Genomic DNA, 144,179 nt, shown 5'->3' with positions numbered 1-144,179 from the left:
CAATTTTAATTTAAATTCAGGTATTTAAATCAAATCTGATGTTTTTAAATGGTGTTGCCTCGGAAGGGGGGTAGTCTTATATGGCGAGTATAGCCCAAAACCTATGTTTTAACTTGAAAAAAATGGTCGTCTTATACGTCCAGTCGTCTTATATGCCAGAAAATACGGTAAGTCTGCACCAATACAGATGAAATGTGTCAGTGGTTACAGATTCTCTACCTTTCTATTCTGCCTCTGGTCATGAGCAGATAGGAGTCGCAAAGTAGGAGTTTGAGTGCCACAGAGGACTTTGACATATAGGCAGCACTTCCAGCATATGTAGGTTTGTGTGAGGCACTGCTGAGGAAAGGCACATGAGGGCTTTCCCCCCTTACCATCAGAGACATTACTGCCATGCGTTGTGCCACACCAGCTGATCATCCTGGCTAGTTTAACGTGAGGTACTGTTTTGCTCACCTTGTGGCACTAGCCTTTCTGCTTAGCCTCTCTGCTGTTGTCTGCATTGCTGTGTATGCTTAATGTGCCTGCTACCTTAAACTTTGCTTTACTGGGGAACTTTTGATTGGATTTCTGCTTACATGACAATCAATTTCTGTTCCCTAATTGCGGAAGGATTTATCAATGGAGCTGGTTCACACATGTCCAGGGCGGCCGTGGCCCGGATTAAAAAAGGGCCTGGTGAGTCTTTGGGTTCAGTTCCACAAACCCGCACCCGCACATGTGTGAATCCGGCCTAAATGTGCCAAAAAATGAGGAAAAATCAGACCCTGATACAATTTATAAAAAAAAAAAATCAGATCTGGGCAGAGAAGAAGCTTTTCTGACTAATAAATGGCCAGCAGTGATCACAAGTATAAAATCCGACAGACTGGTTGTATCCAAGTTGATTAACCTCCCTGGCGGTATTCTCAAGTGTGGCTCAGAGTTAATATACAGAGCCAAAAACGGTAACCCCGAGCCACACTTGGGATTACCACACAATCACACTTACTTTCCGCTACAATCCTCCCGCTGTGTGCTCCGGCTGATGCCGTCACCTGTCTTCCGGTTCTCTTCCCTGCAAGCGCTGCCACACAGGGGGTGGAATTTCAAAAAAGTTAATAAAACAAATGACATGATACAGTGTAATCTGTTTGGATTACAACTTTGTATCAAGCCATTTTACCACAGCTTTTCATCTAGTGGCTTTTCCAGTGCCCTGCCTGTACTTTTGCAGTTCTTTGTGCCTGGAAAATTGAGAACGTCCATGGCGTCCAAAAAGCATTCTTTTAGCTCAAAAGTGCTTTTAGACGCACTGGAAAAACGCAACAGTGAATTGGAATTATTTGAAGAACTGAGCGATAGTGATTCTTTGGAAAATTCGTCATCAGGTACTGAAAGTGACGACAGCGACAATTCTGCAACTGAGCTCAGCGATGTGAGAACTTGGTGCTCTATTGACTGCGCTATAGATCAGGTAGTGCCCCCAAGATTCCCATTTACTGGAGCACCTGGTGTGAAAGTTAACGTTGACCATGACAACCCCTTGGCATACCTACAATTATTTCTGCCAAATTAGGTTATTGAAAAAATTATTACAGAGACAAACCGGTACAAAGAGCAATAGTTGGCTACGCATCGGAAGTTTGCAAGATGCAGAAAGTGGGAACAAGTGACCAAAGATGACATTTGGAAATTTACAGACCTAATAATTCTCCAGGGAGTGGTGGGGAAACCCCTGCAGAAGTGGTATTGGACAACCAATACATTACTTATCACTCCATTCTTTGGCACGGTCATGTCAGAGTACAGAATTTCCTTCATAATGAAATATCTCCACTTTGTAAACAATGAAGAATTTGATGAAACTACTCATCCTTCACCAAAACTAAAGAAAATTTGGGAAGTATATCAAATGATTCTACAGAATTTCTACAGAATTTCCAAGGGAGCTATGTGCCAGAAAGAGACATCAGCATAGATGAAAGTCTAATGGCCTACAAGGGAGGACTCAGCTGAATTCTGGACCGAGCCCATTTCTGACACATTATTTACAAGTTAAAATCTGTATTTTTTGCTAGAAAACTACTTAGAACCCCCAGCATTATTTATATATATATATATATATATATATATATATATATATATTTTTTTTTTTTTTAGCAAAGACTCTGGAGAATAAAATGGATTGCAATATTTTTTGTCATGCGGTATTTGTGCAGCGGTCTTTCAAACGCAATTTTTTGGGAAAAAATAAATTTCACTGCATTTAAAAAAAACTAAACAGTAAACTTAGCCCATTTTTTCTTTTTTTTTTTTTTTTGCATATCATGAAAGATGATGTCACGCCGAGTAAATAGATACCTAACATGTTACAGTTTAAAATTGCGCACACCCGTAGAATGGCAAAAAACCAAAAAACTACAGTCAATAAAAATCTCCATAGGCGACGCTTTAAACATTTTTAATGGTTAACAGTTTAAAGTTACAGAGTAGCTCTTTTTTTTAACGATTGCTCTCGCTCTGGCGATCGCGGTGATACCTCACATGTGTGGTTTGAACAGCGCTTTCATTTGTGAGCACGACTTCCATATACGTTTTCTTTCGTGCGTGAGCTCATGGCGACGGGGGCTCTTTAACATTTTTTTTTTTCCTATTTCTTTTATTACATTTTTTAATTTTAGCACAGGTTTTTTTAAAAAAAAAAATCTGATCTCTTCTATTGCTGTCACAAGCAATGTAAACATCCCTTGTGACAGCAATAGGCAGTGACAGGTACTCTTTATGAAGGGATCGGGGGTATAAAAGACCCTAGACCCCTCCACTGCACTTCAATGTATTCAAAATGCCGAAAACTGCGTTTTTGAATACTGTCACTTTTTTAAATTTGGCGCCTTTAGCCACCGAATAACCCAGACGTGACGTCATGAACGCCGCTTCCGGGTTACATCATCGGAGACCCGATCAAAGCCGAATCTGGCTTAGTTGGGGACTCCAACCAGCTGGTGGGAAACCAGGGCAGAGCCGCGGAAGGTGGCGCGGGCATCCCCTCCCGCTCACTGGGATAACGACCGAGCGGCTCCCGAGCCGCATCGGCCATTACCACCTGAAAGCTGACCGCCGCCTCTAAAAAATGGTACCGGAATGTTGCCTCTAGATGTAGGCATCACCCCGGTACAACCACTTCTTGCAGCCGACGTAGAGCTACGTGATTTTGCGGGAAGTGATTAATGGCTGTGTGTTGAGTTATTTTGAGGGGACAGCAAATTTGCACTGTTATACAAGCTGTACACTCACTACTTTACACTGTAGCAAAGTGTCCTTTCTTCAGTGTTGTCACCTGAAAATATATAATAAAATATTTACAAAAATGTGAGGGGTGTACTCACTTTTGTGAGATACTGTAAGGGGAAATCATAGTTCTAATACTCTGGGGGTGCTTTTTTAAAATCAACTTTTATTTTAATTTTTGCGCAGCTACAGTTTACAATTCATATAGGAAGAAAAAGAACATACAGAAGGAATACATTGGAGCCCAGGGATTTAAATCCACTGACTCCATATTCAATTAAATTTATCAGGGGTATCCCAGGTGGGCATAAAATGGGATTTTTGACTTACTGTAAAATCCATTTCTCTGATGTTCATTGACGGACACAGCTCCTGATCTTCCTAACCATTGGGTTATACTGCCCTCTACAAAAGTAGGACACTAGGCAAAAAAAAAGTCTGGCCCCGCCTATGGGCAGTCCCAGGGGATATACTTTCGCTCAGTTTTGTTACAAGCAGTGTCAGAAGAGTTACAACTCCACAGAGGGGTGGGTGCTGTGTCCGTTAATGAAAATTAGAAAAATTGATTTTACGGTAAGTCAAAAATCCAATTTTTTCTTTATTTTATTGACGGACACAGCTCCTGATCTTCTTCTTAACCATTTGCCGACTGGGCCATAGCCAAATAATGGCTACAGTGCAGACGGCTTATTCTGGGAGGGCGTACAATGACGTCCTCCCAGAATCACGCTTCCCGCGCAATTCACAGACCCGGCGCATCACGGATCATGGTAAAGGACCAATGACAGCGGCCCTTTATAACTTGCCAACAAACCGGCGCATGTCTTGTTAATTTCTCTCCTCTCCTCGCACACTGCACGCAGCGATCGGTACAGCGTGCGAGGAGAGGAGAGAAACTGCAACTGCACCCATCTTCTGCCTCCTCCATACCCAAATGATGCCCATCCGTGCCACATCTGTACCACATCCATGCCTCATCAATGCCCATCTGTGCCCCACCCGTGCCACCTCAGTGCTCATCGATGGCTCATCCATGCCACATCCGTGCTCATCCATGCCGCATCCGTGCTCACACATGCCACATCCGTGCTCATCCGTGCCACGTCAGTGCTCATCCATGCCACGTCAGTGCTCATCCATGCCACGTCAGTGCTCATCCATGCCACATTCATGCCTTGTCAGTGCTCATCAGTGCCACATCCATGCCACGTCAGTGCTCATCCAGGCTACATCCATGCCACGTCAGTGGTCATTGGTGCCACATCCAAGCCAAATCAGTGCTCATCCGTGCCACATCCATGCCACTTCAGTGCTCATCTGTTCCTCATCCATGCCACGTCCGTGCTAATCCGTGCCACGTCAGTGGTCATCTGTTCCTCATCCATGCCATGTCAGTGCTCATCCGTGCCACATCAATGCCATGTCAGTGCTCATCCATGCCACATCCATGCCACGTCAGTGCTCATCCGCGCCCCATCAATGCCACATCAGTGCTCATCGGTGCCACATTCATGCCACATCAGTGCCACTACAGTGCTTATCAGTGCCTCACAAAATTGTAATGGGAAGTCAGAAAATGATGGTGCTCCCTGCATGTTGGGCTTCTGTATGTGGCTAGGCTGTGTAAGTGTCACACATGTGGTATCGCCATACTCAGGAGGAGTTTCTATTGTCTTGATGCTCCAGGGCCTTCAAAAGTGTGATAGGTTGTCAGGAAATTGTAGGTGTAATTTTTGCTCCTAGAACACCTGGAGGTACTACTTGAATGTTGGACCTCTGTATGTGATCAGGCTATGGAAAAGTCCCACACATATGGTATCGCCATACTCAGGAGGAGTAGCAGAATGTATTATGGGGTGTAGTTGCAAGTATGCCAATAAAGTGTGTGAGAAATAACTTTGTATTATGACCATTTTGTGAAAAAAAAAAAATCTTCATTCTGCAGAAAAAAAATTACAACTTCAAAAAACTCACCATGCCTCTCATTCTAAATACATTGGAATATCTGCTTTCCAAAAAGGGGTCATTTTGGGGGTGTTTGTACTTTACTGGTTTGTTAGAGTCTCAAGAAATGAGATAGGCCGTCAGTACATCAGGTGTGATCAATTTTCAATGATTGACACCATAGCTTGTAGACTCTATAACCTTCACAAAGACCAAAAAATGTATACTTATTTGGGTTATTTTTACTAAAGACATGTAGCAGTATAAATTTGGCCAAAATTTATGAAGAAAAATTACTAAATTTGCAAAACTCTAAAACCAAAACGAAGAAAACTGAATTTTTGTAAAATCTTACCGTAAAATTCCTTTCTCCGAGTCCTCCGACAGTCGCCGCCCACTCACAAGTCTTCACCAATGGGTATTGACCTTTGCTCCGTAGGAGGAGCTAGGCAACAAGAATTGTTAATACAAAAGCTTTTAGCATAGACACACCCCTAGGGGCTGTCCCCTCAGTCAATGCCTCCTTGCACCAGCATTCCAAACTCAGTTTGGTAGCATAGCAGTAAGAGTACACAAAAACCCCAAAAGAGGGGCGGGGGGCGGCAACTGTCGGAGGACTCAGAGAAAGGAATTTTACGGTAAGATTTTACAAAAATTCCGTTTTCTCTTACGTCCTCCGACAGTCGCCGCCCACTCACAAGTCTTCACCAATGGGATGTCCCAAAGCAGTGTAGACATGAGGGGTGGGAGACGCAACCGTAGGAAGGCAACGCAGTACCCACAACAGAGAAAGGAACCTTACCACAGTAAGAGAACCAACTGGGCAACAGGAAAACGTGCTCAACAGGAGCAACAACCCAGGAAAACAAGTAACCCAGGGGTAAAACACCCCAATATCCAAGGGCCCACAAAAACAAGGGTCCCTAGGAAACTGCCGCACTGAGAACTTTACGGCCAAAGGAGGCATCAGCCGATGCCTGAACATCCACCTTATAAAACTTTGAGAAGGTGTGAACGGACGACCAAGTCGCCGCCTTACACACCTGGGCCACAGAAGCCTGATGACGGTAAGCCCAAGACGTACTCAAAGACCTGGTAGAGTGCGCCTTCACAGGGAAGGGAGGAACCTTCCCCTTCAAGGCATAGGCTTGTTCAATGATCTGTCTGATCCATTTGGTGATGGTCGCAGCCGACGCTGCCATGCCCTTCCGAGGTCCCTCAGGAAGGACAAAGAGGGAATCCGACTTGCGAAAAGATTTAGTGGACGACAGGTAAACCCTGATCGCCCGGACAACATCCAAGGAATGTAAGGCAACCTCCTTCGGATGCTTAGGCTTCGCGCAGAGCGAAGGCAAAACAATGTCTTCATTCAGGTGAAATTCCGAGATCCTTTTCGGAAGAAAAGATGGGTTAGGCCGCAGGACCACCTTATCCTTGTGGACCACCAGGTAGGGAGAATTGCAGGACAAAGCCGCCAGCTTCGACACCCTGCGAGCCGAAGTGATCGCCACCAAAAAGGCAACCTTCTTGGATAACATAGACAACGAGATCTCCCTGATCTTTTCAAAGGGAGCCTGTTGCAACACGGACAGAACCAAGTTCAAATCCCATGGAGGTAAAGGGTCCCTCCTAGGAGGGGCCAAATGTCGCACCCCCTGAACAAAGGTGCTAACCAATGAATTAGACGCCACAGGGCGTTGAAAGAGAACGGCCAGCGCAGAAATCTGACCCTTGATCGTGGCCAACGCCAAAAGCTGGTCCACGCCCGTTTGAAGGAAAGCCAACACTCTCGACACCGAGTATGAGCGAGGGGAATACCCCCTGGACTCACACCAGGCAAAATATGCCTTCCAAGTAAGGTAGTAAATCTTCCCCGAAGAGGCTTTTCTAGCCTTGATCAAAGTGGGAATGACCTCAGGGGAGAGACCCCTATCCTTCAGGACCTGGCTTTCAACAGCCAGGCCGTTAAAGCCAGGGACTGTAAAGCAGGATGGAATATCGGTCCTTGAGACAGAAGATCTTCTCGAAGTGGCAGACGCCACGGAGCGTCGACCGCCAGATTTACAAGGTCTGCGTACCAAGACCGGCGAGGCCAGTCCGGCGCCACCAGAATCACCGTGTGCGGTTCCGAGGCTAACCTGTGAAGAAGCCTGGACAGCAGCTGAATCGGTGGAAAGGCATACATCAGACGATACTAACGCGTCTGAGGCGTCTGCCCGAGGATCGCGCGTCCGCGCCACGAACCTTTCCACCTTGTTGTTCAGACGAGACGCGAACAGGTCCACATCCGGGGAACCCCACTTTGCGCACAACATCTGGAAGACATCCGGGTGAAGGGACCATTCTCCCTGGTCCAGGGTCTGGCGACTCAGATAATCCGCCTGCCAGTTCTCCACCCCCGGAATGTGAACTGCCGTTATCGCTGGGACGTGCGTCTTGGCCCATGACAGAATGTCGGCTACTTCCCGAGCCGCTCGGGCACTCCTGGTGCCCCCTTGGTGGTTGATGTAGGCCACCGCGGTGGCATTGTCCGTATGAACCCGAACTGGACGGCCCCGAAGCCGGTCCATCCATCTCAGAAGGCAAAGCTTTATCGCTCTCAATTCCAGAATGTTGATCGGAAGGGAGGACTCCTCCTCCGACCAAGTTCCCTGGGCGGACAGAATGCCCAGAACACCACCCCAGCCCGACAGGCTGGCATCCGTGGTGAGTACCGTCCATAATAACGGACGCAAAGACTTCCCCCCCGACACCGCCGGGGACTGGAGCCACCACAGAAGATCCCTTCTGGTGTCGTGGCTCAACGAGATCCGCAGATCCAGGGATTGCGGCCGCCCGTCCCACTCGGCCAGAATCTCCGCTTGGAGACCCCGCGTGTGAAACTGGGCAAAAGGGATCGCCTCGAAAGACGAGACCATTAAACCTAGACATCTCATGCATGTCCGGAGAGACGAGTGCCGGTTGTCCCTGAGGGACCTGACCTCGTCCTGAAGAGTCCGAAGCTTGTCCTCCGGCAGGAAGACCTTCGCTTGGACAGAGTCCAGAATCATTCCCAGGTAGGGAAGGCGAACCGAAGGACACAGAGTCGACTTCGGAATGTTTATGGTCCAACCGAACTCCTGCAGAGTCCGCATCGTGGTGGACAGGTCGGTCACCAGGCTCTGACTGGCGTTTGACCTTATCAGGATATCGTCCAGATACCCCGAGACAGCAATGCCCTGTGCACGCAACAGGGCCAGAACCGGCGCCAGCACTTTGGTAAAAACCCACGGAGCCGAAGCGAGACCGAAAGGCAACGCCACGAATTGGTAGTGATCCTCCGCAATGGCGAATCGAAGGTACCTCTGGTGACCCTCGAAAATGGGGATGTGTAGGTACGCATCCTTCAGATCGATGGAGGCCATGAATTCCCCCCGACTCAGGGCAGCCACCACTGAGCGCAGGGATTCCATCGGACGCACTTTGCCCTCCTTTCTGGGCACAGTGAACAGATTGGAGTAAAACCCCCGAAATCTGTCCCGATGAGGCACCGGGACCACCACCCCCTGGGCCCGCAGGTCCCACACCGCTAGGTGCAAATCCTGCAAGCGCTCCGGAGACAGCTGAAGATTTGAGGGAAAAAATCTGCCTGCCGGCCGAGAGAGAAATTCGATCCTGTAACCAGATCGAACGATTTCCTGAACCCATCTGTCCCGAATGCGGGCCAGCCAAGGTTGTAGGAAACCGCGCAGATGTCCCCCACCCCAGAAACGGGTGAGGGCGCCCCTTCAGGCGGAAGTGGTATGGGAAGCTGAACCGGACTGGCCGGACTTCTGCTTCCCCGCCCACGGCTTCTTCCGGGAGCCCTGGCCTTTGAAGGGCTTGCCCTTGGACTGCAACCGAAAGGCACGAAAGGACCCCTGAGAGGGCCTAGACGAGGAATTCCGTTTTCCACGGAAAGACTTATGCTTGTAAGACTGGGGCAGGAGAGTACTCTTGCCCCCCGTAACCCCTTTTATGAGAGTATCCAAAGCCTCGCCAAAAAGGCGAGATCCCGCGTAGGGAAAATCCGCCAGCGTCTTGCGAGAAGATTGGTCGACCGACCAATTCTTCAGCCAGATCAGACGACGATTCAGTATCACCACGCTGGACAGGCGCGCAGCCAAGGGAGCTAAATTCAAGTCCGCATCGCACAAGTACATGACACCCTGATGGATCTGGTCCACCATAGCCAACGTGGTAGGTGAAGCGGAATCAGCCGCCAAGGTGCGCCTGAGCATCTTGGTCCAATCAGCAACAGCCTGTGCCGCCATAATGGAAGCAAAAATAGGCTTCAGCATAGAACCAGCCACCATATAGGCATGACGGGCAAGAGACTCTATTCTCCTGTCCGTAGGGTCCCGGAAAACCGGGGTATCCTCAGAAGGCACCGCAGTAGCTTTGTTCAAAACAGCTACCGCGTGATCCACCGGAGGCGCCACACACCAACGCTCGTCGGTGGCAGGAGCAAACGGATAAAGCAATTTAAACTTATTTGGCACAGTAAAGGGCTTCTTTAAATTGCGCCACTGTTCATTAACCGTATGGTGAAATTCAGCAGGGCAGGGAAAAACCTGTGCTGATTTGCGAGTCCTCTGTGTCCCAAAGGAAGACATCCTAGCAGGAGGAGTAGGCTCATCCTCCAGGTGCAAGGTGTCCTTTATGGAAGCAATCAGCTCATTCATGAGTGCAAGCTCTTCAGGGGAGCCAGGGGGAGAAACATCAACCCCCTCCACCTCAGGCTCCCCCTCAGACCCCACAAGGTCCAAAGATGAGCGGGACCCTGAGAAGGGCACGCCAGCCACAGCAGCCACATCGCCCTCTGAATCAGAGGAAATGGATAACCTGGCCCTTTTTGCGGATCGTTCAGCCAGCAGCATCTGCACCTGAGACACTAAGGAAGCCACTACAGTGGTCAGATCGGCCCCCTCGGGGGGTGCAGCAGCCCCCTGGTCCCCCACCAAGGCGGGGGGAAACTTGCTATCCTGAGAATCCATGCCCCAGTACAGAAAAGTATAAAGGTACTGGCCCTTTAATACCACGGCGAGTGCAGCCCACTGCACACTGCTGTATGCACTGACCCCGCAGGGATAGACAATACTGAGCAAGGAATGACAGGACAAGAAGGTAAAAACCTGGAGAGAGCACACCAGACTGCTGCCACCGATCGCTGTTCCCAGAGAAAGAGGAAGTGATGCAATGCTGACTGACTGATATAGCCTATGGAAGGCTCCAGCAAAATGGCCGCTCGGCCGAGGGAAAAGGCTACAATAAAATGGCGCCGCCATGTGCATGATGAATACCGCCCACCAAAAAGGCGGCGAATGGCGCCAAAACACGGCGCTGCATAGGGACAGGGCCGGTCACAGTATACAGGCAAATAAAATGGCGGATCGCCGCAGCGACCGCCGCACACACACATGTCTGCACACAAACTGCACCCAGAGCATAATAAACAGCAGAGCAGGATGGCCCCCCCTCACAGCCCACAGGCAGTGCAGCCACATAGGGATCTGACAGGGAGCCCGCAGTTACACAGACATGGAGGGTAATACACAGCCACAGACTGACACCCATACAGAAGGTCCCCACACAGAAGGTGCTTACCGTACCAGATGGCATTTGGAGCCGTCTCCAGCGACAAACCGCTATCAGGGCAAACAGGGAGTGCCGCAGCCAGGACGCTTGTGGACCGCAGTCATGGCGTCCAGTGAGGTAGCCACCTCACAGGCAGCATCCCTGCAGCGAACAGGGATGGGTCGTTCAATGTGCCAGTGTAAAACCTAAGCTGAACGCTCGATGGCAGGCTGGGGATCCATCTGGCTCTCCGCCCTGGGATCCAGGGCGACCAGTCCGAGACCCAGCTCCGCATGATGATTCTTCATCAGAAGATCCCTAAACTAAGGCTGACAAAATAACAGCTAGCAAGGAAAAGAGAAAAATACTTGAAATAAAATCAAAGAAAGGGTAGAAGGCTGAGACTGAGCCCCAGCACAGGATAGCCAGCTACTCCTAAGCTAGGCAAGATCAAACTGAGTTGGGAATGCTGGTGCAGGGAGGTATTGACTGAGGGGACAGCCCCTAGGGGTGTGTCTATGCTAAAAGCTTTTGGATCAACAATTCTTGTTGCCTAGCTACTCCTACGGAGCAAAGGTCAATACCCATTGGTGAAGACTTGTGAGTGGGCGGCGACTGTCGGAGGACGTAAGAGAAAAATGCATTTTTTTAAACAAAATTTTCAGTCTTTTTTCATTTATAGCGCAAAAAAAAAAAAAACACTGATGATTAAATACCATCAAAAGAAAGCTCTGTTTGTGTGAAAAAAGGACAAAAATGTCATATGGCTACAGTGTTGCATGAGTAGTTGTCATTCAAAATATGAGAGCACTGAAAGCTGAAAATTGGTCTGGTTAGGAAGGGGGTTTACGTGCCCAGTGGGTAAGTGGTTAACCATTGGGACGTCTCAAAGCAGTGTTAAACATGAGGGGTGGGAACAGCGAAAAAGAAATTCCCAAGGCTAACTATAGCCAACCAGGTAAACAGGAGCCCAACCAAAACAACTGGAGCTCACCTAAAAAAAACAATACACCCTCTAAGAGGACCAGGTCCTCTAAACAGGAGCCTGCAAAACCTTGTGGCCAAAGGAAGCATCTGCAGATGCCAACACATCCACTTTATAGAACTTAGTGAAAGTGTGAACCGATGACCAGGTGGCCGCCTTGCAAACCTGCGTCACTGACGTGCTCCTTGACAGGGAAGGGAGAAACCTGACCTTGATGGAATAGCCCTGAACCACCGTCTGTCTGATCCATCTGGAAATGGTCGCAGAGGAAGCGGACAACCCTTTCCGAGGCCCATCCGCGAGCACAGATAGTGAGTCTGACTTCCTAAAAGACTCTGTAGCTGCCAGGTACACCCGAATTGCCCAGACCACATCCTAGGCATGCAAGGCAATTTCCTTCGAATGTTTTGGCCTGAGGCACAGGGAAGGCAACAAAATGCCTTCATTCAAATGAAAATCAGAGACAACCTTTGGAAGAAACGACGGACAGGGACGAAGAACCACCTTATCTCTGTGAACCACTAAGTAAGGTGAAGGACAGGATAACGCTGCCAATTCCGACACCCTGCGTGCAGAAGTGATAACCACCAAGAAGGCCATCTTGTGGGACAGCGTAAGCAGGGGAATCTCCCAAAGATTCTCAAAAGGAGGTTTCTGAAGGACTGAGAGCACCAAATTGAGGTCCCAAGGCGGCAACAGAGACTGCACTGGAGGGGCCAAGTGCCTACCTCCCTGAAGAAAAGTATGCACCAGGGAGTGTGTGGCCAAGGGCCATTGAAAGAAGACTGCTAAGGCCGACACCTGACCCTTGATAGTACTCAAGGCAAGCTTCTGCTGAACCCCCCCCGTTGAAGGAAGGCCAAGATCCGAGCCACCGAGAGAGCGAGGATGAACCCCAAGAGATTCACACCACGCAATGTACATCTTCCACGTACGATGGTAGATCTTCCTAGAAGTAGATTTCCTAGCTGTTAACAGCATTGGAATCACTGATGCAGACAAACCTCTATCCATCAGCACCTGGCGTTCAACAGCTAAGCCGTCAAAGCCAGCGACTGTAAAGCAGGATTGAAGATTGATCCTTAGGACAGCAGATTCTCCCTGAGAGGAAGCCTCCAAGTAACGTCGGCGACCAGCCGCACCAGTTTGGCGTACCAAGCCCAGCGAGGCCAGTCCGGAGCTACTAAGATGACCAGAATCCCTTCTGCCTCGATCCTGCATAGAAGTCTTGGCTGGATCTCAGAGGAGGGAAGACGAAAATCAAACGATATTCACCAGCACATTTTTGGCATCCACCAGAGGATCTCGTGACCGAGCCACAAACTTCTGCACCTTTCTGTTGAGCCGAGACGCCAACAGATCCACCGCGGGGATGCCCCACCGGAGACACAACTAATGAAACACCTCCGGATGAAGGGACCACTCCCATTGGTCGAACGCCTGCCAACTGAGATAATCTGCCTGCCAGTTTTCCCACTCGGGAATGTGTACGGCGGAGAGGGCTGAAACGAACCGTTCTGCCCACCTTAGAATACCGGCTGCCTCCAGAGTCGCCAGGACACTTCTTGTGCCCCCTGGTGATTGACATAAGCCACGGCTGTGGCATTGTCTGATTGAATGCGCACTGGACATCCTTGAAGATGATCCGTCCAATGGCCCAGGCACAGTCTGATTGCTAGTTCCAAGCTGTTAGCATATGTCTGTTTCAAGCCCTAGTTTTGGCCCTTCACTTCAGGATTAAAGGGACTACAGTAACATAATCAGTATAGAGTTTAGATGTGAGAAAGTAAAGTATAAGTTCACGTTCACATTGGTTCCAACTGTAGGCAATTGCACCGTCCGAAATGGTGCGACGCTGACTTTGCGGCGCCACACCGATTCCCAAAAGTAGTTTCTGTACTACTTTTTGCAACTTTGGGGGGCGATTTCCATAGACATCTGTGCAGGAACCCGCACAGATGTATGTGAAATCGCCCCCGAAGTCGGACTGAAATGCCGGCTTGAAATTGTGAGTTCAAAAAGGCCTATGTGAACCTGGGCTAATGGAACTTTGCTTTAGTTGCAAACATTTTTTACATCTGTTTATTGGGTGAACAATCAAGTCCATGCTTTCTGTTTCTGCAAGCTACTGCAAAATGTCAGTTGAAATGCTGGGTAAGTAAGAATGTATACCACTGAAATATATCAAATTCAATCCATTCTGTAAAAGGAATGTAATAGTAACATCAATATTTTAAGAATGTCACTTACAAATATCCAGTTGCAGAAGGGTTTGTGCAGCCTACCTTGTTTAGTAACTCAAAACCAAAGACTCCCTATTTCTAAATGAAAGAAACTGGATCAGTGTTCAACTTAGCACAGAAAAGTATACAAAGTTTTCATTTTACCTACAGTATATTAATACCATCAAGAAACCTTGCAGTTGCTCTTTAGCCTGAAAATCCGCTTCATTTACGGTGACCCAAATGTTATATAATCCATTTCAACCGGATTCAACAAGCTTCTGGGTGGATTTGCTGCATTTTGACACATGACGCCATATTCTGCATGTGCAAGCAAGACATCGGGCAGGAGATTAATGCTAAGAAACAAAAACTAGAGATATTCAGAAGAAATGCTAGATCCCCTAAGACTGCATTTTCATGTTTGGCTGCATAGTGCCTTTAAATAGAAACAGCTTTTTTTAGACAAATACTGTATGTATAGGGATAAAAGAAATTATCAATGGTTTAACGTTTTGAAGTATAAAATGGCTCTTACTGTACTTTTTAGTATAATAAAAGGCACTCCTCCTTTTTCCTACGCTGAATTCGGCCAACTGCACAGTCACTCTTACCCCACCACTGTATTTAAAATAATCAGATTTAGTTGAGGAAACAATGATATGCTCGACAATCTTTAATGTAAAACTGGTTCTAATATAACAAGAGCATGAGATTATTTTACTGGAGCGGCAGATTGAAATTGACATCCTTATTTTGTTCTATGTGATTGTTGGCCATAACATGACCTTGGAAGGCTCCACATCAGAAGCTTCTCTTGTTAATAATTCAGTCCTTAAGTGCTGTGTCCAAATTGCTTTCGCTATTTTAAGCACAGAAAATGTCAAAACTCCAGAGCCTAAGGGACAAAGAGGATGAACTAACCAAAGGTGTCTCCACCAGAATATTTCAAAGTGCAAAGTGTTTTTCAGATTTTATTTTAACTTGGAAATTATAGATATTTGGAAAAAGACTTACAAATGCAGAGCTGTATTATATTTTGCCTTCAAGTGTCACAAAATCTGCCCGACTATTGTAATCATGGATATCCAGATCCTTTCATGAAAGCTTAGAGACTGCAGCTGGGCATCACTTAATTTATCTGACAGTTTTATGGTTCGCTTGAAACAATTTAAATCGCCATCAATCACTTCTGCTTTTTCAAGTTAGTCACATTTTACTTCAAGCTACAAGGGTAGAATATGAATTTTGTCATAATTAGAATATAGGCAATTAAATGATTATTCTTTCTGAAGTCTGCCTTGTCTTGGCAGTAAGAAAGAGATTTATTACTAGCTTGCTAAAGGGCACAAGATGAATATAACACTGTACACTCAAAATGGAAAACTGGCAGAGGGACCCATGCTTCTTGCTTGGGGCAAAATAAAGCACATTGAGCTCATGCTATGGCATTTCTCTGTCTTTCAGTACTTGGAAAAGTATGCAATGTAAATAATATTGGGATTGTGTGCTAAATATGAAAGTCAGTTTATAGTTAACCATACGCTCTCATACTTTAAATGATAATTAAAAGCGTCATGCGTCATGCAACGCTGTACCCGTACCCGTACGCGTCATGCAACGCTGTACCCAATCAAATTTTTATAATTTTTTTTTACACAGAGCTTTCTTTTGGTGGTATTTAAACACCACTGGGTTTTTTATTTTTTTTTATATAAGTGAAAAAAGAGCGAACATTTTGAAAAAAAAACAAAAAACAAAAAAACGTTTTGTTTTAGTTTATATTATAACATTTTGAAAATATGTAATTTTTTTTTAAATTTGGGGCAAAATTTATACTGCTACATATCTTTGGTAAAAATAACCCATATTAGTGGATATTATTTCATCTGTGTGAAAGTTATAGAGTCTACAAGCTATGGTGCCAATCATTGAAAATTGATCACACCTGATGTACCGACGGCCTATCTAATTTCTTGAGGCCCTGAAATGTCAGAACAGTACAAATACCCCCCTAAATGACCCTGTTTTGGAAAGTTGACAGTCCAAGATATTTCGTAAGAGGCATAGTGAGTTTTTTGAAGTTCTAATTTTTTCCCACAATTCTTGGAGAAATTAAGAAAAATTGTCATAATAAGTTATTTCTCACACACAGTATATGCATACTTGCAATTACACCCCAAAATACATAATAATAATTCTGTTACTCCTCCTGAGTATGGTGATACCACATGTGTGAGACTTTTACACAGCCTGGCCACACACAGAGGCCCAACATGCAAGGAGCACCGTCAGTTGTACTAGGAGCATAAATTACATTTATAAATTTCCTAACGACCTATCACACTTTTGAAGGCCCTGGAGCACCAGGACAATGGAAACGCCCAGAAAATGACTGCATTTCGGAAAGCAAACACCCTTTAAATGAAAGACATGACAAGGCTGGCAGGACAAAAATTGACACATTTATTGGTACATACAGATATGCAAACATAGCATGTACAATGTAAAAAACCAAGATAGTAGGAGAGCTGCTAAGTGGTCCCCAATTCCAGGTTCATAACAACCAACATGGCAAAAATTCCAAGAAGTAGAGGATAGTTTGATAAAATCATAACATCAGCAGACTCAACGCGTTTCGTGGACTAAGTTCACCACTTCATCATGTATAGATGTATGATATATATCTATGAAAAATATATGAGTATAAGGAAATTGCAACAATGATGATGAATAGAAACTTGGAGGGGGAGGGAAAGGGAGACAGGGCCCCCGAATTCCCAAACTTTTATTACAGTTCTGGCAGCACTGGCACTCGAGGTAGAGACATGACCCTGGGTGTCTCCCGCAGGAGATAGGGGGCACACAAGGCAGGCGGACAAATAGAATAGTACCATTAGCAGTACCATCTATAAAGATATCCCTCTATGTTGCTACTGGTACTATTCTATTTATTCTAACTCACACTCTCCATGTGTGTAGTGTGTCTCATTGGCTAATTGGGGTTTCATTGGCTCTTAACCCAGATCGGGGATGGACTGTGTCAGAATAACACTCTTCATCCCCGATCGCAGCTCTGCGTGCACAGGGACAGTGCATGTGGCCGGCTGTGATTGGACACAGCTGGTCACATGGTAAAGAGCCATTTTTTAATGGCTCTTTACACTGATCAGGGATGGTCTGTGTCCCATGAGACACACCTCATCCCCAATCGCCGTGCTGTGCGCCCCCGGGGGCGTGGGAGAGCGATGAGAACAGGTGGATGTCATATGACGTCCGCTCAGAGGGAGGAGACATTCCTGCCGGCATCATTTTACAATGCGCCCAGAGGGAAGAGGTTAAAAAATTATCTCTTAGGACACAACAAAATGTAAATGAAGCTAAAAGACAGACTTTAAAGCACTGTGATGAAACATGTGACAAAAACTAAAAATACTTTTTATAGTCATAATACAAATCACTTCCAAGTAAAACCTTTATGCATGTGCTGTAGCTATACAGAAATCTGTAGCTGCACAAGCACTCCAGTAACAAAGGTCTATGGACTGTGATCTATAGTGAGGATGAATCGCCCCAGCAGGGGGCAATGACAGGGGTCCTAACCCTTCCATACTCAATGCAAACTGAAATAACATTTTGATTTTAAGTACACTTGAAAACCAGAGTTAGCCTTACCAGTAACTCGGTTTCTAGGAGTCGTCCAGGACAGCACAGGAGAGATAGGCTCCACCTCCGGAGGCAGGAAACACAAAGGTCAAATCCTTTAAAAGGCAGCCACTCTTCCCAGTCTTTTATCCGAGAACTACCCTGGAACGGTTTCTGTAACAACAACAACAAAAAAAACACCTTTCTCCCAAACGCTTGATCCTCCGCTGAGGTCTAGTCTATAATGTTTAATAAACATTGAGTAACTTGACTATGTTGCTGCTTGGCAATTTTTTTCTGGAGTCGCCCCCAACTCGCTCTGACTAAGAATCTGACAGCGCCCTTGTGGAGTGAGCCATCGGGGAAAAAGGGGCACTCTTTCTTAAGGATTTAATAAGCTTCCACAATTGTCTGTTTGATCCACCGGTCGATTGTGCTCTTTGACACTTGAAACCCCAAATCCAAAATGAATAGGGCATTTGATTTTCGAATGCCTTTGGTCAATTCCAAATACTGCAAGACACAGGCTCTCACGTTCAGTTAGTGGAATTCTTCTTCTTTGGGATTAGTTGGAGACGTACAGAAGGGAGGCAAAACAATCTCCTGAGCCCTGTGGAACTTAAGAGGCCACCTTAGGCAAGAATCCCGGGTCCGTACGCAGTCTGTCATCAAAAATTTGTGGGAAAGGCTCTCTTATAGACAGCGCTTGTAGTTCGCTAATGCGTCTGGCTGTTGAGATCGCCACCAAAAAAACTGTTTTGAGAGTAGCCTATTTTAAGGACAGGTCATCCTCTGTGAATGTTTTATCCAACCTTGCAAGACGATTGCCAGATCCCATTTCGGCAGAATCCTGAACGGAATGGGCCTAACTGTGGCTAACCCCCTAAAGAACCTCCTGACTAGAGGTTCTTACGCCAGGGGCTTCTCCAAAAAAACTGACAAGGCTGCCACTTGAACTTTTAACTTACTAATGGCCAGCCCTTGGTCTGCTCTATCTTGTGAAAATTCCAAGGCGGCTGGGACACCTGCGGACACCTTCCTGGTGTCCAACCATAAACAAAAGATTTTCCAAAACTTCAAATAAATTGTTTGGGTCACTCTCTTTCTGCTAGAAAGGATCGTATTCACAACCCTGTCTGAGAGCCCCTTAGACTTTAGGAGGCTTTCCTCAGACACCAAGCCGACAACTTCAGGCTCTGTATTTTCGGCGACAGGACTGGTCATTGAGACAGTAGATCTATGGGACCACTAAAATCATTGTGGTGTGTTCTTGTGTGAACTTCTTCAGGACTAGGGGAATAAGTTTGAACAGGGGAAAGGCATAGCACAGGCAAAACACCCACTTCTGGGCCAGGGCGTCTATCCAACTAAAAAAACCTTGGAACCTAGGCATTTGTCTTGTTGTCAAACAGATCCACCTCTGGAAGGCCCCACTTCTCTGCCACTAGCTAGAAGATGTCCCTATTCAGTGACCATTCTGATTTGAGCACCTGGTGGTGACTTAGAAAGTCTGCCAGACAATTGTCCACTCCCCTGAGGTGGACTGCAGAAATCGAACTCAGGTTCGCTACGGCCCAAGTAAAATTGGCACCTGCCAGCCAAATCAAGGAAGTGCACCATGTCCCCCCTTGTTTGTTGATATATGAGACAGGGACCAGGCTGTCCGAGAGGACCTGCGGGTGATGATCTCTCAACCCTTTGGCAAATACCTTCTGGGCTTCCCAAATCGCCTGCAACTCCCTCCAATTGGCTCATCTTTGGGACTCTGCTCTGGACCAGGAACCCTGGGCCACTTTTAACCCCCAGTGGGCTCCCCATCCCCAAGCACTGGCGTCTATGGTGATACGGACAGACACTAGAAAGGACCACTGAAGACCCTGCAAGAGGTTTTCTTCTTCCCTCCACCACCACAGAGACCACTTGGTCTTTGGGGATAAATGAAAGGTCTTGTCCAGTGATTACTGTCTCCTGTCCCAGTTTTCTAGAATTTTGGCTTGGAGACACCGGAAATGGGCCTTTGCCCACGGAACCGCTGGGATTTTTGCTGCCAAGAGACCTAGATCTGACAAGGCTGTTTAGACGGTCACTGTCAGATTGCTTTGATAGGAAGCTGCTGTAGCCTTTACCTTTTCTACCTTCCACTCCTGGAGATAGACTTTCAGCGTTACCGAGATTACCCTGTACCCTTAGTAGAACAGGACCTGTGTCTGGGTCAGGTTTTATTTTTCCCCGTTTATCAACCAACCCAGGTGTTCCAGAAAAGGAATGCCCACCCGCAGGTCCCATTTCAATTGGGGTGAGGAGAGGGCAAAAATAAAAGGTCTTCTAGATATGGGATGACCTAGATCCCTTCTAGCCTCAGGGGGGGCTAGTGCCACTGCCAGGACTTTCGTAAAAATCCTGGGGGATGAGGACAGTCTAAACGGCAGAGCCCTGATTTGGAGATGGCGGACCTTCTTCCCCCATTTGATTGCACTCTCAAAAATCTTTGTGATTCTTTGTGGATCTGGATGTGCAAATAAGCGTCGTGCAAATAAGCATTCTGCAAATCGAAGGCAGCCATAAAGTAATTCGGGGAGGGAGAAAAGATTTTGCCATAAAAATTGTTTCCATCCGAATCTTCTTGTAGACCACCCAATTGTTCAGAGACTTCAAGTTCAAAAATAGGCAGAATTTACCCGATGGTTTCCGAACCACAAAAACGTGTGAATAGAAACCCTGGTTTGTCTCTTGCTGTGGTACCGGAGTGAGGACCCACTGGTCTAAATGGTCGCCAATTTGAAAAAGTGCCGTCGCCTTCTGAGGATCCCTGGGAGGGGTGCTTACGAGCGTCCTTGCGAGCGGAGTCCCCTTGAACTGAATTTGATAGCCCCCCCTGATTATCCTCAGTATGAACCTGTTTGGGGCAACCTTTTCCCACTGTGGGAGAAACTGCCCCAATCTTCCTCCCACCGGGGATCAAGTCATTCGGATTTTGTTTTATAAGAGAGGAAAAAAGATTACCACTTTTCTGTTTTCCTCTCCCCCACTGCGTCTTAGTGGCTGGTACTTTAGGGGCCTGCCCCTGCAACCTTTGGCGGCAATTAAAATGCCTCTCCAGGGTCTTCTTGCTTTTGATCGGAAAGGCTTTTTTCTTATCTGCGGTACGGTCCAAAACCTTCTCCATGTCTTTTTCTTGAAGCCGGGTCCTCTGACCAGGATTTCAGCCATAGAGCCCGGCGAGAAGAGTTTACCAGGGCTGCGGCGTTTGCCGAGAGCTTGACAGATTCCGAGAGGTGTATGCCATATATCCCGTGGCTTTCTGTAACATAGGTAGGGAATTCAGGATTTTCTTCCGAGAAGTTTCCCCCCCCCTCTAAATGGGCATGTAGTTGGTCCAACCAGACCTCCAAATTGCGAGCTACCACTGTTGTAGCCATTGCTGGCTTTAAATTAGCCATGACTACTTCCCAAGATCGTTTCAACACCTCCATTCTTTTGTCCATGGGTTCTCTAAGGACCCCCAGGTCCTCAAACGTGAGGTTCGTTGATTTGGCGCACTGCGAAAAGGCTGTGTCTAATTTTGGCACTTTGTTCCATACACAGGAGGTATCTTCACTGAAGGGAAATCTCATCTTAAACTTTTGGGAAAAAATAACTTTTTTTCAGGCTCCACCCACTCCTTTTTGATAAGAGTGTACCGAAAATACCCTGCCTTGCTCCTCTTTCAGGGCCTTGTACATCTGATCATGGAGGGAGAGAGAAGCCTGTTCCTCCTTAATCTCCAAGTTTCTTAAATCATGCCCAGTAAGGCATCTACCTCCTCGAGTGAGAGCCTGTATCTAGCTGATTTGGTCTCTTGATCTGGAATATCCTAGATCCTCACTCTCCGCGGGCCCCGGAAGTGATGTGACGGAAGCCCCCGCCCTCCTCCTGCATTCCACAGGCCTGAACTCAAGGCCTGCGCTCGCCCACTGCCCCGCCGAAAACTCTACAGCAGCGGGTCCAGCAGAGAAATACACTCCCCCACCGGGGGAGCCGCTCGGCGGACGTCCAGCCCTCCCTGGGCTTTAGAGGAGAAGCGCCGGTCCTGGCTTCCACTGCAGCCTCAGTGGGGGGCCCAAGCCATAATACCAGGTAACACCGCTCCCCCTAGAAAGCAGAAGACAGGAGAAATATAGTGTATATGGTTCTTGTTTGCTATCTCCTAAAGGGGTGTTTAATAATAGGGCTGAGGACAAGATTCAACTTCACCTGGGTTACTTCTTGAGTGATTTGTTTTGACAGAAGTGAAGAAGTGTTTTATTAATGTAATTGTAAAGCAATGTAGGCCAGGCTTGGATCTGCATAACCCCATAGATTAGCTGTCTTTTTAAAGAACAGAACTTCACTGTTGTCAGCCTTGATGCATTTGCTTACCATTTTAAAAACCTATATAGATTAAATAAAGATTGGCTTTAAGCTCAACTCCAGGCTTGCCATTTTCCTCCCCAGTTGTTGTCCCTACAACCAAGATATGATATAGGTTATGCATATTTTTTAATACTTTTTCCCAATTCATTGGACTGTTCACGTGATCTTTTTGGGCCCTCTTCACTTCTGCTTGGGGTTTGGGGGTCCTCAATAATACAGAAAGTTACACTGGTAGGCAGGTGCCTATAGGTGGGTGTTTTTTTGTTTTTATTATTGTTATGCCTTGTCTGTACTAATTGTGCATTGTTTAGTTATGCTGCTGGGGTCAAGTGGATATAAGGGAACTGCCTCTAGATTGGGCTGCTCCATGTGTGGTAAGTGGAACAGGAGATTACTGTGATATATAACTGATGCTTTGCTGTTAGTTCACCCCTTGGTGGAAATCCAGTATGGGGTCCAGGACATAGACTCTTGAACTTACACAATTGCTCTAGGAACATTCTAGTTCAAACATTTTTATTGAAGTAACAAGATATTGCCATACCAGGCACATTTGCAGAACAATAGTGCAAAGGGTGTGCAAGTCACTGCCAATACAAAAATGCATTTCCTTCAAAAGATCATTAAAATTGATGTAAACCCCATTCATGAAATTTGACCTGAGCACATATATATCTGTAGTGTTTACAGATCTTTCTCCAAAGTCCTAAGTCCTGTGTCCTTTTGCAGCTCTGTTCCTCTGTTATCAGCACGATAACTTCTGACAAGTGCTCCAACATGGGTGATAAAAGCAGCTGGAAAATTGTGTCGGGTAGGTGCATAGAGATAAATTAGCAGAGAGCTGGTCTGTTCACAGCACCGCTCTGCCTATTTCTACCTTCCTCTGTGGAGGGGGGGGGGGGGGGTGTGCCTTTCCTCCAATTAGCTGTCACACAGTGTATGCCAAGACTACACACCCAGTGCTGGAACAGGAAGAAAGAATTCCAACACCATGTTCAATTTCTAAACAGTGTTGAAAGCTGAAGACTGCAGATATACACATAGAACCTTTGTAGGGAGATTTTTTTAATCTCTGTATATCATCTGAGGCTGTTCACTTCACTGGGTATACAGTATGTGAGGGTTTATATCCCTTTAATTATCATATATCTTGACATTGGGTAGAAAGACCCTAAAAGGTAACTCCACTTTCGTGGGGGAAAAAATAGCAAATAAAGAAAAAAGAATTTAGCGCATACAATATGAATTATGTTGCAAATGTAATTGAATGTTATTAAAAATGACCTTTCCTTTTCACACCCCAGAAACAATTTCCTTCTTGTGTGATTGGCTCACCAATTTTCCTTGAAGACTGCCTAAGATACAAGTCAGATTTCAGGCATCCCCTGCTACACAAATTTCATTTTTGGTGAGATACTCCCAATAGGAAAGGATATAACCAATAAAGAGATGCAGGCCCAGCAGATTTCCTCATTAGTGCTCTGCAGCTGCACAGCTGATTGAGAATTACGAAACCATTCCCATTAGACGCACTCGGCAGGAACAAACAGTGATTTTGTTTCAGAATGACAGAAGGTAGGAATCTACAACAAAGGTTGTTATAATACTTGCAATGTACATAGATCACCCGGAAGGGAATTTTTTTTTTCTCCAAATAAAGTGGAGTTAAGCTTTATTTTTTAATTCTGTCGGGTGAGAGAGTATCGATAGAAATAATGCAAAATAGAGGGATAACAATCATCAACAAAGGGGCCTAAAGGTACAAATCTTGTGGTACTCAATTGTGAACCCAATCAGCTAAACCAATTGTGTAGCATCCCAACAATACATAACAGGAAATGCCCATTTCACAGTGGGAAGAAACAGGATATGAGGAAAAAGGGGAAGGGAAGGGGAGGCGCCTCTAGGAAATGGGAAACCACAGTTCGCATGCCTAGGAATATGAGCAATATAGAACTACATGTTCTATCAAAAGTGTCTTGAGATTATCAGAGTTCAAATAGAAAACAATATAAAAGAAAAAATAGACCAGGAAAAAGAAAGGAAAGAGGGCCAGCCAGAGAGGCATCAAGGTACGGATACATATTGTATCCATGGGTCCCATGTCGCATCAAATTTCGTAGTAGAATTGCGAAGGACACAGGTAAGTCCATTATTAACTATAATCCAGTTAAGTTTGTTCTTCATATAATATATAATCAAGAGGAACCATGGACTGCTTCCAATATTTGTCTATAGTTATCCTCGCTGACAAAAACATATATGTAATTAATTTCACTGATTTTTCGGAGACCTGGTTCTGGGGATCTACGGATATCGACTCACTGAATACATCAGATTAAATATTCTAATCCATAATCTAGTGACTATGGGACACTGCCACCAAACATGATGCATAGTACCTATCTAGCCACAGCGTTGAAAGCAAGTGGGGGATGCAGACAGGTGAATTTTCACAACCCGGGTCGGGACTAAATACCAACATAGGAGCGTTTTGTAGTTGGCTTCCATCAAAGTGGTGTTAATAGATACTTTAGATAAAGCATAGGCAATATCTTGCGAGTCAGTTCGTAAGTGATATTCAAGACCTGTTCCCATTGATTCATGTAAAAAAGCTTAGTGGTCGGGTCAGTGAGGTTGCGTACACCGTAGATACCCATCCCCATGGGAGGTCCTTTATTTGACAAGATAATGCAAAAGTTGTAAATGTGTAAAGGGTCCATCTATCAAATTAAGCTTGGATCATATAAAAGAAATAGGTTGATTATAGCTAAACATTTCCCCGGAGCTCTATGGACTTTAAAGTGGATGTAAATACTATTCATGAAATTTGACCTGGGCACATCTATCTGTAGTGTTTACTTATCTATCTCCAAAGCCCCATGTCCTTCTGCTGCTCCGTTCCTCTGTTATCAGCATGATAACTTCTCACAAGTTCTCCAACACAGGAGATAAAAGCAGCTGGAAATTTGTGTTGGGCTGGCTGCATAGAGATAGATTAGCAGAGAGCTGGTCTATTCACAGCACAGCTCTGCATGTTTCTTCCTTCCTCTGCTTATGTGGAGGGGGGGGGGGTGCCTTCCCTCAAATCAGCTGTCACACAGTGCATGCCAAGAGAAAGACAGCAGATTTACTAATAAAACCTATGTAGCGAGATTGGTTTCATCTCTGTGTATCATCTGAGGTTGTTCGCTTCACTGGGTATACAGTCAGGTTCATAAATATTGGGACATTGACACAATTCTAATCTTTTTGGCTCTATACACCACCACAATGGATTTGAAATGAAACAAACAAGATGTGCTTTAACTGCAGACTTTCAGCTTTAATTTGAGGGTATTTACATCCAAATCAGGTGAAAGGTGTAGGAATTCAAACAGTTTATATATGTTCCTCCGACTTTTTAAGGGACCAAAAGTAATTGGACAATTGGCTGCTCAGCTGTTCCATGGGAAGGTGTGTGTTATTCCCTCATTTTCCCATTTACAAGGAGCAGATAAAATATCCAGAGTTCATTTCAAGTGTGCTATTTGCATTTGGAATCTGTTGCTGTCAACTCTCAATATGAGATCCAAAAGAGCTGTCACTATCAGTGAAGCAAGCCATCATTAGGCTGAAAAAACAAAACAAACCCATCAGAGAGATAGCAAAAACATTAGGTGTGGCCAAATCAACTGTTTGGAACATCCTTAAAAAGAAAGAATGCACCGGTGAGCTCAGCAACACCAAAAGACCCAGAAGACAATGGAAAACAACTGTGGTGGATGACCGAAGAATTCTTTCCCTGGTGAAGAAAACACCCTTCACAACAGTTGGCCAGATCAAGAACACTCTCCAGGAGGTAAGTGTATGTGTGGCAAAGTCAACAATCATGAGAAGACTTCACCAGAGTGAATACAGAGGGGGTTCACCACAAGATGTAAACCATTGGTGAGCCTCAAAAACAGGAAGGCCAGATTAGAGTTTGCCAAACAACATCTAAAAAAGCTTTCACAGTTCTGGAACAACATCCTATGGACAGATGAGACCCAAGACCAACTTGTACCAGAGTGATGGGAAGAGACAAGTATGGAGAAGGAAAGGAACTGCTCATGATCCAAAGCATACCACCTCATCAGTGAAGCATGGTGGTGGTAGTGTCATGGCGTGGGCATGTATGGCTGCCAATGGAACTGGTTCTCTTGTATTTATTGATGATGTGACTGCTGACAAAAGCAGCAGGATGAATTCTGAAGTGTTTCGGGCAATATTATCTGCTTATATTCAGCCAAATGCTTCAGAACTTATTGGATGGCGCTTCACAGTGCAGATGGACAATGACCCGAAGCATACTGCAAAAGCAACCAAAGAGTTTTTTAAGGGAAAGAAGTGGAATGTTATGCAATGGCCAAGTCACCTGACCTGAATCCGATTGAGCATGCATTTCACTTGCGGACGAAAAAACTGGAGGGAAAATGCCCCAAGAACAAACAGGAACTGAAGACAGTTGCAGTAGAGGCCTGGCAGAGCATCACCAGGGATGAAACCCAGCGTCTGGTGATGTCTATGCGTTCCAGACTTCAGGCTGTAATTGACTGCAAAGGATTTGCAATCAAGTATTAAAAAGTGAAAGTTTTATTTATGATTGTTAATCTGTCCCATTACTTTTGGTCCCTTAAAAAGTGGGAGGCACATATACAAACTGTTGTAATTCCTACACCGTTCTCCTGATTTGGATGTAAATACACTTAAAGCTGAAAGTCTGCAGTTAAAGCACATCTTAATTAAGAATTGAAAATTCTGTGCTTATGGATGTAGTTGATGGCTGCAACCTACCTCAAAATATAGTCTAAGCTAGGGCTGCTGAATATAATCGCCAAATCGATGCATCGCGATGCGACCCTTCGCGATTCTGCATCGATTTGGGGTGGTTGAATAATCGATTACCTAATGACGTCACTTCCGGGGGCGGGGACAGAAGTGACATGGCGGCGCTGGCCGGGCTTGTAGGATACGGAGCTCCTCCTCGCGGCGCGGGAGAGGAGGAGAGCAGAGCTATCAGTGCTCTCTCTGGCCCCGGGATACACACGGCACGCCCACTTAGCACGCTGCTGCCCGACCGCCCGCTCTGACAGCCCGAAGTCGCGGCCTTCCCAGCTCGGTACACTTCTGGTAGCGGTGCGGTTCTCGGCAGACAGCCTGAGTTGACCGCAGGGGAGCGAGGAGGCCCTGCTTTCCGCCTGTACCGTGCACTGCACTAGTCCGAGCTCCAAATTCCCGACATGAGGCTCATCACCCAGGACCTGTCCGAGCCCTACTCCATACACCTACCGCTACTTCATCCACAACTGGCTGCAGCTCTGCTTCCTGGTAAGTCGAGGCACTACAGGGCCCAGCATTCCTCCTTACCAGGGCCTGCTATAATACAACTAGGGGCACTACAGAGCCCAGCATTCCTCCTTACCAGGGCCTGTTATACTACAACTAGGGGGACTAATAATGACTCTGTAGTCCCCCTAGTTGTTGTATAACAGGCCCTGGTAAGGAGGAATGCTGGGCTCTGTAGTGCCCCTAGTTGTAGTACAGTAGGCCCTGGTAAGGAGGAATGCTGGGCTCTGTAGTCCCCCTAGTTGTAGTACAGTAGTAGGCCCTGGTAAGGAGGAATGCTGGGCTCTGTAGTCCCCCTAGTTGTAGTATAACAGGCCAAGGTAAGGAGGAATGCTGGGCTCTGTACAGAGCCAAGCATTCCTCCTTACCAGAGCCTGTTATACTACAACTAGGGGGACTACAGAGCCCAGCATTCCTCCTTACCAGAGCCTGCTATACTACAACTAGGGGGACTACAGAGCCCAGCATTCCTCCTTACCAGGGCCTACGGTACTACAACTAGCATCAGGTAACTCTTCTAACCTGATGTGGCCTGCTCTAAAGGGGGATCTATGAGGGGACCTGCTCTACTAAAGGGGGATCTATGGGGGGACCTGCTCTACTAAAGGGGGATCACTGGGGATGCTGGCCTGCTCTAAAGGGGGATCTATGGCGACCCTGCACTAAAGGGGATCTATTCCATAGATCCCCCTTTAGAGCAGGGTCCCCATAGATCCCCCTTTAGAGCTCAGTTCCCCTGGATCCCCTTTAGGACAGGCCCAGGCTCCCCATAGATCTCCTTTAGAGCAGGGTCCCCATAGATCCCCCTTTAGAAAAGGGTCCCCATAGTAATCGTGATGCATCTCGAATCGAATCGTATCGAATCGCGACCCTAATAATCGTAATCGCATCGAATCGTGAGGTAAGTGAAGATGCGCAGCCCTAGTCTAAGCATCTATATTCAAATATATGTAGGGATAATGAGGTGGGTGGCGCTGCCTAAAGATATTTTGGTATATTTGTAATGGTGGTGATTGAGTATTTAATACCACAGAAAAAAAAATTATATAGTACATAATTGTATGGCAAACACAATTAGCATTAAATGGTATTTAGTAATACAACAGTAACAATCAGTAATATAGCAGGTGCATAAGGTGCAATAAAGTGATAGTGATCGTGATATTATGAAAAAACTTAATAAAAATAAGGTGCTAGGTGGGCAACAGGTGATAAATTCAGGTACAGTAATATCCAAATTGAGTTTATACAGAAATGAGTTTATACAGTACTTCACCATATGAGGCTCTTCTTCTTTAGATAACCTGGAACCTGCCTATATAAATGATGGATGTGAAACATATATGAGGCCATATCATTTATATTGAACACATTACACTTATGGGAGAGCTGATCCAGGAAATACCTCTGAGGAGATCGGCACACAGGATTTACCTGCTGAGGGAGTACCTCATTTACTTCATACTGGTTACCCCTGCAGGGGTGCTGAGCTCTGGTGAGTGCGGGGGATATTGAAAGGGGAGCACTGGTTTCCTCATTCGGCACCTATACCATCAATTTTTTCTGGAAGCCTCATTCACCAATTAATCACCTTATGGACTTTTATCACATTTTTTATATTTTTAATAAATTTATAATCACAGCTCTTACTTATTGATTTACAATGGCACATTTTTTTGAGAGATTATATTTGGATCACTTTTAGTCATATTATATTTACCTTTTTATTTCAATTAATTTATCATTGCCAATTGAATAATTGGACTCACCCAGCACAGAGTAACTTTGTATTTTTCACCACAATTTTATCTTATTTATTCTCGGATATTACTGTACTTTGAATTTATCACCTATTGCCCACCTAGCACCTTATTTTTATTACAGTTTTTTTTATAATATCACGATCACTATCACTTTATTGCACCTTATGCACCTGCTATATTACGGATTGTTACTGTTGTATTACTAAATACCATTTAATGCTAATTGTGTTTGCCATACAATTATCTACTATATAATTTTTTTTCTGTGGTATTAAAAACTCAATCACCACGATTACAAATATACCACAATATCTTTAGGCAGCACCACCCACCTCATTATCCCTACATAAAACACATCTTGTTTGTTTCATTTCAAATCCATTGTGGTGGTGTATAGAGCCAAAAAGATTAGAATTGTGTCGATGTCCCAATATTTATGGACCCGACTGTATGTGAGGGTTTGCATCCACTTTAAAGTATATGTAAACCCTTGTCTTGTAAAACAACCCATTTAGCTAAAAATGGTATTAAACTGCATCCTTTAAAAAAAAAAAACCTGTAAGACAATGGCATAACGTGCTAGGATGCATCACATACAGTACTAGCACATTATGAAATGCTTACTTTACACCAAAGCCCTCTAGAAGTGCTCTATGACTGCTGACAGGGCTTCCATCTTCACCCAGTCTTCCTTCCGGTTTTGGCCGAGCCGCGATGACGTCACTCCCATGCAGAATCTGCCCAGACATGTTTACGCACAGATGTACAAGCATCTCAGGCAAATGTCCATTTTGAGGTCCTTCAGAAAGAAAGGGAGGAAGCAGCAACAAACGCTAAACTTGGAGTGTTGGAACAAGCTGCTGAAGAAGTCCATCATTCTATCTTGACTGCATCTTATGAACCTGCAAGACAGACCTTGCATATTATCCTAAACCAGAACAACAACAGGATCTCACGGAAAGCATCTGATCCTAAGCCAGATGCTGCAAGTTAGTGAAGTACCTTGGACACTCTTTTGCCTCCCAAGTTGCTGACTTCTTATTTAGCAACCTATGAGACATCACAGACCATCCTGTGCCCAGATTACCAAATTGTCTCGGCTCAAGAGTGTTGTCTAGCCAAGGAACCTGACTTAAGAAGCAGAGGTTCTTTAGCCTTGCACTTTGCCCAAATCAACAAAGCTTGACGCACCCCCTTGCAATAACACTTTGCAATTCTGCACTTGCCAGGTAAAAGAATTACTCAAACTTTTTGTCTGTAGGAACCTTAAACTCTAGTAAACCATCCACTGATACTGTAAGGGTTCACAGCCAGGACCACCTTTTGTTGAGAATTTACTGAATTGGTTACTGTTGTGTGAACCACTTAGGGGGTGCAAACTTTGTAAAGGGGGGGGTTCAGTCCTTGTACAGATCATCTTCAGTATGAAGATGCAACTAAAAGGACTTGGCTTGCTTGGGAGCTTTCCAAGGCTCCAGCCCTGTTACCCTGGCCCGGTAGTGACAGCTTCAGATTTTTACAGACTGTACTTTTGAGGAAACACACTACAGTCCTAATAGTTTGGGAAACATTTGAGGCCAGTGTGTCTTCCTTGGTGGAGTCTGCTTCCTTGGACCCTTCCTCCACTGCCTCCTCTTCTTCCAACCCTTAAAAGGGTGGGAGGGGGAACTCACAATGCAGCTCCTGTGGTGACAGGGACCTAGAACACTTTATGGTCATCCAGCCATAAACCCTTACAGATATCTGCCAGCTGTTCCAGCACAGTGGACAAGCCACGCCTGCACACTGAACCAGAGGCTCTTGTGTTCAGGCTGGGTGGCATGTATGTTCCCATTGGCTAATAGAGTGGCTAGCAGAGTGTGAAAAAGGTTCTTGCTCTCAGAAAACCTTGCCCCTAGAAAAGATCAAATGGGGCTTCATACAAGACACTGCTGATGACTCAGAAATCCTTCTGGCTTAAGTGATGGCTACAAGAAAAGCTACCTTACAGGATATTAATGCCAAGATTTCCCAAATAGGTTTTAATGTGAAGTTTTTGTAGATCAGGGTATAGTGATCCATGACCCCACTAGTACATCTGCTGTATCTGCGGTTGGGTCTCGCATCCTGGAGACAATTACATCCAGCTTTTTGTTTACCTGGTAGCCAGAAAGTCCACATCCAGTGTTCCTCAACACTGACATATAAAACCCCCCCTTAGAGAGACTATTCCCTGGGTCCTGGTGCCTGCTGAGAAAATCTGTCTACCAGTGCTTTTACCCCAGGAATATTGTAGGCCACGGCTATAGCATATAAAGTTGGTCCAGCTAATTGAATCAAGGATGTTGATTTGGAAGCGTTGATTCCACTGGAAACCAAGAGCCCCGAACAGAGGACCTAGAAGTCCCCACCAACTCAGAAGACTAGTGTCCCATGGGAAAATCTTTCATTTCATAGTGGCAAAAATTTCTGGGGACAGAATCCACTATGATGGAGCCAATTTGTTTCCCAGATTTAAGGAAATCAATATGTACAGAAACAGACTGAATTTGTCCCATGCCACAAGATTGTTCTGTTTCAAGACAATTGAGTGAAATTGAGCAACTCTTTGAGACACCTTTCAAAGTGGATACCATCAATCCCAGCACTCCCATGCAGCTTCATAGAAGGAAGGCCAGTCATTGGATAGAAGTTTCTTCAAATCCGACACTACAGTTTTGCAGTTTTGTCCACTTCTCCTGGGGCAGGAAGGGCTTGACATGATGGGTATCCAGCAAGAGACCCAAATACTCCAACCTTTGTATTGAAATCAGAGATGACTTTTTAATGGTCAGGGTTTATACAAGATCCTCTAAGGTTTTCGTTATAATTAACACATTGGAGATCAAGGAAGTTTGTTTGCTCAGCAGAAATTTGTCTAAGTATCGAACTGGGAGAAACCTGAGGCAGAGAATGCCCAAGCCAGGAGACAAAGCAAGACCAAGGGAATGGACCACTGTGAAATAAAGGCATCGCTGAAAAACTGGATTTTTTTTCTACTCACCATAAAATTATATTCTCAGAGTTTATTGATGGACACAGCTCTTCGCATTCTTGACTGTAGGGTTATATTGGCACCATTAGGAGTAGAACTAGGCAGAAAAAATAAAATAAAACAAACACAGCACTGCCTATGGGCAGTCCTAACTGTTAGTAAACCCACTCTCTGTTAAAAGCAGCTCAGTTCATCACAGAGCAGTACAAACAGAAGGAGGGAAGGGTGCTGTGTCCATCAAAATCAGAGAAAAGGGATTATACGGTGAGTAGAAAAAAGAAATCACGTTTTCTCGTTTGTTCAGTAATGGACACAGCTCTTCACGCTCTTGACCGTAGGGAAGTCCCAAAGCAGTGCCATAATGAGGGGTAGGAACACATAATAAAAAAAAAAACTCCACCCAAAAGAACCCCCTGTAAGGGGGACTAGAAACCTCAGATCCACCTGCAAAATTTTGCAGCCAAAACGCACAGCCAAAGAAGCCAGAACATCAATTTTGTAAAACTTGGAAAAAGTGTGCAAAGACGACCAGGTGGCCACCTTACAAACTTGAGAAACAGACGCTTGGTGTCGAAAAGCCCAGGAAGCACTAATTACCCTAGTAGAGGTTGACGGAAAAGGGAGGCACCGGACCCCTAAAGGCATAAGCCATTAAGGCCACCAGACTCTTTTGTGGCTCGTCCGCAATCACAAAAAGCGAATCTGACCTCCTAATGGGGGCTGTAGCAGACAGATACATGCAGAGTGCCCGAACCACATCCAACAAATGCAGTGCAACTTTCTTACAATGAGACTACCGTGGAAACAAGGAAGGGAGGAAAATGTCATTCAGATGAAAGGCAGATGCCACCTTTGGGAGAAAGGAGGGATGTGGATGGACAACTGCCTTATCCTTGTGGAGAACCAAATAGGGAGACTTACAGGACAAGGAGGCCAGCTCAGACACTTGACGAGCGGAAGTAATAGCAACTAGAAAGGCGACCTTCTGGGGGAGCGTGAGCAAGAGGGAGCTCCCTTATTTTCTCGAACGGTGGCTTTTGGAGGGCAGAGAGAACCAGGTTCAGGTCCCATGGAGGCAGCAGCGAGTGCACTTGGGGGTGAACATGCCAAACCCCTTGAATAAAAGGTACGAACCAAAGAATGAGTAGCCATTGGGTGCTCAAAAAGATAAGAGCAGATTTTTGACCCTTAACAGTACTCAAGGCCAGTTTCTGATAAATATCACGTTGTAGAGAAGCCAGGATCCAAAATACAGAAAAGGAGCGCTGATGCCAACCTACAGCCTGGCACCATGAAATGTAAAACACAAGTGCAGCGCAATCATATCAAATACCACAAGAGATTCCACAAACTGAATGGAACACTATAAGATATACTGTATAGGCGCCAGTTCATATATATATATATATATATATATATATATATTTATAAAAAAACAGAGCTTGATAAAGAGAGCAGATTTCAGTCAATATAGATTGCAGTCAGGTGTATGAAGGATTCCCCAGTGTATAGATAAAACAAGGGACAGAGTGCTAATATCCATGCATATGACTTCTATAGTGCTCCTATGATCCTATCACCAAAGCATTTTCTGCCTCTCACCTCCAGACCCAGACCCTGCAGTGTCAGACAGCATATATGAAATCAAATAGCTCCAGTCTTCATTCAATCTAGATGCCTATTCTGGACCTCTTCCACAATACATACATGTAGGGGAAGGAAGCCTACATCTAGTGCTCTCCGTAAAACATTTTTTATTTAAAAAGTCAAAAGCAGTTGCACTTACATTGAGAAAATATGCTAAAAGCAAACAAGGTGTACTGCTGCAACACTGGTGTTCCAAGATGGCCACGGGTCACGTGGCTTCCTCCGTACGCGTTTATGTCCTGTGCGGGCGGTACTTCGTCAGTGGGGATGGAAAACGTAAGCAGAACCCGGCTTTTATTACTGAAGCTCCACCTATGCTCTGGATGCAGCGGCGTTGGATACCAAGGAGACGCGCTCCTCCTCCCAGAGTGGAAGGGACGCATATTAGCCGGCGGAAGCAAACTAATATTGTGGCCATAACACCAGATAAATCAGAACCATACAATAAGTTAATCTGCAGAATAGACCAACGATACTCATAAACAGGGGACAAGAAAAATCCTCATGTTCATCGGTCCTCTATTAATTACTCTGCAGGCAAAACATATATTCGTGCCGGTTCACATTTCTGCGATGCGGGAACGCTGCAAATATACAGCGTGTTCCCGCATCGCATCCACACCCCTGGCTGTTCACACTGCCAAATGCGATACGCTGGGGGTGTCGATTAAAAGCTAACGACACCCCCAGATCAGATCGCAGTACGATCTGAAGGTTCGCACAGAATCGGATCGCACTAGTGTGAACCACCATGCGATCCGATTCTGCTGCCGACCAAAAAAAGGGTCCTGTGCGTGTTTGGTGCGACAAACTGTATGGCTGAATTTGCACTGCACAGAGATCGCAAGTAATTTTAGGAGCAGTGCGCTCCGAATTACATGCGATCTCTGTCATCGCAGAAATGTGAACCGGCACTTACTGCAATACAAAGACCTCATATATATGAATCCTTACACTGTATTTCCACTATATACTGGAATCAACCACAAAAAAATTACTGTCACATGAAAATATCCCAAAAACATAAAGACAGACAATAAAATTGTACCAGTATATACGGATGGAAAAAAATATAGAAATAGAATATAAAACCTCCAGTGGCTACAGCCATCTCAGTAATCCACCATTAGGTGGCAGCCAACACAACCTGTGTACATAGTCCATAAATAACAATTCATAATGCAATAACCATAATATAACACATAACTGATATATAAATACTACATACTAAAAAGACATTCCAGAAGCATATATTAAAAATAATACTAAAAAATCTCTAAAAACATAATCTTAGAATCATCTATCAGAAATAAATCAATTTAAATCAAAGTCCACGTTGAGTCCCAATGGAGTCAAGACTTAAGCCCCGTACACACGTACCGATCGTCGGCCGACCGATCGGCCGTCTTTTGTCCGAGGGCTGTCTTGTCTGTTGAAAAGTGCAAAAGACTGCACACTAATTTTGTCGGCCAACAATAGCCGACTGCAGAAGTGATGTCATGTGATGGTTAACTTTCCTCGTCTTTTTCCTTTTCTGAGCATGCCCAGTCTTGCAAATCTGCTGTCTGTCGGCCGAAATCTGTACTGACTGGCGAACAATCGGCCGTTCTGGTGTTGGCCAACAAAAATTTTAATGCTTGGACGACAGATTCTGTTCGGCCGAAAATGCTTTTCGGAAGCATCATACTAACAAGCCTAAAATCGGCCGATCGGTCGTCGGCCGAATCTTTACGGCCGACAATCGGTACGTGTGTACGGGCCTTTAGTCTCATATATCCAGAAGGACTCTCAGCGACTTGTCAGGTAAAATTCCCGCCCCTCCAATGACGGTTCACCTTTTCAATTCCCCAGAATTCTAATCCACTTGGATTTCTCTGGTGACAGATCTTAAAATGTCTGGACACGCTATGAGTAACAAGACCTTTTTTAACTACTTGCCTTCTGTGCACTTAAACACCCTTCCCATCCAGGCCAATTTTCAGCTTTCAGCGCTCTAACACTTTGAATGACAATTGCGCGGTCATGCTACACTGTACCCATATGAAATTTTTATCATTTTTTTCACACAAATAGAGCTTTCTTTTGGTGGTATTTAATCATCTCTGGGTTTTTTATTTTTTACAAAAAAAAAGAAAAAAGACAGAACATTTTGAAAAAAAAAAAAAAGTTTTTCTTATTTTCTGAGAGTAAATTTTGAAAATAAATTTTTCTCCCTCACTGATGTGCGCTGATGAGGCGGCACTGATGGGCACTGATAGGCTGCACTTATGGGCACTGATAGGCTGCACTTATGGGCACTGATGAGGTGGCACTTATGGGCACTGATGAGGAGGTACTAATATGCCGCACTGATGAGCACTGATAGGCGGCACTGATAGGCACTGAGAGGTGGTACTGCTGGGTACTGAGAGGTGGCACTGAGAGGTGGCACTGACGGGTGGCACTGATGGACACTAACGGGTGGCACGGATGAGCACTGATGGGCGGCACTGATGAGCACTGATGGGCAGCACCATCAGTGCCCACACTCAGTGCCCATAGTGCTGCCAGTCAGTGCTCATCAGTGCCTAGATGAGCAGGCACTGACTGGCAGCACTGTGGGCACTGATTGTGGGCATTGATGGGGGCACTGATGGCGGGCACTGTGTGTGTTTTTTTTACCTTCAGTAATCAGGGCACTGGTGATCAGTGCCCTGATTACATGTCTCTGTGTCCCCAGCGGCTGTCGGCTCCCCCTCCTTCCTCACACTGCAGGCTCCATGTGAGGAAGGAGCGCCGGCGATGAGAGATGATCTCATATGTTTACATATGAGATCATCTCTCATTGGACGGCTTGATCACGTGGTGAATGGCCGCTGTGATTGGCCATTCACCACGATCTGTGATCGGCCGTCTCCCTTGGACACGGCCGACACAGATTCTCTCCGCTGCGCGCTCGCAGGAGCGCGCGGGGGGGCGTGTCACTGGAGGCCGTTTAAAAACGGCCTCCCGAAAATTCGAGTCCGCGCTGCAGCCGTATATAGGCTGTAGCGCGGATGTGAGGAGGTTAATGTTAATAACGTGTTCGCCAACCCATACATGTAGTGCTCGTGGCATCCGTCCGATATACTGTAATCCACACTCACATTTATGCATGTACACCACACTTTGTGTGGCACATGTGATGAGATTATCTATTTTGTAAGTTTTATTGGTGGCTTTAGAGACAAAGATATTCTTCTTACAGCTTCTACATGTGGCACATTTGCCACATGCGTAGAAGCCTGGTAAAAAAGAGAAAAGGCGATTATCTCTGACCCTTGGGGGATCTATAACTCCAGGGGCTATTCTGTCACGCAAAGAGGGTGCTTTTTTATAAATAAATTTTGGCTATTCAGATAAAGACGGGCCCAAGATCTTATCCTAAGGATGGTCCAATGTTTCCTAATAATGCGCTCAACTTTTTTGTACTGGATTTTGTATATACGGACCTCATTAGCAGGTCCTATAGCACTCTCCTTATTGAGCATTGCCGCTTGAGCATCCAAGGTGCAATGACAAATCGAGAAGTAGATTTATACGCCTTTCATCATTGTGGCACCAGGCTTTCAATAGCCAAGCTATCAAAGCCAGAGACGGTACAGCGGGGTGGAAAATCGGTCCTCAAGACAGGAGGATCTCGTGCAACGGCAGCCGCCAGGGGGCGTCCGCGACCATTCATACTATACCACGTCAGCGTACCAGGGGCACCGAAGCCATTCTGGAGCTATTAAAAAAAACAGTATCCCTTTGGCCACTATTCTGCGCAGTAGGCGAGGAAGAAGTTTGAGAGGAGAAAAAGCATAAATAAGCCGATAATGGGCACTATTAGAGCATCTGTCGCATCCACAAAGGATCCCTTGCTCTTGTCATGAATCTCTGTACCTTCCAATTGAGGTGGGAGGCCAGCAGATCCACATCTGGCATGCCCCACGGGGATGAAACCCCCCCGGGTGCAGAGACCACTCTCCCTGTTCTAGCAACTGGCGGCTGAGATAGTCTGCTTGCCAGTTTTCTACGACCAGGAAGTAGACGGCGGAGAGAGCTGGCACAAGAAGTTCCACCCACTGAAGAATGTGGGACACCTCCAGTGCCGCTGCCGAACTCCTTGTCCCTCCCTGGTGATTGACATAGGCCACTACCGTGGCATTGTCCGACTGGATTCTAACCAGACCACTGCGTAGAAGCTCTGTCCAAATGGGAGAGGCAAAGTCTGATTGCATGCAACTCAAGAACATTGATCGGTAGATGAGACTCCTGCGACATCCAGCAGCCCTGGGCCAACTGAAGGCCCAGAACACCCCCCAGCCTGCCAGGCTGGCGTCCATCGTGATCACTGCCCAATAGAGGCGCAGAAACGACTTCCCGACCTGAAGAGCTGGAGACTGTAGCCACCAGAGGGGTGAGGCCTTGGTCAGGCATCCCACGCGGATCGGGCTGTCCAAGGACATCGGAGATCTGTCCAACTTGGGATAAGATCTCCTTCTGCAGGGCTCGAGTGTGAAACTGGGCATACGGAACTGCCTCGAAGGTGGAGACCATGAGGCCCAGAACCCGCAGAGATGACCACATGTGGGACAGCAGCAACTGCACCACATTCCGGAGAGTCTGGAGATTGTCCAGCGGCAGAAACACCTTTGCCCGCGCAGATATGAGAATCAGTCCCAAATATTGCAAGCGCTGGGTCAGAAGCAACACGAACATCTGCAGGGTTCAACACCCAGCCCGAACTCCTGAAGGGTGTGCATAGTGATTGCCGCATTGTCCCTCCGACTATTGGCGCTTTTCCACTGCATGGAACCGAACGGTCCGGCTCGCTTTTGTGCTTTTCCACTGCTGGTACCGCATGGTATGGTGTAGGAACGGTTCGGTACGGTACGGCGGCGCTTTTCCACTGCATGGAACTGAACGGTACGGCTCTCAAAAACAGTACCTACTCGATTGTGGTTCCAAGAGGTACCATACGCCACAATCCTTTGCATGCAGTCACTACTAGCCACTGATTGGTCAGAGAATCCCACCCGCCCCATTGTTATCCCACCCACTTAACTTTAGTACTACTTTAGTGGAAAAGCAAACCATACCGTACCTAACCGTTCCAACACCGTACCATGCGGTACCAGCAGTGGAAAAGCAAACCGGGCCAAGAAGGGCCGAGTAGAGCCGAGCCGGTACTTGCAGTGGAAAAGTGCCATAAGCTTGCAGGAGGAGATCGCCCAGGTAACCTATGAATGCGATCTTCCACCTCTTCTGTCTCAGTAATGCCAGGACAAGAATCAGCACCTTGGTGAACACCCGGGGGAGCGAGGCCAGGCCAAAGGGTAGCGCCACAATCTGATAGTGAGCGTCCCTGATCACAAAGAGTAGAAAGCGCTGGTGCCCAGCACAGATGGGAACATGCAAGTACGCGTCCATTGATGATGATGGAGGCCAGGAAATCCCCCTGATGAAAGGTGGCCACCACAGAGAGAATGGACTCCATCTTGAACTTCTGTACTTTAACAAAGCAATTGAGGTCCAGGATCGGATGGACACCTTACTTCTTCGAGACTATGGACAGGTTGGAGTAGAACCCCCGAAACCTCAGCAAGTCCTGCACTGCCCCATACAGAGCCTGCAGACAAGACGGGGAGAGATGCAGGTTGGAGGAAAAGAACTTGTCTGGCGGATAGAAAAAAACTTTGTAGCCAGACAAAATTAGTTTGCGAACCCAGTTGTCAGAAAAGAAGGAAGGTCCAATGATCCGCGAACCTACCCCCCACCTGGAAGGTGGGTGGGGGCAAACCTTCATGTGGAGGAGGGCTGTCTTTGGGCTTGTGGAACCAGGAGCACTTCGTCCTGCCTGTGGTCAGCCTTGGCGGACTGGGATCCCTTGTCTGCAGAACGTGGTGAGCGAAAAAGCCATTTGTGAGCTGAAAAGGAGGGGCCCTGTTTTCGGTAAGGCTCCTTGCCCTTTTTGGACTGCGGCAGAAAGGTACTCTTTCCTCCTGTAGGATCCTAATAATGTCCTCCAGAGTGGCTCCAAAACGCAGCTCGCCCTGGAAGGGTAAATCAGCTAGGGCTTTCTTGGACGTTTGGTCCGCCGACCAGCAATTAAGCCAAAGTACCTGCCGAGGGACTACAGCCAAAACAGACATCTTGGAAAGCAGAGGGGCCGCATCACAAACATACTTAAGGCCCTGTACCAGCTGGTCCAGCAGTTCTACATAGATCGGGGGTACCTGCTCATTACCCAAATCGTGGTGTAATAACTTAGCCTACTCCCGTAAGCGTCAGACACCAGAGCTATGGCCAGCACTGGGCGAAGGGCCGAACCCGCAATCATTAACATAGAACGGGAAATCGATTCGGCCCTCCAGTCTGTGGGGTCCTTGAAGGAAGGAACCCCCTTCACCGGAATCATGGTTGCCTTGTTCAATCTAGAGACTGGAGGATCAACGACAGGAGGGGAGGATCACTTCTTCTTCAGAAGGTTTTCCTCAAAGAGGTAACGCATCAAAAAATGCCTCAGGACTGAAAAAGACCGATGCAGGCGTTCCCAATCCTTGTAGATTAACCGATAAATCGAAATGTGTCAGATAAGGGAAAACATTAGCGGCGCGAGTCAGCTTTTGAGCCCCTAAGGGGACAGCCACCTCCTCAGTAGCCCCGGAAGGATCTTAAATTTTTACGGATCTCGCACAGCGGTGTTGAGCGCTTTCACCGGTCCTTTTTTAATGCGTGGCAACGGCTACTGACAATTCCTCCTGTCAGACGGATTGGGAACTGCATCATCCAAGCCCAAGTCAGACCTGCTACAGCGGAGCCTGATTCTGCTTCAGAGTCCTTCCCTGAGGGGGAAGCGCTTTTTACCTGCCTTACATCTACACTCCACCTCAGCCCAGGAGACGAAGGATTCCAGAACCACGACAGAGCGTCCAGGGGAATAGCAGACCCAGAGGAAATCGCAGCCACCGCAGGGGGTCTGGAGGGCACTAGCTTCAGACGCCATAGAATGTTCCCACACTCGACCGGGCACCGCCAGGAACAGAACGCCCATGAGGGAGGGAAGTAACTGACCCCAACTGCTGCTGCAGACAGGAAGGACCCCAGTATGACTCACTACCAATTACCCAAAGATCAGGGGAGTAGTGCTGTGCACTGTCCAGCCATCTGAGGGGAGAGCTCCATGTGGGGAATGACGCAAGGCTGCCCAGAAACGGAAAATGCCACCCACCCACATAGAGGTCCTGCACAAGGGGACCGTCAGAGTGGCCTGAAGGGGAGAAGAAAACAGATGGACTACAAGTAAATGGCTGGCTGCTGGCCGCCCTCCAGTGAAGACTGTGCAGCCTCCAGCCCAGAAACGTTGCAAACCCATTGCAAAATTGCCGCCCCATGGGCTACAAGAAAATGGCCACATGAACCTAAGGAGGAAACCACCAACAAAATGGCGACCGCGAGCACGGGAGGAAAGGGAAAACTGCCACACACCCTGCACATGGCAGGCATGGTGAGACAAAGATGGATCCCGCACCCCACAGGTTCTCCCTGCACGAGGAAACCACTGCACAGGCCACCCCTCCTATGATCAGGAGAATCCCTGCTGGGAGGGGGAGGAGGAATAGCAGAAAAGGAGACCCGGCCAGAAGAGAAGCCCAAGTAAGGGGGGCAAAGAGATAGGCGGCCTGGAAGGGAGGAGGCATTGACCAGAGGAAGTTGGCAGGGGGCCACTAAGTGAACCCAGCACAAGAGGAGGAGATTCCACAGCACCGACCGCCTTAAGGGGTACCCGCACCCCCCCAGAATGGGGGGGAGGCATGTAATTACCGATCTAGCAGGAGTTGAGGGTTACACCCCTAAGACAAATCCGCCTGCCACCAAGGTGGGGGGGGGGGGTCTGCCAGCCACGGTGATACTGTGACCCAGACAACATGCGCCCTGGCCTCAGCCACACACCACAGGGTGCCAGCCACAGCAGGGTACCAGCCATCGATCCACAACAGGGTGCCAGGCCAGCATCCAGCCACCCACCCCACAACAGGGTGCCAGCAGCCAGCCACCCACCCCACAACAGGGTGACACCAAGCCAGCCACCCACCACAGGCCAGGGTGAGTGACACCAAGCCAGCCATCCACCACAGTGTTCCAGCAAGCCAGCCAGCCACAACAGGGTGACACCAAGCCAGTCAGCCACAACAGGGTGACACCAAGCCAGTCACCCACAACAGGCAACACCAAGCCAGCCACCCACAACAGGGCGACACCAAGCCAGCCACCCACAACAGGGCGACACCAAGCCAGCCACCCACCACAGTGTTCCAGCAAGCCAGCCAGCTACCCACCATAGAGTTCCAGCAAGCCAGCCACCCACCACAGTGTTCCAGCAATCCAACCACCCACAACAGGGTGATACCAAGCCAGCCACCCACAACAGGGTGACACCAAGTCAGCCACCCACCACAGTGTTCTAGCAAGCCAGCCACCCACCCACAATAGAGTGACACCAAGCCAGTCCCCCACAACATGGTGACACCTAGCCAGCCAGCCACCCACAACAGGGTGACACTAAGTCAGCCACCCACCACAGTGTTCTAGCAAGCCAGCCAGCCACCCACCCACAACAGAGTGACACCAAGCCAGCCCCCCAGAACAGGGTGACACCTAGCCAGCCACCCACCACAGTGTTCCAGCAAGCCAGCCAGCCACCCACAACAGGGGTGACACCAAGCCAGCCACACTGCCAGGCGCCAGCCACCGACCCACAACAGGTTACCAGGCAAGCCACCCACACCGCCAGGCATCAGCCACTGACCCACAACAGGGTGCCAGCCAGCCACTCACACTGCCAGGCGTCAGCCACTGACCCACACTAGGGTGACAGCAGCCAGCCACCCCACAACAGCGTGCCAGCAAGCCACCGACCCACAACAGGGTGCCAGCAAGCCACCCACACTGCCAGGTGTCAGCCACCAACCCACAACAGGATGTCAGCAAGCCGCCCACAGCAGGCCAGGGTGCCAGCAGCCAGCCATTGTTTAACCTTATTGTCTCTTTCAAATTGCAAAGGAGATGGATGAAGAAAAAGTAAAAGTGTGGTCTGGGACTATTTCTCGTCTCAACCATCTCCAGGAAAAGCAGCAGTGTGCAACACATGCACAAACAATATTCCTTAAAGAATCCTGCCTTATGCTTTAAGATGGCTCTCAATAGGTATCCGCAGGATAGCTCCCCATGTATCAAGAAAATATAGGCAAGCAATAGTGCATTATCTTTTTAACAAGAGAATTTATTAAAGAAACACACTTACATGGATGGGAAAAAAATAAAAAATACGGACAGGCAACAGATGTTCGTGGCCGCTCTGCAGCGCGGTCCGCGAGTAGTGATAGCGCAGCTTCTCCACCCAGCGCGTTTCCCCTTACGAAGGCGTCCACTGGGATTGGACACTCCAATCCCAGTGGAAGCCTTCGTAAGGGGAAACACGCTGCAGAGTGGCCACGAACATCTGTTACCTGTCCATATTTTTATTTTTTTTTCATCCATGTAAGTGTGTTTCTTTAATAAATTCTCTTGTTAAGATAATGCACCATTGCTTGCCTATATTTTCTTGATACATGGGGAGCTATCCTGCGGATACCTATTGGGAGCCATCTTAAAGCATAAGGTTTATGCTCAACACCTAAGAGGCAGGATTCTTTAAGGAACACCTATTCTTGGATAAACTGAGGAATCGAGACGTCCATCTTTAACCCTTCCTTCAAGCGATTGTTTATGTGACATCTGGTAAGAGTCCATTCACATTTGTTTGCACGGGGTGAATGATTTCTAGTCTGAAGATTCCTTGCGGTATTCCATGGGTTTTTTTAACATCATGCATGCTCAAGTCATTAGTCGGTAAGGGTACCTTTTCCTCCTTCACAATTTGGTGACATGAGGGACCTGTGTATTCAGCACCTGCAACCTGATTTATGAGCACTTCATCATTAAGAACACTGATTTGCACCAATTTTTGGAACTTTATTTGGAAATTTTTGCATGTGTCAACTTCCTGTTCTCATCAACAGAGACTCACATATTTGTGTACTGCACATGTCACATTTGATTGTGTTAGTAGTTGTGTTTATGGATATACACTATTTTATTTGTACCTTCAGTAAGTACATATTTATATCAAGAGCACCTTATATCATTTTCCCATTTTACATCACTCCATCCAGTTTGGAGTACCGGTAAGCAGCTGATAACCCCATCTTTAGTATTGCGCACCTTTTTTTCTTCATTATCCTTACACCTGTCACAACTTTAATTCAGTAAAGTCTTGTAAAGACGGTCTCCCTTCAAGTGTAGGCCAACTTACACTGTCCACCTCTAACCAACACTTCAGTCAAAGCACCCTACAAATTTGGATGGAAGGAAAGGGTTACTTGATACTACGCTACACCAGAGTAAAAGGATCAAGAAATTGCTTCCAATTTCTTGCCTCTGGGGTCCTTGAAGAAGGGAATAGTATGATCAAAGCTTTATAAAAGGTGATACACAGGTGGGTCAACTGTAGGAGTAGATGATGTCTTCACAAAATCCTCCAGAAAAAAAAAAAAAAGATTGGCAAGACATGTTTGGGGCAATGAATTCTTTGACATTTCCAATCTTTGCAAATGACAGTAAGGGTTGCATGGCTGCTACCCATATGCTGATCTTTAAGGACTACATACAGTATATTGCTCTTTTTGAAATCTGCTATGGTTAGGGGGAATTTATACTATCACAGACCTACAGTTTATAGTTATGGCACCTAAATTTAAATCCAAATTTCAAAACCAGTGTTTTTAAAAGTATTTGAACCCCATGACTGTATAGTGCATTTTATCATAAAGGTGAACATAGCCGTTCATTACACGGTACCAAGAGGCATTATAGATTCCATTCACAGAACCGGCCGGTGGTTGTGGGAGTCTGCGGCTGGGGGGGGGGGGGGGAAGCTTATCGAGATCTGGAAGCCCAGACATCAGATGAGGCAGGGGTAGGCGGAGAAACGTTTTAGCGCACCTACCACCTTCACCCGGGCCCAAATGCTTCCCGAACTGCCGAAAAGGCATCGACGGGACAGTGGAGATTCGGAAGGCCCTGCGGCCTCTGCGAGGGGGTCAGGTGGGAACAAATGGCCTGCAGGGTCCATATTGAACCTGAGGAACCCGCCAGCAATAAAAAAAAAAAAAAAAAAAAAAAAAAAAGAAGAAAAGAAAAATTTATTAAATGCAGCCCACAGCGCCCTCCCTGGAGGTCAGGCACGCCAACAGACACCCACAGAGAGGGAGAGCCCACCCTCATGACTCACTGTCCTCCAGGCACTCCCACCGGCCTCCACAGCAAAAAACCTACCACAAAATGGCCGAAAACTGGTGTACCAAGATGGCCAACGCCATAGAAGCAGACAGAGGCTACAACAGGACAGAGGGAAACGCAGGAGTGAGAGGGTCTGACCATTCATGGGAGAGGGGCTGCGTCCACCCCAAAATCTGCCAGGGAAGGGGGGGGCGGTTACTCACCATACCGGGAACACAGAACACCGGCGGGTGCCATCTCCTGACAGGACCCCACTCCACCAGAGTAGGGGGGCTGTCGGCCAAATAGGAAAGCTGCGACATAAGCCTAGACCCTGTCGTGTGCACCCTGTCGATATGTTTAACTTGTGGGGCCAGTCCCCATCCAGTGGGACTATGTCGCAGACGACCCAGCGCAGAGCTAAGGTCTGCACACGCTCACTGACCAGACTTGGGTGACTGGATATGTGGGTCCAGTCTGTCGCCCAGTCCGGCATAATTGCTTGAAGATCTCACAAGAAAAAAAGTTCCGGAGAAAAAGAGGCTAGCTAAAAAAAAAAAAAATCTACATAAAAAAAACACTTTATATGCCAGGACCAGAGATCCCAGCAAGGAATGAGGTCCTTACTCCTGACTAGTCAGATTAAAACAGACATCCTATGCAGGAAGAGAGAGGGTGTACCCTCCAGGACTGCCCATAGGCGTAGCCAGAACTTTTTTTCTGACAAGTGTCCTACTCATGTAGGGGACAGTATTACCCTACTGATATGCATAAGAGAGAACTGCGTCCGTCAATGAACGATAGAGAAAAAAAAAAAAAAATGTACTTGCTGCTTTAAAACATACCCAATAAATACAATGTCTGCTACATAATTTTGGTTTAAAAAAAAAAAACCCAAGTGTTTATTGGTTTGCATCTACAAACTATGGGATGATTTTATTTTTCATTTTTTTACTAGTAATGGCAGCGATCAGGGTCTTATAGTGGAACTGCAATATTGCAGGGGACAGCCGGGACACACACTTTTTAGGGACCAGTAACACGAATAGTGATCAGTGCTAAAAAAAATATGCACTGTCACTGGCAGGGAAGGGGTTTTACCCCTTTTTATTAACATTGGGGGCGATCAAAGGGTTATATATGTGCCCGACGTGTGCTTTACTACTGTGGGGGAGGGGTTTGTACTAGGAGAAGGCATGGATGTCTCCTGTAGCGACAGAACGGGAATCTACCTTTTTACATAGGCAGACCACTGTTCTGTCAGTGTACCAAAGCATCAGCATTAAGTCCGCCATACCCGCCAATAAACTCCCGTTGTGTCTAATCACAGCAGAAGCAGGCTGGCGGTGGTGCGCGCCCAAACCCAAAAGTGCAGGATCACATACTAGGTATGTGATCATGCATACAGGAGAGCCGCCTTGCATCTAAAAGTATTAAAAAAGTTTCCCTGGTGTAGATCCATTGTCAATTAGGACACCAGCCGCCACTGTTAACCCTAAAAAAAGGGAGGGTTTACGCTGAAGGCTTCTGCCATCTAACAGTTTGTAAATAACTTAGGGGTGGGGGCCACCCAGTGACCCCGTCCCCTTGTGATGTTATCAGTTCGTGGGATGCTGGGTCAATCACAAGGGGGCGGAGTCACCCAGTGATATCGCCGGGTGGCTCCGCCCCTAAGTTATTCACAAACTGTCATATGGCAGAGCTGGCGGGAGCCTTCGGGGGGGGGGGGGGGGGGGTTCGGCTTTGGGTGTAGTAATGGGTGATGGATCTACACCAGGGTTTTTAAAAAAATAAAAAGGACATGACAAAAACTGTAATGTCTTTCTTACACTACACTTTTCTTTTTTGGTAAATGAGTAGGGGTACCGTACCATACTCATTCACATGGGAAAAGGGAGTGGGATCCGGAAGGCTAGTGGGATCCGGAAGGCTAGTCGGGATGCTCTTCTCCCCTCCCATGTTGAGGGCATGTAGCCTTCCTTGTATGGTACAGGAAGGGGGGGGCATTAGCTTGTCCCTCTCTTTCCTGACTTCCCAGGCTGCATGCTCAGATAAGGACCTGGTTTGGATTTTTTTTTTGGGGGGGGGGGGGGGTTGATGGACCCCCATGCAGGTTTTTTCCCCGATTGTTTTTTTTTTTACTTTCAACTGTCAGTGGGAACAGTCAAAAGTGTGCATTAGGCTCCACCTGACTCCTACTACCTGCCAGTGCATAGCAGGATGGAAAGTAAGGATGGTCACTCCAGTTTTAGGACATACAGCCTCAGACAAATATAAAAATAAAAGGCATGCTGGAGAAGAAAAGTAGAGGGTGGGGAATATAAAGACAATTTGCTACAAACTGCAGTTCAATGTATAATAATAATAAAAAAAAAAGAAAAAAAGAAGAAAGACCAACCAGAAAATATGAACAATTATACACTTTAATTAAACTACAGACAGAAAAATCAATAAAACTTTGTAAAAAAGGACAAACATTTAAACACACAAAATACACAGCTCTGGACAAACAATTAGTTGTAGAAAGAAATATGTACACATGCATTTGGCAGGTTTATAGACAGACTTTTTAAAAACCTTTATGTACAAATACATTTAGATACTGCTTTCAATTCCAGTACTGTTCTACACAGCAGTGGCCCGCAAAAAAAACACATGCAATTTCAGCTTTATGGTTTACATTGCAGACAAATGCATAAGACTATGAGAATGCACAGTGGCCCTGGTAAGATATGCTCTACAGCAAAATCATTCTTGGCAAAATGACAAAATTAATGCCTCCTAGACTTAGGACACATTAACAGTAACAAAACCCCAAGAGTGCAAGCTCACCTAAAGCCAAAAGGCTGTGGATACTGCTCAGAAACCACTTTGATAACAGAAGCAGAAATCACAAAATCAGAACTATAAAATACCAAATTTAAAATGCCAATATAGAAGGCACTTAATGTTTAATGGGCAGTGTTCCATAAAATGATTGACACTAATATGCACCTAAATATTTACCCCTGTCGCAATATTTAACAGCACTTGGAAAATATGTTTGAGGTTTTTAAAACTAAATACTTTAGATATATCAATCCACTGTTTTAACAAAGTCAGATATTTAGCTTGTTTTCATTGAGGCTTATAATTTGAATCAAAATGACTTGAAGGTTTTGCAAACAAGGGCATTTATACATCATTTTTAAAACCGGATTTTAAAACATTCAAGATTCGATTACACTGACTTACTGAATCAGAAGCCTGGTTTCACCCTATTTCTGTCTTTCATGCCTCACTGTTGGCCAGTAAGGCTGACCAACATAACAGGCCACTAGTGAGGCTTAATAAAATAGGAAAAAGCAGGGCAGTCCCTGGAAATGTATTTCAAAGCACCTACTGAGGAAGGTACCAACTTGTTTTCACAGCACCTGATTAGACATCGTAAGCAGTTGTAAATGCTAACCTCTCAAAACTGGCTGATGACACTGACAGCAATGTTGTTATTTATATTACAGTGTTAAAATTAAAAATCTATAAATACTTTATTTTTTAAAAGTTTATGTGGTTGCATGACCACAAATCCTCTGTGGTATAGACATAGCTGTGAAGGTGATGGATGTGAAATTCAGGTGCTCCGAGGTTACAGCTGGACGTGAACTACTGCCTCTAGGACTACAGTTCCCTTGCCAACTAGTGTAAGTTCTAACATATGCAGGTGGGATATTGAAATCACATCTCTCTTTGTGCGTAGCAAGACAAGTCATTGCACATATATAATTAAATAGGGAAGAAGTGGAGCGCCAACAATGCTCCCAGGAATGTTCATTCAATGACGTCAATACAGCATAATTGGCCCTAAACCAAAACTCACGATAAGAGCTGCAAACTGGCAGGAGCAACAGTTACAATAAAAGTTTACATAAAAAAAAAAAAAAATACAATTTATGTTTAATTTGAACATTGAGTTATTATGTACAAAGCACATGGAGATTTACATTTTTGACAAGAACTTCACTTTCAGGTTTACTTTACAGTAAATCACCAGGCAAATACACATGAGCACTTGATTTTCTTGTTTTCAGCAGTGAAGCTACCTGTTCAATTCTAAAATCCCAAGCTTCTCATTGGACTAACATAAAAGCATCATCATCTCTGTCTAATAAGCAAGGGAGGTCATTTAGGAGATAGTAAAACAACCAGGAACCAATCACAAGAAATTAATGATTGAAATTAATTGTTTTGCAGGTTCAACTGTGTATATGTAATTTGGTTTCCCTGAAGTTGTGCTTTAAGCTAGGCCACAGACATTATTGCATTTGTCTCATTACGCCTTCTACTAACAGTCAAGAGTAAATACTTATGCACTGCTACACAAAGACACTTGATCAGTGTTCAACTCAACACTGTCATCTAACATCTATAGGCCCCTTAAATGCATCTCAAATCGACTAAAATGAAAACCTTGTTTTACCAAAAAAGCTTTAGAGATTTTAGATGTATGCCTTCATATTATTGGGTAGAATGTATACAAGGCATGAGAGCAGACATACTAACCAATTTTACCAGTGGTTGTGCCGCTATATCAAAACCCCAAATGTTAAAGTGCCCTTGTTCTGTGTCTCAAAATGTGGTTTCCAAGAAAAACGCATATTAACTATTCGAGTAAACCCATTTCAAGTTATTTTCCAAATATTGAATAACCCTGCCCTAAGGCCAAGGCAGGGGAATATACAAAGTAAAATGAATAGAAAGCTCTTTTGCAAGTTTGGCTGCACACACACAATATTAAAAAATATTAAGCTTGGTAAGAAAAAGTGATGCCATTTCATTTATAAATAGCAATGATGGAATAACTTGGGTAACACATTATTATTTTTTCTCTTTATTTTAAATACACTAAATAAAACACTGCCCATTTCATATAATACAGTATTGATAATAGTTGCATCTTTGCATGAACACAGCTTAGATATACAAAAAAGTCAGTTCAGTAAGACCAAGTTAAAAAAAGAACATATATACAATATTGACTGGCTACAAAATGTTGACCTTTGTACAAAAATGTTTCCACTAAAAGTTCACGTCTCCTTATGGAAAAAAAAAAAAAACATTTTACGGTGGACAATTCGCAAAACCTGGGCCTGCATCTCCATATATATGTTTTGCAAATTCACAAAATAGTTTTGTAAACCGACAAGTGCACCTTAATAAAATAATGCCTACATTACAGGCTACAATTTTATTGTTGCATGGAGAACCTTCCTGTAGCAATAAAAAAAAATTACAAGTTCTCATTTACTGTGGAGTTAAAGATGACATCCTTACTGAAAGATTTCTTGGAGATTTCTTCCTATTAAAGAAAAAAAAAAAAATAGTTAAAAATATGCAATAGCCTAAATAATAGAAACCGGAACATATCAAATGCCTACTCATTTTCAACATCACAGTACCCAAAAACATTCTCAATTTAGGTCTAGTATATAATAAATATATTAAAAAGGAACTTAATTGTATTTAAACACCACAAACTGAAAACGCCATTTCATTTATTTTTAATATTCAAAGCAAACTCACTCATCCATCTGAGTCTCCATGCTTTTTTTTTGTTGAGAAACCACTTTGAAAAAACACCCTTCCTAGCATTTTTAGCCATAACCATCTTGCGTAAGGGTGCATGATTTATGTAGCATTTACTTCCTAGAATCCATCTGCCCTTAGCTCAGGCATGAAGGCAGAAACACTTTAGCTAAAAAAACAACAAAAAAAAAAAAAAAAAAAAACTTTTCTACAGGGAAAAGAAAAATTTTTCCATGTAGGGCTCATGAGATGTATGACATGTATGACATTTGGGCCAGGGCTAGAAATGAGAAGCAACTGTTGGAAAAAAAACAAAAAAAAAACAAAAACAACAACATATTCTACCTTCCCATATATGTATCAAGGCGATCTGCATTAAAACAATAGTTAATGTTGATTGAAAGAGTAAAGTTCCATTTTCAAACAAAAAAAAAAAAAGCCAAAAAGGGGATGTCCATCGTTTTTATAATGGTTGTAGACACAAAAGGTTTTCAACCATAACGCATTAACTGCAATAAGGGAAAAGAATCTTCCACTGCCCGTCTCCCACTTCTTTTTTCTGATCTCACGGGAGACAGAGCAGCGAGAGCTATAGGCTTCTGTTGCTGTCAAATTCTGTTTGGAGGGAGCTCGGGGCTTGGCTGCACCGTTCTGTGCCTATGGACACATACAGGCATGGGTGACCCCTCAACACACCGCCTTGCTGAGGATCACTCATAATATGGAGAATAAGACAAAGCCTCTGGAAGACTCCAGAAGAGGAGGTAGAGGGACCACTCTATGCATAACCATTGTGCACGGAGTTTGTAAGTATACATAGTCAAATTGAAAAAAAAAAAGACACAAATCCACCCAGGCTTTTTTTTTTTTTTTTTTTTTAAAGCAATCTAGTGGGCTGGCCAGAACCACCTCTGGAGGGAGTCTATTCCGCATTTTCACAGACTAAATCGCTTTTCTTCTAGACGTAAAGAGTGCCCCCTTGTCCTCTTTGATGACCTTAAATTGAATAACTCAACACCAAGTTCACTATATGGACCCCTTATGTATTCATACATGTTGATCATAGCCCCCCTTAATCTCCTCTTCTCAAGAGAGAATTAATTTCCTCTCATCTTTCCTCATATCTGGGCCCCTCCATGCCTCTTCTCAGTTTGGTAGTCCTCCTCTGCACATTTTCTTGTTCCTTTTTGAGAACTGGTGCCCAGAACTGAACTGCATATTCCAGATGAGGTCTGACTAATGATTACAGTCACTTTAAAACAAAAAATACAACCAAAGGCTCTTTTTTGGCAATCTAGAAAAAAGTTCCACAATCCCCATCAATTAAAAATAAAAATTGATTTTGGTCTTACAAGTAAAATCTGTTTCCTGGAGAACAGTACGGCACACAGGCTCTTAAAAATGATGCCTGGGTTATATGCAGCTACCCTCTGCCAGTTCCTGCAGAAGCAACCAAATTTCGATCCATGTTTGGCTAACTTAAAAGTGTAGAATGTGCTTAAACAGAAGAGAGAGGAACCCCATCCTAAATTACTAACTTAGGTCCTTTGTGCAGATTTTTCTGTTTTTAGTTTTAGCACAACTTATGTTTTAACAGTAACTTATCGAAACCTCCTAGTAATGGTGGTGGTAGAGGCAGGGACACCATGGAGGAACCCCCAAGAAAAAGAATTCATCATCCTAAAAGTTGCAGTAAGTGAGAGGAAGATTCCCACTTCCAGCACCAAGTCCAGACAGTGAAGAGGAGCTTCCTTAGGATATGTTGGAGCAGGACACAAAGGAAGGAAGGATATATATATATATATATATATGAATGAAAAAAATTGGTTGCACGCCACCAGGAGATTCAGTGAAGCTCTTTATTGTACATGCAAGGGTACAAGGTACATCAGGATGGATATGGTAGACATGTTTTCACACAAATTCCACATGCTTGTTCACTGAAAGCAGTGAACAAGCATGTGGAATTCACGTGAAACAAGTCTATCATATCTATTCTGATGTACCTTGTACTCCTTGGATTGTAGACAGACTCATTTGAGCGGTGTTACTCCTCTCTACAATGAAGGACAATATCCTTCAATACAGAAGGCTTCCATCTCTCAGAACCGGGACTTCAAGAGCCATGCTGTTATCGGCAGCAACCGAGAAGCAGGATGGAACACAGGTCCTGGCAAAGGAAGTTTGGACAATGAGAAAGAGCCCACAGAGCTTCTGCTCAATGCTGGAGTATATTGGAACACCTCTGACAATTGCAACAAGATCACCAGGATGGCCTCCTCAACCCTGCCAGAAAGACCAAAATAAACTTAAAATGATCTCATGACGTTGTCGTGTCTACCGTGTGGGCCCGAGAGTCCCTAGACATAGCGAAATACCTGTCTAGTCAGTTGCAGAATCTAGACACCTGGAGGTCCACATCTGGTGCCCCATCTGTGGCAAAGAGCCCATTCCCCAGATCCAGATGCTGACTAAGAAATTCCACCTGCCAATTTTCTTTGCCTTGGATGTGGATGGCAGACAGGGCTGGAACTTGAAGTTCTGCCCTAGAGGGTCTTAGAGAGGCATGACTTCTGGTGCCTCCTTGATGACTGATACAAGCCATGGCACTGTCTAGCTGCATTCCTGTCAGGTGTCCTCTAAACGGAGGAGCCCAGCATTTAGGGACAATCAAATTGCCCGGAGTTCCAGAATTTTGGTTGGAAGGTAAACTTCTAGCAATGGCCAAATCCCCTGTACTTAGAGAGTATTAAGGACTGTTCCCTAGTCCAACAGTATGCATTTATTGCGAGATCCATTCACAACTGTGGAAGGGTTTCCCCGATTCGAGTACCGAATTGGAAATTGACCACATTAGGGGGAGTCTGCCCTTGGGAGCAAGACCAAATGGGCAATTTAACCACTTGCCGACCGCCGCACGACTATCTACGTCGGCGGTCAGCCCCTCACAGGCAAACTAACGTAGGGCTACGTTGCTTGCTTGTGAGGGTCTAGGGAGCGAGCGCGCGCCCCCCGGGGCGCGCTCCCGCTCCCGCGTGGTCACGGACCCCCCCGCGCGTGTGACCAGCGGACCCGATGTCCGCCGGTCACTCGGCGATCGGCGGGGGAGAGGGAGAATGTCAGGCAGCTTGTGTAAACAAACTGCCTGTCATTCTCTTCGCTGCAAAGACACTGATAAAACGGATCTGGTATGTAGATCCGTTGATCAGTGTCTTTACAGCTAGAGCCACAGCCAATCACAGTAGAAACCACGCCCCTAGGGACACACACAGCCCCTCCCTTCCAAATAAAGTTAACCCCTTCACTACCAGTGTATTTTTACAGTAACAGTGCATATATATAGCACTGATTACTGTAGAAATGTCACTGGTAACCCCAAAAGTGTCAAAAATGTCAGTCAAGGGTCCGATCTGTCCGCCGCAATGTCGCAGTACCGCAAAAAAAATCGCAGATCGCCGCCATTACGCGTTAAAAAAAAAACAACAAAAATGACAAAAATCTTTCCCTTTGTTAGTAAACGCGATAACTTTTGCGCAAACCAATCAAAATACGCTTTTTGCGATTTTTTTTACCAAACATAGGTAGCATAAAATAAATTGGCCGAAAATTTTTAAAAATTTTGATTTTTACATTTTTTTTTGGGGGAATTTCATATAAAAAAATGTGAAAAATATTGCTATTTTTGCAAAATTGACGCTCTTTTTTTGTTTATAGCGCGTGATCAAAAAAATCGCACAGGTGATCAAATACCACCAAAAGAAAGCTCTGTTTGTGGGAAAAAAAGGACGTCAAATTCGTTTAGGTACAGCGTCGCACGACCGCGCAATTGTGCGTTAAATTCACGCAGTGCCGAATCGCAAAATACCCCCTGGTCGGAATGGGGGTAAAATCTTCCGGGGCTTAAGTGGTTAAGGACCAAGTCCATTTGAACCACACAGTAAAGTGATTGTAAATGTTCACCTTGTAAAACAACCCATCCAGTTAAAAATAGAAATTAAAGGCAAAACATTTTTGTATACATATATAAAAAAATAAATAAATAAATTTTTCTTTTTTTTTTAAATGATCACCACATTTCCTCTGATCTCAGCTGCATAAGAGCTGGGGGGAGGAGGAGAAGCAGCAGCACACTGAGCTGGTCAGGGAATGGCTGTGGAGTGGGGGCATGTCAGACAAGTACACAGTTTCCAACATAGCTACAGAACTGATCAGTGTGCTCTCCTGCTTAGCAATACAAAGAACATGATACCTTCTCATACAAGTACATGCTACAGCAGGCACATATCAGGAATATGAAGTGTTGGGTAACAATTGCTTTAAGAATGTGGAATAGAAACTGGGCATATAGCACTGCCCTAAAAAGGCTACCATTAGACATAAACCCTCATGCATACACAATCTGAGGGCCCTGGCATGAGAACGAAGAGAGTTTGTCCCAAGGCAGAATGTTTCTCCAACCTGTGAGATGGGTCCATCAATGACTTCTGCAGCTTCAGGATCCAACCAAAGCACTGCGGAATCTGTACCATGTTTGCTAAACCCTGACTGATCCTTTAGGACGTGATCATTCAGGTATCTCACAATGTGCATTCGCTGAGAATGAAGAGACAAAACTGGGACATATGCCTTGGTGAAACATGGCCAGGCCAAAAGGCAAGGGCAACAAACTGATAATGATGTTCACCCACCGTTAAAAACCAAAAAAAAAAAAACAAAAACAAACAAATGCCATCCCTCTTAACTTCATTAAGAAGTTGAGATCAGTTAAGGCAAAAAATGGGAATGTGCAGATAGGCATCCTATTGTGATGTACAGTATATGGAGGCAAGGAAATTCCCTTAAAAGAAGGGAGAAAGCAATGACTGACCTGGCATTTTCCATGCAAAACTTCTAAACCTGATTGAACAAGGTGAGTTTTCTGATCTAGAATGGCTAAACTCCTCCAGTTCTCCTGGTGGTACAGGGTAATGAACTGTAGTTGCGGCACAGTAATACCATTAAAAATCCCCGTTTGGCAAAAAAACAGGAACTCAGCAGATGGCAGGATTGCCTCCTGAACACATGAAGGCCACTTCTCTACCACCCTCTAAAATGCAATCCACCGCAGATTTTTTCTCAAAACGGTTGTTCAGATTGCATATGTAGAAAGTTGAAGTGGAATTTTAGTGTCCAAAATGAAAAATGGCCAGACAGGCAGGATTTTTAATGCAGAAGAGACATGCTTTGTCTCTTCTGCATTAAAAATGGATTTTTGTAAAATCTTACCGTAAAATCCTTTTCTCTTAGCTCATTGACAGACGTAGTCCTCGGTGATACAGCACCTTCGGGTTATGTTGCCTCCACAGGAGCAGGACTAGACAGGAAAATAAAAAGCTCTGGCCACACCCTAGGGGCAGTCCCAGAGGGTATATCCTCTCTCTCTCTGCCTCAGCAAATCAGTTATGTCAAAAAGCAGTCTTTAGAGATTTTAACCCAACCCAACTCAAAAACAGAGGGGCGGGGACTACGTCTGTCAATGAACTAAGAGAAAAGGATTTTATGGTAAGATTTTACAAAAATCCATTTTTCTCTATCGCTCATTGACAGACGTAGTCCTCGGTGATACAGCACCTTCGGGACGTCCCAGAGCAGTATCACAAATGAGGGGTGGGAAAATGGAAATCAAATCCCAATCTAGAAGGCCCAACCGGTGCCAACTAGAAGTTTACAATGCTCATCCTTAATGATGAGACTCAACAAAAAAGAAATTTTTCAAACAGAAAAAAACCCTCGAGGTAGACCACCGGTCTCCTCAAATTGCGGCCTGCAAAACCTTGCGGCCAAATGAGGCATCCGCCGATGCCGTCACATCAATTTTATAGAATTTTGTAAAGGTATGTACCGACGACCAGGTGGCCGCCTTACATACCTGGACCACTGACGCCTGATGGCGAAAGGCCCAGGAAGTACTGAGCGCTCGAGTGGAGTGCGCCCTAACAGGGAACGGAGGACTCTGACCCTTAATAGAATAAGCCTGTACCACCGTCTGTCTAATCCATTTGGCAATGGTCGCAGCAGATGCAGGCAAACCCTTTCTGGGGCCATCCGTGATCACAAAAAGTGAATCCGTCTTACGGAATGATTCCGTAGCTTTCAGGTATACCCTGATTGCCCGAACCACATCCAAGGAATGCAACGCATGTTCCCGATGATGCTTGGGCTGAGGACACAAGGAAGGTAGTACAATATCTTCATTCAGATGAAAATCTGAAACCACCTTAGGAAGAAAGGATGGCTTAGGATGAAGTACTACCTTATCCCTATGAATCACTAGGTATGGGGACTGGCATGATAATGCAGCCAGTTCTGACACCCTGCGAGCAGAAGTGATAGCCACCAAGAAGGCCACCTTCTGGGATAAAGTAAGCAAGGGAATCTCCCTGATGTTTTCAAAGGGAGGTTTCTGTAGAACCGACAAAACTAAATTAAGATCCCAGGGCGGTAAGGGCGCGCGGACTGGTGGAGCCAGGTGCCGCACCCCCTGGATGAAATTCCGCACCAAGGACTTGGTAGCTAAAGGTTTCTGAAAGAAGATTGCTAATGCTGAAACTTGACCCTTAATGGTGCTCAAGGCTAGCTTCTGCTCAACCCCTTGTTGCAAAAAAGCCAATATTCGAGTCACCGAATAGGTACCTGGAGGAAATCCTAAAGATTCGCACCACGCAATACATGGAAGACTTATGTGATAATAGACCTTGCTGGAAGTCACTTTCCTTGCTTTAATAAGGGTAGGAATGACTGAAGCTGACAAACCTCTGTCCTTCAGTACTTGGGTCTCAATGGCCAGGCCATTAAAACCAGCGACTGTAAAGCACGATGGTAAATTGGTCCTTGAGACCACAGACACTCCCTGAGACGAAGTTCCCACGGAACGTCTGCGACTAGCCTGTCCAAGTCGGCCAGGCCGGCTTGACGAGGCCAGCCTAGAATTTCTAGGACCACTGGTGCTGACTGGATCTGAACCAGGCGTCCCTAGAGCTATCTGGCCCCGACCATCCGAGAAAGTCTGGTCGTTTTCTGTTCCCACACATTTATCAGATACCTGATTGCTATCAGGAAGGGTGATCTTTTCTAGTTGAACCTCAGGGACCGAAGTCACCCGGCTAGAGGCTTCTTGGCCTGTCTGGTCAACCAGATCCGATTCCTGTGGGGAATTGAGACTAATCTTAGGAAAAGGTAAAGGAAAAGATCTATTCAGGGAACGGTGACTACCGCTCCCTGTAGTACTTAAATGTTGGAAGGGAAGAATCGCACCGGTAGTAGTAGTTGATGCTCGATCTAATGTCCTGAATACCGGTGAAAACGTCCCCCCACCCTCAAACCGGGTGGGGGCGCACCTTCAGGCTGTGTACTCCTTTGCTTCGGGTTTGGCTGAGTTGGTCCTCTGTTTGTCCGACCAGCCTTTCTTGAACCCTCCTGGAGGAGTCTTGCCTTTCCCGCTTGTTCCAGCCGGGCGTGCGAACCCTTTATGGGCGGTAAAGAAAGGTCCTCGCTTGTTGCGAGGTCCCTTAGCTTTAGCAGCCTGTGGCAAAAAAGTGCTCTTGCCCCCAGTGGCATCCTTAATGATTTCATCTAGGGTGGCCCCAAATAGACGATTCCCCTGAAAGGGGAGATTCGTCAAGGTCTTTTTGGAACCTAGGTCAGCTGACCAGCATTTTAACCACAGCACACGTCTGAGGATTACCGCTGACATAGATGCATGCCCTAATAGGGGAGTAGCGTCCAAGGCTGCGTCACAGATAAACTGTAGCCCTTGTATAATCTGTTCCATCAAATCAGATGTTTCCTGGGGAATATCTTTTCCCCTAAGGTCTTGGCGTACCAATCTCACCCATTCCGTAAGTGTCTGGGAAACTAGACCAATAACAATTACTGGTCTAAATGCTGACCCTATCAGAGAGAAGATAGTGCGGGACTCTGCTTCCATCTTTCGATCCACCGGATCCTTAAAGGACGAAGTGTCCTCCACTGGGATAACCGTGGCTTTATTCAGCCTGGAAATAGGTGGATCCACCACTGGTGGTACCGTCCATTTCTTAATGATGGATTCCTCAAACGGATAGCGTCTAGCAATACACTTGGAAATAGTAAAGGTACGTTTAGAATGCTCCCATTCTCCTTTAATCTTATTACCATAACACTTGGGTACAGGAAAAACCTTCACCGTTTTGATGGGCTTGTTAGTACCAAAAGGAATCTCTGTATCAGTTGCTTCTGCCGGTAAAACCTCAAGTTTTAAGGTTTCCTGCACTGCCACAACTAGTGCGTCCACCAATGCTTCTTCCTGAATTATAGCGGGAGAAGAAACGTCCTCCTCACTGTCTGAGGGAGCTTTACCTGAGGTAACAGCCCTTGCAGAGGGACCTGCAACTGCAGTGACCATCTCTGAATCTGAGTCAGAGGTGTCAGATAATATAGGGGTAGGCGGGGGTCGCTTCCTTGACCCTCGTCCCCGACAGGCCGCCTCCTCCACCCGAGCCACCATAGACTCCAAAATTGCTGTAAATGCCTCTACACTCGGTCCCGTGGCCCCCTCGAGGGAAAACAGGTGGGGGAATTTGTGTGGCAGGGTCCATGATTATTCCAGTAACTTCCCGGATAATATAATTCAAAAATAAAAAACTTTTTTTTTTTTTTTTCCAGACCCCCAGCGCCACAAAGGCCCCTTAGTGTTACCTGCTAGGGATCCCTGCACGCCTTCCGGCGCCTCCCCTAGCTCCACGAGGTGTTTGGATCACCTCAAACATGGCCGCCCCCATGCTGGAGACACGTGGCTACGCCAAAATGGCGGCTCGTGCAATCCAGCAAAAAAAATGGCGGCGGCCTGTACCGAATAGCGGTGTGCTGCAGGGCACACAACACTATCTCTGCATGGGGATTTTTGGCGTGGTTGGCGGTACCGGCCCTGGCGGACCGCATGGCCGTTCGGAAGGCCTGCTATAGCTGGAGATTTGACTAGGAAGGCAGTCTACATGTCCGTGGCTTCTGACTGGTAGGTACCTTATTCTTATCACAGTAAGATTCCCAGACTGCCACTGATTACAATCTTTTAAACATGTATACAATTAGATTGTTAGCTCCCAAACCAAGCCTCCTGGCTTTTTGCACATAAAATCACACTCAAAGTAGGGGGATCTGTGCCATGTTATAGGATAGAGGGGGACTCTATCTTACCATACAGAGAGGGGCCCGCGTTCACCACAAGACCCGTCAGGGGGAAAAGGGGGAACATACTACTCACCATACCGGAACCAGGCGGGCACCAACTCCTGACAGTACCCCTCTCCACCGGGGCGGGAGGGCTGTCGACCAATACGGACGCCGTGACTCATGGTCTTTGGCGTTTCAGCGAGACGTTTAACTCGCGGGGTCAGTCCCTTAATGGGACTTTGTCGCGGCCGACCCAGCGCGGAGCTATGGCCTGCACACGCTCGTAGGCTGAACTGGGGTGACCACCGGATCTCAACATCCAGCCCGTCGCCCAGTTCAGCTTTCTTGCTTGAAGATCTCACAGGAACACTGGAGAAAAAAGCTGTCTAAAAAATCTTTTTAAGAAAAAAATCTTGCCAGGACCGAAGATCCCAGCAAGGTATCTAGGTCCTTACTCCTAACTAGACAGAAAATAACTGATTTGCTGAGGCAGAGAGAGAGAGAGAGGATATACCCTCTGGGACTGCCCCTAGGGTGTGGCCAGAGCTTTTTATTTTCCTGTCTAGTCCTGCTCCTGTGGAGGCAACATAACCCGAAGGTGCTGTATCACCGAGGACTACGTCTGTCAATGAGCGATAGAGAAAAGCTATTTACCTGTCTGTCCGCCCTTGTAAAGCGAGAAACGTACATGCAGCGAACTGTACAAATTCAACAATGCTGAACATGACTGAACGTGGGAGTCAAGTCATTCCCGTCCGGCCAATTGCAGCGGCCAGCAATCAAAACCCGGAAGTTGGCCTCATGAAGATGTGAACAGCCAGGCAGGGAGCTCAGGGATGCTGCATCTTTGGAGATGAGGGAGTATTGTTCTGGTTTAACCTATGTGAAAGGTCTCATTTGTCAAAGGATTTGTTAGTCTGCTGAGCCATTCTTGCTGTCTGGATACACTGACAAACAGCATAAATCACCAAGCCCACCCATTCTACTGGGTGGACAGTGAAACATCAGCAGTACACTAATAAAGGTCATCGCTCTTCTTTTAATCAGTCCAGTAGCTTTTGGGTTTTTTAACCTGCTTAAGCTAATCTATAACGTTAAAGCGAACTGGACATTGCCCGTTCATTGAGCCAGGAAATCATACGTCATTGCCTGAATTCCAGAGCCTCTATTACTGATGAAGTTCTGGAACTTACTGTTGGGGGTGTAACTTATTTTCAAATTGGGCAAAAGCCCCGAACCCACATACACCTGTGCCTAGGATCCAGAGGAATGGTTTTACTAATAGCACCTACACATCCAGCATGGTTGCCTTAGAAATATTAAGTTATGTCAGTTTCACCTAAAGAAATGAACACTATACCTGGAAATACCTATACAGAGCATATTGCATTCTTTGTAATATTTCTTACCTTTTAGAGGTTTGTTTGCCCTTGATATGGGTTATATTATGCCACCTTCAGGTGAGGACACTGGCAAACAAAGGTATCATAATAGCCCCCATAACCCCTCCAATTCTCAGCAATCCAGATTTTTTAGCAAGAAAGCAAAAGGAAAATACCAGGACAGTGGGGAAAGGTGTCCTGTACTGCATTTCAGGAAAGGAAATTACAGGCAAGTCAAAAATCCTCATTTCTTAATCCTACAGTACAGGACAGCAGTTCCCAGGCTTGACCATGGGACAATACAAGTAATAGAATTTAAATGGGCAACACAGCCAACAATGTCAACAGGGCCAAAACAAGGGAATCAGGTTCCCGAATCAAAGAGGAGCTTGAAGCAAATTATGTCCGAAGCTGGTGTCAGCAGGAGCCTAATAATCCACATACTACAGCTTCACAAGCAACTGAACAGAAAACCAGAGGCAGCTTTGAAAATCTGAGCAGACACCTTTTGCTGAGAACCCCAGGGGGCACCAACTAAACGAGTCAAGTGAGACCTAATGGAGAAAGAAAGATTCCAATCCTTAAAATGTGTGAGGGTTTTGTGATAACCTGCCTATTCCACCAAGAGATGGTGAAAAGAAAAACAACATAGGACAGCCATTGCGAGAGCTGGTAGGCAGGACAAAGAGCTTGAGGTTTGGATGAAAGAAGTGGGCAAGAAGAAACTCACACTGTGCCTACTACATATAAACATAGAACAACAAGGAAGGGTTCGCTCCAGTTACGCCAGCATTTCAAGACTTGTCCCTTCATCGTGCTCAAAGCCAAACTTTGCTACAGCCCAGATTTGATAAAGGACAAAAATAGAGCTTTTGTAAGAACTTACCGTAAAACTCTTTTCTTTGAGTCCTCCGACAGTCGCAGCCTCTCATTAAGCCTTTACGAGTGGGTAATGGCGCCCTCTGCAGGAGCAGAAGTTCCTCTAGAAAAGGAAGCCATCAGAGCAGGTCTGCAATCACACCACATCAGCATATCAAGGTCACCAAAACCATCTGGAGCCACCAGATTGTCCGGGATCCCTCTTGGCCTCTATCCTGCGCAGCAGACAAGAAAGCAGCTTTAGTGGAGGAAGATGGAAAGGAGCTGGTAACAGCGCCACCAAAGTGTCAATCACATCTACCAGAGGATCTCTCAATCTTGCAATGAATCTTGACACCTTTCTATCAAGATGAGACGCCAGAAGATCGAGGACCAGGGTGCGTGAAAGCAGACCGTTAATGAAAAACATCCAGGTGTGACCAACCTCCTTTTCTAGTGTCTGACGGCTAAGGTAGTCTGACTGCTCATTTTCCACGCCCGGAGTCCAGTATCGGATAGGCTCCTTCCTTCTTCAGAACCCTAAACAGGTTGGAGTAAAAACCCCCCAAAAATTTGGTTCAAAACCAGGGCTGCCATGCGCTTTGGAGAAGCAGAACCTGCACCATCCCATAAGGCGCCTGCAGATGAGACAGAGATAGATGAAGACTTAAAAGGGAGGAACCCGTTTGACAGATAGGAAGGAAATTTTATTTTGTAGCCTGACAAGATTAGCGCGCAGACTCATGTATTCGAACACAATAAAATCCACGGATTTGCAAACCAATGAAGGCAACTCCCACCCTGGAAACAGGTGGGGACAAGCCTTCATGCCGAGGTTCCCCAGTGCGAGGAGCCTTGGGAGTGAAAGCCACTTGTGGCGTGGCTCCTTTCCTTTTCTGGATTGCAGGAGAAGGTACTTTTCCCTCCAGAAGAATATTGATGACATTGCCCAGGGTGGCACAAAAGGGCTGCTCTCCGCGGAAGGGTAAGGCAATCAAGGCTTTTTTGGAAGTCCAGTCCACAGACCAACACTCAAGCCAGAGAACTCGCCAGAGCAGCACAGCCGAGACATACAGCTGAAACACACACAAGGCCCCGAGCCAGGTGGACTGCCAAGTCCATGGAGATCGGGGAGACCATTTTTTTTTTTACCCAGACCTTGGCATAAGCATTTAGCTTACTCAGCAAATGTTTTGTGGCACAAGGGCCATGGCCAAACCAGACTTGGGGCCAAAACAGCGACCGAAAACAGAGTGGGTGACTGATACTGACTGACACCTTCCTGTCTGCAGAACCCCAGAAAACAGGAATCCAGGATGCCAGAATCCCAAATGCAAAGTCCAACAAAGAGAGGGAAGGTCCATGACAAGAAGAGAAGTCTATATCCACAGAAGAACCTCCGGCCAGGACAGCTAGTGAGGGGACAGCCACCTCCTTAGCTCTGCTGTAGCTTAATGCACACACTTGTGAGGGAAGGGTAGCCCTAAGACACAGGCCAAGCCACCCCACTTGCAGCAGGTACATTTCAACCAACCACACTGAACAGGGCAGGGTTAGAGCCCAGAACAACAAAGGAAGCCCCAGAGCCTCTGGGTCACCTTCTTTTCCGCAGAACAGCCCACTATGGGAGGCGGACCGATCTATGGGAAGGCAGGTAGCACAGCCACCTGACCTCAAGGCATGAGACAACGCACACACAGGTCAAAATTACAAGAGGGGGAAATGACCCCTAACCCACCACACACTCGGGAGTCCAGCAGAAAACGAACCCAAAGCAAAGCCATGGCCTAAAATTGACAGTCAGCCCGACTGCATGGAGAACTCGCCTGTGGAAACACATAAACACCAGAGAAGGGGGAGGGAGAAAGACTACAATGTAGGTCTGCAAGGCAGGAGGGGACCCCACAGGTCAGACCACCCCGAGGAGCACCTGCAGCCCACTGCTGTGTGGTAGTCTACTTACTGATACAGCCGAGACAGCAGGCAACACTCCCCAGACAGATCCTCCTCTCCACCGAAGTGGGCAGGCTGTCAGGCAGGGTAAAAACCCTGACATGGTTGTCAGGTATCTATGTGTTCCCGCGAGACGTTTGAGAGAGGTTACCACGAGGATACCATGGATCGCTGGAATGGGTCCAAAAAGTTTTAAAGCAATCACAATGTTACAGCAAAAGCATGTTTTCGGAGCCTCGCAGGACCCCTTCATCATGCCTGTGATCACCGAATAAAGTTTTGGACCTAATCCGCAGATCCATGCTGTGCTGGTGACATTCTCTTGCTCGGACTATCTACAGTTCCACCCAGTGGTCACTGCAGCACCCACTTGCATACACAGCCATTTCTACAGGAACGTGTGCATTGGGACTAGTGCGTTGGAATCGGAGACTTCATTCACTTACCAGCTGCCCCGGTCCAGAATAAGGCTGTCGCAGCCAACCCAGTACGTAGCTAAATTCTGCATGCACTCCCTGGTCAGGCTGAGGGGACTACTGGATCGAGATTATTCAGCCTGTCGCCCAGCAGGTGTTGATTGAAAAAGATCTCCAGAGGAAATATCCCAGGAAAAGAGAACAAGGGAAAAAAAAAAAAAAGCTATGGAACCACAGACAGATCTATGTCCTTACTCTGGACTCCCTCAAAAACTATGTCCCTACGACACCTCCCCATCTAGACAATATGGCATCCGTCACATTAAATGGAAGAGGGACTTCCCCAATTCCTGCACAGGGCTGTTCAACCACCAGGTCAGCGATAACCTGGCCTAGGCATGTAGCCCCAAGCGCTTGTCCAGAGAATGAGGGAGGATGTCCCACTTAGTCTGCACATTGAGCTGCAGAGGTCTGGGGTAAAATTGGGTGAAAACTACCATTGCAAATTAGGCCACAATTAGGCTGAGGACCTTCACACAAAAAAAATAAATAAATAAATCAGACAGCAGGAGGCTTTTTGAAGTTCAGGGTCCAGAACTTTTAGGGTCAACACTCACGTCTGGAACCAAAACCTCAAGCTCTGGAGTGTCTGTATTGTCTGCAGCACACTGTCCACTAGGGTTGGGGAGGAGTGAGCCGTCAAAAGAAAAAAATCCTTGCTGTCAATACATGCTAGAAATTCTAGAAATTCATGTTGCAGAGATGCAATTACAGACTGGACTGACTCAATCGAGAACCTTTGGACCTAAAAGAAGATGTTGAGGACCTTTAAGTCTATAGGCCACCATTGGGCTTCTAGACCATAAACAGATTTGAATAAAAGCCCTGAAACCATTTCTCACAGGGACCTGGAATAATTGTTTTCATGTACTACAAAAAAAAAAAAAAAATAATAAATGCACTTTAATGTGGTGCATTCATTTATTTTTGCAGAAAGGTAGATTTATGGTCAGTTCACACCATGAATTGAACAGGAACGCACTGCCCTTCCAGTGTAATTTCAGATCATGCAATGCAAAATCTGCTGACAGGCGGGAGTTTTTTTTTCCCCCCATAACAGAAGAGACCATAAAAGATCTCTGCTGCCATAAATGCACCCCCCCATCTGTCAGCAGATAATGTGATCTGAGCCGCAAATACGCAGCTCAGATCAAATTTACAGTCCCCTCTGCATGCTGCATGCATGGGAGTGATGTCACCGCGACCTGGCCATCCACCAGGGGATGTCACCTCCACCTTAAATCGGCGCAGAGACACTTGCTGCAGAGCAGAATGGGTGCTGGATAACCCAGTGAAGGCTGATGTAGAGACTTGGGTCATAATTTAAAGCAGGGTAGCAGCTGGAGCTCTAGTGTGCTGTAGCAGAGGAATGTGCTCAAGACGGCACCCCTAGTCAGTGGGAGGTTCAAAGGGTGATGACTATACCCACAGAATGAATCATTGTGTGCCCGATTGTGTCATGGGCTGTGCCAAAATCCTCTTAGACTAAGGAAAGTAAAACATGTTATGCTTCTAGCCACAAAACAAACAAACAATCTAAAGTAGTGATTACTAGGCAATGGCTGTGACAGTTTGAAAAAAAAAAAAAAAAAAAAATGTTGCAGCCCTCCTGCGACACACTTCATTGGCCTAAGCTACACCTGCCACCAACCCAAGGCAAGGGCCTGGGGTCCAGGGACTATGACCCACTGGCTTGAGCACCTCACAGGGGGAAAGGGTACAGCCCCCGATTTAACAAACAGATGGCCACTGCCCCCACATATAGCCACGGACTTAAGTCACAAGGCAACTGGTTTCTTCCAAGGTAGAGCTTGCTAGGTGGGGACTCGACACTCACTTTCAGAGGTCATACCCATTTCTCCATGGAGAGGGTCTACATGGATGGGAACTACTGAGATTTAGATCACCACTGCCCTGGACCTGTAGAGCACTCTGCAGTTACCTGCACCACTTTACACTGTTGTCTATCGGGTAAGCAAGCCAGCCCTGTGTCCTTAATCTTCCAAATAAATCAAAATTTCAAGCCAGAACCTGCTCTCAATAGGGAGAAGTTATACATCACTTAAGGACATTAGCAAAAAACTGAGGATTGCTAGAAGTGGGGTGAGTTAAATGAGCTACCCTAACAACTTTGTTTACCAGTGTTCTCAACTGTAGGTGGCAGAATATAACCCATGGTCAAGACTTAAAGGAGTCAGTGTCCTGTACTGCACAAGAAAAAGCATTTCAAAAAGGTTAGCAGCAAAAGTTATGCTATGCGAATGGTAACGTGTAACAAAAAGTGGAAAAATACTGCAACATGGCATCAGCTGACACTGATTTTAGTGCTGGCTGCAACTGACAGACCATTGGTTAAATGGTTTTCTCCTCCATTATAACAATGATGTGTATGAAAATGGGATTTTGACTTACCGTAAAATCCATTTCTCTGATGTTCATTGACGGACACAGCCCTTTTTTCTTAACCATTGGGTTATACTGCCCCCTACAGTCCGCCTATGGACAGTCCCAAAGGGTATACACCCACACTCAGCTATAGGCATCCCAGGGGGTATACACCCACACTTAGCTATAGGCACTCAGTTTTGTTACAAGCAGTGTCAGAAGAAAGCCAACTCTAGAGGGGGTGGGTGCTGAGTCCATCAATGAACATTAGAAAAATGGATTTTATGTTAAGTCAAAAATCACCATTTTCTCTTTCGTCCATTGACGGACACAGCTCCTGATTCTTCTTAACCATTGGTATGTCACAAAGCAGTGTTAAACATGTGGGGTAGGTAAACCGCAGAAACAAATTCCCAAGGCTAACCATAGCCTATCAGGTAACATGGAGCTCAACTATAACAACTGGAGCTCACCTGAAAAAACAAAACAAAAAAAACACACCCTCAAAGAGGACCATTTCCTCTAAACAGCAGCCTGCAAAACCTTGCAGCCAAAAGAACCATCCGCAGATGCCAATACATCAATTTCTTAAAACTTTGTAAAAGTGTGCACAGGCGACCAGATGGCCGCCTTGCAAACCTGCATCACTAATGCCTGATGACGGAAGGCCCAGGAGGCACTAAGCGCCCGAGTAGAGCGTGACTTGGGAAAGGAGGAACCTGACTCCTAATTGAATAAGGCCGAATCACTGTCTGATCCATCTGGAAACGGTCGCAGCAGAAGCAGACAACCCTTTGAGGTCCAACCGCGAGTATAAATAGTCAAACTTCGTAAAAGACTCTGTAGCTGCCAGGTACACCCCGATTGCTCAAATCACATCTAGGGAATGCAGAACAAGTCCCTTAGGATGTTAAGGCCTGGGACATAGGGAAGGCAACAAAATGTCTTCATTCAAATGGAAATCAGAGATGACCTTTGGAATGAACAATGGACAGGGACGAAGAAGCACCTTAGCTCTGTAAACCAACAGGTAAGGTGAACAACAAGACAACGCTGCCAGCTCTGACACCCTGCACGCAGAAGCAATAGCCACCAAAAAGGCCACCTTCTGAGACAACGTAAGCCGGGGAACCTTCCGATATTTTCAAAGGGAGATTCCTGGATAACTGACAACAAATTTGAGGACCCACGTCGGTAATGGAGACCGCACTGGAGGAACCAAGTGTCGAGCTCCCTTGATAAAAGATACGCACCAAGAAAGGTTTGGCCAATGGGCGTTAAAAGAAAACTGCCAAGGCCGAAACCTGGCCCTTGATGATACACAAGGCCAGGCGCTAATCAACCCCCCATTGGAGGATAGCCAGGATCCAAGCCACCAAAAAGGAGCTAGGGGATAACCCCAAAAGACACCACGCAACGTACGTCTTCCAAGTACGATGGTAGATCTTCCTAGAGGTAGATTTTCTAATCTTTAACAGCGTACGAATCACTGATTCAGACAAATCTCTATCCTTCAGCACCTGGCTTTCTAAAACCAAGCCATTAAAACCCACAACTGTAAAGCAGGATGGAAGATCCGCCCTTGGGACAGCAGATCTTCCTTGAGAGGAAGTCTCCAAGGAGCATCAGCAACCAGCTGTACCAGACTGGCATACCAAGACTGGCGAGGCCAGTCTGGAGCCACTAGAAAAACAGGAATCCCTTGCTACCTCGATCCTGCACAGGAGTCTTGGCAAAGGTTTGAGAGGGGGGGGGGGAGGTATATATCAGACGATACTAACACCAAGGAGCCACTAATGCGTCTGCGGCTTGGGCCAGAGGATCCTGAGACCATGCCACAAACCTCTGTACCTTCCATGGAATGTGTACAGCAGAGAGGACTGGAACGATCATTCTGCCTACCTTAGAATGCCGGCTACATCCCGATCCGCCAGGACACTTCTTGTGCCCCCCATGGTGATTGGCATAGGCCATGGCATTGTCACAATGAATTCATAACTGACACCCCTGAAGACGAATTGTCCAATGATCCAGACTAAGTCTGATCACTCGGATTTCTAGTGTATTGATCGGCAGTCTGGTCTCATCCCGAGTCCAGACTCCCTGAGCAAAAGCTGTGCCGAGGACGGGCTTGCATCTGTGGTGACAATCGCCCAGTACAGAGGAAGAAGGACTTTCCTGCCAAAGTGCCAGAGAACAAAGCCACCTCTAGAGATAGCAAAAAGATTCTGATGAAATGGGACAAGAGTCCACAAAGATCTCGTATGGAACTGTGCAAACGGAACCACCTCGAAGGTAGACACCACCAGGCCCACCTGCATGCAAGCCCAGAGGGATGACGATCTGCTGGACAACAGAAACTGAATTGCCTCCTGCAAATTCTGGAGCTTTTTCAGAGGAAGCAACTCTGGCTGAGCCTGAATCCACCCAGATAGTCCAGTTTTGTTGACTGAACCAGAGCAGACTTCTGAAGGTTCAGAATCCAACCGAACTCCCACAGAGATCACAGAGTAATCTCTAGGGTGTCCATCAGAGCAGTCGAAGACTTTACTCGCAGAAGAAGATCGTTCAGGTACCCCATTACCACGATCCCCTCGCTGACGCAACAATGCTAGCACTGGGGCCAACACTTTGTGAAGACCCGAGGAGCGGAGGCGAGAGGCCACGAACTGATAATGCCCCTCGCCCGCGGCAAAGCGGAGGAAGCGCTGGTGACCGGCACATATGGGAATGTGAAGGTAGGCATCCTTGATGTCAATAGAAGCGAGAAAGTCCCCCAGATGTAGGGACGTCACTACTGTGCGGATGGACTACATTCGGAACGTCTGTACCCGCACAAGGCAGTTTAGCGCCTTGAGGTTCAGAATTGGATGTACCTTGCCTTCCTTCCAGGGAACTGCAAACCGGTTTGAGTAAAACCCCTGAAAACATTCCGAAGCCGGAACTGGGACAATCACCTCATGAAGTAACAACTCTTGCACTGCCCCAAAGTGACCCCGTAAGCGATCTAGGGACAAGTGCAGGTTGGAAGGGAAGAACCTTCCGGAGGAAAGGACAAACTTGATCTTTTAGTTGGACCAAATGACTTCGTTGACCCACTTAACCTGTACCAGAGAAGTCCACAGATCCGGAAATCAGCAAAGACACCCCCCACCGCAGATACGGGTGGGGGCACCCCTTCATGCAGAGGAAGCCTTCTCTGCAGGTCTGGAAGAGCCCCTCATGGCTTGCCAGACCAGGTCCTCTTGGAACCTCCGGGGGAGGCCCTGAAGGACTTTTATTCCTTGAGGGACGAAAAAGGCCTCTTATGAGCCGAGAAGAAAGGCCCATGTCTACTAATGAGGTCATCCAAGGAAGCTTCAAACAGGCGATCTCCCACAAAGGTGAGATCAGATGAGGCCTTCTTAGAAGTCTGGTCCGCAGACCAGCATTGTCAACCAGAAAAGACGCCGAAGGACCACTGCTGATACAGGCAGCCTAAAGACAAAGAAGCCGCATCAAACTGTAGCCCCTGGATCAACTGATCTGCCAGCTCTGCAAAGGCAGGGGGGAAGTCTTTTCCCCTCCAGGTTCCGGTGTAAAAAAGTTTAGCCCACTCTTTAGAGTTTGCGACACCAGGGCAACAGTAAATACAGGCCTAAGCTGAACCAAATATAGTGAAACATTTGGCAGGCCAGAGCCTCCGCTCTATCAACCATATTTCTTTAAAAGGCCAAGTTTGGACAACCCCACTGTTATTTTACAATGTTGTTAAAGTGGGAAAAAGGGACACCCCCGCCACAATGGAGGACCTGTGGTGCCAAAAGGGACCAGTACTTCCAACGCAGCATCTCCGCTATTTTAAAATGTCACACTCTGACACAATCAGTGCATCCACCAGCACCTTTTCATGCATGGCTAGAGGAGCAGAGGAAACATCCTCACCGTCTGAGCACTCAGGGTGCGTGGATGCAGACCCAACAGGGTGACTCCCGCCCGCAGCGGCTGAAACAGATCCAGGATCTGATGGACAGATGAGGCAGGGGAGGGCAGTGGATGCTATATACTCAGGTCACCTGGAAAAACAAACAATCAGGGGAGTGCCGCCAACGATGATCCAGCAAGGGAGACACCGACCCAGGGTCTACGAATGGACCACCTACTGGACCCTTCAAAAGATGAGGGTGGGGGGGGGGGGGGGGGGTCGCCCTCCAAGTCCCTTTATAGAGGCCCACACAATAGGAAATAGCCCCCTTAAAGAAGGGGCCCGCCCATCGTGACACGGACGCGCAGGAAGGGTATCCTGATGATCCCGCAGCGCTAAAAAGGGTAGGTGCCCTCCACAACAATGGCGGCATGGTTGCCATCAAAAATTAAACCCCCCACAGCGCCACCCCTCCAAGGGAGGTGCCAAGCTGGCTGCATGGCCTAGTAGGCCGCAGACTCAATTTGTGAAAGGCCCAGCTGCAAGTGCACTCATACCAGCCAGGCTCACTGGGGCTACACCCCCTTCCCAATGGAGGTCTAAATTTTTGTGATGTCCAGCCGCCTTGACGCGAGCCTCAGTAGAGCTGAGCACCAAAGGGCCGCGGAGGGGAGGGAGGATGCCCAAACAGAGGGTAGTGGCTTCAGCCACCCTCACTGGAGCCACCTCACACAAGTAGGCCGCAAAGCCGCAGTCTACATTTGGGGCCGGATCGGGCCGTGTGAGGCGCGGGCCTGCGGATGCCAAACCATTCGCTCACCCAGCCCAACAACTGCAGCAGGGAGCCCAGAGGACATCTCTGCCCTAGACACCAAACCCCAGGGTAGCAGGTGAACCCTGCTCAACCCCCATTGTGCACCAGGAAGCAGCAACTCCAAACAAGCCCCCCCTTAGGAGCATGTGGCAAAAGCCAGCTCATAATCTCACCGGGGGGCCTGAATACCCAAAGTGACCAAATTTTTAGAGGGTTGGGGGGAGGGAGCGGAATTCGGGGGTCCCACTGTCTCAGGGAGGGGGGTCACCTCCACCCCAAAACCCTCCGGGGGGTTACCTACCATACTAGGAACAGGGTGGGCACCGCTCCACCAGGATGTGGGTGGCTGTCGGCCAGAAGGAACGCTGCGACTCAGGCCGAGGCCAGGTCGTATGCGCCCTCGCAAGACGTTTAACTCGAAGGCCAGCCCCCTGTCCAGTGGGGCAATGTCACGGCCGACCTAGTACGGAGCGGAGGTCTACGCGCGCGCGCGCGCACACACTAGGCCAGACTGGGGGGACCTTATGGTTCTAGATTATCGAGTCCGTCGCCCAGTCCGGCAAGTGACAGACTAACAGGAACAAAAATCCATTTAAAAAGGAAAAAAAAAATGCCAGGACCAGAGATCCCAGCAAGGAATTAGGTCCTTACTCCTGACTAGGCAGGAAAAAACTTATAGCCTATAGCCGAGTGTGGGTGTATACCCCCTAGGACTGCCCTTAGGCGTAGCCAAGCTTTTTCCTGCCTAGTGTCCTACTCCTGTAGGGAGCAGTATATCCTAACGGTTAAGAAGAATCAGGAGCTGCTTCCGTCAATGAACAAAAGAGAAATTCTCATTTTTTATTCCAATACAAAATGAAGCTGTTGCTTTTTAAAAAACACACATTTCTGCAGCTTTCATATCAAAATGGAAATGTTGTTCAGTTTTCCTTTTTAAGGGTTAAAGAACAATTTCCAACAATGGATTTAGGTGGGAAAGCTAAACATTATTTTGAATGACCACCAGTATTGTAAACACTTAATGCACTGTATGCCATCCAGTATTAAAGCCATCCAATCCGAGACAGAGGTAAACTGTATGTTGCAAGTTAAAAAGGGACACTCTTGCAAGGCTGTACTACTATGTAGCAGAACACTAAATTTAAAGCACAATGAAACTGCCCCCTTGTGGCTGCTTTTGTTACGGTCTGCTGTTAATAAACCAAAGCATATTACCAGAGTGCATATACATAGAGATAGGCATGCAGTTACCTTAAATTCTGAATAGGTGCCAGGCTGGCTGGATAATAGATTTGTTTGCTTGTTACTGTCATGCAAAGGAGTTCTTACAGGTGTGTCTTTAGCTTTCACCGGTGTCTGCAAAGTAAACTACATTATTACAGTTGGCTCTTTAACAAAATGACATAATGCAGTGCTCGACAAATCCCAAGCGCCAAGTTGCCATGGTGACTAGAAATTGCGTCCTGCTGGCACCTGGGCTTTTGTCAGCCCATTCACCATTGGCACGAGGCGTTTCTGCATTTCTGGGTAGGGGGCGCATCCACTCGGCTTCGGTCTTACTTGCCCCCTTACATGCCGATCATCAGGTTCCTGCCATGAATAACTGTCTAGGACCCGGTGATCAGCATGTAAGGGAGCCAGCAGATCGGAGTGAGTTTTAGGAGAGCGATCTGTGTTGTAAACACAGATTTCTTTGACAGCAGGGATGTGTATTCCTAACATCCCTTAGGCAAACAGTACACAGTGCAGTTACATTACACTCCCTAGGCACACAGTTAACCCTTTGATTGCCCCAGATGTAACCCATTCCTACCCAGTGTCATTCGTACAGTGACAGTGCATTTTATTAGCACTGATCACTGTATTAGTGTCACTGGTGATGTCAGCGTCAGAATGCATGCCGTACTATCACAGTCCTGCTATAAGCCGCTGAACGCTGCCAACTGCCTAAATCAAAATTTAGCCTCACCCAATCTTGGCACTAAGCATCATACCCATCCAACTGTGGGATGCCAGAGCTTCATTGAGCAGCAGAGGCAATGCCATTTAGCTTAATTCCAAGAAGGAAAGGGTTGCAATCTTGGCTTAGGCAGACAAACGTTATCTCCAGCTTCAGCTTGTTTTTGGGGTAGGCTTTGCACTTTGAAAAGGAAAAAGTATCCAAAAATTGCCCAATGCAAAGTGGCAATCTCTTCAAAGCACCCCCTCTACCCACACACACACTCACCTTGCCTGTGCTCCATTGCAACCAACTATCCTATGATAGTGCTCGGACCCAAACTGTAGGCTCAAGCATGATCCATTTAACAAGAGATTGAGGTTACCTCTCTCCTGGGATGCAGGCACTGCTTATTTTAGTACTGGAAGTAAAGGAGGAAGAATCAGTAAGGGGGGGGGGGGGGGCAGGCAAGGTGAGTAAAAGTAGATTAGGAGAGCACATTTGCATGCAGAAGGTGACAAGGTCTCTAAGGCCTGGCCTACACTTGTGGTTGGAGGGCAGTTAAAAACCTGCCGTTAAAGCCGATCGCAACTTCATGGGCAAATGGCGCTCGCTAATGCTCAGGCGGTGGACTCCCCCTTGGCGCCATAAAATCTAACAGGGCTGTGGACCCTACATTGGTCTTGTTCAGGTCAAGATGCTGCGGGGAGCCATCTAGCAGCGTGGAGGAGCAGAGATTCAGGTAAGCACATATACTGTTACATGCCCCGTACAACTAAACAAGCTATTTGCCTTTACCTTTGAGGGTGCAGCCTCACCACAAAAGATAGGCTTCCACAAAATCAGCTTTAAGATGCAGAGGTAAAAACCTTTAAAAACACTCCTGAGTTTCAATTTGGGATGGTGTTGGGGGTTAACAATGACTTAATGGGAGAACTAGCTATTGCTTTACTGAAATTCAGCACTACTGTCTTGCTAGCTGCTGTATTAAAGTTATAGATAGGACAGCCATTAAGATTTAGGTTAAACGTTCCCGTACTGGCGCTGAATGATGCTCTAAAGCTCATCTCCAGACATAAAATAAAGCAATGTGCCCCCTACATATTAAAGTTGTTGTTTTTTTCTACTTTTTGGTGGCTCCACGCTCCTGCTGGCAATTCTTCTGGAAATTCTGCTGTCAGTGTGCGAGTACTTCAACTTCTGGTGGACGGAACCGAATACCACAGCTGGCTAGTGCCTTGTGCTGGGGTGATTCGTCTCCTCAAATGCTCTTATATAAATGTTAATCATTCTGCATCAATCAGAGCTGATATAGCCTGATCAATACTCTTACCGAGCCACCTCTTCCTGTGCTGCTCTGCCTAGGCTTCCCCTCTCCACAACTTAGTATTTCTTTGATCCCTACTCCGCTCTGTTTATCCCCATCGCTCAGCACTGCCGAGTTTCTAGTTGCCTAGGAGCCAAACAAGGGGTCAGTGAAGTCATTGTCCGTGAGAGGCTACAGAACTATAGTGAGCAGGTCCCTCCTAGTGCAGATTCTCTTAGGCTCCGTTCACATGTCAGCGTATGATCGCGGGCAGAACCGCCGCGGTTCCGCCCGCGATCCGGAGATTTATTGCAAATCGCGGGACGCCTAGCGTTGCCCGTTGATTTGCAATAGCCCCCCAAACGCCGAGCGATGTTGCCGCGATTTACGCCCGCCGAATCGCGGCAACATCGCGCAAACAAAATCGCGGGACGCAATACGCTCCAAAGAAGCTCTTGTACTTTTTTGGAGCGTATTGCGTCCCGCGATTTTGTTTGCGCGATGTCGGCGGGCGTAAATCGCGGCAACATCGTTTGACGTTTGGAGGGCTATTGCAAATCAACGGGCAACGCTAGGCGTCCCGCGATTTGCAATAAATCTCTGGATCGCGGGCGGAACCGCGGCGGTTCTGCCCGCGATCATACGCTGACATGTGAACGGAGCCTTATGTGAAACAGATAGAAGTAGCTAAAACTCCTGACACAGTAGTAATAGTAGTACCCCATTAAAATAAATTCTTAATTTCATGATTAATCCAGCATACAGAACATATGGCAGAGGAGAGGATTGTGCCTCATTGGAGCAGTTTTCAACTAATTTGCATTTTGGCAAACCAAAGCAAGCATTTATAGAATAAACTTTACAGATATTCTCTAGCATAGAGGTAGACCAATCAGAAGGCTAAATGCTGTAAGCCCTGGGGAGGTATGCTTGTATAAAGAAGAACAGATAAAGCACAATGCCGATCCCTCTCCTCTCAGCACTTTCTCCTATAAAAATTTTACAAACCCGAGGACATCGCAGGAAGAAATAAGCTATTTCTTCCTATAGAAAAAATAAATAAAAAAGAACTGGATTTTTAACTTACCGTAAAATCCTTTTCTCTTAGGTTCATTGACGGATGCAGTCCTCTGATGCATATCAGTAGGTTATACCTTCCCTACAGGAGTAGGACACTAGGCAGAAAAAATTTCTGGCTACGCCTATGGGCAGTCCCTGGGGGTATACCCTCTCTTTCTGCATAGGATGTCAGTTTTGTAGCAAAGCAGTGTCAGAGAAAACACCACCAACCCACTCAAAAATAGAGGGGGGGGGGGGGGGGGGGGGGTACTGCGTCCCGTCAATGAACCTAAGAACAAAGGATTTTACGGCAAGTTAAAAAAAAGGGTTTTTGTTAAGAACTTACCGTAAAATTATTTTCTCTGACAGACGCAGCCACTTTATAGTTTCCTCACAAATGGGTAATGCGCCCTCTACAGGAGTAGGCTAGGCAGTGAAACTTTATAGGAAAAAACGTTTCACTAGACACACCTTTAGGGGCTGTCCCTTCAGACATTACCCCAGACACATCGTGCTTACTAATCAGTTTTGTAGTAAGCAGTGAAGGAAAACACAACCAACCCCAAAATAGAGGGGCGGGGGCTGCGTCTGTCAGAGGACTCAGAGAAAATAATTTTACAGTAAGTTCTTTCAAAAATTCTATTTTCTCTTACATCCTCTGACAGACGCAGCCACTTCATAGTTTCCTCACAAATGGGACGTCCCATAGCAGTGTAGGCATGAGGGGTGGGAAGAAACGCAACCAACAAAAAAAAAAAAAAAATGGCAAAGATTCATCCAGGCCAGTAAAAAAACGTAGCCAACAGATAACAGGAGCTCAACCAACAGGAGCTAATCCCAAAACAAAAATTCACCACACGAAGAGAAAACCAAGTCTCTTCTGCAAACAGCAGCCTGCAAAAGGAGGCACCCGAGGATGCCAGCAAATCAATCTTGTAGAATTTTGTAAAAAAGTGTGTACGGACGACCAGGTTACCACTTTACACACCTGAGCCACAGAAGCCTGATGGCGGAAAGCCCAAGAGGCACTCATAGCCCTAGTAGAATGTGCCCTCACAGGGAAAAGAGGAACCTAAACCCTTTAGTGAATAGGCCTTAACAATAGTCTGTCTGATCCATTTGGAAATAGTTGCAGCAGACGCAGCCGAACCTTTACGAGGTCCCCCCAGGAAGGACAAACAGGGAATCAGACTTCCGAAAAGATTCCGTGGCCGACAAGTAAACCCTGATCGCCTGGACCACATCCAGCAAATGCAAAGCAAATTTCTTGGGATGCTTGGGCTTTGCACAAAGCGAAGGCAAAACGATATCCTCATTGAGGTGGAAAGCAGACACCACCTTAGGGAGAAAGGATTGGTTGGGTCGCAGAACAACCTTATCCCCATGAACGACCAGATAAGGCGAACGGCAGGACAGAGCCGCCAATTCAGACACCGAGCAGAGGTGATAGCCACCAGAAAAAGCAACCTTCTGGGACAACAGAGGCAGAGAGACTTCTCTGATATTCTCAAAGGGAGGTCGTTGCAAAGCGGACAAAACCAAATACAGATCTCATGGAGGCAAGGGGGATCTCCTTGGAGGAGCCAGATGACGCACCCCTTGAATGAAGGTGCGAATCAGGAAATTAGTCGCCAAGGGACGGTAGAAGTAAACGGCCAAGGCCGACACCTGACCCTTGATCGTGCCCAACGCCAAACGTTGGTCCACACCCTTCTGTAAGAAGGCCAAGACCCTTGCCACGAAAAAGGAGCGAGGATGCAACCCCTGCAACTCCCACCAGGCAATGTATGCCTTCCAGGTACAATGATAAATCTTCCTGGAAGTAGCCTTCCGAGCTCTCAGCAGGGTAGGAATCACCGTATCGGAGAGACCTCTGTCTCTCAACACCTGGCCTTCAACAGCCAAGCCGTTAAAGCCAGAGACCGTAAAGTAGGATGGAAAATCGGCCCTCAAAACAGCAGATCTTCCCAGAGGCGGCCGCCACGGAGGTTCAACGAGCATGCTTACGAGGTCTGCGTATCAAGACCGGCGAGGCCAGTCTGGGGCCACCAGAATCACCTGCACCTGTTCCAACACCAACCTGCGGAGGAACTTGGACAACAGTTGAATCTGGGGAAAGGCATTAGATTAGCCGATACCGGTGCCAAGGCACCACCAACGCGTTGGAGACGTCTGCCAGAGGATCTCGAGCTCTGGCCACAAACCTTTCCACCTTTCTGTTCAGACGAGGCGCAAACAGATTCACCTCTGGAGTGACCCACCAGGCACACAGGAGGCAAAACACCTCCGGATGCCGGGACTATTCCCCCTGATCCAAGGACTGACGACGCAGATAGTCCGCCTGACAGTTCTCCACTCCAGGAATGTGAACAGCGGAAAGAGCTGAACGTGCGTCTCGGCCCAGGTTAGAATCTTGGCCACTTCCTCGGCTGCCCGGGCACTCCTGGTGCCCCCTTGATAATTGATATAAGCCACAGCCGTGGCATTGTTTGTCTGAACCCCAACTGGGTGACCGTGCAACCGAGGAGCCCAATGGAGCAGGCAGAGTTTGATCGCCCTGAGCTTCAGATTATTGATCGGCAAGGAAGATTCCTCCCTCTACCACGTTCCCTGGGCACAAAGTCCCCCATCAGGCTGGCATCCGTGGTGATCACCGTCCACAACAGCGGCAGAAAAGACTTGCCCTGGCTCCGAGCGGGCGACAGAAGCCACCACGAAAGCTCCGATCTTGTGTGACGGCTCAAGCAAACCATTCTGTCCAAGGACTGAGGGTCCTTGTTCCATTTGCCAAGGATCTCTGCTTGCAGAATCCTCGTGTGAAACTGGGCAAACGGGATTGCCTCGAAGGCCAACATCATCAGCCCCAGGGACCTCAGGCAGGTCTGCAGAGAGGAGAGATAGTTGTCCCTGAGGGTCCTGATTTCGCCCTGCAAGGGGGTTTTTAGTCCTTTCTGAAAGGAAAACCTTTGCTTGGGCAGAGTCCAAGACCATGCCCAGATAAGCCAGACGTACTGACGGGGTCAGTGCCGACTTCTGGACATTGATGGTCCACCCGAACTCCCTTAGCGTCTGAACCGTGACTGTCAGATCGTCCGCTAGAGTGGCACATGAACCTGCCCGAAGCAGGTCGTCGTCCGGATAACCGAGCACCGCAATCTCCCTCTTGTGCAGCAGAGCCAGCACCGGGGCCAAAACCTTGGTGAAGACCCTCGGAGCAGAAGCTAGACCAAAGGGTAATGCCACAAATTGAAAGTGCTCTTCTGCTACTGCAAAGCGGAGATACCGCTGATGACCTTGGTAAATCGGGATGTGCAGATACGCATCTTAAAAACTATGGAGGCCAGAAAATCTCCTTGGTTTAAAAAGACGTCACCACTGACCGGATGGCTTCCATCCGAAACTTCTACACCCGTACAAAGTGGTTCAGAGATTTGAGGTCCAGGATTGGACGCACCTTGCCCTCCTTTCTGGGCACCGTGAACAGAATGGAATAGAAACCTCGAACCTGTGCCGCTGAGGAACTTGGACAATAACGCCCTGTGCAAGAAGATCTTGCACCGCTCCCTTGAGATCTGTTAAACGATCCAGAGACAGACGGAGATTTGATGGAAAGAACCTGTCTGCTGGGCAAGACTGAAATTCGATCTTGTACCCTGTACGAATCAGTTTGTGAACCCATTTGTCTAGAATCAAAGTCGTTCAGGGTCCCTGAAAGTAACGCAGACATCACCCCACCCCTGAACCGGATGAGGGCGTCCCTTCATGCGGAGGAAGATATGGCCGCAGCACTGGACTGACCGGCCTTGGGCTCACCTGACCAAGCCTTCTTGTTGCCGCCGAAGGCTTTGAACTGTGTACCTTTCTCTTGTGCCCCTGAGGCACCAAAAAGCCCCCAATGAGCCTGCCTTACTGCGGGGTGCCTTACCCTTCGTGGACTGGGGAAGAAGTGTACTCTTACTCCCAGTGAGACCATTGATCATCATCAGAAATGGTCTTCTTAGAAGCTTGGTCCACCGACCAGCTCTTCAGCCACACCATGCGGCAAAAAGCAATCCCCACCGCAGACATCTTGCGACCAGGGGAGCCTCATCCAGAGCCACGTCACACAGATACACCATGGCCTTGAGCTCAATGAGAGTCGGGGGAACCGACTCCGTCAGCAGGTTGCTCTTAAACACCTTAATCCATTCCGTGACCGTCTGAGAAACCAGCACGGAGGCGAACACAGGCTTGAGAAGCGAGCCCGCCACCAAGTGCAGGTGGCGGGAAAGTGATTCCATGCGCCTGTCCACTGGGTTCTTAAACACCGGGAGTCCTCCACGGGCACCACTGTGGATTTATTCAACCGCGAAACAGTGTGGTCCACCATAGGCGACACGTCCAGTGATTGGAAACTGAGTCTGTAAAGGGATAACTGCGCTGGAAACGCTTGGGCACTGCCAGCACGTGCTTAATGTGCCGCCATTGCTCGTTCACGATCTCGTGAAACTCCTCGGGCAGGAGAAAGCCTGGCCCGAATTCTGGGCTTTGCAGGAGCCGAAGACAACCCGCTTTCCTGACTGTGTGGGCTCATCATCAATTTGGAAAGTCTCCCTGACTGAGCGAACCAGTGCTTTAACCAGAGCGCATTTCCGCGCTGCAGCAACCACATCAGGCTCTGAATCAGAAGACAGAGGGCATACACCTTGATCGCCCCAAAAAACATCCAGGGTATGCAGAGCAAATTCCTTAGGATGTGTAGGCTTAGGACACAAAGAAGGTAACACGATGTCCTCATTTAAGTGAAAACTGGAAACCACCTCCACTCCCGGAATGTGGACAGCGGAAAGAGCTGGAACATGGCGCTCCGCCCAACGTAGAATGCCAGCCACTTCCAGGGCCGCAAGGACACTCTTGGTGCCCCCTTGGTGATTGACAAGCCACGGCATTGTCCGATTGAACATCCTTCCAAACGTTCAGTCCAGTGCGCCAGGCAAAGCTGGATCGCTCTCAGCTACAGGACATGGATCGGCAATCGGGATTCCTCCAGGGACCACACTCCCTAAGCCAAGTCCTAAATGAGGACCCCTCCCCCACCAGGACAGACTCGCATCCGTGGTGACAATTGTCCAGTATATGGGGAGAAAGGATTTTCCCAACTGAAGCATCAGAGACCGAAACCACCACATCAGGGACTCCTTGGTCCTGTGGCTTAGCCAAATCCATAGGTCCAGAGAATTCGGGTGTTCCACTTAAGAATTTCCCTTTGATGAACCCTCGTGTGGAATTGAGCGAATGGGACCACCTCGAAGGAGGACACCATCAGTCCCAGTGCACTCATACAGGTCCGAAGGACATCAACAGCTGAACCGCTGACTGGAACTTCCGGAGTTTTTCCGAAGGAAGGAACACCCTGGCTGAGGACGAGTCCAAAGTCAGGCCAGATAAACCTCTCATGGAAGGGGTCAGAGACTGCTTCTGAAGATTCACAATCCACCCAAACTCCTCCAGAGTTCTCATTGTGACCGCCAAGTTTGCCGTCAGCAACGCAGGGGACTCCGCACGGAGAATCACATCTTCCAGGTAACCCAGGACCGATATCCCCCGCTGCCATAACAGTGCCAGGACCGGGGCCAACACCTTTGTGAAGACCCGGGGAGCAGAGGCGAGACCAAAGAGTAATGCCACTAACTGATAGTGATCCTCTCCCACGGCAAAACGGAGAAACCGTTGGTGAGCGGCACAGATTGATATGTGAAGGTAGGCATCCTTGATGTCTATGGAAGCCAGGAAATCCCCCTGATGTAGGGAGCCCACCCCGTGTGAATAGTTTCCATCTTGAACTGGAGCGCGCACGAACACATTTCAGTGCCTTCAGGTCCAGGATCAGACGCACCTTGCCCTCCTTCTTGGGAACCATGAACAGGTCGGAATAAAACCCATGAAAGCATTCAGCGCGCGGAACCGACACTATCACACCTCGCTTTAGCAGGTCCTGCACTGCCCCATAGAGGGCCCACAAGCAATCCGGGGATAGGCGGACATTGGTAGGGAAAAAACTGACCGGAGGAATGGATCGAAACTCGATCTTGTATCCAGAACGCACAACCTCCCGGACCCATCTGTCTGGGATCTGGGCCAGCCACAAGTTCGAGAACCAGCAAAGGCATCCCCCCATCCCAGTCACGGGTGAGGGCACACCTTCAGGCCGAGGGGGCCTTGTCCACAGGCCTAGAGGAACCGGATTTCTGTTTTTCAGACCAGGGACGATTGGAACCACCCGAAGGAGCCTTGAAAGGGTTTGCCTTATCGGCTGCCCCCCGAGGAGCGAAAATACTTTGTGAGCTGAAAAGGACAGACCCCGTCTACGCCGAGAGTCCTTACCCTTGGAAGCCTGCAGAACAAATGTACTCTTACCCCCCATAAGACCTTTAATAATGTTGTCCAGGGTAGTGCCGAACAGACGGTTGAAAGAGAAGTTCCGTCAAGGCCTTCTTAGAAGCCTGATCCGCAGACCAACACTTCAGCCAGAGCATACACCTAATGACCACCGCCGAAACCGACAGGCGACCCAACAGGGGCGCAGTGTCTAGCGCAGCATCACAAGCAAATTGCAGCCCCTGCATCATCTGGTCCAAAAGCTCCCCAAGGGCAGGAGGGACAGGCTTGCCCTCCATGTCACGGTGTAGCATCTTCGCCCCAGTCAGTCACCGTCTGTGTGGCAAGGGCCACAGTAAAAGCAGTGCAGTCCCCGCCAGAGAGTACATGTCGCGGGCCACAGCCTCCGCCTTTCTATCCTCTGGGTCCTTAAAGGACGGGGAATCTTCCACCGGAATAACGGTAGCCTTGTTAAGCCTGGAGACCGGAGGATCCACCTTAGGTGGTACCGACCACTTCTTCACCAGAGACTCCTCAAAAAGGGTAGCGTCTAGTAAACCGTCTAGACACCCCAGGGGAACGTCTCGGCCGCTCCCATTCTTTTGCGAGTAGGCCAGCAAAATAAGTGGGGAAAGGAAAAGACTTTTCCACCCTGGAAGGCTTGTGGGTGTCGAAGGCAACCTGCACCCTCTGGAGCGACAACAGCTGCATCCTCCAATTTTAGAGTTTCACGCACAGAAACAACCAGTGCTTCCCACCAGCGCCTTTTCTTTCGCAGCAGTAGAGATAGAAATCTCATCCACACTCTCAGAGAAGGCAGGGCGTGGAGTACCAGACCCGGCCGGGGTACCCACGTCTGTGATGGCTGAGTCAGACTCAGAATCCAAGACATCAGATGAGGCAGGGGTAGGAGGGGGTAATTTCTTCACACCCCGCCCCCTCTAAAGGCCACCTCCACCTGGGACACAAATGCTTCCAGAACTGCCAAAGTTGCATCGGTGGACAGCTGAGATCTGGAAGGCCCTGCGATCCGTGAGGGGGTCAGGTGGGGACACATGGTCTGAGGGGTTCATGTTGCACTAGTAGAACCCGCTAGCAAACTTTGAAAGAAATTTCAAACGTTTTTTTTTTTTTCCATATACAAAAAAACGGCCCCACAGCATCCCCCGGAAGTCAGGCACACGCTGAAAAAACCCCCACAGAGAGAGATTATGCCCCCAGAACTCACTGTACCCAGCGGATTAGGTGGTCTACACGTGTCAGCAGCAGCTCAGCAAAAGGAAGGGAGCCAGGAAGCGGCCTGGAGTGAAGGGGGGGGGGGAGAGTAAGGAGGAGGAGGGGGACAGAGGGAAACCCAGGAGTGTGAAGGTCCGACCATCCCAGGGAGGGGGCCTGCGTCCACCCCAAAATCCGCCAGGGAAGGGGGGGCGCCATCTCCTGACAGGACCCCTCTCCGCTGAAGGGGGGGGCCTGTAGGCCAAATAGGAACGCTGCGACATAGGCCTAGACCCCGTGTGCGACCTGGTGAGACGTTTAACTCGCAGGGCCAGTCCCCGTCCAGTGGGACTATGTCGCGGCCGACCCATCGCTGAGCTAAGGCCTGCACGCGCTCGCTGGCCAGCTGGGGTGACCACTGGATCTAGATTATCCAGCCCGTCACCCAGATCCGGCATAGTTGCTTAAAGATCGCACAGGAAAAAATTCCGGAGAAAAAAAAAATCTACATAAAATACTTTTATGCCAGGACCAAAGATCCCAGCAAGGAACTAGATCCTTACCCCTGACTAGGCAGATTAAAACTGACAAACTATGAAGGAAGTGAAAGGGTATACCCCCAGGGACTGCCCATAGACTTAGCCAGAAATTTTTTCTGCATAGTGTCCTACTCCTGTAGGGGGCGGTATAACCTACTGATATGCATCAGAGGACTGCGTCCATCAATGAACGATACAGAAAAATAAAATTTCTAGAAAGGGAGAGGTTTCAGGGTCAATTTGAATCATGCAAAAAATTCAGCTTTAAGGGCTTCAACAAATATTTACAAAAGTCTTTTGTTCCCACTGCTTTTATTCAAGTTAAGCCTGTGTAAATATGGCCATAAAGTCATCTGTGCAAGATTAAGGAAATCGACTGTGTTGTTGGAACAGATTTACTCTATTTGTCAGCCTAAAGAATATTATTCAGTTAACAGTCAATAGGATTCAAAGTTTCATTAAGAGTCTACAGTAAGTTGGAGGCTCACGACCGATACAGACATTGGTACATTTTCCCCATATTACCAAAGCAGAACTAAAATCGGTGTTACCTTTTGATTTATTTAGATTTTATATTATCCATAGGTCATCTTGCAGAATTTATTCAATTCACTTTCTTTTCATTAAAAAGGGATGTGATGAGGGTGGTGCTACAATCTGAGAGACGTGATATAATCATTACCTCACAGAAAGTTCTGTTGGAATTACTTACTTTTTGTATCAAAAAATGTTTAGTTCTGCGTAAATAAAGGCTGCATCTGTATTCTATAAGTTACCTGCTCAGATAAAGGGCTTTCCAATAATTATTACATTGCAGATTAAGCAGTGTATGTTGCATCACTAACGTTAATGGCTCAACTCATAGCTTTTATGAGAAACTATGATGTAGTTTTTTCCCTTTATTTCTACATTACTACTTGTGCCTTTGATTTACATTATTTTCTCCAAGTCATATAATGTCAACACCCAACAAAATACACAGCACTGTTCATATTACATATACATATCTACCCACTTGCCCTTTCTACTACTTTTGGGCAGCATATTTTCCCTGGTGTTTAAACCAGTTTTCCATGTTCTACAAGTGTTTGGTGCTGTTGATTTTGTAACCATTCTGTAAAGACGATGAAGCAGTCTTCCTGCATATAACCAGTTCTTGAGGAAATGGCTAGAGTCTTCCATTTCTAACCAATATTTTGATTCAGATTTTGATTCAGAAATTTCTACTTGACACAATCAGCAGTCTTATGTCGTGTAATCTCATTCTGATAAATTAAGCCAACGGTGTGCAGACAATGCAGACAGACGGTTTAGCAACACACAAGTGACAAGAATGTTGTAACCCGCTAAAAAAAAGGAACACTCTCTTACCTCTGTTATCTCGATCATAGAACCACACTAACTGAATACTTCGGAGCTACATTAAACAACTGCATAACCTACAAACACACCCACGCCCACCACCACACCAGTGTCCCCTCCTATATATGTAAAATAATTAGATTGTCTTTGGTTTTCAATTCTGAACTTATTGGTGCTGCCTAAATTAGCTATATATTGCATTTTGTATATCATAAAACAGTTCTCATGAGGGATCTGGTAGAATTCATAATATTCTTGAGGGGGGGGGGGGGGGGGGGGCTACCTGTTTTTGACAGGTACCCGTCCCTGCCTTCCAGTGACCTTCCCCTCCTGGCCATTCATCATAAAGCACAGTGCACTTCCTGCACGCACAGTGGTGAACCGGCTGTGAAGCCGTAAGGCCAATTGAAAAACATTGTGGGAACCCTGGACAGGTAAGTGTCCTAACACTAAAAGTCAGCAGCTATAGTATTTATAGCTGCTGACTTAATTTTTTTTTTGGGGGGGGGGGGGGTGCAGGCTGGAGCTACTCTTTAATCTGAGATACATCATCAAGCAATACTTCAAGATTACCAATTTATAATAAAGAAATATCATTGTAATGACATAGTGACTGACTTTACTTACTTTAATTGTTGAAAGCTGTGGTTTTCCTCCAGATGTTTGATTTCCAAAGGCACTGGTTACATTCGTGCGTGACATGGTTGCATTTGTTGTTCCATTAACCTGCACATAAAAAGTTTCACATAAGAGATAAACCCAAAAATAAATGCAGCAGCCAGTTTCATTGCAAGCAGTGTTTAGAAGTTTAGAAGTGTTTAGAAGATAAAAAACCCCACTCAGAAGTTGCCAGTGACCGAATCACCCCCGCAATTTATGCAGCTTGTCCGGACGGAGAAAGACTCTTGCAAAAGCTGAATCCAGAGTTAGGCCCAGATAATCCAGTCTCAAGGGGGGTATCAGAGCAGATTTTTTGAAATTTATGTTCCACCCGAACTCTTGCAGGGTAGACACAGTGATCGTCAGTTCACCATCAGGGCTGAATGAGAGTCTGCTCTCAATAGATCGTCTAGATACCCCAGTACCACAATCCCCTGTTGGCGCAGCAATGCCAATACCGGGGCTAGCACCTTGGTAAACACCCTGGGGGCAGAGGCGAGACCAAAGGGTAACGCCACAAATTGGTAATGCTCTTCTGCTACTGCAAAGCGAAGAAACCACTGGTGCCCAGCATAGATGGGGATGTGGAGATATGTGTCCTTGATTATCTATGGAGGCTAAAAAGTCCCCTCTGATGCAGTGACGCCATTACCGTGCGGATGGATTCAATCCAAGACTTCTGTACCCGCATGAAGCGCTTCAGGGCCTTGAGATCTAGGATAGGACACACCTTGTCCTCCTTCCTGGTCACGGCGAACAGGTTTGAATAAAATCCTTGAAAGCGTTCCTGAGAGGGAACTGGCACAATCATGTACCCTGATCGGATCAGTTCGTAAACCCATTTGTCCCGAATCAAGGAGGTCCATGGTTCCAGAAAGAAGCAAAGACGTCCCCCCACCCCAGAGGTGGGTGAGGGCGCTCCTTCATGCAGATGAAGATTTGTCAGCAGATCCAAATTGGTCGGTTATATAGTAAAGGAAGGCCCAATTGCCCTTAGAGGATTGAGGAAGAAGAAGAGTACTCTTTCTCTCTCCCCCCCCCCCCTTCTTCGGTGGCACAGTCCACCTATTGGAAACTGCAACTGCAAAAGAATAACGGCATTTAAAGCGCTTAGGCACCACCAGCATGTGCTTGATGTGCCGCCATTGTTCAACAACAATATTGTGAAAAAGTTTAGGACAAGGAATCCCCTTTGGGATTTGCGGGAGCCAAAACGCCTACGTACCCGACGATGTAGCTTCATCAGCCAATTTTAAAGTTTCCTGAACAGAAACTATAAGTGCTTCCCCCAAAGTGCATTCCTGCACGGCAGCTGATGAGGACAGGTCCTCTTCACCTTCAGAATACGAAGACACCAGCCCATCAGGGAAGGATACATCTGTGGCGGCCATAGCTACCTCGGAGTCTAGAGGACACTGCCGATGGTGGTGAAGGCAGAGGGCGTTTGCGGCTGGCAAAACATGTAATTACAAAATCTACTGCAAAAGATCTGCAGCCGCACCTATGGGGTCTGTAGGTGAAAAATATCCTGGTACTCTAAGTTTTTCACTGATCAGAAAAAAATGCAGTGTCCCTTTAAAAGTCGCCAATCGCGATCCCACCGCTATCTCAGCGGTCTGCAAAAACTCACTAGAACAATCTAAAAGAGTGTATGAGGGAAACCCACAGGAGACCCCAGAAAACTTTATCAAACTAGTCCTTGCCCTCCTCAGGAGGCCGCCAGCATGTTCTTGAAAATGAAAGTAAAAAGGACCTCACAGGAAAAAGAAAAGAACAGCCTGGGTCTTTGCTAGAATTAAAGTGCCATGCCACATGCCTATACAGCGATATGGACCACAAGAAAATGGCCGCCCCAGGCATTCCTATGGGGAACAAAAAATGTCTTCCCATGTATTACAATGGGAACATAAAAGGCATGGATCTACAGCAAAATGGCACCCCCCATGGCACGCCATGCGGTCTTCAGGCTCCCCAGAGGGGACCCCGAACAGTAGGCATCGGAAGGTCCCTAGGAATGGACCCCACCAGGACAAGCCACCCCCACCGAAAGGCACCGCAGCGGCCGCAACATTTCCGCCCCCCAAGGTAGCAACCTGCTAAGGGTAGGGGAAAAAAGGCTGAGGGGTTTTGGCCCAGTCCGTCCGAGAGGCCAGGGGAACCGAGGGAGCCCCGAGTGTCCGACTATTCCAGGGAGGAGGCCCACGTCCACCACAAGACCGCCAGAGGTTTTGGGGGGACCATACTACTCACCATACCACTGTACCAGCTGGGCGCCACTACAAACAGATCACCTCCTACCGGGGATGGGGGTGCTGCCAGCCAGAAGGGAAATGCTGCGACTCAGGGCATTCCAGGTCGATCACGTCCCAGCGAGACGGTCCACTTGCAGACATGTCCCCATCTGTTGGGGCACTGTCGTGGTGAGGCCTAGTTCTGGAATTTTACCTGCTCACGCTTGGTGGCCAGGCTGGGAGACCTAAAGGATCTAGATTATCCGGTCCGAACCCACAGCCGGCTGTTGCTTGTAGGTCTCCAGGAACTAACTGATGAAAATAAAAAAAATCATAAAATAAAAATTCCCTGTAACAGCTAAGACCGAAGTCCCAGCAGGGAGCTAGGTCCTATTCCTAAACTAGGCAGAGACAAATTGGCTGCTGTAGCAGAATGTGTGGGGTTATGCCAGCAGGGGGCAGCCCCCATGGGCATGGTAAAGCGTTTTTCCTGCCTAGTGCCTATTCCTGATTGGAGGAGCATAACTAATGGTCTAAAGAAGATGGAGCTGCATCTGTCGATGAACGATAAATTATAGTTTTTCTAAGTTTGCCGTTTGGCAAAGCTAAATTGAACAAGCTGAAGTTAGCTGATTGGTTACAAGGCACAGCTGCAGCAGATTCTGTGCGCACTAGTTTTAGTAAATCCCCCGCACAGTGTAGGGAGACAATTTTAATATGCAAAGGTTGTTTCATAGGATACTGCAAGAGGAAGAGCTACATTGAAACTGGAAACCCAGGGCACTAGTCATTGGACTAGCTTAAACAAGGACATGGGTAAAAAGATGAAGAATTTGGATACTCCGTGATCAAATCAGCTGCCAAAAGTGCATGTAAATGAAGGTTTAATCCCACTTGAACTACATCAATTCACTGAAACCCTATTAAATGTTTGCCGTTGCGAATGGCATGAAGATGAAAATCTGAATTTACAAAGTGACAGAATGGTACCTTAGAAAAGTGTCAATTTACTTGAATACTTGCCTTCCGGGTCTTGCTACTTGGAGTACCCTGGGTACAGGATACTGCTGGTCTTTTAACTGGAGTCTTAAACGGTAGAGGGTCTTCTTTTTTCTGGGTATATAAGGAAAATAACCAATTGTTTACTACTGTGAAAGGAATTTATTTATTTTTACACAAAAGTAGTAGTAAAAATCAAGCACGTCAGTCACCACAAGGCCACTACATCTGGGAATAGTAGGAAACACTCATTGTTTTTTTACATATATGCCACAATAAATGCAAGAGCACTCACTCGATCTTGTTTCTCCCGTTCCTTTTGCTGTTTGAGTGCTTCCCACTGATTTGCGACATAATCCATAAACTTGCTTCCATTAAACAAAAATGGACCTTCTTGTTCTGCCTCCCACGATTCTATCCTAGCCTTAAGGTCTTCCTCTAGCTAAAAGATAAAATGCATTTACATTACCCATTCACAGATTATTCAAATGTGGATTTGAAGATTCAACAAATGCACCCAATTAACCTTAGACAGTAACTTCTGAAGTTTTACACGTTCCTTTTCCTCTTTAAGTAAACTTCCGCCTCGGTTTGAGAATCTGTTGGGATCTGATGCCTTTTTCTGGAACGTAATGTGTAAAATTAAAAACATTATTTCTAATTTGTAAAAAAAAAATAAAAATTTAAAAAATCAAATCCCAAATAAGCAGCAAAAAACTGTTACAGGTGTTTGATGGTTACATTTAAAGCTCAGGCATTCTTTATGGTTGTTCCTTTTCTTTTTGTGGACAGAGAAATTACCCAATTCAATGTAATCTCTTCTTGCCATGTGTCAACTCACTTTCTGCCCCACATTTCAGTTAATGCCTGTCCTCTCTTTCTATGGGAAAGCATCATGAAAAATGTGTGCTTGAATTATCCCCTAGGAAAGAAAGTGAGCTGACAGGACACGCCCATTTTTGCAGAAAATTTTCTTTAGGACATTGACACAGTTACCATTCAAGGAAGCTTTTATATACCTTTGAAGAGCTTTCCCTTTAATTTGTAATAATTCTTTAATAAAGTTAATCTCCAGGGATTAGTCAAAGTGTAAAAAAAAAAAAAAAAAAAAAAAAACAAACACACACACACTACCAAAAAAAACTTTGTTTCATTAAGACCCTGTAGAGAGATTGATGCTCACTTTCTCTGTAAGTGACAATGTCCAAGACCTCAAAAACAGTAATACGACTTGGCAGCAGTTCTAATAATTACCCACTTCATAGAAAACTGCTGGTGAGCACATAAAGATGTGATTTTCTATTATTATTATTCACTGATCAGCAAGGTAGAAAATGCATGCCTTTTAGAACCAATGCAGGTGGTGAGCTAAAAAGGCACTCTGCTTTTTTACAATTTTTTTTTAAACAAAACCACAAAATAAAAACAAACAATAAAATATATAACCTCCAGAGCTACAAACTGAGACCAGTTTGTTTCCCACTTGAGAATAGAATCAAGAATGAGCTTGCATCTTTCATATTGCAATTTCACCCTCACAATTTCGTTATCATGCTGTGATAAAAGATCTTCTGTGAAATCATCTGTAAAACAAAAGCATAAAAATATCAAGCATGTGCAGCAATATACTTCATACATTAGCTGTGAAGCTCCTACTTAAAAGTGTCAATGAACTCAAAACGCGCACACATACATACACACACGAGGGTTCTTCAAAAAGTTTCCGACTTTTTAAAAAAGCTTAAGAATTTCAAAAACAAAATCACTTTTGTTCACCACCTTTGTGATGCATTTTTCCCAGCATCGTAACAACGTTTAATGCCATCAGTAAAACTACCCCGCCCTCACCATTTCCAACGAAAATATAAAAGTGTGGAAACCTATTGAAGATAAGAGTGTATATGTATGTATATATACACATACACACATACATACACGCACGCATACAGAGGTGTTCAATATTTGCTTTGAAGTAAAAAAGTTACTTCTGTAAGAGGTTAGTCACTCAAAATATTCATCTGTTATCCTAATCACTGAATGGCTTGATGTCATATGCCAGAAACCAGCCTCTGATGTGTGCTGAACTAAAGGGGGCTAGACTGTCTGCAAACAGCCATTATACTTGGCCAGAGGACAAAGTGTTAGCAAAATATGCATTTTGTATTTATGAAAGGAACTTCCAGTTTAATAATTTAGTAGGTATGTAATCAAGAACTTCCAACGTTTAATATAATATAACAGGAGAGACTGCAGACCACAAAAGTTACCAACTCTTACCGCTGTAGTATGGTGCAAATGCCTTTCTCTGCTCCTCGCTATAAAAACATTTATCCCAGTAGATCTTTAGTTCATGTCTTATCTTTAAGATTACTTGCTTCAGATTTGCTATCTTTATCTCTTCTAGCCGTCCAAGCTCAGTTTCCCACTGAAAATACAAGACATTCAAAAGGCTGTCACCAAACTAATGTGATTGTAAAAGAGAATCTCAACAGGTTCAAAATCCAGGTTATGCAACAGGAAAAACTACGAACAGTAAGTGTCCTGATAATGTAACATGGTGACAGCAAAATACAGGTTGTTGTCTTTGAACTATATGGCAGAAAAAAAAAAATGTGGCTCCAAGGTTTCCTAAATATACAATAACGGTGAAGCCAGCAAGTCTTTGTGTTATGGAAGTAGGTCTGTACCTGTTATCTACAAACTTGTAAGGGGGCTTGCTTCAGTATGAATCCTCACATGTAGGGTAGCAAGGATTTACAATCCAGTGGACCACTTTTGGACCCCTGACAGATCTGCCGATTAGGCCTAGCTGTACAAACCCCACTATATGTTAGTTTTGTGTTCCTATTCACACAGCATGCCCAATTATTCCCTCCGTCATACACTTTTCCAGTCAATATCACATTTTGCAGCCACTACATTAATCTCTTAAGGCCTATGAAACGCATATGCGGTATATGCAGAAGCAAAAAAGAGTGGGCTTTATAGCCTACACAAATGCCTATAACCCATTCCTGAGAGCCACAAATGTTTTTTCTGAAAAGCCAAGCCACTAAAATCAGATTCTGACAGGCTGCTTCAACCCAGCAATTCTCAAATTATTTTCAACAAGGCCTCATATGGTAGGAAAAGACCAGTTTCACACATGACATCTGGGCTTCACAAGTCTTGCACATTATTTTTTAAGCTAAATTTACCTGTTCCATGCATTTTTATATAAATAAAAAAAAACAAAAATACACTGATCTAAAATGAAAACTGAAACTTGGATATGTTTTGAATTGAAAAGCCTCAGGTGAGACCAGTCACACCGTCTGAGAATTAGAGGTTTAAACGACAATACTCCTAGCAGTATATGACTAAAACTGGCTGATTTGTTGTACATTTCCTCTCATGGACACTCACCACTTTTATTTCGTCGTAAATAGGGTTTCCAGAAAACTTCTGACATACTTCTCTCTCTTCCTGACTAATTTGCAACAGATCCCATAAATTCTCTACTTTTTCTTTAAGTGCGTTCAGAGTAGACAAAAGTTCTTCCTTTTTGATTTCTAGCTGTAGCACAAAAATAAAACATAAAACATTCAGAGGCTGCGCGCAAGTGTACGTTTCCCACAGTCCCCCACTCCAATAAAAATATGTAAAATAAATTAACATTCAAAACCTAATATAGATCGCCATACATGGTTTGATGAAAACAAAGGATCTGGAGAGGTCTTAACATAGCTCTTATATGACCTAGTTTTTTCTTTAAACAGTGGATTACGATGCTTACAAGGGTCAAAATCATAAAAGATTTTCTGAAATGCTGGACAAACTCTGTATGACCGAGCAAAGACAATTAGCTTTCAAACTTGAATTTCTCTTTTTTTGGCTACAATAAAAAAAATTATGCACCAGGCTTCAGTGGTGTCCTCCTCCTATCCACTGGCCAAGACACCACAAACACCCTGAATGAATTAAAAAAACAGGTGGCTAAAATCTGATGGAAGATCCCAAATGCTGGACAGCATAATCCCAGAGATGGTCACCGATAACCAGCCATTTACAATAGTGTCTGACTCTGGATTTCAGCGGTGGGTGTCCATGCTTGAGCCAAGTTACACACTGAAGAGTGACAAATTTTATCGAGCTGAAATGCTGCAAAAGATTCACCAAAAGGTCGTTGAGAAAGTAAAGGCTATGCTGAAACCAGAGAATGCTGGCAACTCACTCTCATTCACGACTGATTGCTGGTCAGGACAAACAGAATCACTAATGAGTCTTACATGCCACTTCATTGACAGCGGATGGACAAGAAGGCATTTGGTGTGGAATACAAAAGTGATGCAAGGATCCCACACTGGGGAGTACATTAGAGAAATGTTTCCAGGCATGTTAGAAGAATGGGGAATCACCAAAGACCGAGTGATGCTTGTGCTGCAAGACAGTGGAGTGAACATGGTTAAAAAGGTATGAGACTTGCTAAAGTGTCAGACCTCCGTTGCATGGCACACACCCTCCAACTTGTGGTAAATGATTGGCTGTCCAACCAGAAAGCATTGCTTGACATTAGCATGCTGAAGAAGTGCGCAGGCCATTTCCACCATTCTATTCTTGCCAAGCAGCGACTGAGGTGCATTCAGGAAGACCTTGGCATACCCAAAAACAACTTGATACAGGCTGTTCCAACATGATGGAACACAATGCTACACATGTTACAAAGGATGCTGGAGCAGAAGCAAGCTCTTACTATATATTCTGGTGAATATAGACTTGGAGAACATTCTTGTCCTACTGCTGATCAGTGGGACATAGTAGCTAACATTATTGAGACGCTCCTACCCATTGAGGAAGTGACACGAGAGGTGAGTCATTACGACTCATCTGTGTCCTCTGTCATCCCATGTGTGAGTGCTGAAGAGGCTTCTTCAACAGGAAGGACGCAACACACGTGGCATTAAAGCATGTAGGCAAGCCATGACCTCGCAAAACGGTTTGAGAAGCATGAGGAGAATAAAAATGTTGTGCTTGCATGTCTTTTGGATCCTGGATACAAGAAATATCCTTTCACTCCTGTTGATGTATTGACCAAGGCAAACAATAGCTGACAGAAGAGATTCAAGTTCAACAGAAGGTGCAGGATGTTCCTCCTGACGAAAAGAAAAGTCAAGAAGAGTCAAAATGTGGAATAGCAGGATGCAGTAGAAAAAAATGTCCAAAAAGACAACAGACAGAAGAGAAAATTCATTGTGGTGAAATAGATGCCATGTTCAGTGTTTTATTGGGGCCTCATCCAGAGGATTCTTCTCAATCTGCAATAAATGAGCCTGGATGATTACCTTCATTTTTTTTTTGAAGGAACCAGTAATTGACAAAAAAAGTGAGCCTCTTCAGTGGTGGAAAGAAAATGAGGCATGCTACAAAGGACTTGCTTTTCATGCTAGAAGATACCTTTCTGCTCCTCCTTCCTCAGTACCAAGTGAGCGTTTTTAGTCAAGTGGCAGCAATTTATGAAAAGAAAAGAAGCCGTTTAACTGGTGAACATGCTGAAATGTTATGCTTTCTGCACTATAATATTGTTCTATTTTACTGGGAGTATTGAGTGTAGTAGTAGTGTCTGTCCACCAGTCCACTCTAATCCACTGTCTAGCAGTTTTGCACCGACTGCGCTGCAGTCAGTGCAAAAGTGCTAGAAAAAAAAAAAGCTAGACAGTGGATTGGAGTCAGTGGACTACTGCTGCAGTAGTGCGCCACTTACTGCTGCAATAATTATAAATCACTACTGCAGTAGTGATTTAAAATTATTGTAGTGAGTGAGTGCCCTACTGCAGCCGTAGTCCACTGACTCCACTCCAGTTTAATCCACTGTGTAGCTGTTGTGTTGCCTATCTTTTTTTCCTAGCAGTTTTGCAGTGACTGCAGTAGTTGCAGTGAATGCCCTACTGCAGAGGTAGTCCACTGACTCCAATCCAATGTCTAGCTGTTGTCTAGCGTTTTTTCTAGCAGTTTTGCACTGACTGCACTGCAGTAGTAAATTAAAATTATTGCAGTGAGTGATTGCACTACTGCAGCAGTTTATTATGCATTAATGCACAATCAGAATGATGTGAAACTAAATGTTCCTGCAATTGAAGTTTTCCTCCCTGCAATTGAAGTTTTCCTATCAGTTCTCATGCAGTTATGGTGTGAAGAACGATCCCTTAATGTTAAAATGGTTTATAAAGTTTTACATGTTCAGTAACAGATTTGTGTCGAAGTTTGTGTTTATTTTGCAAAATTTTAAATGTGCAAAAATATCGGATGATACCGATGAGATGGCCAAAATATCGTTATTGGCAACGAAAAACCGATATCGGTCGATCACTACTTAACACCTCGTTGGAGGAGCGCCAAAATCCGAGCCACCGAAAGGGAACAGGGATGAACCCCAAGAGACTCACACCACGCAATGTATATCTTCCTACAGGTAGATTTTCTAGCCTTTAACAGCGTGGGAATTACGGATTCAGACAAGCCCCTATACTTCAGCACCTGGTTTTTAACAACCAAACCATTAAAGCCAGCGACTGTAAAACCGGATGGAAGATTGGGCCAATAGATCTTCTCTGAGAGGAAGTCTCCAAGGGGCATCGGCGACCAGCAAGGCCGGTCTGGAGCCACTAGGATAACCGGATCCCTTCTGCCTCGATCCTCCGATTTTAAAGTTGCCCGCACCAATAGAATCAGTGCATCCACCAGCACCACTTCATGGGCGGCTGCAGTAGAAGAGAAATCATCCTCACTATCAGAGCACTCGAAGTGTCTGGACACAGACCCAGTAGGGTCGCTAAATACCAAGCTCACCTCGAAAAATAACAAAATCAGGGGAGGACGCCGACTACGGTCCCGCAAGGGGACACCGGCCAAGGATCCACAAATGGATCACCTATGAGACCTCGCAAAAGACAACAGGGTCGCCTTAAGAGCCCACAACAGAACATAGCCCCCTTAAAAGGTGGGCCGCCTGCTGTGACGCGGATACGCAGGCAGGGCATCCCCGCTCACAGAATGGCAGCAAGACTGCCCCCCACAGCGCCACATGGTTCAAGGGAGGTGCCAAGCTGACCATATGGCCCATCAGGCTAAAAGCTGCGGCCTAAATTTGTGGGGGCCCAGCCGCAAATAGCATGGATCTTCAGTCTGGCAGATGCCCAAGGGGAGAGGTGGGGACTTCAGCTAGACCCACTAAGGCCACCCCCAACAGTGACCGTTTAGAGGGGCTGGTGGGAGGGAGGGGAACCCAGGGGTCTGACTGTCCCAGGGAGGGGCCCATGTCCACCCCAAAAGACCACCAGGGGAGAGGAGGACACTACTTACCACAACATGGAACCGGGTGGGGACAGCTCCGGGCAGACCAACGCACCATCAGAATGGGGGTGCTGCGGGCCAAGAGGCACGCTGCAACTCAGGCCAGGACCAAGTCGTATGCGCCTTCGCGAGATGTTCAACTCTCAGGATATCCCCCATACAGCTGACCTAGCGCGGAGCTGGTTGGGGAGACTTTAAGGATCTAGAATATTCAGTCCGTCGCCCAGTCCAGCAGTTGATCGTTCGCACAGGAACAGAAAATAATAAAAGGAGGAAAAAATTCCATTAAAAAAAAAAAAAGGAAAAAAATGCAAGGACCAGAGATCCCAGCAAGGAACTAGGTCCTTACTCCTGACTAGGCAGGAAAAAACTGAATGTCTATAGCAGAGTGTGGGAGTAAATCCCCTGGGACTGCCCCACATGCGCGTTAAGGCTTTTTCCTGCATAGTGTCCTACTCCTGTAGGAGCAGCATAACCCAATGGTTAAGAAGATTCTGGAGCTGTGTAAGTCAATGAACAAAAGAGAAAAAAGACCATTAGAGACTTACCGGTAACATTTTTTCTAGCAACCTTCCAGGACAGCAAGACATGAGAGAGAGAGGTTCCACCCTACAGGAAACAATCAGTTTCACAGCTGTTAAAAGGCCCCCCCCCTCCACTTGTCCCTCAGTTGTAAAAAATGAACACTCCCAACTGATTCACAAGGGTACTCACATTTACATTCACTTGGGTACTCACCACCTATTGTTTACATTCTTTCCTCACCCTTTTAACTGGGCAGGAAGTAGACCTGCAGTCCTGGAAGGTTCGTAGAAACACTGTTACCGGTAAGTCTAATGGTCGGTTTTCTCACTTTACCTTCCAGGACGGCAACACATGAGAGGATAATAAAGTAACCACAGGCCTACCTTAGGGTGGGACCACTGCCTGCAATATCTTCCTGCCAAATGCCAGGCTTTCAGCACATTTTACCTCCACTCCATTAGGAGTGATGAAGAGATCTTGGATCAAGAGGGCGATCAGCAGATTTGCCCCTCTGAAGTCTCTGCCTTCCCAGCTCGGATGCAGGACCTATGTGGAGTGGGATCTTCAAGATGAAATCAGAAAACCTGAAATCAGCAAGCTAGCAAGATTGACTGTCTAAATCATCTAGCAATCGTGGTCTATCATGTCTGTACCACTTCTTAGGACCACTAAAAGGACTAAATCCAAGACTTGTTTTGTGAGACAGACACTACTTTGATCAAACAAAGCGGATCTGGCCTAAACACTACTCTATTCAGGAGAATGATTAAAAAGGAGGCTCCTTGACAGATAAACCTTGCAGGGCCCCTTTAAATTTTTTTCCCATAGTGATGGGTAAAGGGAAGCCCACTAATGGAAATAGATCAAAGGAAGGCGATTTCCTGGGCTCAGAAAGCTGGACAGGTAAGTACCCAAAGTACACCAACCTATGACTTCCCTCACATCTGAATGTTGGCATGTCAGTTGTGAAAATGCTCTATATACCAGAAACTCCCTACACACCTGCCCACAAATGCAATAAATATAAGCGGAAAGGAGCTTGGTAAAAGAATGTTTTTTCAACCATACCATTGAGATCAGGTGTCCTACCTGATGCCCTGCACCATAATCCACTCCCTATAGACCTGCCCGCAAATGCAATAAAATTGAGTGGAAAGTAGCTTGGTAAAGAAAGAATGTTTTTAACCATACCTTAGAGATCAGGTGTCCTACCTGATGTCTGAAAGCATAATCCACTTCAACATCATTGGGTGCCCCTTTGTACTGATGAGGGATATATTAAGCAGATCCCTACTTCAGAGTAAGTCCATATTAGTAACAGAACACTCACATTGGCCTACTACAACCAGTTATGCCAAGAGAGTGATTTGAAGAATACATATAGAACTATAAACTTAATAAGTTGGGTATACGGGTCAGAAAAATTCTGATACTGCATCTTTAGGCCATAATACTTCTATGAACAAAGTTATTGACGTGTAACTCCACTTTTGTTAAGAAAAAAAAATTCCCCTCTGGGTGAACTATGTACATAACAAGGATTTTAACAAACTTTGTTGCAGATTCCTACCTCTTGTTATTCTGAAGAAATCATGGTTTGTTCCTCTGTGCTGAGTTGGGTCAAATGGGAGTGGTTTCATAATTATGGCAGCTGCAGGGCTCTAATGAGGGAAGTTGCTGGGCCTGGATCCCTTTAGACGCTTTCCTATTGCGAGCATCTCACCAAAAATGACATTTTTGTTCCACGGGATGCCTGAAATCTGACTTGTATTTCATGCAGACTTCTGGGAAAATCAGGGAGCCAACCACACAAGCAGGAAAACGGAATTTTTGTAAAATCTTACCTGTAAAATTCCTTTCTCTGAGTCCTCCGACAGTCGCCGCCTCTTCATATTCGTCACATATGGGGTATTAGACTTTGCTCCGAAGGAGTAGCTAGGCAACAGAATATGTTAACATTAAAGCTTTTAACATATCCCACCCTCAAGGGGTGGTCCCCTCAGTCAATACCCTCCTACTTCCTGCAACCATATCTCAGTTTTAGTGGAATAGCAGTAGAGTATACAACCAAACCCCAAAAGAGGGGCGGGGGCGGCGACTGTCGGAGGACTCAGAGAAAGGAATTTTACAGGTAAGATTTTACAAAAATTCAGTTTTCTCTTACGTCCTCCGACAGTCGCCGCCTCTTCATATTCGTCACATATGGGGACGTCCCAAAGCAGTGCAAACATGAGGGGTGGGAAACGCATCCGCGCCGAAAGGCAACGCAGTCTCCGCATCAAAGAAAGGAACCTTACCAAGGGAAGGAACCCAGCTGGGCAACAGGAAAAAAACAACAGGTGCTCAACAGGAGCAACAACCCAGGAAAAGACAAATAACCAGGGGATAAAAAAACTTATCCCAACAGCCAGTGGTCCCCATAAGGGACCCTAGGGAATCGCCGCACTAAGAACCTTGCGGCCAAAGGAAGCATCCGCCGATGCCTGAACATCTACTTTGTAGAATTTTGTGAAAGTGTGCACGGTCGACCAAGTCGCCGCCCTACACACCTGGGCTATAGAAGCCCCATGACGACAGGCCCAAGACGTGCTCAGAGATCTAGTAGAGTGCGCCTTCACAGGCACAGGGGGAACCTTCCCCTGCAAAGCATAGGCCGTTCAATGGTCTGCCTGATCCATTTGGCGATGGTAGAGGCCGACGCCGCCATGCCCTTCCGAGGACCCTCTGGAAGAACAAACAAGGAATCCGTCTTTCGAAAAGACTCAGTCGATTTAAGGTAAACCCTTATCGCCCGAACAACATCCAAAGAATGTAATCTCACCTCCTTTGGATGTGTAGGCTTCGCGCACAGCGAAGGCAAGACAATATCCTCATTAAAATGGAATTCCGAAACTCGTTTCGGAAGAAAAGAAGGATTAGGTCGCAAGACCACCTTATCCAAATGAACAACCAGATACGGAGACTTGCAGGACAAAGCTGCCAGCTCCGACACTCTGCGAGCCGAAGTGATCGCAACCAAAAAGGCGACCTTTTTGGACAACATAGACAACGAGATCTCCCTGATCTGTTCAAAAGGAGCACGTTGCAACACAGATAGAACGAGATTCAAGTCCCAAGGGGGCAGAGGATCCCTCCTAGGGGGAACCAGATGCCGCACACCCTGAACAAAAGTGCCAACCAAGGAGTTGGAGGCCACGGGACGTTGAAACAGAACGGCCAGCGCAGACACCTGACCCTTTATCGTAGCCAGCGCCAAACGCTGATCGACACCCGTTTGAAGGAAGGACAGCACTCGGGAAACCGAGTACGTGCGGGGAGAAAATCCCCTGGACTCACACCAAGCAAAATAGGCCTTCCAAGTACGGTAATAAACCTTCCCCGAAGAAGACTTCCTCGCGTTGATCAAGGTATGAACGACCTCTGGGGAGAGACCCTTCTCCCTCAGGACCTCGGTCTCAACAGCCAGGCCGTCAAAGCCAGCGACTGTAAAGCAGGATGGTATATTGGACCTTGAGACAGGAGATCGTCTCGAAGAGGCAGACGCCACGGGGCGTCGACCGCCAGATTCACGAGGTCTGCGTACCAGGACCGGCGAGGCCAGTCCGGTGCCACAAGAATCACCGTGCTGCGTTCCGAGTGTAACCTGCGAAGGAACCTGGACAGCAACTGAATCGGTGGAAACGCGTACATCAGCCTGTACTGATGCCACGGGGCCACTAACGCGTCCGACGCGTCTGCCCGAGGGTCGCGCGTCCTTGCCACGAACCTTCTCACCTTGTTGTTGAGACGAGACGCGAACAGGTCCACATCTGGAAGACCCCACTTCGCGCACAACATCTGGAAGACAGCCGGGTGGAGAGACCATTCCCCCTGATCCAGGGTCTGGCGACTCAGATAGTCCGCCTGCCAGTTCTCCACCCCCGGAATGTGAACCGCCATTATCGCCGGGACATGAGCCTCGGCCCAAGACAGAATGTCGGCCACTTCTCGAGCCGCTCGGGCACTCCTGGTGCCCCCTTGGTGGTTGATGTAGGCCACCGCCGCGGCATTGTCCGTCTGCACCCGAACCGGGCAGCCCTGCAGCCGGTCCGTCCAGCGATGAAGACAGAGATTTATCGCACGCAATTCCAGAATGTTGATCGGAAGGGAAGACTCCCCCTCCGACCAAGTCCCCTGGGCGGACAGAACGCCCAGAACACCACCCCAGCCCGACAGGCTGGCATCCGTGGTGATTACCGTCCACGAGATAGGACGAAACGACTTGCCCCCGGACACCATAGAGGACTGGAGCCACCACAGAAGGTCTCTTCTGGTGCGATGACTCAACGAGATTTGAAGATCCAGAGATTGAGGTCGCCCGTCCCACATGGACAGGATCTCCGCTTGGAGACCCCGCGTGTGAAACTGGGCCGGAACGTCCCTGAGGGACCTGACTTCCTCCCGAAGAGTTCTGAGTTTGTCTTCCGGCAGGAAGACCTTCGCCTGTACCGAGTCCAGAATCATTCCCAGGTAGGGAAGACAAACCGACGGACTCATCGTCGACTTTGGAAAATTTATCGTCCAACCAAACTCCTGCAGAGTTTGCATCGTGACAGACAGGTCCTCCTCCAGACCCTGGCTGGTCGCAGACCGAACCAGAATGTCGTCCAGATACCCCAGGACAGAAATGCCCTGGGCCCTCAACAATGCCAGAAGCGGTGCAAGCACCTTGGTGAAGACCCGCGGAGCCGAGGCGAGACCAAAAGGCAACGCCACGAACTGGTAGTGATCCTCCGCAATGGCAAATCGAAGGTACCTCTGGTGACCCTCGAAAATGGGGATGTGAAGATATGCATCCTTCAAATCGATGGAGGCCATGAATTCCCCCGGAACCAGGGCAGCCACCACTGATCGCAGGGATTCCATGCGGAACTTGCGAACCCGCACAGAGCGGTTCAGAGCCTTCAAGTCCAGAATTGGACGAACCTTGCCCTCCTTTCTGGGCACGGCGAACAGATTGGAATAAAACCCCCGAAATCTGTCCCGATGAGGCACCGGAACTACCACTCCCCGAGCCCTCAGGTCCCGCACCGCCAGGTGCAGGTCCCGTAAACGCTCTGGAGACAGTTGAAGATTTGAGGGAAAAAATCTGCTCGCCAGCCGAGAGAGAAACTCGATCTTGTAACCAGATCGAACGATCTCCTGAACCCATCTGTCCCGCACACGGGCCAACCAGGGCTGAAGAAAACCGAGCAAGCGTCCCCCCACCCCAAAACTGGGTGAGGGCGCCCCTTCAGGCCGCACTGTTATGGGCTGCGGATCCGGATTGACCGGACTTCTGTTTTCCAGACCAGGGCTTCTTCTGAGAGCCTTGACCTTTGAACGGTTTGCCCTTGTAGTGCGACCGAAAGGCACGAAAGGACCCCTGAGGGGGCCGAAAATTAGCATGCCTCTTCCCAGAAGCCCCCTTAGCCTTGGGGAAATGGGGCAAGAGAGTGCTCTTACCTCCGGTGATCCCCTTAATAAACACATCCAAGGACTCCCCAAAAAGGCGAGACCCATCATAAGGCAGATTGGCTAAGGTCTTACGTGAAGACTGGTCCACCGACCAACATTTCAACCAAACCAGGCGGCGAGACAACACCGCCACGCTGTGCACACGTGCAGCCAACGGAACTAGGTCCAGGTCCGCATCACACAGATACATGACATCCTGGTGGATTTGATCCACCATATCCAGGGTCGCCGGCGAGGCCGAATCGGCCACTAGGACGCGCCTAAGCATCTGCGTCCAACTTGCGACAGCCTGGGCCGCCATGAGAGAAGCAAACAGAGCCTTAAGCATAGAACCCGTAACAGAATAAGTATGACGGGCAAGAGACTCCAATCTCCTATCCGTGGCATCACGGAACACAGGGGAATCCTCTGCAGGAATCGCAGTGGATTTGTTTAAAACCGCAATTGCGTGATCCACTGGGGGAGGCACACACCACCTTTCATCAGTGGAAGGCGAGAAAGGATAACGCAGCTTGAACCTACTTGGTACAGCAAAAGGTTTGCGCAGATTGCGCCATTGTTCCTTAACAGCGCGCTGAAAATCATCATTGCAGGGAAAAACCTGCGGCGTCCTGCGTTTTCTCTGCGTCCCATAAGCCGCCAAGGCAGCGGGGGGACACACTTCATCCTGCAAACGCAGCGTTTGCTTTATGGAAGCAATCAATTCATCCATGATTGCAAGCTCTTCAGGCGAGCCAGGGGGAGAATTATCAACCCCTTCAACTTCAGCCTCCACCTCGGACCCCACTAGATCCAGGGAGGAGCGGGACCCCGATAAGGAGGCCCCCGCCATAACAGCCCCATCACCTTCACCCTCCGAATCAGAGGAAAGAGCAACTCTGGGCCTTTTAGTAGATTGAGCAGCCACCAGCATCTGCACCTGAGCAGCAAGGCCAGCCACAATAGTGGCTAAATCCCCCCCTGGGGGGGAAACAGCGGTCCCCTGGCTTTCCACCAAGGCGGTAGGAAATTTGCCCTCCTGAGAATCCATTGCCCCTATAACAAATGCCGGATAATAAAGGGTTAACTGCCCCTTTAATCAAGCGCGGCGAGCGCAGCCCACCGCACCACACACAAGCACAGTGAGACCCCCACAGGGAATAATAAACTTAACACAGGCAATGGATAGCAAGAACAGAAGGATAAAACCTGAGGAGACCCTCGCCGCTGCTGCTGCCTCGATCGGTGTTCCTGGAGAAGAGGAAGTGATGCTGCCAGGGCGCTCTATGAAAGGCTACAAGAAAATGGCCGCCATGCATGTAGAACATGGGGCCGGAGCGAGTGTAGGCAAAATGGCGCCGTTTGGCGCCGAAACCGCCGCTCCACAGTACAGTAATGCACACATGTCATCCATGTATTAAAACACATGTCAGATCGCCGCAGCGATCGCTGTATAATGCCCAAACATGCCACAAAACATGCCCCACAGCACACAGCTTCTCACACTGACAAGGCTGACACACACAGTGTCACACAGCTCCCCCCCCCCCCCCTTGCAGCCCACAGCATGCAGCCGAGAGATAGGGAGACAAACAGTGTGAATAGAGGCAGGTTACACAGTCCCAGACTGACACCCCCCCAGACAGACAGGTCCCCACATAAATACACTTACCTCACAGTGGCGTGGGGGACCCGCACAGGCGAACAAGCCGCTGCACATGAGGCAGGGAGAGTCGCATACAAGACGCACAGAATGGGGGTTAAGAAACCGCACAGCGTCCAGTGAGGTAGCCACCTCACCAATCATCCCTGCACCGAACAGGGATGGGTCGTTCACTGTGCCAGGAGCGTTACCTGGCTGAACGCTCAATGGCAGGCTGGGAAGCCACTGACCCACGACCTGCGACCAGGGGGATCAGCCCGAGACCCAGCCCGCATGATCCTCTTCATCCGAAGAACTAACGCTGACAAAAAGAACAGCTAAGTAAAGGTAGAGAGAAAACTCAAAACCAAAAATCAAAAAAGAAGAAAGAGTCTGGGGCAGAAAGCCCCAGCACAGAGAGAGCCAGCCACTCCTGACAAGCTAGACATTAAAACTGAGATATGGTTGCAGGAAGTAGGAGGGTATTGACTGAGGGGACCACCCCTTGAGGGTGGGATATGTTAAAAGCTTTAATGTTAACATATTCTGTTGCCTAGCTACTGCTTCGGAGCAAAGTCTAATACCCCATATGTGACGAATATGAAGAGGCGGCGACTGTCGGAGGACGTAAGAGAAATGATGTTTCTAGGGGGGTGGTCAGTACACATTCTGTGTACAGAACAGCTCCAGGTAGCCATATTGCAATGCATTTTCAGAAAATTACAACAGCCGCAGATTGAAAAAGGAAAAGGTAATTTTTAAATAACACTGAATTACAATAGGATTTGTGTCACAATTGTATACGCTATATTGTTTTTTTCTTCATTTGCCATTTTTTCCCCCCACAAAAGTGGAGTTACCCTTTAGAAGGTTGTAAATTATCCTCCTCTTTCCTTTAGTGTCCTACAACCTTACCAGGTTTCAAGCAGAGGGAATGCCTCTGGTATGCCTGAAAGTAAGGGACTGAATTTTCTGACACCTGAGGTTTCTGCAGCCAGAACTCCTGGCCCCTCCATGTCCCTGGGAAAAGAAGGTCTGAAATAAAAGTGATACATGTGTAACTAATATCACAAACATAGAAGATCATACATTGTGCGTTACTGACACACAGCACCAGAAAACCGATGTAGACAAAAAGGACACAAGCATAGACAGCAACGTTGTGCATCTCTGACGTGCAGCTTGATAGACCAACCTAGAAAAGACAACAAACTTCAATGTTGTGTATTTTAAAAGTGCAATAAGCTAGGGCTATATAATATAAATAGGAAGACACAAACCGTCTTCACAGTTGAGTATTCAGATGCGCAGCCAAATGTAAAAACAGAAAAGAAACAAACAGCCATGCTGTGTATTTTTGAAGTGTAGTAAGATCAGCAATATAACCAACATAAAGACAGAAGGGACACAAACTTCAGTGCTGTGTATTGCTGATGCCAGACAAGGTACAGTCATAACCAAAATTAACAGAAAAGCTACAAATTTCAAGTTTGTGCATTTCTGATAAGCCACAAGGTATTATATCAGAAAGACACTAAAACTTCCCATGTTGTGCATTTCTGATTGTCAACAAGGTACAGTCATAAAAGAAAAACTAACAATGTCATGTTGAGCGTTTCTAATTAGCAACAAGGTATAGACATACGACACAAAGACACTGCCAACGTCATATTTGATTAGGAACAGGGTACAGTCATAAGATCAACAAAAAGTCGCTAACTAAACTTCAATGCTGTGCATTTTTTTTTTCTTTAACATAAATGTTACTAACAAAATGTAAAAGTTGTGCAACTTAATAAGTAACAGGGTACTCATACCAGAAATGTCACTAGCCATCTTTAATGTTGTGCATTTCTAAATCGTAACATGGTATAGCCATGTAATAAAATTTAAAAGTTGTGCACCTTGATTAGTAAAAAAAACTGTAGTCCTAACAGAAATGTCACTAGCAATCCTAAATGTTGCACATTTCTGAATAGTAACATGGTACAGCCATGTAACAGAAATGTTACCAACAAAATTTTAAAGTTGTGCAGTTTGATTAGTAACAATGTAGTCCTAACAGAAATGACACTAGCAACCTTTGTGCGTTTCTGATTTAGCAGCCCGGGTACAGCCATATGACCAACAGACGTTACTAACAAAATGTAAATGTTGTGCATTTTGATTAGTAACAGAGTAGGTACCCAACAGCAATGTTGTGCGTTTCCGATTTAGCAGCCTGGGTACAGCTATGTAAACAGAAATGTTACTAACAACTTCAATGTTGTGCATTTCTAATGTACAGAAAAATAAGGTATAATAGAAAGACACACACAACTTTCAATGTGGTGTATTTCTAGTAAGCAAAAGAGTCACATAGTCAAAATAAACAGAAAAGACACAAAATAAGCTTCAATGTTGTGTATTTCTGATCCTCAACAAGGCAAATCAACCAAGAAAAAAAGACAGAACTTAGTGTTGTGTATTTCTGATGAGCAGCAAAACACCCAGAATAGATTAAAAAAAAAAAAAAAAAGGCCACATTGTGTGTTTCTGATACGCATCCAGACAAGACAAAGTAAGAGTCATGGTGAATTCAATTAAGAAACAGCCAGCAGAGGGCAAAATCTATCAAAGGCATAGTTTGGACTCTAGATACTAAACCTTCATCCACCAGAGCAGAACTAAGGTAGTTCCAAATGTAGCACTGCCTCCTTGAGGACTACTGGGATGTGCACCTTGGGATCCCCCTGGGTTACAGTTAGCAACTGAAGCATACACAATTTAACTCTTCTCTTCCTGGCTCAGTCAATAAACAGTCTAGGGGTTGTAGTAGTTTTTTTTGTTTTTATTTTAACTAGGGATAGGAAAGGGAAGAGTGGGATACTCCAGAATTGAACTATTTACAAAAGATTAGGACTCCTGTTTGTAGATGCAGCCAAGCTGCAGATTCACCTCGCCACTAGATTAATTTTAGGATCAAGTCTTTGAGTAGATGACTTGATTGAGAAACTAACTTCAGGGTACTCGCCTAGCACCCCCTTTCACTCCACCAGTTGACACCATTCCTCTGACTATACTACTTGGGGTGGCCCCCTCTCAGGTCAGGCCCTTAGACACGATCCCCTGTACTCACGATACTGTTTTTCCATGGTGTCCAGTGTCTCAACCCCTCCAGTTAGTTCTCCTGTACCTCTGGGTTTAGCTCCTTCCTTCTGGTCCCCAGGCCGACTGCCTGTGACCACATGCCACCTGCTACAGAGGAGGCAGCCGCCACCCTCCTTCTGGGACTCTGCTCACCAGCCAAAAATCCTGAAGCACATGTGCTCCTGGCTTTTATACCACACCCCAGAATGCACCAAGACAACCAGTCTGTGCCAATCACTGAGGCTGTATCAAAACCTGTGCACCCATTGGCCTGGTTTCTGTCACTGTCCAATATGCCTCCCTAATGGACCAGTCTGAAACACTACCTAGACCAGATGAATCACACACTGAGCACCATGAGCAGACCCAACTCACAGACCCTGCTCTGTTAAGCAGAAAGCAATATAGAATTAGCCTGCTGCTCCTCTGATAGGCAGACAGAGCCAAAAACTATACTCTCTCTAGCACCTACCTAGGAGGGTGCTACACAAATAATGGAAGTCTAAGGTGGGTGCATACACCACAGAACTAATAGCTATTTACCTATCATTGCATAAGTATGAGTAGGTGTAGTTAGCCCACAGCTCCCAGTATCTAAGATCTTAATGAGCACAGACCTGGAGATCAATTAAGTCAGCCTCAGGAAGAGGTGGACACGATCTTAGCTTGGAGGCAGACACCTGAAGGTCTTAACAAGCAAACATTAAATACAGGTTAGTATATGTAGCTCTTGAATAGAGGTTTGCACCCAGAAAACCCTCAATCAGGGTTGCAGAAAAACCTTATGTTTCTAGTTCCTCAAGGGGTGGGCAAATAACTCTTACACACCAACTGATCTAGCAGCCATGTAAGGAGGAAATAGGTTGGAGCTTGTTAAGATGTTACACATAGCAAGCAACCCCATAAGAAGAAAATGTTCCCCAAAAAGGTACCCCCCCCTTACTGTGTCTCTCCACCATATGTGGAAAAACTTGGGAGGCAGGCTTTAAAGAGCAAGAAGATTCTAAGGCCCCTTTCACACGAGCGATCCGATCAGATCCGCCTGTCAGTTTTTTTAGGTGTATCGGATCCCCCATGCATCCCTATGGGGCAGCGGATGTCAGTGGTGACATGTCCGCTGACACGCGCTGCCATTCGCATCCGATCCGTGAAATCCGGGCGGATGGAAACCCTATTTTCCATCCGTCCAGAGGATCGGATGAGAGCGGACAGGCGGTCCGCTCTCATCAGATTCCCCCATAGATATGCATGGGGCTCTGACACCTCCCTCCCCGCTCACAGAGCGGAGAGGGAGAGTCACCTTCCTGCTCAGCGGGGATCTGTGTTTACGATCCCCAGCTGAGCAGCACGGATCCGCCTACGGAGGCGGACCATGTGAAAGAGCCCTAAATGAACCATCTTGGAGATATGTGCCAGAAACATAGCAGCTGGCCCAATATATTCAGATTATCTGGTGCGCACTACTGACCAGGGAAAAATCTGTGGTATTACTCTTGGAATCTCCAGGTTCCTGCAGACCACCTTACATCCCTTTTGATTAACCCTTTAGGGATGTCCAACTTGTTTAGTGGCAGAAATAGCCTGAAAGACTCTTTGTGTCTAACAGGTGTCACCCCTTCACTAGATTCACCCTTATTGATGTACAATAGGGTTTATAGTGAGAGACTGGCAACAATGTTGCAATAACCACAGCATTTTCTGAGTTAAAAGGAAGCTGTGGACATTGGTCTAGCTGAAGCTTCTGGGTTATTTTTTCCCAGGCCTAAGGGAAAGGATAGTAGCAACATCATTAAGGAAGGGAGTACTATGTCTAAGCCCAAGAAGCCACCTGGGCTGCTATAAGGGATAATGCTGCTAAGCTACCAAGGCAAAAGGAAGTACTCACCAGTTTTTTTCCTCTTTACCACAGCCACAGGGCTTGCTTTACTATCTTCAAGGTCACATGAGGATAGCAGCCAAACTCACCCCCTGCCAAGTTGCTGTCCCAACTGGGGAGCTGAAAAGTTAGGCTGTGTGCTTCACGCTGCAGTAGCAGCATACACACACACCTTCTGGTATCTTACCTTTTTTTGAAAGGGGGTCGGGGGTAGCAGGCAGCCTTTCTCCTCTTCTGATGTCCCACTAAGGCATTCATGCCATTTTCTGAACTCACTTCAGAAAAGGCCCTTACCTGGCCCCGATTTTCTGTTGCCTGCAGCCAAACTGTGCCTTCTTTCCAGCCTCCTCCTCCATGAGGTGGGTCCAGATGGAGTTTACCCTCTTAGCAGCTTTCTGACTCTTGGTAGCTGAAGAGCATGTTACTTTCCAGCCACTATGCGGGTCCGGCGTCTCCTCTGGGCCTTACAGACACTACCGGGTCACGCTGTGTGTGCTCGGCCTCTTCCCTGTTCAGACGGGAAGCTCCCCTCATCGCAGCTGATATGCGGCCGACCATTCACAGCATGGTGCCCATTGTTTGCAGGGGAGTACAGGAGGAGACCCGAGCTGCTGAGTGGGGCAACAAGCAGAGGGACCACCACGCTGTGTCCGACTTGCCTGTGCCACAAGAGGCGACCTGTGAGAAGCTCAAAAGGCGTGTAGGTAAAGTGCGGACCTCACCGGCGATCCTGAACCTGCCTCACAGGAGTACCATCTGACTCTCTAGGTCTTCTGGTCAGAGAAAAAATAAATGTTTCGCTGTGGGAGAAACAATCAATACTGAGGGACAAGGGGAAGGGTGGGGCCTTTTAATAGCTGTGAACTGATTGTGTTTCCTGTAGGGTGGAGGCTCTCATCTCTCATGTGTTGCCATCCTGGAAGGTAAAGGGAGAAATATACATTTTTAAATCTTAAAATCCTTAGAGCTGGCCTCACCTTGCAGTTACCTCCTATTAGATTCAAATGAGGCTGTATTTAAAGCATCTCTAAAGTACAGGTAAGTCTGTGGAAAGAGACTACACAGACTTGGCCAATGCAGGAGATTTTGGGCCCAAGCATGCAAGCAAGGAAAGAGGTTGCCACCGTTCTAGAGAAGTAAGCAAGCACACGTGCGATTGTGTGCGGGAAGTTCTACATTAGGTTAGTGGGATATAAAAACGGTAGCCAAGAGGTTTTCTTTTTAATAAACAAGTAGCTTTAGGTTTATATTTTACTAACCGTTCAGATTTGCATTTTTAAGCTAAAACTATACTTGTTAGACAAAATAGGCAGAAACAGGGGTGAGGTCTTCTACTAGACCAGTGATGGCAAACGTTGGCACCCCAGATGTTTTGGAACCACATTTCCCATGCTAATCATGCACTCTGCAGTGTAGTTGAGCATCATGGGAAATGTAGCTCCAAAACATCTGGGGTGCCAAAATTCCTCATCACTGTACTAGACATCTATCTACTGCACCTTTAAGGGACTTACCTGTTCTTTTAAAACCCGAAGAGCTTTAATATTCTGTGGTGTGAGAAAAAAAGCCTCTTCATCCTCACAGATGGCATCCCGCTCTAGGGAATTTTCAGGCTGTCGCCCTATTTCATCTAAACACTGTCGGATTTCTGCTCGAAGTGATGAAAAAGCCTCAAGGCGTTTTTTCTAACGTAAAAAGATAAGACTTTCCTGTATATCATATTTCATTGATACATGAAAAAAAAATAGAACAGTTCACACAGTCCATTGGCTGATACATATTACAAACATATCAAAATGTAAAGTTACATAAAACCATATTCCCTATTGTCAAAATGTAATCTATATGTCATTTTACCTTTTCTTCAGACTGAACCCTAATGTGTTCTTTGAGCTCTTCTAGCTGTTGATGACTTGGTATGGTCCCTGATGGTATATAATATGGAGTAACACAAAGATCAGAACATAGTTCTTGGTCTTCTTTTTGTAGAAGCCTCAGTTCCTCAAGACGTTCATTCTTGTGTTTCATAAGAAGCTCTAATCTCACTCTTAGATCTCTCTCAATCTGAAGAATAGTCATACATTCATCCACCTGAAAAATGACCAAAAATGAATGTAATAAAGAGAAAAAAAAAAATCCCAAGTTCGTAGAGTGTCAATATCTATTTCTCACCTTGTACTCCTCTAATGATAACTCATAGCACAGAGTCTTTAATTCCTTTTTGCACAGGTGAATACTTTTTTCAATCCTATCTTTCATTTCCATTTCTTCTGTGATCATGCGATTAAACAATTCCTAAAGAAAAGGCACAAAAAAAGAAAAAAAACACCACATTAGCACTAAGGCATACACAGGATACATTTCTCACTATTAAGCTTGGTTTACACCTACAGGTGCTACCAAGTGCTGGCTTATTTTTGCACATAACATATAGGGCAGCCCATTAATTTCAAAGTGCTGCCCTACATGAGAAACATGGGAAAAAAGTATGCAATCTTTTCAAAAAATGTGCTACACTGAACTGCATGGTGCTGTGGCACCATGTAGTTTGGTGCATGCGAGGAAAAAAAAAAAAAAACAACACGAGCATTTGCAAATGCCTGAGGCTGCCATTAATGATTAATGGCACTGACAAACATCTGGTAAACTGCAGCAACTTTCTGTGCGTGTTGGAAAAGCATGCGATTTTAGCGAATATTCCCAACACGCAAATGGTCTGAACCTTGCCTTTAGCAATAGTAAACTTTAGTTAGGACCCATACTGTACTAGCAGTTAAACACAAGTGAAAATCAAAGTGGAATTGAACCCAAAAAAGGTTACTAAGTGACCGGAAATATTAAGATGTGCTAGGTTATAGTCAACATTTAGAAATATTACTTGCGCCAAATCACCTGAAATATATATATATATATATATATATATATATATATATATATATATATATATATATATACACACACACACCCTTTGTCTTGATCATCCCCTGAAAAGCAGGAGTGCATTTCCTGGTGAGAGAACATGCCTAGCTTTGTCTGTGCCTACAGTGTCATAGCTGCATTTATGCAGTGTGAGATCTAAAGTAGTAGTGCATCAGAATGAAAATTCTGGTACCCAAACCGAAAATTCAGGATGCACTTTGCACCAAAAAAAATAAATATAATTATTATATACAATTGTATTACATTACATTTTGTCATTAATATCAATTTAAATGACTATACAGGCAGTCCCCGGGTTACAAACATCCGACTTACAAACGACTCCTACTTACAAACAGAGGTAGACAACAGGAAGTGAGGAGAAATCTACCCCTAGGAAGAGAAATTCACTCCTGTAAGGGTTTTCATGGGAAAAAGGTGTCTCCACTGAAGCTTTATCACTAATCCTTGTTTCCACAACAACCCAAAACTTTCAAAATCCAGTTGTCATAGATAGGGACAGAAAGTGAGGTGAAAACTTCTGAACTGGGGCACAGACAGCAAAACAAATAATACAGGGGTCGTAACCCTTCCCTATGCTATCCAAAAAACTTAAAAATTATTCTTTTGGCTGGGGCTACACCTTAAAATTGTACCTGTTCTGACTTACAAACAAATTCGACTTAAGAACAAAACTATAGTCCCTAACTTGTTCGTAACCCGGGGACCGCCTGTAACCCTATTTTCGGCTGAAAATTATTGGCGGCCAATATATCGGTGCATCCCTAATCTAAAGCACTGCTACCTCTGCTAGCAGGGTTCATATACATTTTCACCAATAAAATTCCATGACTATTCCATGACTTCACATAAAGATTCAGGACCTAATGTTTCATGAAATGTCTATGTATACATGTTAAATAAGAAAATCTATGTCACACCCAGCATATTTTTACTAATATAAATGACAAGCTTTGTAGTGTACAGTGGAATATGAAATATTTATTTAAATAACGCTTGCACAGTAACAACGTTTCATAACGTAAACCCTGAGAATCGCTTAGAAATGGATTAACGTAATCCACAGGAGATATAACAATCAAGGTGAAGCAACTAAAAAATAGGTGTCCAGCAAAACTGTTCTGAACTTAAAGTGCCATGAATTGACCAGATAACAGTCTTTAAGCCTCGGTTCACACTAGGGCGACCTGGTCGCCTCACAGGTCGCCTCCCATAGGGAAGCTGTGGACCCGTTCTAATAGGAGCGACACAAGCCGCTCCGAGCTAGAAAAAGGGTACGGAGGTTCTTTGGGGCGACCAGGAGGCGACCGCCATAGACTTCAATGTTATGAAGTCCGTGGCGGCCACTCCGAGGTCGCGGCACGCTGCTCGCACCGCGATCTCGGAGGTCCCCCCGGGAAGTAGCGTCGCGGTAGTGTGAACCGGCGCTAACATGTTAACTTAACCACTTGCCTACAGTGCACTTTCACCCCCTTCCTGCCCAGACCGATTTTCAGCTTTCAGCGCTCTCACGCTTTGACTGAGAATTACTCAGTCATGCAACACTGTACCCATACAAAAATTGTGTCCTTTTTTTCACACAAATAGAGCTTTCTTTTGATGGTATTTGATCAATACTGGGTTTTTTATTTTTTGTGCTATAAATAAAAAAAGACTGAAAATATTGTGAAAAAAAAACGCATTTTTCTTTGTTTCTGTCATAAAATTTTGCAAATTAGTCATTTTTCTTCACAAATTTTGGCCAAAATTTATACTGCTACTTATCTTTGGTAAAAATAACCCAAGTAAGTGTATATTATTTGGTCTTTGTGAAAGTTATAGAGTCCACAAGCTATGGTGCGAATCATTGAAAATTGATCACACCTGATGTACTGAAGGCCTATCTCATTTCTTGAGACACTAAAAAGTCAGGAAAGTACAAATACCCCCCAAATGACCCCTTTTTGGAAAGTAGACATTCCAAAGTATTTAATAAGGGGCATGGTGAGTTTTTTGAAGTTGTAATTTTTTCCCACAATGCTTTGCAAAATGAAGATTTTTTTTTTTTTTTTTACAAATTGCCGTATTAACAGGTTATTTCTCTCACACAGCACATGTATACTTGCAACTACACCCCAAAACACATTCTACTACTCCTCCTGAGTATGGCGATACCACGTGTGACTTTTTCACAGCCTGGCCACATACAGAGGCCTAACATCCAAGTAGCACCGTCCGGCATTCTAGGAGCATAAATTACACATATAATTTCCTGACAACCTATCGCACTTTTGAAGGCCCTGGAGCACCAGGAAAATGGAAACCCCCATAAAATGACCCCATTTTGGAAAGCAAACAGCCCAACGTATAATTTTTGAGGCATAATGAGTCTTTTGAATATGTCATTTTTTTCCACAAGTTTTTGGAAAATGTGGAAAGAAAATGAAAACACATTTTTTTTTACACAAAGCTGTCCATTTATGCAATATTTCTAACACATAGCATGTACATAGCAAAAATTGCACCCCAAAATACATTCTGCTACTCCTCCTGAGTATGGCGATACCACATGTGTAACACTTTTTCACAGCCTGGCCACATACATAGGCCTAACATCCAAGTAGCGCTTTACACAAAGTTGTCCATTTATCCACTTTAAGACTGGGCCTATTTTTGACACTTGGTGTCTACAAGCTAAAATCATTTTTTTTTGCTAGAAAACTACTTGGAACCCCCAAACATTATATATATTTTTTTAGCAGAGACCCTAGAGAATAAAATGGAAATTGTTGCAATATTTTTTATCACACCATATTTGCGCAGCAGTCTTCCAAATGCGATTTTTTTGAAAAAAAATTCACTTTTTCGAACTAAAAAATAAGAAAACAGTAAATTTAGCCCAATTTTTTTCCATAATGTGAAAGATAATGTTACGCCGAGTAATTAGATACCCAACATGTCATGCTTCAAAATTGTGCATGCTCACAGAATGGCGCCAAACATTGGTACTTAAAAATCCCCATAGGCAACATTTTAAAAATTTCTGCAGGTTACTAGCTTAGAGTTACAGAGGAGGTCTAGGGCTCAAATTATTGCTCTCGCTCTAACGATCGCGGCGATATCTCACATGTATGGTTTGAACACCGTTTACATATGTGGGCGGGACTTGCGTTTGCTTCTGCGCACGAGCTAACGGGGACAGGGCGCTTTAATTTTTTTTTCCTATTTATTTTATTTATTATTTTTTTATTTTTACACAGTTTAAAAAAAAAAATGTTTTGATCATTTTTATTCCTATTACAAGGAATGTAAACATCCCTTGTAATAGAAATAGGCATGACAGGTCCTCTTTATTGTGAGATCTGGGGTCAAAAAGACCTCACACCTCACAACTACACTAAAAAAGAAAAAAAAAAAAAAATTGTAAAGAGGAAAAAAAAGAAAAAAGAAAAAAAAAAAGCGGCCCTTTAAACCGGTTGCTAGGCAACGTCTTTTGACATAGCTCCGGTATTCCAAGAACATAGAGTCGAGTGAGGGCCATCTTGCCCTCACTCGACTTCCTGTCTGAGGATCCGGGACCGGATAGTTTTCCCCGCTGCCAGCGGGTCCGGTAAGCTGGGAAAACGTCTGGGACGCGGCAGGAGGGGGGCACCTCTTCCCCTGCACCGTAAGGGTAATTCCGCGGCGAATCCGCCACTGGGACCACCCTTATCTGAAAGCCGTCCGCCCGCCGTTTCAAAAAATACCAGGGTTATGGGGGCTATCTGCTGCCATAACCGCAGTATTTAGCTTTTAATGGCCGACGCATATAGTCGTTAGGCGGTCAGTAAGTGATTGCATGTATATGGCAAACAGGTGACGATGACTGATGGGGGTGACAGGTGACGATGACTGATGGGGGTGACAGGTGACGATGACTGATGGGGGTGACAGGTGACGATGACTGATGGGGGTGACAGGTGACGATGACTGATGGGGGTGACAGGTGACGATGACTGATGGGGGTGACAGGTGACGATGACTGATGGGGGTGACAGGTGACGATGACTGATGGGGGTGACAGGTGACGATGACTGATGGGGGTGACAGGTGACGATGACTGATGGGGGTGACAGGTGACGATGACTGATGGGGGTGACAGGTGACGATGACTGATGGGGTGACAGGTGACGATGATTGATGAGGTGACAAGTGACGATGATTGATGGGGTGACAGATGACAATCACCGACGGGGTGACATGTGACGATGATTGATGGGGTGACAGGTGACGATGATTGATGGGGTGACAGGTGACGATGATTGATGGGGTGACAGGCGACGGGCGATGGTGCACGGCGGTACTGATGGCAGTCTCTGGTGACCGGTGAACTTTAGGCTATGTCCACATGTGAGCGTAGCGATCATGGGCAGAATCACTGCGATTCCGCCCGCGATCCAGAAATCATTGCAAATGGCGGGACTCCTGTGATTTGCAATAGCACCCCAAATGCTGTGCGATGTTGCTGCGATTTCCACCTGCCGAATCGAGGTAACATCACGCAAACAACGCATGACGCCCCAAAGAAGCTCTTGTACCTTTTTTGGGCGCCATGCGATGTTTGCGCGATGTTACCGCGATTCGGCAGGCGGAAATGGCGTCAACATCGCACAGCATTTGGGGTGCTATTGCAAAAAACTGGCAACGCACAGGCGTCCCGCAATTTGCAATGATTTCCGGAAGTAGTAAGGAACACATGTGAACGTTATGGGTGTCAATTTCTGGGCGCTGATGAGGTGACTGTTGGGTGACAGGTTATATTGGGGGGGGGGCTGAGGACTGTGTGGGGACAAGTTTATCAGTGTGATTTTACTTTTGCAGGTTCACAGAGCAGTAACTCACTATTTCTAGCTCCTCTCCCCTCATACTGGAAGCTGTATGAGGGGAGAAGAGCTAGTAACAGTGAGTTACTGCTCTTTGTTTACATTTTGTGATCGGCTGTGAATGGATTCACAGCCGATGACATAGTAAACAGTCACTGTCAGTGACTGTTTACTACTGCCGGTGACAGCTGTGTTCCTACGGAACACAGTGCCACCGACAACATGACCGCGCTGCGCGCTCCCGATCGCGCATGCGCGGTCATCTCCCGGGCGCCTCCATTGTGATCGGCTGTGTCATTGGAACACAGCCGATCACGTGGGAAACAGCCACGCCCATTGGCTGTTTCCCCCCTGCCGGTGACGGGGGGTGGGGGGATCGCGCGCCTGCCCTGTATCCTGGGATCACGTCATATGACGTCTTCCCAGGATAATGGTCAATTGACGGCGGGCGGGCGGCAAGTAGTTAAACATTGCCAAAAAACAGTCAACACCATTTAATTTTTCATTTCTGAAAGCTTCTCATCAATCTGTTTTACAATTTTCAGCAGAGAATCTCTCTTTTCTTTTGCAGTACGGCGGAAACTGTTGGATTTGCTGATAAAGGTCAGATTGCCTGAAGATTCAGCCTTTTCAGCATATTCATCCGCTGATTTCTCGAGAGCACAAATGTCCGCCTCCATCCTGGCCCTCTTTTTTTATCAAATCTTCCAGCTCATCTGTGAAATCCTTCCTCTTTAAGTCAACAGCTTGTTCTTTCTTTCTCTTTTCTTCATCCAGGTACCCATGGTACTTCTGCCTGGCTCCTGCAGCTGAAAGGAGCAGCTCCATTGTGATTTCTACCTTGGTTATGCCCCCTACAGATCTGACATGGTCAACAATGAGCCTCTGAGATCTTTCCCTCTGATTCTCAACTATTAATTCTTTGTTGATTGAAAAACCTCTTTCGACGCTTGCCTGACCATGTGATAACACAAGAAGAAGCTTCACCACATTCCACACTCTAGAAAGTGATGGTTTTGTTCCCATTGTCTCATACAGCAGGGTGTCCACTCGAGCAGTTTTGGGGTCAAATTTCCTGAACTTTACCTGAAGATCAGCCAAATCACAAAACTCTCTAAACTCCCTAAGGATATCGTTGCACACTGCCTGATTTACATGTTTAGCCTCAACAAGTATGTGCAACATCCTCCTTCTCATTTGAGTTAAACAGTGTTCCTTACTACTTCCAGCCATGCGTCTCGTGTTGAGCGAACACGGACTGTATTATTCAGGTCTGTACCAGATAATTGGATTTTTGTTACCCGGACACGGACCCGAAAACTTTACTGTATGTTCGGGTTTAAAATCCGTGTTTGGTAATTGTATTTCCCGTTTTGTATGTAATGGTGCGTTTTAATGGCGGGCTTTCAACAGCCAATCAACAAGCGTTTAACTGGTAAGCCATAGAAGCCATCACAGCCATGCCTACTAAGGGCATGGCTGTGATTGGCCAGCTGAAGCATGTGACCCAGGTCTTTATAAGCTAGGGACACAGAGTGCTGTGCGTCAGTCTGTTCTAGTGTAGGGAGAGAGCACACACAACGGTGCTGGCTGCTGCGGATTAGGGACAGACAGGAAAAAAAACATTGTGCCTGAAAAGAATGCAGGGACAGGTCGGAGTGTAGGCAGGGAAAGATATAAAAGCATTTTAGGGACAGGCTGGAGAGTGTAGGCAGGGAGAGATTAGGAGACACAGGACAGAACAATCGTCCGTTAGCGATCTACATAGATTTTGCTGTGTGGGGGGTGGTGCAGTGAACAATCTTTTTGCCCTCACTTGAGCCCACTGAGGAGGAGGAGGAGGGAGAAAAAAAAAAACGGAATTTTTGTAAAATCTTACCGTAAAATTCCTTTCTCTGAGTCCTCCGACAGTCGCCGCCCCTTCCCAAGTCTTCACCAATGGGTATTGACCTTTGCTCCGCAGGAGTAGCTAGGCACAAGATTTGTTAATAACAAAAGCTTTTAGCATAGACACACCCCTAGGTTCTGTCCCCTTAGTCAATACCTCCCTGCACCAGCATTCCCAACTCAGTTTGGTAGCATAGCAGTAAGAGTACACAAAAAAACCCCAAAAGAGGGGCGGGGGGCGGCAACTGTCGGAGGACTCAGAGAAAGGAATTTTACGGTAAGATTTTACAAAAATTCAGTTTTCTCTTACGTCCTCCGACAGTCGCCGCCCCTTCCCAAGTCTTCACCAATGGGATGTCCCAAAGCAGTGTAGACCTGAGGGGTGGGAGACGCAGCCGCAGAAAAAGCAACGCAGTACCCACATCAGAGAAAGGAACCTTACACACAGTAAGAGAACCAACTGGGCAACAGGAAAACGTGCTCAACAGGAGCAACAACCCAGGAAAAAAACAAGTAACCCAGGGGCAAAACACCCCACAGCCAAGGACCCAAAAACAAGGGTCCCTAAGGCACTGCCGCACTGAGAACTTTACGGCCAAAGGAGGCATCGGCTGATGCCTGAACATCCACCTTATAGAACTTTGAGAAGGTGTGAACGGACGACCAAGTCGCCGCCTTACACACCTGGGCCACAGAAGCCTGATGCCGGAAAGCCCAAGACGTACTCAAAGACCTGGCAGAGTGCGCTTTTACAGGGAAGGGAGGAACCCTCCCCCTCAAGGCATAGGCCTGCACAATGGTTTGTCTAATCCATTTGGCGATAGTCGCGGCCGACGCCGCCATGCCCTTCCGAGGTCCCTCAGGAAGGACAAAGAGGGAATCCGCAGGGAGAGGGAGAGCTGCAGGACAAAGCCGCCAGCTCCGACACCCTGCGAGCCGACGTGATCGCCACCAAAAAGGCCACCTTTTTGGACAACAGAGGCAACGAGATCTCCCTGATCTTTTCAAAGGGAGCATTTTGCAATGCGGACAGAACCAGGTTCAAGTCCCATGGAGGCAAAGGCTCCCTCCGTGGAGGGGCCAAATGGCGCACCCCTTGAACAAAGGTGCGGATCAACGAGTTTGACGCCACAGGGCGCTGAAAAAGAACGGCCAGCGCAGAAATCTGGCCCTTAATCGTGGCCAGCGCCAAACGCTGGTCCACTCCAGTTTGGAGGAAAGCCAACACTCTGGACACCAAGTATGAGCGAGGGGAAAACCCCCGGGACTCACACCAGGCAAAGTATGCTTTCCAAGTACGGTAGTAAATCTTTCCCGAAGAGGCTTTTCTAGCCTTGATCAAAGTGGGAATGACCTCAGGGGAGAGACCCCTGTCCTTCAGGACCTGGCTTTCAACAGCCAGGCCGTTAAAGCCAGCGACCGTAAAGCAGGATGGAATATCGGCCCTTGAGACAGAAGGTCTTCTCGAAGCGGCAGGCGCCACGGAGCGTCGACTGCCAGATTGACGAGGTCTGCGTACCAAGACCGGCGAGGCCAGTCCGGTGCCACCAGAATCACTGTGTGCGGTTCCGAGGCTAACCTGCGAAGGAGCCTGGACAGCAGCTGAATCGTTGGAAAGGCATACATCAGACGATACTGATGCCAGGGCGCCACTAACGCGTCCGCCTGAGGATCGCGCGTCCTTGCCACGAACCTTTCCACCTTGTTGTTTAGACGAGACGTGAACAGGTCCACATCTGGGGAACCCCACTTCGCGCACAACATCTGGAAGACATCCGGGTGAAGGGACCATTCTCCCTGGTCCAGGGTCTGGCGACTCAGATAGTCTGCCTGCCAGTTCTCCACCCCCGGAATGTGAACTGCCGTTATCGCCGGGACGTGCGTCTCGGCCCAAGACAGAATGTCGGCCACTTCCCGAGCCGCTCGGGCACTCCTGGTGCCCCCTTGATCGTTGATGTAGGCCACCGCGGTGGCATTGTCCGTCTGGACCCGAACTGGACGGCTCTGAAGCCGTTCCGACCAATGCCGAAGGCAAAGCTTTATAGCTTGCAATTCCAGAATGTTGATCGGAAGGGAGGACTCCTCCTCCGACCAAGTACCCTGGGCGGACAGAACGCCCAGGACACCACCCCAGCCCGACAGGCTGGCATCCATGGTGACTACCATCCACAACAACGGACAGAAAGACTTGCCCCCCGACACCGTCGGGGACTAGAGCCACCACAGAAGACTCTGTCTGGTGCGGTGACTCAACGAGATCCGCAGATCCAAGGACTGCGGACGCCCGTCCCACTTGACCAGAATCTCCGCCTGGAGACCCTGCGTGTGAAACTGGGCAAAGGGAATCGCCTCGAAGGCTGAGACCATCAACCCCAGACATCTCATGCATGTCCGGAGGGACGAGCTTTTTGCTCTTGCAGCATCTGCACCGTGGTGGACACCGTGGTGGACAGGTCGGCCATCAGGCTCTGGCTGGCATTGGACCGTATGAGGAGATCTTCCAGATACCCCAAGACCGCAATGCCCTGTGCCCGCAACAGGGCCAGGACCGGCGCCAGCACCTTGGTAAAAACCCGCGGAGCCGAAGTGAGACCGAAAGGTAACGCCACGAATTGGTAGTGTTCCTCCGCAATGGTGAAACGAAGGTACCGTTGATGACCCTCGAAGATGGGGATGTGTAGGTACGCATCCTTCAGATCGATGGAGGCCATGAACTCCCCCGGACTCAGGGCAGCCACCACTGAGCGCAGGGATTCCATGTGGAACTTGCGAACCCGCACAAAGCGGTTCAGAGCTTTCAAATCCAGAATCGGACGCACCTTGCCCTCCTTTCTGGGCACAGTGAACAGATTGGAGTAAAATCCCCGAAACCTGTCCCGATGAGGCACCGGGACCACCACTCCTTGGGCCCGCAGATCCCGCACCGCCAGATGCAGATCCTGCAAAACGCTCCGGAGACAGCTGAAGATTTGAGGGAAAAAATCTGCCCGCTGGCCGAGAGAGAAATTCGATCTTGTAACCAGATCGAACGATTTCCTGAACCCATCTGTCCTGAATGCGGATCAGCCAAGGTTGGAGGAAACCGCGCAGACGTCCCCCTACCCCAGAAACGGGTGAGGGCGCCCCTTCAGGCGGAACTGGCGTGGGTTGTCGAACCGGACTGGCCGGATTTTTGCTTACCCGCCCACGGCTTCTTCTGGGAGCCCTGGCCCTTGAAGGGCTTGCCCTTGGATTGTGACCGAAGGCACGAAAGGACCCCTGGGAGGGCCTAAACGAGGAATTCCGTTTGCCACGGAAAGATTTGTGCTTGGGATTCTGGGGAGAATACTCTTGCCCCCAATAACACCCTTAATCAGAGTATCCAAAGCCTCGCCAAAAAGGCGAGATCCCACATAGGGAAAATCGGCCGACGTCTTGCGAGAAGATTGGTCCACCGACCAATTCTTCAGCCATATCAGGCGACGGTTGAGCACCGCCACGCCAGACAGGCGTGCAGCCAAAGGAGCTAAATTCAAGTCCGCATCACACAAGTACATGACGCCTTGATGGATTTGATCCACCATGGCCAATGTGGTAGGCGGAGCCGAATCAGCCACCAGGGTGCGCCTGAGCACCTTCGTCCAATCGGCAACCGCCTGGGCCGCCATAACCGAAGCAAAAATAGGTTTCAGCATAGAACCAGCAACCATATAGGCATGACGGGCAAGAGACTCCAACCTCCTGTCCGTAGGGTCCCAGAAAACCGGGGTATCCTCAGAAGGAATCGCAGTAGCTTTGTTTAAAACGGCTACCGCGTGATCCACCTGAGGCGCCACACACCAACGCTCGTCGATGGATGGCGCAAATGGATAAAGCAGTTTAAACTTATTCGGCACTGTAAAGGGCTTCTTTAAATTGCGCCACTGCTCATTAACAGTATGGTGAAATTCAGCAGGGCAGGGAAAAACCTGCGCCGATTTGCGGGTCCTTTGCTTCCCAAAGGAGGACACCCTAGCAGGAGCAGTGGGCTCATCCTCCAGGTGCAACGTATCTTTAATGGAGGCAATCAGCTCATCCATGAGTGCAAGCTCTTCAGGCGAGCCAGGGGGAGAAACATCAACCCCTTCCACCTCCGCCTCCCCCTCAGACCCCATAGGGTCCAGAGATGAGCGAGACCCTGAGAAGGGCACGCCAGCCACAGCAGCCACATCGCCCTCTGAATCAGAGGAAATGGATTACCTGGCCCTTTTTGCGGATCGTTCAGCCATCAGCATATGCACCTGAGACACCAATGATGCCACTACCGTGGCCAGATCAGCCCCCTCGGGGGGTGCAGCAGCCCCCTGGTCCCCCACCAGGGCGGGGGGAAACTTGCTATTCTGAGAATCCATGCCCACAGCAATGAAAGGAAAAAAAGGGTACTGTCCCTTTAACACCACGGCGAGCGCAGCCCACCGTACACTACTGTATGCACCGATCCCGCAGGGATAGAGAACACTGAGCAAGGAATGACAGGACAATGAAGGAAAAATCTGGAGAGAGCACAAACAGGCTGCTGCCACCGATCACTGTCCCAGAGAAAGAGGAAGTGATGCAATAACCGGCTGACTTATATAGCCTATGAAGGCTCCGCAAAAATGGCCGCTCGGCTGAGGGATCGAGGCTACAAGAAAATGGCGCCGACATGTGCTCGAAGGAGCGCAGCCCACCAAAATGGCGGCGATTGGCGCCAAAACACAGCGCTGTACAGGGACAGGGCCGTCTAAAGCATTTCTGCAAAAAAATGGCGGACCGCAACAGCGGCTGCCTCACAAGCATGTCTGCACCCAATCTGCCCCAGATAGAACTCACAGCAGAGCGGGAGGGCCCCCCCTCGCAGCCCACAAGGCATGCAAAACCATACAGGGAGACTGACAGGGAGTCCGCAATTTTTACCCAGACATGGGGGTACACACAGCCACAGACTGAAACCCACACAGATGGTCCCCACACAGAAGGTGCTTACCGTACCGGATGGCGTGGGGAGCCGTCTCAAGTGACAAACCGCTATCAGGATGACAGGGAGTGCCGCAGCCAGGACGCAGTGGACCGAAGCACGAGACCTCAGAATGGCGTCCAGTGAGGTAGCCACCTCACAGGCAGCATCCCTGAAGCGAACAGGGATGGGTCGTTCATGGCGCCAGGGCAAACCATAGCTGAACGCTCGATGGCAGGCTGGGGATCCATCTGGCCCTCAGCCCTGGGATCCAGGGCGGCCAGTCCGAGACCCAGCTCCGCATGATCATCTTCATCCGAAGATCCCTAAACTAAAGCTGACAAAATAACAGCTAGTAAAGAAAGAAAAAATACTTGAAATAAAATCAAAAAAGGGTAGAAGGCTGAGACTGAAGCCCCAGCACAGGAAAGCCTGCTACTCCTAAGCTAGGCAAGATCAAACTGAGTTGGGAATGCTGGTGCAGGGAGGTATTGACTAAGGGGACAGCCCCTAGGGGTGTGTCTATGCTAAAAGCTTTTGTTATTAACAAATCTTGTGCCTAGCTACTCCTGCGGAGCAAAGGTCAATACCCATTGGTTAAGACTTGGGAAGGGGCGGCGACTGTCGGAGGACGTAAGAGAAAAATATTTTTATCAGTCTGTTGTGTGCAGCGTTCAGCTATATTTTACTACAGAGTGCTGTTCTAATCTGCTATTTAAAAATTACAAATTTAAAAAAGGGGAATTTTTTTTTTCCCCCCTTCATAGCCTGCTGCTGACCGTGACATAAAACATAAGACACTGCTGTGTTCACACGTGCTATTGAAAAATCACCAATTTTATATACTTTTTTCTATTCCGCTATTCAATATACACCCTTTTGGGGTGAAAAAAATTACATTGCGGCATAGTCTGTATCGGTACGTGTGAGATACACCTTTTTATATACTTTTTTCTTTTTATATACTTTTTTCTATTCCGCTATTCAATATACACCCTTTTGGGGTGAAAAAAATTAAATTGCGGCATACTTTGCATATTTGACTGTGAGATACACCCGTGGGATACGGTTGTTGTTTTGTTCCGCTAGTCAATAAACACCTTTCTAGGGCAAGATCATAAATTACAGAAATATGAGGAGAACGTCAAATAGGGGCCGTGGCCTGGGTCGTGGTGCTGCTGGTAGAGCTCCTGTTGCAAGGAGAGGACGTGGTCGATCTGTGCCAGCTACACGCACAAGTGAAACACCTTCCTCAAGTGTGAGTAGGCGACAGAACCTGCAGCAGTATTTGGTAGGGCATCATGCGCCTCTACAAGTGTTGAGGCAAGAACAAGTACAGGCGATAGTAGATTGGGTTGCTGACAGTGCCTCCAGTTCCTTCACATTGTCTCCCACCCAGTCTACTGCAGAAAGGTCAGAGTTGGCACCTGCAGCCGATGTCCAACCGTCTTTCACCTTACCCCCTTGCAAATCAGGCAAGCAGTCTGAGCCCCAAGTCATGCAGCAGTCTCTTCTTTTTGATGACTGTCAGCAGGGTTTCCCAGGGCCATCCACCTAGCCCTGCCCCAGAAGTGGAAGAGATTGAGAGCAGCGATGCCCAACCACTTATTTCTCAAGAGGAGTACATGGAAGGACCATCGCAGCATGTCTCCGATGATGACGAGACGCAGGTGCCAACTGCTGCGGCACTCAGAATTGTGGAGACCGACAAGGAGGGCAGGGGTGAAGACTGGGTGGAAGAGGATGTGGAGGACGATGAGGTCCTCGACCCCACATGGAATGAAGGTCATGCAGATGACCTGAGTAGTTTGGGAGGAAGAGGCGGTGGTCGCACAGAGCCACCAGCACAGCAGAGGGAGCAGAGTGCAGAAGCGGAGCGGCCGTGCCCTAGACACTACGCCTGCTACTGCCCAATGCAGCAAGGGACCGAACGCACCAAAGCCAGGTCAAAGGAGTTCTCTAGCGTGGAAGTTCTTCAGACGATGTGCTGATGACAGGACACGAGTGGTTTGCACGCTGTGCAATCAGAGCCTGAAGCGAGGCATAAACCTTCTCAACCTGAGCACAATCTGCAATGATCAGGCATCTAAGTGCAAAGCACAAGCTGCAGTGGAGTAGACACCTCCAAAACCAAGAAAGGTCTCTGGCTCCTCTTGCTTCCTCTTCTGCTGCAGTCTCGGCCTCTTTATCCACCTCTGTAGTGATACCGGCACCTGCCACCCCGCAAACAGACGATCTGTCAGCAACACCACCACCTGGGTCACCAACCATCTCCACAATGTCCTGTGGAAGTGTTCAGCTTTCCATCTCCCAAACACTTCAGAGGAAGGAGGACATACCCCCCTAGCCACCCGCGATCCCTGGCCCTGAATGCCAGCATTTCAAAATTCTTGGCCTTTGAAATGCTGTCATTCCGTCTGGTGGAGACGCACAGTTTTAAAAGCCTTATGTCGGTAGCTGTCCCACAGTACGTCATGCCCAGCCGCCACTACTTTTCCAGGCAAGCCATCCCTTCCCTGCACAACCAGTGGGGGAAAAAATCAGGTGTGCACTGCGCAACACCATCTGTGCCAAGGTCCACCTAACTACCGATACGTGGACCAGTAAGCACGGTCAGGGGCGTTATATCTCACTAATGGCACACTGGGTAAATGCAGTGGCGGCTGGGCCTGAGGCAGTGGCGGCTGGACCTGAGGCGAATAGCAATTTGGCGCATGTCCTTCCACCACCGAGGATTGCAGGGCGCTTCAGTTTGCCTCCTGTTCCTAACTCCTCCTACTCCGCTTCCTCATCCTCTACCGCCTCCTCATCCGGTCAGCGTAACACCTTCACCACCAACTTCAGCACAGCCAGGGGTAAACGACAGCAAGCAGTTTTAAAACTTGCCTGTTTGGGGGAAAAAAAAACACACACCGCGCAGGAGTTGTGGAGGAGCATGAAACAGCAGACCGATGAGTGGTTGCTGCCAGCGAGCCTCAAGCCCGGCCTGGTGGTGTGCGATAATGGGCGAAATCTCATAGCAGCTTGGGCCTAGCCGGTTTAACGCACATCCCTTGCCTGGCGCATGTGCTGAATTTGGTGGTGCAGAGGTTCCTTAAAAATTACCCCGATATATCAGAGCTGCTGCAGAAAGTGCGGGCCGTCTGTGCGCACTTTCGGCGTTCTCACCCTGCTGCTGCTCGCCTGTCAGCGCTGCAGCGTAACTTCGGCCTTCCCGCTCACTGCCTCATATGCGACGTGCCCACAAGGTGGAACTCCACCTTGCACATGCTGGAAAGACGCGAGCAGCAGCAGGCCATAGTGGAGTTTCAGCTGCAGCACGCACGCGTGAGTCGTTCTGCGGAAAAGCACCACTTCACCACCAATAACTGGGCCTCCATGCGAGACCTGTGTGCCTTGTTGCGCTGTTTTGAGTACTCCAACATGGCCAGTGCCAATGACGCCGTTGTCAGCTTAACTATCCCACTTCTATGCCTCCTTCAAAAAACAATTTGGGCGATGATGGAAGAGGATGTGGCACAGGATGAGGAGGAAGAGGGATCATTTCCAAGGCTTTCAGGGCAGTCATTCACAAGTGGCTCCGAGGGTGGTTTCCTGCACCCACAAACGCCAGGTACACAATTGTCCAGCAGGGGCACAGTTCTGGAGGATTAGATGGGAGGAGGAGATGGAACCATGTTCACAGCAGGGTGGCACCCAGGCCAGCTCATGGCCATCACTGGTGCGTGGCTGGGGGGATACAGACGATACACCTCCCACAGAGGACAGCCTTTCGTTGCCTCTGGGCAGCCTGGCACACATGAGCGATTACATGCTGCAGTGTCTCCACAACGACCGCCGAGTTGCCCACATTCTAACTTGTGCTGATTACTGGGTGGCCACGCTGCTGGATCCCCGTTACAAGGACAAAGTACAGTCCTTAATTCACTCACTGGAGCGTGATCGCAAGATGCGCGAGTACAAGCGCACGCTGGTAGACACGATGCTGCTGGCATTCCCACCTGACAGCGGGGCCACAGTGGTAGCACAAGGCCAAGGCAGAGGAGGAGGTCGCCAACGCAACCAGGGCACCGCCAGCACCTCAGAAGGCAAGGTTAGCATGGCCGAAATGTGGAAAAGCTTTGTCAGCACGCCACAACAAACAGCAGCACCAGCAGCTCATATGGAATGTCTTAGCAGGAGGCAGCATTTCACCAACATGGTGGAGCAGTATGTGTGCACACGCCTACATGTAGTGAATGACGGGTCTGCCCCCTTCAACTTCTGGGTCTCCAAATTGGGCACATGGCCTGCGTTTGCCCTTTACGCCTTTGAGGTGCTGGCGTGCCCTGCAGCCAGTGTATTATCCGAACGTGTATTTAGCACGGCTGGGGGCGTTATCACAGACAAGCGCAGCCGCCTGCCCAGAGACAATGTGGACAAGCTCACATTCATTAAAATGAACCAGGCATGGATCCCACAGGACTTTTCCGTACCTTGCGCAGAATAGAGATGGATAACGACCTTACCCAGCCATTGTTATATTTTTGATCTTTCTCACTCTTTTGGGGTGTACCCTAATTTAAAATGACTGAAAAAAAGAAAGAAGAAGAAGCAGTGTTGGCTACCTCGTCCCCCTCCACCGCCGCTTCCACCTACACCGCCACCTCAACCTCCCTCCTACTCCATATGGGCCTCGTCCTTCACAGATGAAGAAAATTGTTTTATTTTTCTGTTTTTAAGTTATTTCCCCATCCACATTTGTTTGCAGAGCACTTGCCGTGCTCTTAACTACATTTTGCTGCCATTTGCAGCACTCTAGCTCTTTCCATTGTTTTTTTAGAGCCATTTTAGTGCCTGAAAGTTCGGGTCCCCATTGACTTCAATGGGGTTCGGTGTCCGGGTAAAGTTCGGAAAAAGTCCGGGTCACGGACCCGGACTTTTTTTTCCAAGTTCGGCCGAACCCGGACATCCAGGTGTCCGCTCAACTCTAGTCTCAGGTCAAGGCACTGCATGCTTCTCACTAACATGTGATGCACTGGAGCCTTTTTCAGCAACTTGTCAAGGAGTGTGATCAAAAATTTCTTGCAGTCCATCTTAAGGCCCGTACACACGTACCGATTGTCGGCCGTAAAGATTCGGCCGACGAACGATCGGCCGATTGTAGGCTTGTTAGTATGATGCTTCCGACAGCCGACAGCGCATTTTCGGCCGAACAGAATCGGTCGTGCAAGCATTAAAATTTTTGTTGGCCAACACCAGAACGGCCGATTGTTAGCCAGTCAGTACAGATTTCGGCCGACAGACAGCAGATTTGCAAGACTGGGCATGCTCAGAAAAGAAAAAAGACAAGGAAAGTTAACCATCACATGACATCACTTCTGCAGTCGGCTGTTGCTGGCCGACAAAATTCGTGTGCAGTCTTTTGCACTTTTCAACAGACAAGACAGCCCTCGGACAAAAGACGGCCGATCGTTCGGCCGACGATCGGTACGTGTGTACGGGGCTTAAATCTCTAGGTTTTGCCTATCTGAAATTTTTTTGGAAGACTTGAGTTGGGTCAGGGTGGTTTCTGCTGCAAACCCAATGTCAATCTTTGAACTGTCCTTGTGCAGACTGCTGTCTTGATAAGGGACATGGAGGAGCTTTAGAGTGGATGTGGCCTCTTCCAGATGCTTTTCCTTTAGAAATCGTCCCATGATGCCTATGAAAAAGTAAAATTAAGTGTTTTTTTGCTAATTTACAAGCCAAATTGTAATGCACTGCATTGTATATCATATTAATAAACATTATTAGCAAAAACAGAATTTATGTTTATCCTTACCTTTAATCAGTTTGTACATATCACCGGAGAGAAACGGCAGCATTGGTTGGTCAGACTGATACATGGTGAGGAATGGGTCGACATCTCTTGCAATGCTGTTGAATATTCCCACTTTCACTGGGAAGAGAGGATCAGCACACGTATCTTCACCTCTTCAAATGACTATTTTTGGATTGGGTAGTTTCCCTCTCTCTACCATCTCGATGTATTGTTTGACGTGTGGCCAGAGTTGCAATCCTCTTTCTGAAACATTGACATTCTCAATCCACCGGTGCTTACAAAATTTAAGCATGGGAGTTTTACAACCAGTTGCTGTCATAAAATCCTTGTGACGTGCAGGGCAATCATGGAACAGCCAATACAAGGTAGAGAGTCCGTGTTCAACTTCCCATCCGGTGGCTTTACATCCATCTCTGAACGCATTGTGCAGTATGTGCAACCCCGTATGAACCAATGTTAATTAGGGACTTTCCTGCATCTTCCAGCACTTGCTTCTGGAGTATTTTGAATACTTTCCAGTTGACGTGCGGTCCGTCCATTGAGATCTGGACAAGATTCTTGATTCTGATCGCTGAGAGCAAGTTATTCATTTTTTCAGCAATGTCTTGAGCTGATGAATGGCCCATGAACTCTGAGCCGATGTATTTAGTTTTCACCTCTAACCCGTTCCACAGCCTGACATGCATGTCTAACTGTTTAGACTGTAAATAGTGATTGAGACTTTCATCAAAGAGCATAACATAGAGGCTTTGCTTCGATACATCTGTCAAAGTCAGTTTCTTAAAAAAAGGAGCCAGTCCAAAACTGCATAAATATGAGCACTAACGTTCGCCGCATGCAAAGCTGGCCGCTATCTTGCGGTCTGGGAACATAGTCTGGAAAAGCTGGCCTGTGTCTTCACAAGACTTGTATGAATAGTGTGAATTAGCCACCTTTAGAGCCCACAGTACCTCTGCAGTTAGAGTTTCGTTTCTGGATACAGCGTGACTCAAAATGGTTCCTTGTTTTACAGTGGATGAGATGGAAGCACCGCTGCCGCAGCTGTGAGCCGGTGTCACTTCAGGTGCACGGGTGAAAAAGGCAGCGATCAGATTGGAAGATGTCAAGCACGCAGCTGCAGACTGGTGCCTTGCACCTTTAGCGTGGCTAGACAGCGCTGCCTCTCTCATGTTCGAAATGTCAAACGTTTTACGACACACTGTACATTTAGCACGTCCCGGGTCCTGATCCTTCTCCAGCCACCTCTCATACTTTTCGTCATGAAGCCATACATTTTTAAAGCTGCATTTCCCTGGCATTGCTGTAACACTGTGAACGGACTGGTATGGATGGCACAGACAGATGCACAAAATGCAGGCAGCACTTAATCTTTTAGGCCCAAGCCACAGTCATGAGGTGCAGGCGGACTGGTATGGATGGCACAGAGTCAGATGCAGAAAATGCAGCACTTAATCTTTTAGGCCCAAGCCACAGTCATGAGGTGCAGGCAGACTGGTATGGATGGCACAGATCTGATGCACAAATGCGGCACTTACTCTTGGAGAAAGAACAGTAATGGGTGCTCCTGCTTGCCGGAATAAAGCAGTTCAGGCAGTCATGAAGGTGCAGCTGGACACTGTGATATGGATGGCACAGTTAAATGCACAAAAAGCAGCGCTTACTACTCTTAGGCCAAACCTACAGTCCCATAAACAGGCAGAAAAGAGTTAACAGAAAGGCGCCACTCAGGATTGGATGCTTAATAATTTTATTGACATTTATTTTTTTACATTCAGCATATAGCACTGGTACAGGTAGGTGTCCTTCCGGGTCCGCAGTTTGCCCTTACTGTCAGTCACTGGCCAGCAGCAGCAGCAGCAGGTGTCCGAAACGGTACTGCCCCCTTCCGCGCCATCATCACGTTCATGCGGCCGGCCTGCCCTCCAGTGACGCTTCCGCTGCCTCATTGGTTGATAATCTCCCGGCTGTTACTGCTGCTGATAGCCAGTCACAGTGTCTCCAGGCAAACCGCGGCCGGCCCTCCCCACTGCCTGATTGGGTCATCTCTTCAGCTGCTGCTGGCCAATGACAGCACGTACATACCGCGGACCCGGAAGGACCCTAATACAGCTAAATGTAAATACATGTGGCAATATAATTATTATAAAATAATTAAGCATCCGCTCCCCGCTCCTCCACAGTAATTGAATTCCATGACTTTTCGAAAACCTAGTGCGTTTCCTAATTTTCCATGACCTTTCCAGGCCTGGAAAGTGTCATCTACAAAATTCCAAAACGTTTCCAGGACCGTATGATACATTAGCCGCCTGCCTTTCTCCCTCTCCAGCGGGAGATCGCGAGCGACTGGCAGACATCGGAGCCGCCGGTCACTCGCGCGGGAGCGCACACTCGCCCCCTAGAAGCTCGTAGGCGAGCGACGTAGCCCTACGTCGGTTTGCCTGTAGGGGGCTGACTGCCACCGTAAATATTCGTGCGGCGGTCGGCAAGCGGTTAAATGGGTCCCACAGCCAAAATAAAGAACGGGTGCGAATATCAAAACACCCCAGCCCTCTGGGCTCTTTGCTGGCCTGTGACGTTAAGAAATGTTTGGCTGTAAATCCAGTATTAACCCATGGCAGGGGTGCAATTGTGTAGACAAAGAAGCACCCATGAGCTTTCATAAGGGCGAGGCCTGCAAATACCAAATTAAGCACAGGCTGGAGGGTGCCCAGCAGGACCCAAGGAAATATCCCTACACCAGTCTTCACCCTTCTGGTGGGGATACCTCCTAGAGCGTCCCAAAGGACAGGTCTTCTCCAAATAATGGACCACAGCCCTAGACCCTGTGGCTAACCCAACACATCATACTCAATGCCTAAGTAAGCACCTAATGCAGGGTTTAGTACCAAGGGGGCCACATTACAGGCCAGCCCTGCATCTTCCTGCCAGGTTCCAGGTATGTCCCAAGGCGAACTTGAGAAGTGGCTAATCAGAAAGTTGCAAAAATTAGCCCAAGTGGACTTGCAGAAAGTGATGACTCTTCCTATGAGAAAAATATCTTAAAATGTAAAGTAAATGAGAAATTAGAAAATGGTTAGCTTCTCTCCGAGCAGAAAGATAAGGTCTATTCCCCCAAAAAATAAAAATAAATTGCAAAAAACCAAGGCATGCTGGCCGTGGGAGGGGTTTTACTGGGCTGTATAATCCACTGTATCTGATAAGTCATCCTGTGTTCATGTTTAAGGTTAAAAGGTAAAAAGGTTATACTATACATACTGTATATCTCATTACCTCAATGTGTTTTTTCACTTCCTCAATTCTCCGCAGTCGCATTTCCTCTTTGATGCCCAGCCCATCCCAGATATCCATTAGCCTTGCAAGTGCATGGTTTGCACTGGTGATGACAGACGAAGCCAAGACCTCGCTAAAACAGAGGGAGAAAGTGCTTTTTTGTAAAGAAATAGATCCAGGCAGAGAACCATTACAATTAGCATCAGAACATGTATAAATGTTGTGACACAGAACCAAAAAAAATAAAAACTTACTTGCTACAAAACAAGTTCAGACTGACTAAACTTCAATTAGAAAGATTTCAAATTTTATACTGATGGTAAAGATAGCCATACAGACAGATTTCAACATACACACTAAACAGCCCAAATGGAGGAATCTCCCCTGGCGGCCATTGTATTCAGGCAGCTGCAGCACCTGTGGCTGTCTTAATACCTAAACAATTGCTGCATCTAAATGGATACAGTGACTGTTCAGCCAACAATTTCTGATCCAGCTCCTTCGATTTTTCAAAGTTTGTCGAGCCAGGTGGTGCCAACAGGACCATCCATGTCTCTAATTTAGGCCGAGTCGGCAGGTATCGCCTGAAATTCGAACCATGTATGGCCAGTATAAATGTCTCAGATGCAGAGCTACAGTTTCTGCCTTTGCTTACACTACAATGTGCTTTAAGTCATAGGGACTCACTCAAGAATTTTTTTTTTTGTTTAACCAACAGGAACCAGCAATAGTCCCTATTTCATGTTACGACTGGACTGGTTGTTGTAGGTTGGAGCAAAGAACATTTCTTTGGAACAAATTGTGCCTGGCTGCCTTCTCCGAGGTTTCTGGTGGGCATAGCCAAGCACTGTTTACGCTGGCTCTCCCATCTAATAAAACTTCTGCCTTTTAATGAACACAATGCTAGACAGTTTGTTAGAACAATTAGTCTGGAAAATTAAGACAGATCACTAGAGGGAACCATTTATCTGCTTGTAATACACTCCTACAGATTCTAGATCCGCATTTCTTGAATTTTGGAGCTGCTGCACTGTAATTTGTAACCCACTGGTTTTCCCATTCTCAGAAGAGCCCCTGGGGATTCCTTAACTCTGAAAGTCACAAGCACAGCTTTAATCAAGTACAGGAATATACCTGCATACAGCTCTGTACAGTCATTTATGTCTATGTGGCGGTTGCATGCAGCACCTGTGGCTTCCAGGTTGGGAAACATGCCCAAATTTTGCATTCTACGGCCCCAGGCACACTTTTAAAACTGAACTCACCTACTAAGTAACTAAATGGAAAAAAAATGTTCTTCGTTTTGAATAGAGTGAGAAGGGATTAGAACTCCTGTCAGTTTTTTTTTTTTTTTGGTGTCCCGTGTCCCAATTAGGAAAATTCCCCCTATTTGTCCTGTTTACCGTTCTCATCAAAAGAAAAGGTAATAGAAAATGCCACATTTTGGGCTGACACCAGAACAGTAATAGAGGAAAAATCTTCCAATAGGGACACTAGTCCTTGTGACACCCCAGGATGGAGGGATTTGCTCACTTCCTGTTTTTGTCTACGGAACAGAAAGTAAGGGGAAATCTACACTCTGGGACACATGGCAAGAAAACCCGACAGGTGTTATAACCCTCCCTTACGCTATCAAAAATGTAAAAAAAAATGCCAAAAGCCTGGAGGGGGTGATATGTGTGAGGCAGGTGGGACCTGTGTGACAACATTACGCTGGGAGGGGACAGGCGCCATGTTGCTGAGCTGACAGATCTACACGGTGTATAAGCATGCTGTGAAAAGACACTTCTATTTGTGTCTGCGCATTGTGAGGGTTACTCCTTTTCATTATTTTATTAAAAAGTCACTGGTGATATTACACTATTGGATCTTTTTTGCATGTATCTGAGCCTTTTTCAAGCAAGAGCTGCAGAATATGGAGAGGTGACCTTGACCTCAAAGAACAAGATGCAACAATAGAGAAAAGAATGACAGATCATTGCTAATCAGTCTGCGCTTCTGATAAAATGGTCCAATCAGAGGCTAGGGGAATTGGGATCAACAAAGGAAGGGTCTCTGAACTACTGCAAAGATTTTATTGTTAATGGTGTTCCCACTGGGAAGACTAGCATCATTGATGTTACCAGGTCAGAAAGGGAGATGATTTCAACAATGGGGATACCTGTTCCACTGACAACTCTCTAAGCAGGTATTTCTCTATTTTAGAGGGCCATGAAGTTCTGTGCAATGCGATTTAAACCCAATAATTTTACATGGGCTGAAATCGCACCACACCAAAAGTAGTGCATGCACGACTTTTGGAAACACACTGCAAATAGATCGTATAGTACTTTTGTTGGGGTATCAACTTATTGACACCTGCTGCAGATCACAAATGGAGTGCGTTTTGAATGCAGTGCGGGAAACGGGCACAAAACGCAGGTTTCCTGCACCGTGTTCTAGTGTGAACTGGCCCTGAAACGATTCCCCCGCTTACAGTTGTGCCTCCAGTAGTGAAAGTTTCTCCAATTAAAACGCACATCTAGCAGGGGAAAAAATAAAAACAACCAGGGCTTTAGCAATTCCCTACTTGTACTTGCCTTTATTAAGCGCTATCAATGTTAAAAAGCATGTTAAAGCGGAGTTCCAGCCATTCACTCACCTGTCCAATGGTCCAGCGATGCAGCCGCCCGAAGCCTCGATCCTCTCCCTCGGCATCACTGCTGTGGGCACCCAGCTGTGACAGTTTACGGCTTCACAGCCGGGTACCCACTGCGCATGCGCGAGTCGCGCTGCGCGTTTTGATTGGCCGGCAGTCTTCTGGGACCTCTGACGTGTCCCAGAAGATTGCAGGGAGGGAGGGGGGAGAGGAGAACTTCCGTTCAGGGCGCCTGTCAAAACTAGGTACCCGCTCCCCCCCCCAAAAAAAATGACATGCCAAATGTGGCATGTCAGGGGGTCAGGACTCCCTAAAGCGGAAGTTCCACTTTTGGGTGGAACTCCGCTGTAAGTACATTCTTTTTTTGGTCCCATTTGACTCCAGCAAATGCATGTTTGGCAAATTGTGGGGTGTTTTAAAATTGCACTGGATTTTGTTTGTAGTTTACAGGCTTTTTATTCTTTGCATACCTTTTTTTACCATTCTTCTCCCACGTTCTGACAGGGGCCATTTTCCCTGAGGGCAGATTCATTAACTACTTATGGATCAGGCCTATTTCTGACAATTGTAGTTTACAAGTTAAAAATCAGTATTTTTTTGATAGATAATGACTTAGAACCCTCAAAATGATTATATATATATATTTTAGCAGAGACCCTAGAGAATAAAATGGAGATTGTTGTGATACTTTATGTCACACCTTATTTGCGCAGCGGGCTTTTTCCCCCCAAAAATGCTATATATTATATATATATATATACATATACACACATACATACATACATACACACACATACACAGTGGGTACGGAAAGTATTCAGACCCCCTTAAATTTTTCACTCTTTGTTATATTGCAGCCATTTGCTAAAATCATTTAAGTTCATTCTTCTTCCTCGTGAATGTACACATAGCACCCCATACTGACAGAAAAACACAGAATTGTTGACATTGTTGCAGATTTATTAAAAAAGAAAAACTGAAATATCACATGGTCCTAAGTATTCAGACCCTTTGCTGTGACACTCCTATTTAACCACTTAAGCCCCGGAGGATTTGGCTGCTAAACGACCAGAGGGCATTTTGCGATTCGGCACTGCGTGACTTTAACGGACAATTGCGCGGTCGTGCGACGCTGTACCGAAACGAATTTGGCGTCCTTTTTTTCCCACAAACAGAGCTTTCTTTTGGTGGTATTTGATCACCTGTGCGATTTTTTGATCACGCGCTATAAACAAAAAAAGAGCGTAAATTTTGCAAAAATAGCAATATTTTTCCCTTTTTTTTATATGAAATTCCCCCAAAAAAAAATGTAAAAATCAAAATTTTTTAATATTTTCGGCCAATTTGTTTTATGCTACCTATGTTTGGTAAAAAAAAAAAATCGCAAAAAGCGTATTTTGATTGGTTTGCGCAAAAGTTATTGCGTTTACTAACAAAGGGAAAGATTTTTGTCATTTTTGTTGTTTTTTTTTTTAACGCGTAATGGCGGCGATCTGCGATTTTTTTTGCGGTACTGCGACATTGCGGCGGACAGATCGGACCCTTGACTGACATTTTTGACACTTTTGGGGTTACCAGTGACATTTCTACAGTAATCAGTGCTATACATATGCACTGTTACTGTAAAAATGCACTGGTAGTGAAGGGGTTAACTTTATTTGAGAGGGAGGGGCTGTGTGTGTCCCTAGGGGCGTGATTCTAACTGTGATTGGCTGTGGCTTCAACTGTATGAGGAGTGATCAATGGATCTACATAGTAGATCCATGTGATCAGCTCTCATACAGAGAGGAGAATGACAGGCAGCTTGTTTACACAAGCTGCCTGACTATCTCCCTCTCCCCCGCCGATCGCAGAGTGGCCGGCGGCGATCGGGTCCGCCGGTCACGCGCGCGGGGGGGTCCGTGACCACGCGGGAGCGGGAGCGCGCCTCCGGCGGCGCGCGCTCGCTCCCTAAACCCTCACAGGCGAGCGACGTAGACCTACGTCACTTTGCCTGTGAGGGGCTGACCGCCCACGTAGATAGTCGTGCGGCGGTCGGCAAGTGGTTAACTCAGGTGCTTTCCATTACTTCTGATCATCCTTGAGATGGTTCTACACCTTCATTTGAGTCCAGCTGTGTTTCATTATACTGATTGGACTTGATTAGGAAAGCCACACACCTGTCTATATAAGACCTTCCAGATCACAATGCATGTCAGAGCAAATGAGAATCATGAGGTCAAAGGAACTGCCTGAAGAGCTCAGAGACAGAATTGTGGCAAGGCACAGATCTGGCCAAGGTTACAAAAAGATTTCTGCTGCACTTAAGGTTCCTAAGAGCACAGTGGCCTCCATAATCCTCCATAAAGCCAAACTGAGCTATCGGGGGAGAAGAGCCTTGGTGAGAGAGGTAAAGAAGAACCCAAAGATCACTGTGGCTGAGCTCCAGAGATGCAGTCAGGAGATGGGAGAAAGTTGTAGAAAGTCAACCATCACTGCAGCCCTCCACCAGTCGGGGCTTTATGGCAGAGTGGCCCGACGGAAGCCTCTCCTCAGTGTAAGACACATGAAAGCCCGCATGGAGTTTGCTAAAAAACACCTGAAGGACTCCAAGATGGTGAGAAATAAGATTCTCTGGTCTGATGAGACCAAAATAGAACTTTTTGGCCTTAATTCTAAGCGGTATGTGAGGAGAAAACCAGGCACTGCTCATCACCTGTCCAATACAGTCCCAACAGTGAAGCATGGTGGTGGCAGCATCATGCTGTGGGGGTGTTTTTCAGCTGCAGGGACAGGACGACTGGTTGCAATCGAGGGAAAGATGAATGCGGCCAAGTACAGGGATATCCTGGACAAAAACCTTCTCCAGAGTGCTCTGGACCTCAGACTGGGCCGAAGGTTTACCTTCCAACAAGACAATGACCCTAAGCACACAGCTAAAATAACGAAGGAGTGGCTTCACAACAACTCCGTGACTGTTCTTGAATGGCCCAGCCAGAGCCCTGACTTAAACCCAATTGAGCATCTCTGGAGAGACCTAAAAATGGCTGTCCACCAACGTTTACCATCCAACCTTACAGAACTGGAGAGGATCTGCAAGGAGGAATGGCAGAGGATCCCCAAATCCAGGTGTGAAAGACTTGTTGCATCTTTCCCAAAAAGACTCCTGGCTGTATTAGATCAAAAGGGGGCTTCTACTAAATACTGAGCAAAGGGTCTGAATACTTAGGACCATGTGATATTTCAGTTTTTCTTTTTTAATAAATCTGCAACAATGTCAACAATTCTGTGTTTTTCTGTCAGTATGGGGTGCTATGTGTACATTAATGAGGAAGAAGAATGAACTTAAATGATTTTAGCAAATGGCTGCAATATAACAAAGAGTGAAAAATTTAAGGGGGTCCGAATACTTTCCGTACCCACTATTATATATATATATATATATATATATATATATATATATATATATATATATATATACATATATATATATATATATACATACATATATACATACACACACACACACACACACACACACATATATATATATATATACATACATATACACACACATATACACACACATATACACACACATATACACACAGTGCCTTGTGAAAGTATTCGGCCCCCTTGAACTTTGCGACCTTTTGCCACATTTCAGGCTTCAAACATAAAGATATAAAACTAATTTTTTGTGAAGAATCAACAAGTGGGACACAATCATGAAGTTTAAACGAAATTTATTGGACATTTCAAACTTTAACAAAAAAACTGAAAAATTGGGCGTGCAAAATTATTCAGCCCCCTTAAGTTATTACTTTGTAGCGCCACCTTTTGCTGCGATTACAGCTGTAAGTCGCTTGGGGTATGTCTCTATCAGTTTTGCACATCGAGAGACTGAAATTTTTGCCCATTCCTCCTTGCAAAACAGCTCGAGCTCAGTGAGGTTGGATGGAGAGCGCTTGTGAACAGCAGTTTTCAGTTCTTTCCACAGATTCTCGATTGGATTCAGGTCTGGACTTTGACCTGGCCATTCTAACACCTGGATATGTTTATTTGTGAACCATTCCATTGTAGATTTTGCTTTATGTTTTGGATCATTGTCTTGTTGGAAGACAAATCTCCGTCCCAGTCTCAGGTCTTTTGCAGACTCCATCAGGTTTTCTTCCAGAATGGTCCTGTATTTGGCTCCATCCATCTTCCCATCAATTTTAACCATCTTCCCTGTCCCTGCTGAAGAAAAGCAGGCCCAAACCATGATGCTGCCACCACCATGTTTGACAGTGGGGATGGTGTGTTCAGGGTGAGGAGCTGTGTTGCTTTTACGCCAAACATAATGTTTTGCATTGTTGCCAAAAAGTTCGATTTTGGTTTCATCTGACCAGAGCACCTTCTTCCACATGTTTGGTGTGTCTCCCAGGTGGCTTGTGGCAAACTTTAAACAACACTTTTTATGGATATCTTTAAGAAATGGCTTTCTTCTTGCCACTCTTCCATAAAGGCCAGATTTGTGCAGTATACGACTGATTGTTGTCCTATGGACAGAGTCTCCCACCTTAGCTATAGATCTCTGCAGTTCATCCAGAGTGATCATGGGCCTCTTGGCTGCATCTCTGATCAGTCTTCTCCTTATATGAGCTGAAAGTTTAGAAGGACGGCCAGGTCTTCGTAGATTTGCAGTGGTCTGATACTCCTTCCATTTCAATATTATCGCTTGCACAGTGCTCCTTGGGATGTTTAAAGCTTGGGAAATCTTTTTGTATCCAAATCTGGCTTTAAACTTCTCCACAACAGTATCTCGGACCTGCCTGGTGTGTTCCTTGTTCTTCATGATGCTCTCTGCTCTTTAAACAGACCTCTGAGACTATCACAGTGCAGGTGCATTTATACAATGACTTGATTACACACAGCTGGATTCTATTTATCATCATTAGTCATTTAGGTCAACATTGGATCATTCAGAGATCCTCACTGAACTTCTGGAGAGAGTTTGCTGCACTGAAAGTAAAGGGGCTGAATCATTTTGCACGCCCAATTTTTCAGTTTTTTATTTGTTAACAAAGTTTGAAATATCCAATAAATTTCGTTAAACTTCATGATTGTGTCCCACTTGTTGATTCTTCACAAAAAATTAGTTTTATATCTTTATGTTTGAAGCCTGAAATGTGACAAAAGGTCGCAAAGTTCAAGGGGGCCGAATTTTGCAAGGCACTGTATATACATACACACACACTCAAAAGAAAACAGAATGTAAGCCCAATTTTTTCTAGAATGTGAAAGATAAATTTACCGAGTAAATATATACCCAACATGTCATAGAGCAAAATTGTGCACGCTTTCGGAATGGCGACAAACATTAGTACTTTAAAATCTCCATAGGAGACACTATAAAAATATTCTACAGGTTACCAGTTTAGAGTTACAGAGGAGGTCTAGGGCTAGAATTATTGCTCTCGCTCCAACAATCGCAGCGATACCCAAGGTGTGGTTTGAACACTGTTTACATATGGGGGCGCGATTTGTGTATACTTTTGCTTCTGCGCGCAAGCTTGGAGGAACCGGGCGCTTTCAATTTTTTTCTTCTTTTTTATTTTTACACTGTCCCTTTAAAAAAAAAAATTTTGATCACTTTTATTCCTATTACAAGGAATGTAAAACATTCCTTGTAATCAAAATAAGCAGGACAGGTCCTCTTTAATGCGAGATCTGAGGGTCGAAAAGACCAGCAAGGAAAAAAAAAAAAAAATGGGCCCTTTAAGGCCATTGGGAAGCAGCGATGTATAACGTAGCTCCAGTAATCCAAGGCCATAGAGTCGATTGGAGACCATCTTGCCCTCATTTGACTTCCTGCCTGGGACATGGATGGAGCGGATCGTTTTCCCCACTACCAACGGCTCCGGTAAGTGAGAAAAATGACTGGGAAGCGGCAGGAGGGAACACCTCTCCCACCACCCATATAAGTGATCCCACGGCGAATCCACCACTGGGACCACCATTATGCAAAAGAGGACCTCCCGCTCTGCAAGAAAATACCGGGGTTATGACAGCTATCTGCTGCCATAACACCGGTATTTAACGTCAAAATACCGACGTAAAACTGCAGCAGGGCAGTCCGGAAGTAGTTCATTTCCCTTTACTTCCTGGAACTCTGGGTCTGCATTCTGGATCATGTAATTGAGCACATCATCCGATGAGGAAGCCATGGGTAATGTAGCCTTCCCAGGATGCATCTGTGAGGCAAAGTGCTGCATGACCAGTGCCTCTCTCAACCAGGAAGTGGAAAAAACGATAAAGCTAGCCATACATGGATCTAAATTTGGTCCCTGCTGAACTGACTAAATTTCGATCCACATATGGGCGCCCTGGTTGTACACAAGTCAATCTATTGATCGACTTGTGTACAACCAGCCTGTCAGTTTTTGCATTAAGGTAAAAAAAAAACCTTCTGCCTTTAAAACCACTTAATAAATGCATTTTTTAATAGGAGCATGTAGAAACGTATTTTTTAATAGGAGCACGTAGAGTGGCACGATGATGTGATTTTTTTTTTTTTTTTAAAAGGGTAGAAAGAGCCGCTTTAAAGCTGCATAAACCAATGCAAGTATACACATTCCATAGGTTCACAAGGGAGGAAAGACGCTCAGGTGTGCAGAGTCTAGTGATCAGCGGTCGGGTGCACATCAGATCTGCAACTCCGGCAACAATGTAAACAGACGATGAAGGAGGAGAGCAGGAGAGGAGGGAAGCCAGCAACGCTGTGGTGGAAATGGGTACACAGGGGTCCGGACAGAAAATGGAAGGGACTCGTGTGCCAGGACCAATCCCCCTGCAGTTTAGCCAGAGCGAGAAAGACGAGGAGAAGCTGGCAGCTTGCAGGGGGAGGCAGCAGAGGATTGGTGTCTGCGGTAAGACAGTACAGTTGGCCCTCCTGCTCATCAGGTGCCCGGGCCTCTATTTGGGACTGATGGGGCATGGGCCGAGTACAGGAGGGCTGGTTGAACTGCCTTATCAGCGGCCCTGCAGATGTGTCACACACACCTACCTCCCTCTATGATATCTTACAATATGGTAGGATTTTACTGTGGATATAGACACCCAAATATAACCCATAAAACTGACATTTACTCAATACATCTGCATTGTAAACGTATTGGTCCAATAGGTTATTTGGGTCCAATGGGAGGATTTAGTTTCTGACCCATTTTGAAGTATTGCAAAAATGCCAGTTTGTAGCCAATGGGTTGGTATTTGGGGGTCTGAACCTTTACATTTCCACAAATCCTAAAATGTTGTGAGATATCATAGAGGAGGGTCGGGAGAGTGTGAGAACTGGGTGTAATGATTATTTTAGAGGTTACATTGTTATATATTGTCATCTTGTTTTTCTCCTGAATATCCAACCAAAACAACTTGTCCACTGATTTGGAACGGTCTGATGGCTCGACTTCAGCTGTGAAATACAGAGTAATAAACAAAGCAGGGCATGCTATGCAGCTTGCACACGTATAACACAGGCTGACCCAGACAAGCAGCGGGGCACGGCTGACATTGCTATCATTCTGTCTGCTCATTGTTGTTATGGCGTATGGCTAGGTACTGGTAGAGCATGCGGCACCGGTCTGGGGGCACTCTCACCTCTTTCTGGCGTGACGTGACATGTCGCCGTTTCTTTATAACAAACCTCACCGCTCCAGCGCCGTCTGATAACCCGGGATGACGGCCACCTCACCCTACGACCGCAGCTCGCTGTAGTTTTCAAACTTCGCTCCGCTACCACTCTGAGGCTTCTGATTGGACGATCAGAGGAAAGGGTGGGACGCACGGCCTCTCACGTGATGTGCTGAGTGGCTGTGTCCGTTACGCGGCTTACAGAACGCGACGAGTCTGAGTAGGAAGTAGGAGCTGGTGCGGCTGCGCAGTGCTCTCCGTCAATGCGGAAATAGTGTCAATTCATAACATTTTCTGTATTCACGTTACTGTCTGTATTAGGTGGAGGGGAGGTACATGTAAACATACTGTTTGTCGATGGTATGTGCCAGTAGTTGCCTAAGCCTTATATACATTCTGTATGGAGAATAGCAAATAGAGGGTGCTCCATTACCTCTAGGGTTGCCACCTCATCCCTTGAATCCAAGACACATATTCATTACACAGGTTCTGAGGCTGATATAATGCACATAAGGCACCAAGTGAGTTCATTTAACACCTTAACCACTTAAGCCCCGGAAGATTTTACCCCCATTCCGACCAGGGGGTATTTTGCGATTCGGCACTGCGTGACTTTAACGGACAATTGCACGGTCGTGCGACGCTGTACCTAAACGAATTTGGCGTCCTTTTTTTCCCACAAACAGAGCTTTCTTTTGGTGGTATTTGATCACCTGTGCGATTTTTTGATCATGCGCTATAAACAAAAAAAGAGCGTCAATTTTGCAAAAATAGCAATATTTTTCACATTTTTTTATATGAAATTCCCCCCAAAAAAATGTAAAAATCAAAATTTTTTAACATTTTCGGCCAATTTGTTTTA

The 144,179-nt window shown here is 46.6% G+C and overlaps 1 protein-coding gene across 1 annotated transcript; it reads right to left on the bottom strand.

Moving 5' to 3' along the window:
- Window positions 1-50,419: 50,419 nt before the first annotated feature.
- LOC309569846 (protein regulator of cytokinesis 1-like) lies at window positions 50,420-143,464 on the bottom strand. Its single transcript, XM_082275843.1, has 14 exons — window positions 143,285-143,464; window positions 133,027-133,159; window positions 111,504-111,626; window positions 111,189-111,422; window positions 110,846-111,016; window positions 92,761-92,910; window positions 91,633-91,780; window positions 90,802-90,938; window positions 89,882-89,977; window positions 89,651-89,797; window positions 89,380-89,469; window positions 86,093-86,191; window positions 72,940-73,044; window positions 50,420-50,500 (listed from the first exon to the last, which is right to left on the bottom strand). The coding sequence occupies exons 1-14, from the start codon at window positions 143,305-143,307 to the stop codon at window positions 50,432-50,434; spliced, it is 1,725 nt and encodes a 574-aa protein (XP_082131969.1). The 5' UTR covers window positions 143,308-143,464; the 3' UTR covers window positions 50,420-50,431.
- Between the last annotated feature and the right edge of the window lie 715 nt (window positions 143,465-144,179).

The sequence above is a fragment of the Pelophylax lessonae genome (assembly GCF_965119305.1).
Source record: "Pelophylax lessonae genome assembly, chromosome: 1".
Lineage (NCBI taxonomy): Eukaryota > Metazoa > Chordata > Amphibia > Anura > Ranidae > Pelophylax > Pelophylax lessonae.
The sequence above is the reverse complement of the archived record's forward strand: the minus strand, read 5'-3'. Positions and strand labels throughout refer to the sequence as shown.

Excerpts from the sequence above, each read along its gene's own strand:
- LOC309569846 (XM_082275843.1), bottom strand. The coding sequence starts at position 143,307 with ATGTCACGTCACGCCAGAAAGAG. Across the intron at positions 89,978-90,801 it reads CTCAGTTTGTAGCTCTGGAG|AAAAAGGCATCAGATCCCAA; the intron begins GTTATATATTTT and ends ATTACGTTCCAG. Across the intron at positions 50,501-72,939 it reads GCACCTATTCAGAATTTAAG|GAAGAAATCTCCAAGAAATC; the intron begins GTAACTGCATGC and ends TTTCTTTAATAG.